The following is a 125,739-nucleotide window of genomic DNA, read 5'->3' as shown; positions in this document are numbered from 1 at the left end:
AGAGGGAGAGAATTTTAATATTTATTTTTTAGTTTTCGGCAGACACAACATCTTTTTTGTATGTGGTGCTGAGGATCAAACCTGGGCCACATGCATGCCAGGTAAGCAAGCTACCACTTGAGTCACATCCCCAGCCCCTCATGTTTGCTTTAAAATGGAAAAAAAATATAAAAAATCTAATATGTCTTCAGACATAATTCTGAACACTATATTAAAATGTTTGCCAATCAAATCACCTTATTAGTCATTGGTTATAGTAAATTCCCCACAGATTTTTAATCATGATTATTCTAAATCTTTATCATCAAGAGTTATCTTTTGGATATAATCCCTGAACATAACAAAAATCAGATTAATTGATTAAGAGAAGGATCTCAAATTCAAGGCCTGTCTTAGGAATTTAGTGAGAACTTGTCTCAAAATAATTTTTTTTAAATGCTAGGAATGTAGCTCAGTGGTGTTGTACCCTGGGATCAAACCTTGGTACCCAAACTGAATACATGAATAATTTAATTAACTAAATAATTAATTAATAAAATGAAAAAAGCTGAGGATATAGCTCAGTGATAAAGCTCTTCTGGGTTCAATCCCCAATGCCAAAAAATAAAAAAATAAAAATAAATAAATTCAGGGCCTAAATGTTTTTTAAAAATGAACACCTATACTCATAAAATTTCTGCAAAAGTCTCACTCTTCCTAGAATAGTAAAGGCCAGAGCTTGGAGATGAAAGGCCTATGAACAGGCAAAATTAAATTAAACAGTGACTTCCTGGTGGAGGGACACTGATAGCCACTCCCTCCAAACCAACCTTGTTGTTCAAATGTGGCTCAATGAGTTTCAACATTGATTCCTAGTCATCTATTGATTCCCTCCAATGGGAGACTGGACCAACCAGGAAAAGTCCATCCTGGCACTGAGAGAGAATCAAACCCTAACCATTATGTGATGCATCCAGAGAAAAAAAATCTTCATCCCAAGGGGGAAACATAATGGTGCTCAAATCAACAGGCAGGAACTGTGTCAAATCCTGATGAAAGGGAAGCAGAGTGCTGTGAAGGGAGGGTTCTTGGGCAGCCCTGCCTGATGGCAGGAACTATCACAAACCAGTCAGCCCCAACCTCAGCTGTGCATAAAATCTACCCCAACAGCACCCCCAAAACTCGAGGAGGACACCTGGCAAGTAGCCACGTGTTGTCCTTGAACAGAGATCACCGATGTTATTGTGGAGCAGGTGATGATTGATTCAAAGCTGTCCATTTGCCTCCTGGATGGGGCTCTGACTCATCTTTCTTTAGGTGTCCTGCATTCCTGCCCTATTATGTCTGACTACACTTGTTCTTTGGAGAGCCACTGTCTGTTGTGACTTAGGTTGACTGTAATTTTGACCTGCCTTGTGCACCAAGTCAGGGGTAATAAGAGAAGCCAGGGCTGTGGCATGAAGTCACCCATTCAGCTGGTGAAACACAGACAAATTCCAGAGAAACTTAAAATTAAATCAGAGAGTTGACTTTAAATATTTTAGAGCATAAAAACCAGAGAAGGTGTTGGATAGCCTTAATCCTATATAGCTGCACACACGTGAAATTAAATGTGTTTCACTTGTGGTAAGTTATTATGTGAAACAGAAACCAAATATAACCTTAGACAATTATAAGTATCCAACTAACATATGATTATGTGATGTAAGCAGGGATATTTTCCAACAACATACCGCAAAAGACCATCACAGTTTAGATGCTGTGTCTCCCAACAGCTCACATGTGACAATATTTTTGGAGGAGAAATGATTGGTTTATAGCCTTAACCTAGCCAGTGGATTAACCCCTGATAGGATTAACTGGGGGATAACAGGGGCAGGTGGGGTGTGGCTGGAGGAAGCTGATCTTTGGGGTGTGAATATGGGTGTAGAGTTTGTATTTGCAAGTGGCCATGTCTCTCTGCTTCCTGGTAATGTGAGCCTCTTATGTCTATCACATGCTTCTGCCATGATGTTCAGTCTCACCTTGGAGGTACTGTCTCTGGATTGAGGTCGCTGAAACCAAGCCACCCAAATAAACTTTTCGTCCTCTGTAGTTGTTGTCATTGGGTCTTTTAGTCACAGCACCATAAAGCTGACTAAAACAAAGACAGACTGAAAAAACAGAAATGGATTCTCTAACTGCCACCCATCAAACCATTCCTTCTACATGTTCCCTGGAAGTGCTCCCCTCACATGGCACATCCAAGCATTCCATCTCTTTCTGTCTCTCCTTCCTCAATTTTAGAATTTTGTTTTACTCAGATTCTTGCAATTTTCCTTTGCTTATGTTCTTCTCCCAGGCTAAAGGCCTTGGAAAGTGACTGGGGCCAAGGTTTTCTGGGAGATGTGCCCTGGGTTGATCCCAGATTCTGAAGGAAGGTTCTCCACTTGGTGGCTGCCCTGAAGTCAAGGACACTTGCTGTCCAACCCTGTGTCTTTCTCTCTAAAATCCCAAGTTGCCTACCGCTTTCACCCTCAGTGGTTTTCAGACTTTTCCAAGTCCAATGGGGCATGGTGCCAATGCCTGTAATCACAACAACTCAGGAGACTTGAGGAAGGGGGATGGGAAGTTTGAGGCCACCCTGAGCAACTAAGGGAGAACCTAAGCAATTTAGTGAGACCCTGTCTCCAAATAAAAACAAAAAATAAAAAGGGCAGGGGATGTGGCTCAGTGTTAGAGGGCCAATGAGTTTCATCCCCAGTACAAAGAGACAGAAGAAATCTTGCCCAAAGTCTAGAAGACTGCTTCCACCCTCCTTGTGTACTCTTCCACCCTGAGTGTGCCCAGGTTTGCTGCAAGTTAACTTGACAATTGTGTGACTGTTGGACACCTGGTTTTCATTGTGTAATCTTGTTTGATGACACTACTGTCTTCAAAAAGCTTTCTTCTCTCTGGAATTTTCAAAATATTTTTGAAAATTATTTTTTTTCAAATAATTTTAATATGGCCAAAGTTCCCTGTAGAAAGGTATTTTCCAGGAATGTTTTTTTTCTTACATTAGGGATTAAGTACTTTTCTGTCTGACAGTAGAAACAGGAGGGTCACATATGGACAAAATTGAGTCCATGGTGGGGAATGCATCGACAGAGGCATCCCTGATTCTCACATCTCCCTGATTCTGTGCTCATGCATGAGCATTGGATTCAATGAACTAATCTCCAGGAAGAAAATCCCAACAGAATTAAGTGGGTGGAGATTGGGGAAGGTGATCACATACTGCTTTCTGATTGGTTGCTCATCAATCAGATGGAGATGGGGGTGTGACCAGAGAGGTCCATAAAATCTTCTGCAGAGCCAGAAGAGAAGCACAAGAGTCTGGCAGCTTAAGGAGACACATTCTGGCCTGCAGAAGCTCAGAGCACCTGCACACCTGGCTAGATCCCTTAAGTTTCTCACTGGCCTAAGCACCAGTGCATTTCCTCCTCACCTGTGTGGATTCAGGTACAATTTTGTTCCTATATTTTCTCATGAGCCAACTTAGGACTTTGATTTTGCCTCACAGTGTGGTTTTGCCCTTATGCTGAATATTAGGATTTTCATTTTGTTTTATGTCACTTTCAATTTTCTCTCTCTCTCTTTTTTTTTTTTTTTTGGTACTTAATATTGAACTCAGGAGCACTCAACCACTGAGCTATATCCCCAGCCATGTTTAGTATTTTATTTTTTTATTATTTTTTTACAGTAATATAGCCTCATCAATGTTTATAGTAGCTCAATTCACAATAGCTACAATATGGAACCAACCTGGTGTCTCTTGATAGATGAATGGATAAAGAAAATGTGTTATATATATTAAATGGAATGTTACTCAGCTTTAAAGAAAAAAAAATATGGCATTTGCTGGTAAATGGATGGAGTTAGAAAATACCATGCTAAGCGAAATAAGCAAACCCCCCCTCCCCAAAAAGACCAAATGGTTTCTCTAACATGCAGATGCTAATTCACAATAAGGGGGGACACTAATGAAGAATAGAGTTATCTTAGATTAGGTAGAGGGAATGAAGGGAGGGAAGGGGAGGGAATATGAGGATAGGAAGGATAGTACAATGAGACAGACATTGTTACTTTACATATATATATGACTGCATGACTAATGTGATTCTACAATATGTTCAATCAGAAAAATGAGAAATTATACTCCATTTATGTATTATATATCAAAGTACATAAATGCATTTTAGCATCCTGCATAACTAATTAAAACAAATAAAAAAAATTTTTAAAAAGGCATTTCAGAGGGCTGGGGATGTGGCTCAAGCGGTAGCACACTCGCCTGGCATGCGGGCGGCCCGGGTTCGATCCTCAGCACCACATACAAACAAAGATGTTGTGTCCGCCGAAAACTAAAAAATAAATATTAAAAATTTAAAAAAAAGGCATTTCAGAAACAACAACAACAACAAAGATTTCTATACCAACAAAGCTGTTCTTCAAAGAAGGAAAAAATCCTTCTTATCACCCACGTCCCTCAAAGGCGAAGGATTGGGTTTCCCTTCCATGGGATGGGCTGGCTGAGAAATAAAAGCTAAGAAAAGTAGAATGATGAAATGACCACAGAATACAGAAAGTAATTTCAAAGAGGGGGCAGAGACCAGAAGCTGACCAGAATGGTCCAGATTCTAACAAAGAAAGGAGTCCATGTTTGCTGTATTTATATCGGAAGACATCAAAGATATTCTATGGAAGGTTCTTTACCAAAAGAGGATAGAGGTGGGGGCATATAGGCTGCTCAGTTCCTAGCAGGTCACATCCATCTCCGGTGCCATGCAGGACCTTTCTGGGCAGATTTGCAGGGGAGTTCACTTGCATCAGGCGATCTCTCCCGGTGGAATTGTCACTGGAAGTTCCCAATGCCAGAGTCTACCCCCTCACTGGCTGAGATGCTAAAAAGGTGCTCACGCATTTCACGGATGGCTTCTTGTAACTTCTAGTGTGTGTGAGGCACTGGGTTCTATCCTCAGCACTGGGATGCACTAGGCATCACTCCAGGAGCTGACTGGGGGCACTCTCTCAGAGTTTCTCAGGCCTGATGAGCAACTACCTCATCAGTCAAAGCCACGGACTCAGAGGGTTAGCCAGGAGGCGCGCGACCCTAAACTATCCTGTTTTGTTTAGAGACAGGATCTCACTGAGTTGCTTAGCACCTGCTCTTGCTGAGAATGGCTTTGATCACTTGATCCTCCTCTGTCAATCTCCCGAGCCCCTGGGATTACAGGAGTACGCTTGCACGCCCAACTTTTATTCATTTGTTTAATTTTTGTTTTTTAAGTTTTATATGGACAATATAATTAATTAATTTATTTATTTGGTGGTATGGTGATTGAACGGAGGGCCTTGTACATGCGAGGTAAGCACTCTAATAACAGAGGCATATCCCCAGGTCACCATTTATTAATTTTTATGTGCTGCCGAGGATCAAGCCCAGTTCCAGCCCCAGCCACTTTCTTCACCAAGGAGATTGGATTCCTATCTCATTCTAATTGATTGGAATTCTATTTTCTAATCATGGAAATATTTATATTGTGTGCCTATAAATTATACTCTTTTGCGGGGTGTGGTGGCACACACCTATAATCCCGCCAACTCAAGAGGATGAGGAGGCAGGAGGACTAGAGTTCAAAGCCAGCCTCAGCAACACAAAGTACTACACAAATCAGTAAGACCCTGTCTCCAACTAAAATACAAAATAGGGTTAGGGACATGGCTCAGTGGTGGAGTGTCCTAAACTCAGTTGCAATATCTACTCCCTAAAAGAGTATACTGTATGGCCCATGTGATTTTGTACTTTTATACTTTGTTTAAACAAATTAAACCAAAAGCTTCAAACTATCTGATGGAACAGTTCACAGGCTCTGTTCCAATCTGTTTGTTCTCTTCAACTCTGCCTAAGGTGGCAGAATCGCACATGTGTAATAGATATCCAAGAGATTCTGTTGTAATTTCCAAGAGTTTTATAATATGGGCACATGCTTTACAATTGCTCATGATTTTTTTTTTTAAATTAAAACTAACATCACCCATGTGAGGGCAAGTCCATTACCACCATGTAGTTGTTGAATCTAGGAGCCTACTGTTTAGGTCACATGACAGTCCAATTCCACTTTGAGAAGGATGAAATAATAATCAAAGGCTTTCCCCCATTAGGGTGAGGTGTGCTTATAGACTCCCCAGTACCCCCTTACCAGTGGCTGACAATGGATGGTATAGTGGCCTTTTCCCTGGATCATTTTCCAGGATCCTTCTTCTTTCAGACTCCCCAGGATGAACATCCAGTCCCCATCCATGCTGCTGGAGCTGGCAGGGCACAGCCTGCTGAGTGACAAGTCCAGGGCCATCCTGGATCTGGAGGACCTTCCAATAGAGATCTTCCCACCACTCTTTGTGGAGACCTTCAGAAGGGGTCACATTGAGGTCCTGAAGAAAATGGTGCAGGCCTGGCCCTTCACCTGCCTGCCCCTGGTGAGGCAGCCACAACTGGAGATGATCTGAATGACACTGGATGGGCTGAACATGCTGCTTGCCCAGCAAGATCACCCCAGGTGAGGGGGACCCAGGTGGCCTGAAAGGGAGCACCCTTGGGATCCAAGGAAGTGACTGATGGATCCAGGGAGAGTGGGTGCTGAAGGGTGGACCAAGGGCTTCCTACTCTGCCAGCAAAGAGGGGTGGAGAGGCCTTGGCCATGCTGAGCCCCATCTGGGAGGGGCTTCTGGATGTGGAGGTGCTTGTGGCAGCTGTGGTGACCCATGAAGGAGGGTGCACCTGCATCTAACTCAGCTTGTACAGGTGGGGGCCAGGCTGGATTGGAGGGAAGTGGGTGGAGAAAACTGAGACAGAAGGAAGAGGTGGAACAGGGAGCAGCAGCTTAGAGGGGAAGGAAGGGGCCTCAGGGCTGAGACTCTGCTGTGGTCCCCACAGGAGATGGAAACTGCAGGTGCTGGATTTGCAGAATGTTCCCCAAAACCAGACAGCTCAGATACCTGTAACTGAGGGGCATCAGACTGACCAAATTCAGTCCAGAGCCCCTCAAAATTCTGCTGTAAAGCACTGCAAGCCTCCCTGAAGAGCCTGGACTTGGAAGCTTGTGGAATCACTGACTCCCAGTTCCAGGCCCTCCTGCCTGCCCTGAGCCGCTGCTCCCAGCTCAGGGTTTTGAGCTTCCATGGGAACCGCAACTCCATGTCAGCGCTGAGGGACCTGCTGCTTCACACTGCCAGGCTGAGCCAGTTGAGCGTAGAGCTGTACCTGCCCCTGTAGAGAGCTATGATGCCCAGGGTACCATCCACCCAGGGAGATATTCTCAACTCTGTGCTGAGCTCACAGCAATAGTGAGGGACTTTAGGCAGCCAAATGTCCTTGTGTTCTGTAATGTTCCCTGGTTGTCATTGTGGCTACAAGTTCATGTATAAAGAGGGCCTCATTCACTGTTCCTGTCCAACAGCTGCCTAGCTGGGTGTGTTTCAAAAGCATACTTCTAGGCACTTGGATGTATAACCAGGATATAGGGTCACCTTAGAGGGAACACAGAACCCACCATTTCAGACACTGCCTGAAGTATGGATGGGAAAGGAAAGTGCAGCAGGGGGATCCATTGGAGGGAGCCCCCTGCTGCACTTTCCTTTCTCATGGGTCTCCATGTAGACCCAGAAACCTCAGGTCCTGGTCTTTGGATGTGCTGGGCAAGAGCATCTTTGCATACAACAGGCCCCATTGTCCCACTCCCAGTGCCTGCAGGAGGTGTCCATGCTGCACATTAATCAGAGCTCTGAGTCTCTTGCCTGTCATCCACCTAGGTAGTCTGTCCTCAGTTAAACTAGTGGTGCCCATTGAAGGTATCCAAATTCCCTTTCAGCAAAAGAGTAGAATCATATAGGTAGATAACACTTGCGAATATTTCAAAATGAAACTGAATAAATTACAATCTCTGGTGGGGCGGGGGTGCACATAACTGACAGATCTTCCCCTGACACTTCCCTCCCCTGAGGACTGGGCTGGTGGGCTTGTACAGCGACCTTAGCCTTAGCTTCCCATCCAAGGATGAGAACAAGGTCCCCCCAGTCTTCATTTGAGGTGTTCTAAAGCTGCCTGTGGATGTGTTTTAATTATGGCTTGAATAATTCTCCACACACAGTGAACTGGAACCCACTTGGATGTGTAAGCAGATTGCAGCTCGCTCTTGGAACTGGTAGCAGAGTCTGGGCCAAGCACAGCTGGCCTCTCTGTCACCCACAGAGTGATCTTTGTGCCTGGCTCCCTCTTTATGGCACTTCCTTTTCTCAGACTCTAAGACTAGGTTGCAAGTGTGGGGCAGGTGAAAGGTTCTGAACGGCATTCATTCTGCTGGATTCTAGGTTCAAATAAAGCCAAAGATCTGCATAGTGAGATGTGTCATCATTTGTTCTTTTAAGAGTTATCATGACTAAAAAGGGACTTGAAGATATTCTGGTGCCTTCAGACCACTTGAACACTGGAAGGATTGTGAGGGCTCTTTGTTTTCCCAGAGCCCTGGGGTTAAAGCACCCATACTGCTCTTTGAGCTCCTCATCTTTTGACTCTAGGTTCATTTGTGCTGTGAGAGAGCACACAACTGTAGGATGTCATGGTAAACAGGACCAGGTTTGTAAGGGGGCCGTGTCAGGCAGTGGGGACTGGGTTTCACTCCTTGGCTACTGAAAGATGCCGAGTCCTTTGCATCCAAAGACTCTACAGCCCCTTCTGAACACTGGCCAATTTCTTCTCCACAATCTAGGAAACCAGAACCCATGCTTTTCTGGAGAAATGAGTGAACTTCATCAAAGCTAACTCAGGGATCTAGGGTCATCGGTCAGTGGTGGAGCACTTGTTAGCATGTGGAAGGGCCTGGGTTCCATCCAAGGCATCACAGAAATAAGTAAACAAATAAATAAATCCAAAAATAATATGACCACATTGGGAAGGTTTGATTGGAATAGAGCTGTCTGTTAGAAATATTTGAAAAGAAAAAAGCAGAACCCACATGAAAACAATGGAATACATTCTTTAATTGGTCTGGACAGGTGGGTCAAATAGATGTACTGAAAGGTTCTCTTCCAAAAACAACTGCAAAAGCAGGCTTGGTGGCACACAGCTGTAGATCCAGCAGCCCAGGAGGCTGAGGCAGGAGGATGGTGAGTTCAAAGCCAGCCTCAGCAATTTAGTGAGGTTCTAAGCAAGTTTGTGAGACCCTGTTTCAAATCCAACCTGGAGATGGGGCTCACTGGTGTGGCACCCTTGGGTTCACTGCCTGGTCCCCAAAACAATAACAAACAAGTGTGAAAAGCCAGTTGCAGTGGCACATACCTGGGATCCCAGCTACTCGAGAAGATTTATAATTTTATTCCTTCTTGTTAGAGTCTGTAAACAAGTCAGGATGGTGCCTGGCATTTTGCCAGAGAAATGTTAGAGTTTGTAAACAAGTCTGGATGGTGCCTGGCAAAATGCCAGAGGGAGTGGTTTGTGAAGTAATGCCATCGAGCCATTAAGTGTGGAGATTCCTTATTGGTTGACTGCTGTATCTAGTTCATGTCAATGCCATTAAGTGTGGAGATTCCGTATTGTTTGACTGCTGTATCTAGTTTATGTTAATTAGATAAGCTGTGTGGAATGTATAAATACCCCTCCTGTCCTACAATAAATGGCTCCTACTCCTGCTTTATCAATCTACACAAGTTGTTCATCACCCCCCGGTTATTTTGCTGCAGCCGGACTGTGGCACCTTCTCCCAATTTTACTAACTGGGGCATGACCCATCCTTATTTTTTCCAGTCCCTTAGATGCCATATTGGGCCATTTAATTGAGATCTATTTTCCTAATGTAGGTATTTCTTCTTGGGAATTTTCCACTTAGAATTTCTTTTGCTGTATCCACAGGTTTGAATATCTTGTGTGGCCCTGTTTATTGGTCTGCAGGCATTTTACACTTTCTTTTTTTATTTTTATGTATTTTTTAAATTTTGTACATACATGACAATATTTTGATTTCTTCAATGACCCATTTGTTGTTGGGGAACATGCTGAAGAATTCCCATGCTTTATAACTGTCCAGGAGTTTCCCCTGCTATGGATTCCATTCTTATTAAATTTATGGAGATTTATTTTGAGAATAAATGGAGAATGTGTCGTGTGCTGTTGAGAAGGATGTTTGCTCTGCAGTGTTGGGTGGGGTGGTCTGTAAATATCTACTGTGTGCAGAGATTGATCTGTCCAGTGCTGAAAAGGGGTGTTGAATCCCCACTTTTATTACTGTGTTGTAGTCAACTTCCTCTTTTACATTCCAGTAATATCTGTTTTGCACATGAGGGTGCTCAGGTGTCGGGTACATGTATGTGTACAATTGCTGTCTCATGTTGCTGAATTGACCCTTGATCATCGTGTGATCACCTTGTCTCTTTTTATTGTGTTTTAATCTCTAGTCTATTTTATCTGACAGAAATCTAGCCATTCCTGCTCTAGGTTGGTTTCCTTTGTGTGGAATATCTTTTCCATCACTTCACTGTCACTCTGTGTGTCTGAGGTGAAGTGACTTTCTTATAGACAGCAGGTAGCTGAGTCCATTGAAAAAGAAAATCTATTCAGTCAATTTACATCTTATAATTGGGGAGTTATTCCCTTTAAATTCAAGATTTTTTAATCGAAAGATGCAGAATTATTTCTGACTGGTATGGTTTATTTTTAGTTTGTTCTTTCTGATTTCTCTTTAGTTCTTTTTCTCTCTTTTCCTCCCTACACTCTAATCTGTTTCTATGGGTTGGTGTTTTCTTCTGGGATAAGTTTGCATTTCCTTCTTTGTCCTTTGTGAACATGCTGTCATTTTTGGTTTTACTTTTGGGCTTCCTCTGGGATGTAGAAGATTTTTATAGTTACCAAAGAGCATTTTAGCTGAACAGAACCTTCCTCTGCTCTGATACCAGTACTCTGGATTCCATCTTTTTTCTTGTAACTTGTGCTTTGGTTGCTGTGGTTTCCTTCTCCTGGTTTCCTGCTTCTCTTAACCTCTTTCTGTGGCCATGCTTAACACTCACCATTTTGTTTTTAACTTTCCTATTAGTTATTTGATAGTTTAAATATTCCTGTTATGTAAACCAGGCACACTTCTGTATGCATGTAATCCCTCAGGAAACTGAGGAAGGAGGATTGCAAATTGAAAGCTATCCTCAGCAACTTAGCAAGGCCCTAGACAACTTCATGAGATCTTGTCTCAAAATAAAATATAAAAAGGGCTGACTTCCCATTAGATCCAACACCTTCAAGAGCCTGTACTCTCACTTGTGGCCTTCACTGGAATATATGCTGTGTTCCCTCCCTGCAGAAAGCTGGCTGTGAGATACAGCAAGAAATCACACAGCATAGATATAATTTTGAAATGCAAAGGTGGGCCAGCTCTGAGATCTTAAGGATGCTGCTTCCACACTGGAAAAAGAGAGAGAGAGAGAGAATATGTGTTTTTTTTTTATTTTTCTATGGGGGATACACAAAGGCTTTTCCATAGAACATGCTTCACCAAATTAAGCAATGGGTGGGCTGTCCCAGCTTGACAGGTAACACCCAACCCCAGAGCCACAGAGCAGTCTCTATAACTGAGGGAAGACTGAGGTCATGTGCTTTCTGTAATAAGCCATGTAATGACTTGCAATGCCACACCGAAATCTCCTTGACTTCAAGGCTGAGTAGAGACTATGCAAATTGCTCAGAGGTGGCCCCCCAACATTGGCCCTTAGTGCTACAGTACTGGCTGGAGTGGGAGGACAGACTTGGAGAGTTAAAAATGGGTATGCACACATAAATATGTGCAGAGGTCTGTTCCTGTAAATCTCCATCATGTTCCCCTTCTCTGAACTCTCAAGAACTCTGGCGAGGGTGGCCAGCAGGACCTTTCAGGGGTAATAGAATAGGTTAGAGATGGTGCATACATGCATATATAGATAGGTAATATGTGTTAGTTTTTGTTTGTAGCTGAGGTGTAGTTTAGTTGGCCTCTGAATGAAAGCCCTTCCTGTGTCAAGGAATTCCTCACCCAACATGGGAGTCTTCAAGTAAGACAGGGTCCACTGTCAGTTGATAGGAATGAAAAAGTCAAATGTATTTTTCTTCCTCCTAATGTGGTTTGGGGTTAATGCCTAAGGTGTGGCCTATGCCACAAATCTGCTATGTCACCTGGCAGCAGGTCCTAATCAGGGTGTCTGTGGGAGGTCCAAGCTGTGGTCCAGGCTGGCTGTAAGGATGGCCTTAACCTAAGAATGGCCTCAGCCTAAGTAATTCCAGTTGAAAATGAACCTGCTGGTCCACCAGGCACAACCTACAGAGCCCTCTAGTATGAATCAGGCACTGCTGATAAAGACAAGTCTCTTTCGACAACCCCATTAAAACTCAAGAGTGAAGTCACGGTCATTTGCCTTCACCCTGATGGGAGTCAGAGGAGAGAAGTCAGGGCGACCTCAGAATGTAAGACGTCACTAAGAAACATGGTAATAGCTGATAGGGACTGAAAGGGTGAGCAGAACACCAAATTTAGTAGAAATGATGGAGCAAGTGAACAGACATTCAGCCAGCTGTACTCATGGCCGCATGCTGGAGAGCCTGATGAGGTCCTGAACTGATGTCCCACCTCTTCTTATCATCTGCCTGATCCTCTGCATCATCCTCACCGCTCTCAGACTCTACAGCCACATCTCAACCCTGGTGAGAATGGCAACTTCCTCTTAAGACTGTCTCCTCAGCCAGCTGTCACATCGAGCCCAGGAGAAGCCTCCATCAGTTCCTGACCTGATCACTGCAGTCTGAGTGACTGAGCATCCGCTGGACATAAACCCTTGGACTTGAGACTCTAAATCTGGCACTTGAGCTGAGCAAGCAGAGGGAATGTCTGTAATGAGTCTGGCATGATTAAGTGTTTGCTGTGCTCAGAGTTAACTTAGAATTTTTAGTTTTGAATTGATTATGTGTATTGCAGTGCCCAGCACTAAGGATTATCGTTTGCTTGATTAAGAACCTATACAGTGAAATTGTATTGAGTGGTTTGAGTGAATAAAGCATTGAAAAAAGCAATAGTGTGTGAATATGATTTATTTCTCCCCTTCACTGCAGATGTCACACCTTTGCCCCTTCCAACACTAGCCAGCTTCCCTTGGTCCCTGCCCATTTTCACAGCACTGTCCCAACTTTTCCAGTAATCTTGTGGGCTTTAAAACATGCTTACAGTTGTTCTCTCTGCTTAAATGTATCTGGGTTAGTTTTTTGATAAGAAACATGGTTGCCAGTCACAGAACCACATGCCTGTATTTCCAGTGTATCAGGAGGCTGAGATAGGAGGATCATGGGTTCACACCCAGCCTCAGCAATGGCAAGGCACTAAGCTTGTCAGGGAGACCCTGTCTCTAAAATGTATACACAATAGTGCTGGGGATGTGCCTCCGTGGTCCAGTGCCCTTCAGTTCAATCCCTGGTACCCACCACAAAGCCAATGATTGCTGATGTGTGAAAATATGTAGGGTTCAAGTGACCTAGAGAGTAAACATATATGTGAAAATTATACTCCCTAGCCCAAGGTCAAGACAGCCTTCACTCAGTATCCACAGTGAATTGATTCCAGGACACCCCCCGCCCCCTTTGTATACCAAACTCTGCACATGTTCAAGGTCAGGTGTAAATGATGCAGTGTTTTCATAAAACCTATGCACATCCTCCTATGTGCTTTAAACCATCTCGAGGTTTCTTATAACATTTAATACAATGGGGACATTACATAGCGGTTTACACTGTGCTGTTTAGAGAATAATGACAAGAAAAAAGTCTCTACACATTCAGCCCAGATGCACTTATTTTCAACCATGTTCAATCCAAGGTTGATTGAGTCCAAGGATGCAGACCCTACAGCCTCAGAGCCCACACGAGAGATGCAGTAGCACAGAAGTATGAGCAGAGACAGAAGTGAACAGAGACATCAGTTACAGAATATGACCAAAGAACCAGGAAGAGCAGCACTGAGAATTAGAAGCACCACAGCCCTGACATCTGCTTAGTGTTGGCACGAAGAGACCTACACCCCTGGGGCCAGTAAGGGCATTTCTGAGAGACAAATAAGACTAGCAAAATGCAACTGGTAAATTTTATTCAGTGCCTAGGTTTCAGTAATGCAGGGAATTGTGTCTCTATTAAGTTTTCAATGGAACATTCCAATGTTTCATCTTACCTCAAAACAATAAGCTTCAGAAATCAGGGAACTGAACTAATAGGAAAGGCCTAATTGCCCAACATTTTGTATAATTAAACTCTTCATTTCCTATAACTTGTATTTAGTGAATTTAGAAAAAATGCTAAAACTGCGGCTCAGTGGTTTACTGTCTTCGTTTCTCCTCCTGGCACAAAAGGGGGTGGGGGTAAGAAGAGAGGTACAAAACAAAAGTACCTTGTTCTTTGCTGAATTAAATTTTGGAATGGGAGTTTTAAAAAATGTGGATTGTAGAGGACACAGTGGCACAACCTCTAATCCCATCAACTCAGGAGCTGAGGCAAGAGGATTGCAAGTTCACAGACATCCTGGTCAAGTTATCCATAACCTCTCTCAAAATAAAAAAATAAAATGTCCTAGGGAGGTGGCTCAGTGTTAAAGTACCCCTGAGTTCAATGCCCATTTCCTGCAAAAAAGGGGGAGTTGGGAATGTGGTTCAGTGTGTAACAGTGGTTTGCTTGATGCTTTCACTAAATCCCTTGTGGCTTTGAATCTTACTTTTTTTTTTCTTTCCCCCAAAACTTCTCCCTAACTTCCTCCTCCCTGATCTTCTTTTCCCTGATGTTCTCCTTCCTGGTTTCTTCTCTCTAATCTAATTTTCTCAGAATCACCTCTTTAAAAACAACCTGTTCAGCAGTAATCTCTAGGGTATATAAAGAACTCAAAAAGCTAAGCACCAAAAAAAACATGTAATCCAATCAACAAATGGGCCTAGGACCTGAACAGACACTTCTCAGAAGAGGATATATAATCAATCAACAAATATATGAAAATATGTTCATCATCTCTAGCAATCAGAGAAATGCAAATCAAAACTACTCTAAGATATCATCTCACTCCAGTCAGAATGTCAGGTATTATGAAGACAAATAACAATAAGTGTTGGTGAGGATGTGGGGAAAAAGACACACTCATATTGCTGGTGGGACTTCAAATTGGTGTAGCCAATATGGAAAGCAGTATGGAGATTCCTTGGAAATCTGGGAATGGAATTACCATTTGCAAAGCTATTACTCTCCTCAGACTATACCCAAAGGACTTAAAAACAGCATACAACAGGGACACAGCCACATCAATGTTATAGGAGCACAATTCACAATCACTAAACTGTGGAGCCAACCTAGATGCCCTTCAGTAGATGAATGGATAAAAAATGTGGCATATATACACAATGGAATTTTATTCAGCAGTAAAAGAGAATAAAATCATGGCATTTGCAGGTAAATAGATGGCGTTGGAGTAGATAATGCAAAGTGAAGTTAGAAAATACCCCCCAAAACAAATGCCATATGTTTTCTCAGATAGAAGGAGGCTGACTCATAGTGGGGTAAGGAGAGGGACCATGGGAGGAGTAGATAAATTCTAGATAGGGCAGAGGAGTGGTAGGGAAAGGGAGGGGGCAGGGGATTAGCAAGGATGGTGGAATGTCATGGACATCATTATACAAAGTACATGTATGAAGACACAAATTGGTGTCAACATACTTTATATACAAGCAGAGATATGAAAAATTGTGCTGTATGCATGTAGTAAGAATTTTAATGCATTCTGCTGTCATTTATTTAAAAAAAAATCAAGTTAAAAAAAAAGAAAAAACCTGTTCCTCTGATAGGCAGTATGACAGCCTTTGGGACAGAAGACCTTCCGTTTTTTTTCTTTTTTTGCTACCAAAATAGTAAACATTCCCTTTCCTTTTTCTCAAAACTGTGTCCTCATTATTACATTAGCATCAGGGATGAGAACAGAGCATTTGGTAGCAAGTGCTTTAGTGTTGTAGGGCAACTGAGCCTAAAAGAGAACTTTTAGAGGGTCTACTCCCAGACAGTCTTCCCTAGTGACCTACAGCCAAGGAGTAGTAGCACATGCCTGCAAACTCAGCAATGCTGAGGCAGGAGAAGCACAAGTGGGAGGCCAGCCTCAGCAAGTTAGCAAGATCCTGTCTCAAAATAAAAATAGAAGGAGGTGGAGATGTAGCCCCATAGAAGAGCACCACTGGGTACATTCCCCAGTACCAAAAAAGAAACACAAAATGGTGGCACATAGTTTGTGATGCAAAGAGAATATCACATTTCTTTCTCTTCAAAAGAGCAGAAGTTCAGACTTAGTGTCTCTACATGCAGTTTCCCATCACCCCAATAGTTTTGATTTCTGCTTTGGTTTAGATCATATGAAACTTCTTTCCTTCTGTATTTCTTTTTCCATTTTTCTGTTGTATTTTTTGTTTTGTTTTTGTTTTGGTTCTGGGGATATAATCCAGGTGCACTACAGCACAGAGCTTCATCTCCTTTTCATTTACATATTTTCAGTTTGAGGCAGGGTCTGACTAAGTGGATTAGGGTCTCACTAAATTGCTGAAGCTGCCCTGGAACTTGTGATCCTCCTGCCTCAGCCTCCTGCATAGCTGGGATTACAGGTGCAGGTCAAAACCTGGAACCACACAATATTTTTCATAGGCTGGACTCTATTCTGATCTATTTCTTTCCCGGGACTCCACTCCAAAGTGGCACACTGTCATGTGTACAAGATACACATGACAATCAAGCCTCATCTCAGAGTTAGCATTTTCCATCTCTTACTTGCCAATGTTCTCAAATAGTATCTGTGGCTTTTAGCATTGCTTACATTTAAACTGAGCATGGTGGTACATGTCTTTAATCCAGCTATTTAAGAGGCTGCAACAGGATGATCCGAAGTTTTAGACAAGTTTGGAGAACAAAGTGAGATCCTGTCTCAGCATAAGATAGGGCGAGGAGCCAGGTATGGTGGCCTATGATTGTAATTTCAGCAGCTTAGGAGGCTGAGGCAAAGGTTCACAAGTTCAAAGCCAGCCTCAGCAACCTAACAAGGCCATAAGCAGCTTAGTGGGATCCTGCCTCAATAAAAATAGAAAAGAGCTGGGGATGTGGCTTAGTGTTTAATTACCCTGAGTTCAAACACCTGTACCAAAAAAGAAGATGAAGAATTCAGAGGAGAAAGAGGGGTAAAAGGAGAATAAGGAGGAGGAGGAGGAGGAGGAGGAGGAGGAGGAGGAGGAGGAGGAGGAGGAGGAGGAGGAGAGAAAGAAAAGAAAAACAGCTAAGGAAAAATGGGCCACCCTGACCTAAGGCAGAGTCCACCCACAAGCTGCCCATTCCCTCTACTGCGCACAATGACATCTGGCTCTAGAACTCAGCAGTAGAAAGTTACTTGATAGGAAAAGGGCACACTGGGACAACCTGCCCCCTAGTGGCTCATTTGACACTGATTTCTAGGTGGCTCTTGCTTCAGATTACATTTTTCTGTGATTGGTTCTGACTGTGGAGAGCAGCCATGAAAATTACTTTAAAACCAATCTCCCCCACCCCCAAAGTGATTTCCTGTTTGTTTGTTTTTGTTACTGGATGGTGTGTAGGGGCTGCTGGTTCAGTAGAGGCATCTGGGCGGGCCCTGGGGAGATGAAACTAGAAAACCAGACCCCGGCTGTTGGTGAATCTAGCTTTCCTGCTGGGTGTTGTATCTTCCTGGACTAGAGCTCCTGTGACCCCTGGTGCAGGCAGTGCCTGGCTGCCTCTGGCTCCTGGGAACACAGGGCCTCAACTCCCCAAATCCCCCAAGGCCAGTCTTACTACCCTTGCCACTGCAGGTTTCTTCCCCATGAAGAGAAGCTTTACTCCTCTGTGTGGTGCAAGAGAGCAACCTCAGTTCAAGTTGCCCACGGCCACCTCCAGGATTTGCCAAGCTGCCCATGGTCACTCAAGTGCAAGCCAGTCTTTCTAACCTTGGTGGCAATGATTCCTCTGATGGTGTCTCTGTTTCTTGTTAATTTCCTCTAGGGAGCATAGTCCTCTCAACAGCCTTCTGGAAATTGAAACAGAGCTCAGGCCATGTTATAAGCCTGCCTAAGCCTGCCAATTGCCACTAAGCAAGCTCTGCCTGAGGCCACCTCTCCAGCCCCAGCTACCTGCTCTCCCCTAGTTCCAGGTGATGAGTGGTCTCCTATGTGCCTTCTGTGGGAACCTCCCAGCCAGACATTCTGGTCATCCCCCCACACCTTTTCTCACTCCAGTGGCTTGGGTCATAAGATTATCTCTAGAGTCCTGACAAGCTATCACACTGAAAGACTGTAGGACAGAAAGGACAGGACTCTTTGAATTTGGAAAAGGCCTTGGACAAACAAAAGCTCTGGAAAAGATCAAGGAAGACCCCTGAGGAGGAAAGTTGAACTGTGTCCTGGTTGGGATGGCACCCCTGGGTTATGGAAACCCAGCTAAAACCAGTCATTTTCAGAGGACCTTAGCAGCCAGAGAGGGCTTTTGAAACTGCATTTTCTCAATGGTTATCTATGATTGAAAACATGCTAATTATCAGAATACACACACACACAAACACACACACACACACACACACACACACACAGAGAGAGAGAGAGAGAGAGAGAGAGAGAGAGAGAGAGAAATATATTCATTTGAAGGATTAATCCACTGATTGGATTTCAGCTCTCATGATCTGATCGTTTCACCTCCTGCATTAACACAGAGGCTTTTGGAGGACAACTCATATCCAAACCATATCAGAGACACTTGCTTTCGACAAGTATCTTCTGCTCCCCAGCTTCCCAAAGAGCTCACAGTTCCCACCCTCAGTGGATAATGAAGACTGGACTCTCATATGTAACCATACAATGGGACCCCAACCTGGGTGACTCTCCTGAGGAGAGCAATGGAGTTGTCTCTTTGGGAAGTTCCTTCAGGGAGGAATAAGGCCCTGTCATTTGTCTATGTTCCCTGAATTCTTTTCACCTTTATTCAGCAGGACCACCTCAGGAAAAAAGTCAGGAAGGTTTTTGAAAGTCTATATTCGTTAAAATCATAATTTTGATCTGATACGCCTAGGTTAATATGTTTTTCTGATTACATTCTGCTTTGTTCTAAGGCCAATTCACAAGGGTTAATTCTCAGTCTAATAGGTTTTTAACATATAACCTACAAGGCTTTTGTCTGTCTATTTTGTGTAGGTGCACTGGTGTACTGTCCATCTACATGTATTGCTATGTCTACATATATTTGATACTAAAACTTGACATATGAGCTCGTAAATTAAAATTTAAAAAATGGATCCTTTGGTTCATATTATTTAAAAGGTTCAATTGAAATTGGGTAAATAAGTAAAAGTAAAAATGTCTTTAAAGTTACTAATGCAACTTAAACAAGTTACAGATTTGTTTCTAGGTGGTCAAACAATTGTTAATAAAATGTTAATGTCTATAAAGTGTCTAATATCCATTGTCTCTAGGATTTTTCTTCAATTGGAAAAAATTACAAATACTATTCAATGCACTTGTCTTATACCTTTTTTTAAAAAACAATGTAAATTAGATCTGACCTATATGAAATTAATCATGAATGTGTGGTTAGAGACATCTCATTGGTTTACAAAGTTTAAATGGTAACTGTTAAATATAATATCAAGTAATCTTGACTCCATAAATTCAATAAGTAAAAATATTTATGCACTGTTGGTGTTTTCATATATTGGTAAATTTAAAAAATTTAAAATTACTTTACGTTATCACAAAAACAAGGTTATTAAAAGTTAAAAGTCCCAGCAGGGGGAATGGAACCACCATTTGACCCAGCTATCGCCCTCCTCGGACTATTCCTTGAGGACCTTAAAAGAGCATACTATAGGGATACTGCCACATCAATGATCATAGCAGCACAATTCACAATAGCTAGACTGTGGAACCAACCTAGATGCCCTTCAATAGATGAATGGATAAAAAAAATGTGGCATCTATACACAATGGAGTATTATGCAGCACTAAAAAATGACAAAATCATGGAATTTGCAGGGAAATGGATGGCATTAAAGCAGATTATGCTAAGTGAAGCTAGCCAATCCTTAAAAAACAAATGCCAAATGTCTTCTTTGATTTAAGGAGAGCAACTAAGAACTGAACAGGGGGAAAGAGCATGAGGAAAAGATTAACATTAAACTGAGATGAGTGATGGGAGGGAAAGGGAGAGAGAAGGGAAATTGCATGGAAACAAAAGGAAACCCTCATTGTTACACGAAATCACATATATGAGGTTGTGAGGGGAAAGGGGGGGGAAGGGAGAGAACAGAACAACAACAGAGGAGGTAGAGAGGGAAGATGGGAAGGGAGGGGAGGGGGGATAGTAGGGGATAGGAAAGACAGCGGGATAGGAAAGACAGCAGAATACAACAGTCACTAATATGGCATTATGTAAACATTGTGAATGTGTAACTGATGTGATTCTGCAATTTGTATTTGGGGTAAAAATGGAAATGCATAACTCACTTGAATCAAATGTATGAAAGATGAAAAAAATAAAAATTAAAAAAAAAAGTCCCAGCAGGTATAATTCTATATATAAAAAGTCAAGAGGTTTCAACTGCATTTCAATTAGAGTACTGTAAATATATTTCCTGTTATTAAAATGGATTAATTTATCTAAAGTCAGAAATTGATAAGGGTAATTTTAAGGTATAAACAAAAAGAGGGATCCATGGATTAAAAATTATTAAAATGTTCTAAATATAAAAAATATATTTAGTAAAAAAAATCATGTTTCTAGGTAAGAAAGTCTTTATGTGGTAAAATATAATTATAATACACCTAAGTAAACAATAGGATCTAAGTAAGTAATATAAACATCTATAAATAAAGGTTAAATATTAAAATGTTTCTTTATAATAAGTTGTTTATATATGTAACACAAATAGTTAAAAGTATTCAAGGTTATTCCCTAAGAGCAAATATTAATGTGCTGATATAAACCAAAGTTTATTTACATATTAAAATGACAAACACTTCTTAAAATATTAATTATATTGTGTCTGTTAAGTTTTATTCTCTAGAGAAACTAATGGGATAAATGAAGGTTTGTACATCTCTGGTGAAACAGCAACTGTTATTTTAGAGTATTGTTCCACATTACAGAGTCTAAAACTTGGTTAATATAAAAACATCAATAAAATTTTAGTACACTGCTCTTCTTATGTTCAATGTGCTTCCTTACATTGGCTAGACCCCCAAATCTCTCATTTGTGGTTTTTTGGCTTAAATATGAGGCATCACTGAAGGTGGTGTGCTACTCTGATCATCTCGCTTTTAGAGAGTAGAGTGTCTGCTGCTGGCCAGCAATAAAGGCTTAATTGGAATGACAATGTGTGGTCTAAGAGTTATTTAAGGGTCTCGGTATTGGTATAACATTAAATCAGAGCAATTTTGCAGTCTGAGGCTATTATTCTCCTTTTAGTTATGGCACTTAATCCCCAGTGCAATGTAATCTCTTGAGGGTTTTCAATGCTCTATGGTCAGGTACTGAGGTGCACACTTACAATCCGTGTAACTTGGGAGACTGAGGCAGGAGGATTGAAGATTCCAAGCCAGCCTGGGCAACATAGTCAGACACTGTCTCAAATAAAAATATAAAAAATTTTGGGGGTGTAGCTTAGTAGTAAAGTGCCCCAGGTACACAATCCCTGGTACTACACACACACACACACACACACACACACACACACACAGTCCAGCGGCCTCATGCATGCCAAGTGATTGCCATCAGATTTAGACAACTCAAGGGAGCCAATACTGACCATGTAATCGCTTAGAATATTCCGTGGCCACAGTGTCCCAGCTGATGATGCTACTGTGAAAGACTGCAGAATCAAAATGGAATTATTTGTTCCAAAGCCTCACAAAAGTGGAGGGCATGGGACCATGCAGGAGAAGGTCCTTGAGCTTGGTCCTTTGATAATAGACTTTCAGGAGGACTCTGCCAAAACCACAACATTACACACACAAAAAAAATTGCTTCTAAACTCCTTACTCTCCAAACAAGATCATAGGATTTTTATCATTGGCTCTCAAGAGATTAATAAAACACAGAATGGGACCTGCAAATTCCAAGAAACTCCAGGAGAGCCTTTCTTCTGCACTGCAGAGGAGTCTATTATGGTTCCTTCTCAAGCACATTTTGAAATTGGTGGCCAAATGATTCCAAAGACAATTAAAAACAGCAATGGCTTCCACGAGGAATGTTCCAGTTGAACAACTCTCAAACAGCTTCTCTTTAAGAAGTACATTTTAAGTCAGGTGAGGTGGGCCATGCCTGTAATTCCAGATATTTAGGAGCCTGAGGCAAGAGGATGGCAAGAGTCAGACCAGACTTGGCCATTTGGTTAGTCTGTTTGAAAATAAAAAAAAAAGAGAATTGGGCAGGTAGCTTAGTGGTAGAGTGCCCCTGATTCAATGCTCAGTACTGGAGAAGGAGAGAGTAAGTTTTTAGGCTTCAAGTTGGTTTTATCAAGTTCTCTGATTACATGGGAAAAGGAAAACTGAGTCATCTATGTTAAAAATTGAAGTATTATTTCATAGGATAAAAATTTTCTTATTCACTTTAAATATCTTTCATGACTCTGGTTAAATGATTTATCTTTTATACTGATCTAGGACCCCAAGTTTCATGAAGTGCTTTAAATCTTTTGAGATTATTTACTAACTACTCTATGATCAAAGTCTACATTGTCACTTGACCTTGAGCTAACATGGGGATGTTCTAGAGAATTCCATAGTTGCTCAAGGGATTTCTAGAAGAGAGACATTAAGTCAATTAGCCTAATTTGATATGATGGGAAATCCTGTCAAATATGACATAACTTTTTCAAGTTGTATTTATTTGGATATTTTATTAATATTTGCTTTAAAATGGCAAAAATTTATTTAAAAAATCTCATGTTTTCAGACATAATTCTGGACTCTATATTAAAATGTATGCCAATCAAATCGCCTTGTTAATACCTGTTTATACTAAATTCCCAACAGATTTTTAACCATGTTAAAAAATCTAAATTTTTATCATGAAGAGCTATCATTTGGATTTTTTTTCCCTGAACATAACTAAAATCAGATTATTTGATTAAGAAGAAAAAACCTCTAACAAGTTTACTTGAACACAGGTCTCTCATCTATCAATCTATGTATTTATGTATTCATTTCTTTATTAATAGTTGCTAGGTATCAAACTCAGAGCCTCATGCATGCTAGGCAAATACTCTACCTTTTCAAAATTGTAATTCAAAACAGAGTGTGGTGGTGAAAACTTGTAATCCCATCTGCTGTCCTGTGAAATGACAAATACAATCAATAAGTGTGTCAGTTATTGGTTATGGATATAATATAGATGATGGATATAAAATTTTGAAAAGTGAGATAAGACAATTATAAAGCAAGAACTGTCATAGGCAGCACCTGAGACTCCATTTTGGTGCGTCCTATAAAAAACTGTTACAAGAGCTGTTTCTGAGAAACTGAAATGAAAGCTGTTTTCTTATTTTAAAAAAATGTCATTCTGTACTTTGTACCCCACGAATTGTACCCTACTCAGGATGCAGTGGTGGTCATGGAGAGCTACATCCTGGGTTTGAATGCTATTGTGGGTCTACATGACTTTGAAGTACATTCTTGCCCCACTGACCCCCACCCAAATTCAGGATGTGACTGTCTAGCACCTGCTTGAACCCAGGACCATGGTCAACTAAACTGCAAAGTTAATGTGCTGGCTTGCTGACTGGAAAATTCTGGTCCTGCCTAGAGCCCAGAGGCCCCACTTATTAATGTTTTAATTTCTATGATTGGCTAGCTTACATGACAATAAGCAAGTCACTGAGTTGTGGATTTTGTGCTTATATAGTTTTTGGATGGACCAGGAAGCTGCTGTCCTGACACAAAGCTTGAGTCTCTTTGGTGGGTGACAGTCCCTAGTCAGGTAAGTAAGCTCTTTTTTGATTTGAAATTCAGACTTAGAGTGCTTTCTGGAGGGACTCCCCATAACACCATCTACTTAGCAGGCTAAGGCAGAAGGATCTCAAATTCAAGGCCTGTCTCAGTAATTTAGTGAGAACCAGTCTCAAAACCAAAATTTGTTTTTAAAAAATGGGCTGTGAATGTAGCTCAGTGGTATAGTTCCCCTGGGTTCAAGCCTTGTACCCAAACTGAATAAATGAATAAATTAATTAACTTAGTAATTAGTGAAAAAATGAAAAAAGCTGAGAATGTCGCTCAGGAGTAAAGCTCTCCTGGGTTCAATCCCCAATGCCAAAAAATAAAAAATAAAAATAAATAAATTCAGGGCCTAAATATTTTTTTAAAAAATGAACACCTTTACTCATAAAATTTCTGCAAAAGTCTAACTCTTCATAGAATAATAAAGACTAAATCTTGGAGATGAGGTACCCAAGGCCTAATGAACAAGCAAAATAGAATTTAACAGTGACTTCCTGGTGGAAGAACACTGAGAGCCACTCCCTCCAAACCCACCTTGTTCAAATGTGGCTCAATGAGTTTCAACATTGATTCCTAGTCATCTATTAATTCCCTCCAATGGGAGACTGGACCAACCAAAAGTCCATCCTGGCACTGAGAGAGAATCAAACCCTAACCATTATGTGATGCATCCAGAGAAAAAATCTTCATCCCAAGGGGGAAACATAATGGTGCTCAAATCAACAGGCAAGGACTGTGTCAAATCCTGATAAAGGGAAAGCAGGGTGTTCTGAAGGGAGGGTCCCTGGGCAGCCCTGCCTGATGGCAGTAACTATCACAAACCAGACAGCCCCAACCTCAGCTGTGCATAAAATCCACCCCAACCTGCACCCCCCAAACTCTAGGAGGATACCTGGCCAGTAGCCGCCTGTTGTCCTTGAACTGAGGCCACCCTTGGTACTGAATCTGTGGAGTCAGTGATAATTGATTCAAAGCTGCCTTTGAAACCCTGTCTCCCTTTGCCTCCTGGATGGGGCTCTGACTCATCTTTCTTTAGGTGTCCTGCATTCCTGCCCTATTATGTCTGACTACACTTGTTCTTTGGAGAGCCACTGTCTGTTGTGACTCAGGTTGATAGAAACATCTACCTGCCTCCTGCACCAAGTCAAGGGTGGTAAGAGAAGGCAGGGCTGTGGCATGAAGTCACCCTTTCCAGCTGGCTCCACACAGACAAATGGCAAAGAAATTTAGAATTCAATTGAGAGACTAGATATCCATTGTTGTGGAGCCTAAAAAGCAATGAGGTCTCTGAAATTGCCTTAGCCCTACTTCACTGCACACATAGGAGATTAAATGTGGGTCATTTGTGGTAAGACATTATGTGAAACAGAAACCAAAGATCATCTCAGCCAACTATAAGTATCCAACTGTGATGTGAGCAGGGATATTTTCCAACAAGATAACCAAGAAGACCATCATGGTTTAGATGCTGTGTCTCCCAACAGCTCACCTGTGAGACAATGGTTTTGGAGAAGACATGATTGGTTTATAGCCTTAACCTTGTCTATAAGTTAATTCCTAATGGGAATAACTGAGTGATAACAGGGAGCAGCTGGGGTGTGGCTGGAGGAAGTTGATCATTTGGGGTGTGAATATGGTGTGTATGTTTTGATTCTGGCAAGGGGCCATCTCTCTCCCTCTCTGTTCTCTAATAATGTGAGCACCTTCCCTCTGCCACAATCTCCCACCATAATGGTCAGCCTCACCTTGAAGGTGAGGGCCCAAGAAATGGAATCTGTTGTGTATGCATTGAGACCTCTGAAACCATGAGTCCCCAAATAAACTTTCCCTCCTCTGTAGTTGTTGGGCTTGGGTGTTGTAGTGACAGCATGAAAAAGCTGACTAACACAAAGACAGAACAAAGCAGAAATGTAACTGAGGCCAATCAATCCATTCCTTCTACCTCTTCCCTGTAATTCCTCCCCTCACATGGCTCATCATCCAAGCATGCCCTCTCTTTCTGTCTCTCCCTTCTCAATTCTTGAATTACTTTTTACTCAGGCTCTTCAAATTTTCCTTTGCCTATGAACTTCTCACACCCTAAAGAGCCCTGGAAACTGCCATGAGCAAAGGCTACCTGAGAGATGTGCCCTCGGGTCCCTGATTCTGCAGGAAGACTCTCCAGTTGGTGGCCTCCCTGATGTCAGAAACACCTGCTGTCCAACCCTGTGTCTTTCTCTCCCATTCCAAAGTTGCCCACAGTTTCCACCCTTGGTGGATTTCAGACTTTTCCAAGTCTAATGGGGAATGTTGGCCCATGCCTATAATCACAGCAACCCAGGGGCCTGAGGCAGGAGGATGGCAAATTTGAGGCCAGCCTCAGCAACTTAGTGAGGACCTAAGCAATTTAGTGAGACACTATCTCCAAATAAAAGCAAAAAATTAAAAGGGCAGGGGATGTGGTTCAGTGGTTGAGAACCAATGGGTTCAATCCCCAGTACAGACAGACAAACATGAGAAGTCTTGCCATAAGTCTAGAAGACTGATTCCACCCTCCTTGTCTGCTCTTTCTCTCTGAGTGTGCCAAGATTTGCTGCGAGGTAACTCAGACACTTGTGTGACTGTTGTCAACATGGTTTCCATTCTGTGGTCTTCGTGGATGACACTACTGTCTTCAAAAAGCTGTTTATACTATGGAATTTTTGGAAAAAAAATTCAAATAATTTTGATATGGCCAAAGACCCCTTCGAAAGATATTTTCAGGTGTTCTTTTTTCTTAGGGATTCAGTGCTTTTCTGTCTCACGGGAGGAACAGGAGAATCACATATTGACAAAATTGAGTCCATGGTGTGGAATGCATGGAAGGACACACCCCTGACTCTCACACTCTCCTGGATTCTGCACAAACCAGTCAGCCCCATGACCATCAGATTCAATCAATCAATCTGGAGGAAGAAAATCCAATCAGGATTAAGTGGGTGGAGATTGGAGAACCTCATCAAATACTGCTTTCTGATTGGATGCCAGTCAATCAGATGGAGGTGGGGGCGTGGTCAGAGAGGTCCATAAAAGCTCCTGTGGAGCCAGAAGAGAAACACAAGAGTCCTGGAGCCCAAGGAGACCCAGCCTGGCTTCCTGAGGCTCCAAGAACCCTGTACACCTGGACAGATCCAGTAAGTCCCTCACTGCCCTTAGCAACACCCTGTTCCCGCCTCACCTATGCAGATTCAGAAACATTTTTTTCCCTGTCTTTTCTCATGAACCAATTTAGAATATCTATTTTGCCTTTCAGTGTAGTTTTATCTTGATCCGGAACCCTAGGATTTCCACTTTGGTTTATGTCACTTTCAATTTTCTTTCTTTGTTTCTTCGGTATGGGCTATTGAACCCAGGGTCACTCAAACACTGAGCCATATCCCCAGCCCTGTTTTGTGCTGTATTTAGAGACAGGGTCTCACTTAGTTGCTTAGCGCCTGCTCTTGCTGAGGCTGACTTTGATCGCATGATCCCCCTGTCTCAATCTGTAGAGACCCTAGGATTACAGGCTTGTGCATGCATGCCCCCCACTTTTTCTTTTTCTAAATTGTTGTTTTCTAAAGTTTATATGGACAATATAACTTATTTATCCATTTATTTATTTGGTGGTATGGTGATTGAACCAGGGCCTTGTGCATGTGAGGCAAGCACTCTATCAACAGAGGTATGTCCCCAGCCAACATTTAATAATTTTTACCTGCTGCTGAGGATCAAGCCCAGTGCCTCACATGTCCTAGGAAAGTGCTCTTCCACTGAGCTGCAGGCAAAGCCAATTTAAAATTACTTAACCAAGGAAGTGGATTGCAATCCTATTTCATTCTAATTGATTGGAATTCTATTTTCTGATAATAGAAATACTTATTTTGTGTGCCCTTAAAATTATACTGTTTTGCTGGGCGTGGTGGCACACACCTGTAATCCCTACACCTCCAGAGTTTGAGGAGGCCAGAGAATTAGAGTTCAAAGCCAGCCACAGCAGCAAGGGGTGCTAAACAAATCAGTGATATCCTGTCTCCAACTAAAATACAAAATATGGCTGGGGTAGTGACTTACTGGTTGAGTGTCCTGAATTCAATCGCCAATATTGCCTCATCCCCCAAATTATACTTCAAGGCTTATGTAGTTTTGTAATTTTATAATTTGTTGAAACAAATAAACAAAAAGCTTCACACTATCTCATGCAACAGTTCACAGACTCTGTTCTTCTGATCTGTTTGTTCTCTTGAACTGCCCCCTAAGGTGGCAGATTCTGACATGTGTAACAAATATCCATGAGACTCTGTTGTAATATCCAAGTGTTTTATAATATGGGTACATGCTTTATAAGTGCCCATTTAATTTTTTGAAATTAAAAATAACATCACCCATGTGAAGGTAACTCCTTTCTGAGCCACTGTATATTATTGAAACTGAGGAGCCTACTGCATTAAGTCAGATGACACTCCAATTCCCATTTTATAAGGACAAAATAATAATCAAAGGCTTTCCCCCATTAAGGTTGGGGTGAGTTTTTGGACTCCCCAGTGCACCCTTCCCAGTGGCTGGCAATGGATGGGACAGTGGCCTTTTCTATGGACCATTTTCCAGGACAAGTCCAGGGCCATCCTGGACCTGGAGAACCTGCCCATAGAGCTCTTCCCACCACTCTTTGTGGAGGCCTTCAGTAGGGGACACACTGAGGTCCTGAAGAAAATGGTGCAGGCCTGGCCCTTCACCTGCCTGCCCCTGGGGACCCTGATAAGGAAGCCACAGCTGGAGATGCTCCGAGTGGCACTGGATGGGCTGGACATGCTGCTTGCCCAGAAGGATCGCCCCAGGTGAGGGGGACCCAGGTAGCCTGGAAGGGAGCACCCTCTGTTCCAGGGAAGGGATGGGTATAGGCAGGGAGAGTGGTTGCTGAAGTGTGCTCCACAGGCTTCCCGTGTGGCCAGCAAGGAGGGGTGGAGAGGTCTTGGCCATGCCGAGCCCCATCTGGGAAAGGCTTCCAGATGTGGAGGTGCTTGTGGCAGCTGTGCTGACCCCTGAATGAGGCTGTACCTGCCCCTGCCTCAGTCTGTACAACTGGGTGCACCAGGATGGATTGGAGAAAAGTGTGACAGAAGGAAGAAGTGGAGCAGGGAGCAGCAGCTGAGAGTGGAAGGAAAGGGCCTCAGGGCTGAGACTCTGCTGTGATCCCCACAGGAGGTGAAAACTGCAGGTGCTGGATTTGTGGATGGTTCCAAGGGACTTCTGGAGGATATGGTCTGGAGACATGGTCGATGCCTGCTCACCAGAGGACATTAAGAAGAATCTAACATTGAAACTTGGTCCAGCAATGGCAGCTAAGCTGCCCTTGAAGATTTTCATAGACTTGTGCCTCACAGAAGGGCCCCTGGATGAATTCCTGACTCTCTTGTTCCTATGGGTCACACAGAGAAGGGACAGGCTGCACCTGTGTTGCAATAGGCTGAAGATCCTTGCGAAACCCACCCGCCACACCAGGAAGGTCCTGAGACTGCTGCAGCTGGACTCTGTTAAGAAGGTGGAAGTGGACTGCACCTGGGTGTCCTCCACCTTGGCTGCTTATGCTCCTTTCTTGGGCCAGATGAGGAACCTGAGGAAGCTGCTTGTCTCCCAGGTCCGCATGCCTGCCCACACCTCCCCAGAGGAGCAGGAGTGGCTGCTCTCCCAGCTCACCTCGCAGTTCCTCAGGATGGACTGCCTGAGGAAGTTCTGTGTGGATGCTGTCCTCCTCCTCGAGGGCCACCTGGAACAGGTGCTGAGGTGAGTAAGGGGGATGAGCTTCCTCTGCAGACCAGTATCAGTAAATATGAAAGGGCACCTACTGTGTGCCAGCCACTGAAACTCTCATGGTGAACAAGGCACTGGAAGGTAAATGCCCCATTATCTGTTCCTGTTGTATCCTGAAGCTCGATCTCCTAACCTGTGTTAGAGCAAAGGGTTAAACCAGGGCTCATGGTCTGGGAAGTGATATCATGCTGGGAAGCCAGCTGATGCAGACAGGAGCTAGTGAGAATGGGTGAGGTTTCTTTTCTGGGAGGCCTTTCCAGTGACAAGTGTACAAAGCTGGGTAGAGGTGAAGACTTTGAAGGAGGGAAGCCCCCACACCTGTACCTGTTCAACAAGGAAGCTCTGTTTTCCTCCTTCTGGGAGCAGAGGAGCCCACTTCTAATTTCCTCCTGGGAAGGCAGCTGGAGTTCCAGGTGATGACTCAGGGGTTGTGAGTGAAGAGCAGGAAGTAAGCCATTGCTGAGGGGACAGGGAGTGAGCCCTGCAGGAGTTAACCCCAGTGTGTTTTGACACATCTTTCCTGGATTTGTCTTTGATGCATGCCTCTTCCTGACTTCCTGTGGCTAGATATGTGGCTTTCTGCTTGTCATTGAGGGTGACACTCATAGAAATGGAGGACCCACCTGGCCATACAAGTAGTGGTGAACGATTCAGGTTGTAATGGAGTAACCTGAATGAGCAGATTCTACAAAATGTCACCCATATTCAGATGGCCATGGAGACATTGGGTTTAGGCCAATTCATTTTCTCCATCAGAACTAACTGCCTTGTTTCCCCTTAGGAACCTGAAGACCCCCCTGGAGATCCTCTTAATAACTAACTGCCCACTCTCAGATACCGACTGGAATTATTTCTCCCGATGCCCAAACGCCAGCCAGCTAAGGCACCTGGACCTGAGATACATCAAACTGACCAATTTCAGTCCAGAGCCCCTCAAAATTCTGTTGGAGACTGTTGCCTCCACCCTGAACAGGTTGGACATGGAAGCCTGTGAGATTGCGGACTCCCAGCTCCGAGCCATCCTGCCTGCCCTGAGCCGCTGCTCTCAGCTCAGGACTTTATGCTTTTTCCGGAATCGCATCTCCATGTCGATCCTCAGGGACCTGCTCTGTCACACTGCCAGGCTGAGCCAATTGTGCATAGAGCTATACCCTGCCCCTCTGGAGAGCTATGATGCCCAGGGTGCCATCCACCAAGAGAGATGTTCCCAAATCTGTGCTGAGCTCACAGCACTATTGAAGAACTTTAGGCAGCCAAAGGTCCTTATTTTCGATACTGTGCCCTGTCCTCAATGTGACCACATGTTCATCTACAATCAGGGCCTCATTTACTGTTTCTGTCCAACAGCTGCCTAGTTGGGTGTGTATAAAAATATGCCCTCTATGCAACTGGATGTATAACTAGGATGTAGAGGGATCATGAAGAAAACTCAGAGCCCAGCATTTCAGACACTGCCTGAAAAATTAGTGTTAAATAAAAGAACCTAAATTGTGAAGTTGTATTTAGTAATTTGAGTGAATAAAGCACCAAAAGGGGCAGAAGCACGTGAACATGCTTTATTTCTTACCTGGCCTGCATACATTGCAATTTTGTCTCCTTGTGACAGATGCTTTGAGAGGGGGCTACTAAATCCCAAAGCTGAAGTGCTGGAAGTGACCTTTAAGGTGTATAATGAGAGAGGTGAGAAGGCCTGAAAGCAGAGATAGCAGATACTCGCTCAAACCATCTGTCCCTGGTGTCACTGGCCCATGGGAGGGTCCCTTAGGACCACTCAGACCCTGTTTTAAATGTTGCCAGGTGGGTCACTGGGCTCGTAAATGTCCCAAGCCTCATACTTTCTGGATTTTTGTCCTAAATGTCATCAAGAGGAACACTGGGCTGTTCACATTCCCTGAGCACATGGGGGCCCCCCAGCCACCTGGCCCTTTGGGTTCCCTTTTCCAACTCTTAGGGCTGGCTGCAGAGGACTGAAAAGATCCAGGTCCCCATCACCCAACCACTACCATCACTCCATGGAAACTCAGGGTAACACTGCATATGTCAGGTAGGCCTGTCTCCTTTCTCCTAGACACCAGGGCTACATATTCAGTCCTCAAGGTGTTCTGGGGGCCGACTACCAACCCTTACAGACACCTAGCCTTGTTTGTGCTTGTGGCTCTCTAATTTTTACTCATTCCTTTTTGGTCATTCCACAGTGTCCTATTCCCCTTATGGGAAGGGACATCGTCACAAAGTTGGGTACTATGCTCTGCTTCTCCCCTCATAGATGCTTCCATGAAGACTCACCTGCTCCCCTGACCCTCACCCTTACCTTAGGACCATCCCCTATTCTGTTGGCCAGTACCTTCCCATGACCCACTTCTGAAGTGGACATTTCCAGTCTTTCTATCACCTCACACCATGAGCCCATTCACATCTGTCAAAACCTCCTCCATTTCTGCCCAACCACAACACTTGTTCTCCCTCCTTGCTGATGCTGTCCCTCTCTTTGCAGAGCAGACTTGATGCTAACAGACTTTCTCTCCCCTCTGAGGATTTGAGCTGGTTTGGACCCTGGTCTGAGGGCCCAGGACAATGACCACATACCTTCTTCTATTCACCAAGGTTTCTTCTTCTTTATCCACACACAGGTCCCATGGGGAAGTGACTCTACCCTTCTCCTCCCCTCCTCCTCATAAGTCTACACCCTAGAGATGGCAGTGACAAGTCTCCTCTTGAGACACAAAAGCTAACTTAGATCTTGGCCCAGCACCAAGATTCTCGACCTTCCCATCTCTTTTCCTTCGCAAGTTCACTCTGAGTCTTGGTTCATAGATGGCTCCTTCTTCCTTCAGGAGGGAATTCACGGGCAGGGTAGGCAATAGTCTCTCTAGACTCAGTTGTGTAAGAGCCTCCACTCCCAATATCTGCAGGCTGAACTTGTTGTCCTCATCAGAGCCTTCACTTTGGCAAAGGGAGCCCCTCTCAATGTCTACTGCCCCTTGAATTACATTTAGACTGAACTAAACTTCTTTTTTGGCTCTTCCTCTGTCACAGGCCCTCCCAAAGAAGCCACTCAACATCTCCCCTTTGAGCTTCTATATGGACAGCCCACCTCCCTGCTCAGCTCACCACCCTCTGATTCTCTACTACCCCTTGCTCCTCATCTTTTCTGGACCCTTCTTGGATACACTAGGATTCTTCTTTGGCAACACAGGGATGTTGTTTTGTCAAAGCCAATTCTGCCTCTTCTCTTTCTCCTACTCTATCTTCTGGTGACCTGGTACTTTTACCACCCCCAACATCTTGCCTCCTCCTATGAATTCTCTGCAAAATGGACTGGTCCCTATCAGGTCATTCTTACCACTTGTTTGGTGGCCCACCTTGAGGGCATCCCATATCGAGTTCCTAACCCCCATTTAAAACAGTCCTCTCTGCCCCCTTATACAGTGAGACCCACAGGCCCTCTCAAGCTGCGTCTCTCCAAGGTTGAAACCCCAATCTTCCTTTGGTCTCTGAGGACCATGAGGACACTGCAGAATCATGAGTGCCAACCTTCACTTTTTCATGTTTTTTAAGAGAGAGAGAGAGAGAGAGAGAATCTTTTAATATTTTTTAAAGAGACAGAGAGAGAATTTTTAAAATATTTATTTTTTTTTTTTAGTTTTCGGTGGACACAACATCTTTATTTTATTTTTATGTGGTGCTGAGGATGAAACCCAGAATCCCACGCATGCCAGGTGAGCACGCTACCACTTGAGCCCCATCCCCAGCCCCCCTTTTTAATTTTTGCCCTCCTCCCTCACTCTGCACTCACCTTCCAGTGGTGCCACCACCAGGGATTACCATTCCAGTGTTCAGGAGACTTATAGCAATTTGCTCAAACCATACTAGCTATACAGTGCCAGCTTGATTCTTTAGTTGCTGTGGCTCTGTAGAATCCAAGGGGCCTTGACCTTTTTATGACCAAGAAAGGTGAATTTGTCTGAATCTACAGGAGAAATGCTACTAACATGACAATCAATCTGGTAAGTAAAGAACAAGATAAAACAACTCCAACAAGACCTTGAACATAGGAAAACACAGCTCTCCTCTGCTGAAGGAATACCAATCCCTCACCAAAACTGGGCCACCTGGGACAACATTCCCCCATCACTGAACCTTCATCATTGTCCCAATGATTGAAACATTGCCCCTTCCCAGCAGGAATCAGTTTGAGAAGATTGACCTACATTCCTGTTCCCTATGGAGCCCAACAAAAAACAAAAAAGAGGGAATATAAGGTCCTTGTTTAGCACCTCCATGGCCATCTTAACTGCCAGATGCCATTTCAGGAAAAAACTTCACTTTCCCACCCAAGAGTGTTTCTGAGAAAGGTTCAACACCCCTCATACCAACCCGATCCTTAACCACCAGCATTGGGACCCGCTCAGCTCTGATTTCCTGAGCTTCCCCCATAAAGGACCCAGAACTCAAGGCTGTTTTGCCCTCTCTCCATAGAGAGATGGCCTTTCCTTGTCAAGGTCTGAAAAGTAAACTCCCTTATTTATCTCTGCCTGGTCTCTGTGTTTCACTTCTTACACTTCAATCTCTTCCATTAGGTTGTATTTCTTGAATTGAAAAAGACTAGAAATATGGTTCAGTGATTAACTGTCCCTGGGTTCACCCCTGGTACAAAAGAAAAAAAAAAAGAAAAAAGTGACTTGTGGCTGGGGATATGGCTTAAGCGGTAGTGCGCTCACCTGGCACGCGCCGGGCACTGGGTTGGATGTTCAGCACCACATAAAAATAAAATAAATATGTTATGGTAACAAAAAACTAAAAAACAAATATTAAATATTCTCTCTCTCTCTCTCTCTCTCTCTCTCTCTCTCTCTCTGTTTCTCTCTCTCTCTCTCTCTCTCTTTAAAAAAAGTGACTTGTGTTATCTTCTTTTTCTGAATAAAATTTGGGGGTGGGTGTTTATTTTTTTATTTATTTTATTTTTTTAAAGAGAGAGAGAGAGAGAGAGAGAGAGAGAGAGTTTTTTAATACTTATTTTTTAGTTTCCAGCGGACACAACATCTTTGTTTGTATGTAGTGTTGAGGATCAAACCCGGGCTGCACGCATGCCAGGTGAGCGCGCTACCACTTGAGCCACATCCCCAGCCCAGGGGGTGGGTGTTTAACAGAAAAAGTGATTGTAGTGGACACAGTGGCACACACCTGTAATTCCACCAACTCAGGAGTTGAGGCAGGAGGATTGCAATTTAAGGACAGTTTGGACAAGTTATTGAGACTTTGTCTCATAACAAAAAACATAAAGGACTGGGGATATGCTCAGTGATCAAACAACCCTGCATTCAATTCCCAGTTCCTCAAAAAAAGAGGGGATTGGGAATGTGGTTCGCTGGATGCTCTTTTACTATTGTTATGCTTCAGTTTTGGACACCCAAAAGAACAACAGAGACTGAGATCGATGTAAGCAGCGAATAGGCATTTATTGCAAGCTAGCTGGGTCCTCTGTGCACACAGCAATTGGTAACACTGAGAGGCCCTGAGCCCAGGGTTTGAGCAGTTTTATACACTCTTTGGGGAAGGCAGAGACTTCCCATACATCATAGCATCTCTTAGCAAATCATCCCACACCACGAGAAAATCATAAAACAACTCTAAAACATGATTAGCACATTCAGTGGTGGGAACAAGTTGGGTAGGGGTGATTAGTTACTACAAGAAGGGGATTCCTTTGAACTGATTGCTTTAAGCCATGAGGGGAGTACTGCTGAACTACATGGTTTCCCAACACGTTATCAACCACCATAAACTACTGGGAGGGTCATCTGGCATCCCAGGTATTTTTTCTGTTTCATGCTGATTGGTGGTTGCTAGGGGGTTGCTATGGGTCCTCACCTAGCCTAACTGAGTCAGGGACACCTGGTGCCTCAGATCTCTCCTGTTATTTGTAGATAAACAACTCAGCAGGGTGGGTATGTGCCTAGGAGTGCTCTGTGGGTTTTTCCAAGGACAAGGGTCATGCCCCCTTTATTGGACAGGCTTTGCTCTGAGGTAGAGTCTGGTTTCTCAAAAATGGAGTCACATCAGTTTCTCACTATATCCCCTGTGGCTATGAAATTTACATATTTTCCCCAAAACCTTCTCCCTAACCTTCTCCTCCCTAAACTTCCTTTCCCTGATCTACTCCTTCCTGGTTTCTCCTCCCTAATCTCATTTTCTCTGGAATACCTCTTTATAAACAACCTGTTCCTGCTGATGGGCAGAATCACAGCCTTTGGGACAGGAGTCTCCTGTGTTCCTCCTTTGCTAGCAAAGTAATAAACATTCTTTTTCCTTTTTCTAAAAACTGTGTCCTGTTATTGGATTGACACTGGGGAGACCGACCTTTTACTAACCCTTGTATAGTGCCCCTGGGTTCAATCTTCAATACTAAAAATAAATAAATAATCAGGCAAGCAAGCAGGATGAGCATACCTATCTCTTATCTCTCCGTCATTGGCGATTATTCCTTTTATAGTCCCCATGCTTGCCTTCCTGGCTTTAAAGGGTTTTAAACACTTTCCTACAACCACAAGCATTCCAAACTGTTGCCATGAGTTCCAGACAACTCAAGGAAACCAACTCTGGTTGTGTCCTTGCTGAGGATGTCTAAACTTTTCCATCAAAATGACACCACTCCATGTCAAACTCTGACAAAACAGGGCTGAGGGAGGTGCTAGGAAGAGGGCATCTTGAACTACCCAAGTAGCTAGGATTACAGGGGCAGGTCACCAAACCTGGTACTACACAATATTTTTAATAGGCTGGACTCTTCTGATCTATTTCTTTCCCTGGATTTCACTCCACAGTGGCACACTGTCATGTGTACAAGGTACACATGACAATCGAGCCTCATCTCAGAATTAGAATTTTCCATCTCTTATTTCCAAATGCTCTCAAATACTATATGTGGCTTTTAGCATTGCTTACATTTAAACTGAGCATGGTGGTACCTGTCTATAATCCAGCTATTCAAGAGGCTGAGCAGGAGGATCATCAGGTTGAGGGTAGTCTGGAAAGCTTAGTGAGATCCTGTCTCAAAATAAAATATGGCTGGAAGCCAAATGTGGTGGCAAGTATCTGTAATCCCAGTGGCTTGAGAGGCTGTGGCAGAAGGACAGTAAGTTCAAAGCCCGCCTCAGCGACTTACCATGGCCCTAAGCAGCTTAGTGAGAACCTGCCTCAATAAAAAATAAAAAGAGCTGGGGATGTGGCTCAGTGTTTAAGCACCCCTGAGTTCAATGACCAGTATGAAGAAAGAAGGAGATAAAGAAGGGGGAGGAGAAAGGGTGGCAAAAAGACAATAAGAAGGAGGAGGAAGAGAAGAAGGGAAAGAAAAATAAACTAGCTAAGGGCAAGTGGACAACCCAGACCTGAGGCAGAGTCCACCCACGAGCTGACCATTCCTTCTACTGGGCACAATGAAATCTGGCTCTAGAACCCAGCAGTGAAAAATTGCTTGGGGGAGATGGGACACACTGGAACAAGCCTGTCCCCTAGTGGCTCATAAACAGGTGGCTCTGGCTTCAGATTTCATTTTTCTGTGTTTGGTGCTCACTCTGGAGAGCAGACTTGAAAATTAATTCAAAACTAGATCTCCCCCACCCCAGAAAGTGATTTTCTGTTTGTTTATTTTTGTTATTAGACACAGTGGTGGGGGAGGAAGCACTGTTGGTGCACCTAGGTAGTGTCCTGATGCTTGGAGAGCTTGAACTTGAATGCAATCTGATGTTGGCCTTCAGAGTCTTTTAGGACTCACTTAGGTGCTGGCCCCAAGGCCTTGGTTTTTGTACCTGAGATATGGGGCATCTTGGAGGTCGCTGGGTAGATGAAACTGGAAACTGTATCCTAGTTGCTGTTGAATCTAGCTTTCCTGCTGGGCTTTGCTTTTCCTGGACTAGAGATCCCCTGACTCCTGCTGCAGGCAGAGCCTGGCCTCATGTCCTCTCTAAGAACCAAGGGCCTCAACTCCCCATCTGCCTGCATGGCCAGTCTTGCTACCCTTGTCACTACAGAAATATCCCTGACCCAAGAGAAGCTTTACTCCTCTGTGTAGTGCAAATCATCAGCCTCCAGCCAAGTTGCCCAGGGTGCCAAGCTTCCCTAGGTCACTCAAGTGCAATCCAGTCTTTCCCACCTGGTGCTACTGAGTCCTCTGATAGTGTCCCTATTTCTTGTTAATTCATTCTGTTGGTCCTCTCAAGGGCCTTCTGGAAATGAAAATGACCTCAGGCAATGTTGCAACATTATGCAAGCATGCCAACTGCCTCTTGGCAAGCTTTGCCCTGGGGGCACCTCTCCAGGCCCACCTCCCTCCTCTCCCTAGTTCAAGGTGATGAGTTGCCATTACTCCAGCTAAAACCAGTCTTGTTAGAGGAGCTTAGCAGGCAAGAATCCAGTCTCTATAATCCACTGAGGGTGGAAGCTATAAGCTCTTTGAGAAGTTGGGAAGAAGTGTACATGGGTCAAAGGCATTTGTCCCAATCATGGTTTAGATATGAGGGAGGTGTCCTTTAAAAGCTGCTGTATTAAGAAAGGTTACTCACCCTTTAGGTGGGAAGGATGGAGTCACTGAGAAAGCTCAGATCAGATCACCAAGAAAGCCCAGAGGCCCAGTTAAGTCACCAACCCCCCTCCCCCCCCCCGCCCCCACCCCCCCCATGCCCATGGCGGCAACTTTAGTGTTTAGTAGGGAAAGATTCACAGCCTCTACCTGCCTGGGCAGAGGATTTAGTAGCTTATAGGTGCTTTCTATGGCCCAGCCCCTTGGCGAGATGCCTTGGTCCCCTAAACTTTAGCATGCCTGAAAATCCATCAAGGAAATTGTTCAACAAAGATTCCTGGGTCCCACTCTCACAGGCTCCGTGTAGGAGACCAAGAATTCGCGTCTCCAGCAGCTCCTAGGCGCTGGGATCTGTCAGCATTGATCGCTCCCCAGATGGCACTGCCCTGTCTGCTCCTGGGACCCCACTTCCTTCCAGGTTAGGGGCCATTAGCAAAACGCAACGCAGGAGCCGCCTCATCACAAGCTCTTTTTGTGCGTTGTGATTTCTGGAACAAGTCCTTAGAAGGGCCCTGGATCCCTTGGACTAGGACAGCATGGAAAAAGCTGGAGAAGATGGCACGGTGGGGGAGGGGTTGGAGCAAACCGGGTGGAAAGCCAGGAAGTGCCCTTCTGTCCAGATGGGGAAGCTGTATGTCCTTGCAGGAGGCACAGACTTCCTCAGCTGCCCCAGAAAGCCACCTCTGACTTCAGAATGCCCAGGTCTGCAGGAAGAGCTGGTGGGGAACCCAAGGGCACACCACAGAGAGCACCCCTGGGAGGAAAGCTACCTGCAAGGACTGGCATCTGCTCCCACTGTGCTTTGGGTGTTCCCCTCAAGTCCTTGCTCACTGTGCTCCATTAGAAAAAATTTACATAAAATTTACTTACAATTTTAGGGGCCATTAGCAAAAAGCAAACGTTTAGGAGTCAGAAGTCCTGGTTGCCCTCCCCTTGCCTCCACGAGGTTGGGAGTAACCCATAGGAAATGGTGGAAAGGCTGGGGGCCTTCTCCGAGTCTGTTTCTTCATGGTTGATGGGTCAGTGCTGCACAGGGCTGTTGACGCGGATCAGTGATAGAATATGTGCGCACGGTAGCCCCAGCACACCAGCCGCTGTTAAGTAGCCTCCAGCGGAAAGAAAATGCTTCAAATAATTTAGGCTCCCCCCACCCCCACCATGGAATTCTCTTCCTTCCTGCTTGTTTTTATGGAGCCAAACCTGGCCTTCCTAGACCATCTTCCTGCACAATGTCTTTGGTACAATATTGGCACATCAACGTGATTCTTTAAGTAAATGGATAGAAACTTGAGAATTAAAGGGTTGAAGTCTTTGGTTTCCTATTGTCAACAATTTCCGAGGTGGCATATCCCAGTAAAGCAGCCCCTCTTCTGTATCCTCAGGGGACACTTTAAGACCCCAGTGGATGCTTGAAACCACAGATAGTAGCAACCCCGAGTTCTTTCCTGCACATACATACCCATGAGGAAGTGTGATTCATACATTAGTCACCGAAAGAAAACAACAATAACCAAAAATATAACAAATTATTACAGTATATAAGTATGTAAAAATACACTGTAATAAAAGTTTTTTTAAACTTAAAAAAACAGCTGCTGTATGAATACAAGAGGAGAAATGATCAAATCATGAGAGCTGTAATTTAATCAGTGGATTAAACCATCCAATGGATTAATTAATCATTTTCCAAGCACACTCAAGTATTTTCCAAGTATATTCTGATAATTAGCATTTCTCCCTCATATTTAACAATACAAATAAAATCAGAACAGAACCATGATATTGTCAACCACACATAAAAAACTAACAACTAGACATTGGTTCAAAGGAAATTCTAGAGGCAATAGAATTTATCTCTATTAGATAAATTATACTTTTCTGTATGGGATAGATAGTGATGAACCCAGCCTGATTCCATCTTAAAATTGACAACCATCTCGTCACAAAGCCATGAAAAGTTTATTTCTTTTTTACTATAAATTATTGTAATTTCTAAACTTGTTTGCAATTCCTGCCTGTGCATTGAACCCACCCATGCCTGACCTTCCCTGACCAGATAACCACCATCTCTGAAACCTCAGTGGCACCTCATAAATTCTAATATTGGGATTTAAATTTACTCCCTACTTTGAAATATCATGCCCTGTAGATCATTAACCTAATATCTGCCTTTGTATTATACTTGTCAAAATACTGTTAGCTGTAAGTTCTCAAGACATCCCCTTTGCAACTTTTTGAGCTATAAAACCTTGTTCCTGGAGTGCTGGGGGACTGGTCTTTAGCCTGTGTTGGGAGAGACATCCGCTGATCAGTCTCATCATGTACACAAACACAAGCTTGTTTTAATTTAATTTAATTTAAAATTGGAGTTGGTGGTGTTTTCTTTGCATCAGGGTTCAAAATAGATGCTTAGGGTATATTTTTAGAGGAACTCAATTATTCTTAATTGGAGATGATATATAGGGTTTACTTTATTAAATTCATAGAATTTTTTTTGTTTGTATCTAACTTAAACTACACATTCCTCTTTTCAATGTGCAGAGGCAGATGTGGTAAAGGACTGTGACATCATACCACAAGGGTTGGATAATGGGATTTACTTTGACCCTTTCTCTCCTGAATAGTAGATAATTATCCTTGTGTGATGATTATCCTTGTGTGACAACAACAACAACAACAAATTAAAATAAAATTTTCCACCTAAGTGGGTCGAGCCCAGTAGCTCATCCTGTCTCCTACCTGGAAAGGCCAGAGATGCCTCTTAAAAAGCTGGTGACATCCCTAACTGAAGGTCCTACATAAATTGACCTCTGATTAGTCTGTCATGTGTTCCCAAGCCCAACTACTTTGTGCTTCAGAGAAATGTGGCCCTGTACTACACTCCAGGATGCTTGTGGCCCTTGACAGTTGTCTCAAAGCAACTTATGTAACCTACGAAGGAAGGTGGGTCCATGAGACCAATACTAGGGACAGATAGACCCAGGATTGCATCCAGTGCTGTTTGTTGGAGACTAAAGGACAGAAGCATGTCTCAGGAAACAGTAAGATGCTGGACTTCCACTGGAATGATACCTAGATATTCTCAAAAACAATAATGTGTCTGACACATCAGTGGATATTAAGAAACAGGTCAGGCCAGGCCTGGTGGAGGCACGCCTGTAATCCCAGCATCTGAGGAAGCTGAGGCAGAAGGATGGCAAGTTCAAGGTCAGCCTGGGGACTCAGAAGGATCCTCAGCAACTTAGAAAGATCCTGTCTTAAAATGAAAAAATAAAAAGTAAATGTGGGTAAAACATCCTTGGATTACATCCCCAGTACAAAAGAAATGGCAAAAGAAAAGTAAAGGTCTGGGTATCAGAGACTGGGACAACATGTTTCTGTGATTGTTAACAACTTTGTTGCCTCCAGGACTTGGGATGTGTGTCAGGATCAACTGGTGGGTAAAATGGTGGTTATGACTGAGATGGCTCTGGTCACATCAAGCTGTATCCCTATGCTATGGTTTGGCGCAGTTTCATGTATTAGAAAGCTTCATGTATTAGAAAGATAAACCTAATTGTGGTGATTTTAGGAGGCAGAATCTCCTGGGAGGTCGTTGGGTGTGTGTTAATAGAAAGGAATGGCTCTCCTGGGATGCTTCGTCAGTCCTCCTGAGAGCTGTTTAGAAGCCTGAGCCTGAGCCTGAGCCCCGGGTTGTGCTCTGGCTTCCTCCCACAGGTCAAACCAACAGGGCTGCCTGATTTTGGCCTTGCTCTTTCAGAACTGTGGGATAAATAAATCTGTTTAAAAAAATAAACTGAGCCTGCCTCAGGTATTTTATAACAGTAACAGAAAATGGATTAATGCACATATGACCAGAAAAGGCTCAGGATTTCATTCTTTTGTAAGTAAAATTGTACCTCACGTAGGAATCTCTAAATTGGAAAGAAAATCACTTATTAATATTTTAGCAGCTGTTATAAAAAGTTTGAACACTTTGAATTTTCTACTAGCAGTGCAATCTGAGAGGGATTGGGCCTCAGGAGGACTCCAGAGAAGTGACCTCTTTGACCTGCTGTTCATCAGGAAGTCACTTGTGTCCTAACTAGTAAAAAATGATATTTCTGGTAAAAATCTAAATGTTTTTAAAGAAGAATTTATAGCCTTTTATCAAAGAGCACACCCTACATCACTGACATATTCAGCTGGATAAATCTGGGGTCCCTAGAAGCTTCATCCAGAGGAATTTCACAGTCCAAGGCTACCATTCATCTTATAGGTATGGCCCTTGCCCCCTGGTGCAATGTAGTCTCTCAAGGGTTTTAAATGCTCTATGGCCAGGTACCAAGATGCACACCTATAATCCCAGAAACTTGGGAGGCTGAGGCAGGAGGATCAAAATTTCCAAGACAGCCTGGGTAACATACTGAGATCCTCTCTCATTAAAAAAGAAAAATTGTTGGACACAAAGCCTTTATTTTACTTATTTTTTTATACAAAATTACATATAAGAAGTTGTGAGGGGAAGGGGAAAATAAACAAGGAGGAAAATGAATTACAGTAGATGGGGTAGAGAGAGAAGATGGGAGGGGAGGGGAGGGGAGGGAGGATAGTAGAGGATAGGAAAGGTAGCAGAATACAACAGTTACTAATAGGGCATTAGGTAAAAATGTGGATGTGTAACCGATGTGATTCTGCAATCTGTATTTGGAGTAAAAATGGGAGTTCATAATCCACTTGAATCTATTATATGTAATATGAGATGTCAAGAGCTTTGTAATATTTCGAACAACCAATAAAAAAAAAACAGAAAAAAAAAGAAAAGTTGTTCAGAATGCAGCTCAGTAGTAAAATGCCTCAGGTTCAATCCCCAGTACTAACACACACACACACACACACACACACACACACACACAGAGTCCAGCAGCCATGTGAGTGCCAATGATTGCCATCAAATTTACACAATTCAAGGAAGCCAACACTAACCATGGCTTAGAATATTCCATGACCACAGTGTCCCTGCTGATGCTGCTACTGTGAAAGTCTGCAAATCAAAATGAATTCGTTTGTACCAAAACCTGACAGAAGTGGAGGCCAGGGGATCATGCAGGAGAAGGTCCTTAAGCTTGATAGTTTGATCAAAGGAACTTTCAGGGGGACTTTGCCAAAACTACCATCTTTTACAAAAGAAATGCTTCCAAACCCCTGACTTTCCAAACAAGATCATAAGATTTTATCTCTGGTTCTCAAGAGATTAATAAAACACAGAATGGGACCCACAAATTCCAAGGAACTCCAGAAGAGACTTTTCTTCTGCACTCCAGCTGAGACTATTATGGTTCATTCTCAAGCATATTTTGAAATTGGTGGGCAAATGATACCAAAGATAATTAAAAATTGTGATGGCTTTCATGTGAATGTTCCAGATGAACAGCTGTCAAAGAGCTTTGCACTCTAAGAAGTGCATTTCAAGACAGGTGAAGTGGGCCATGCCTGTAATTCCAGCTTCCCAGGAGGCTGAGGCAGGAGGATGGCAAGATTAAGATGAGACTTGGCAATTTGTCAAGCCTGTTTCAAAATAAAATCAAAATGACTCGGCACATGGCTTAGTGGTAGTGTGCCCCTGGTTCAATGCTCAGTACTGGGGGCAGGTAACATTTTATGCTTCAGATTAGGTTTTATTTGGGGGTGGGGTGGGGCACAAACTGGGGATTAAACTCAGGGGCGTACTTGACCACTGAGCCCTATCCCCAGTCCTATTTTGTATTTTCTTTAGAGACAAGGTCTCACTGAGTTGCTTAGGGTCTTGCTTTTGCTGAGGCTGGCTTTGAATCTTCAGCCTCTGGAGTTTTACCTTGGCTTTAACAAGGTCTCTGTTTACTTGAAAAAAAGGAAAGCTTAGTCATCTTGGATAAAAGTTGAAGTACTATTTCCTATGATATAACTTTCTGTATTAGCTTTCAAAATCTTTCATCACTCTGGCTAAATGATTTATCTTTATAATGATCTAAGACCCTACTTTCACTAAGTGCTTTAAACCTTTTGAGATTGTTGATTAACTTCTCTAGGATCAAATTCTACATTGTCACTTGACCTTGAGCTAACATTGAGATATTATGGAGGGCTCCAGAAATTCTCAAGGAATTTCTAGAAGAGAGACATTAACCCAACTAGCCTAATTTGATATGATGGGAAACCCTCTCAAATAAGACATAATTTTTTCAAGTTATATTTATTTGGCTGTTTATTAATATTTGCTTCAAAATTGCACTAAATTCATTAAAAAAACTAACATGTTGTCAGACATAATTCTGGACACCATATTAAAACAACCAAATCACCTTGTTAATAGCTGATTATAGCAAATTACCAACAGATTTTTAACCATGGCTCTTCTAAGTGTTTATCATATAAGTTACCATTTGGATTTTTTCCTAAAAGTAACTACAATCAGATTCATGAAAAAAAACAAACAAACAACCTTAACAACTATACTTGAACACAGGTTTTGGATTTAGAGGTTTATTTATTTATTTTTGGTGCTATGGATCAAACCCAGGTCCTTGTACATGCTAGGCAAATGCTGAACCTTTTAAAACTTTTAATTTGAAATGGGGTTTGATGGTCTACACTTGTTATCCCATCAACTTAGGAGGCTAAGGCCAGAAGATCTCAAATTCGAGGCCAGTCTCAGCAATTTAGCAAGAACCTGTCCTAAAATAAAAATAATAATAATAATAAAAATTAAATATGCTGGCAGTGTAGCTCAGTGGTACAGTGCCCGTGGGTTCAATCCTCGGTACCAAAACTACATAAATGAATAATTTAATTAATTTAAATGAAATGAGAAGGGCTTGGGATGTAGCCCAGTGGTACAGCTCCCCTAGGTTCCATTTCTAGTGCCAAAGAAAAATAAAAATAAAGTCAGTACCTACATTGTTTTAAAACATTAAAAGGAGACTGAGGCAGGAGGATGGCAAGTTTGAGGCCACCTTCAGCAACTTAGTGAGGAACTAAGCAATTCCCTGAGGACCTGTCTTTAAATTAAAAAAAAAAAATAGAAAGGGCTGGGGATGTGACTCACTGGAAGAGCACCAATAGGTTTAATCCCCAGTACAAAGAGACAAAATGAAGAAGCCTTTCCCTAAGCTTTGAAGACTGACTCCACCCTCCTTGTCCATGCCTCCTCTCTGTGTGGGCCTAGATGTGCTGTACAGTAACTGGATACCTACGTGACTCTTGGCAGTTGGATATCTGGTGGCCATTCTGTTTCCTTCACTGGTAATGCTACTGTCTTCAAAAACCCGTTTTCTCTCTGGAATTTTTTTAAAATTATTTTTTAAATAATTTTGATGGGGCTAAGATTTCCTTTACAATATATTTTGGAGTTTTAGTTTTTCTTAGTTTAGGGATTAAAGGCTTTTCTGACTCACAGGCAGGAACAGGAGGGTCACATATGTGCAAAATTCAGTCCATGGCATGGACGGAGGCATCCCTGACCTTCACTCTCCCTTATTCTGTGCTCATGCATGAAAATCCCACTCAATCAGTTAATCTGGAGAAAGAAAATCCAATCAGGGTTACATGGGTGGAGATTGGGAATGTGATCAGATACTGCTATCTAATTGCATGCTAGTCAAAATGTGGAGTTGTGGGCGTGGTCAGGGAGGTCAATAAAAGCTTCTTCAGAGCCAGAGGAGAAACACAAGAGTCCTGGAGCCCAGGACTCCAACCCTGGCATGCTGAGGATCCCAGTCTGGCCCATCTGCCCAGATCCTGTAAGTCAATCACCGCTTTGAGCACTACCTGGTTCCCGCCTCATCTGTGCGGAGGCAGGAACAATTTTGTATTTGATTTTTACTTATGCATGAATTTAAGACTTAGATTTTTTCTCAGTGTGATTTTAACTTTATGCTGAACATTAGGATTTCCACTTTAATTTATGTTGCTTTCAATTTTCTTTCTTTCTCTCCTTTTGTTCCAGAGATTGAACTCAGAGCACTCAACCACTCAGCCAAATTGCCAGGCCTATTTTTTATTTCATTTAGAGATAGGGTCACATTGAGTTGCTTAGCACCTACTCTTCTGAGGCTGGCCTTGAATCCACTGTGACCCTCCTATCTCAGCTTTCCCAGGTGCTAGAATCACAGGCATTTGCAAAAGGCCCACATCTTCTTCTGTATTTTTTTTTTGTTTTTAGTTGAGAGGGACACAACACATTTATGAATCTATCTATGTATTTGGTGGTGCTGGGGAATAAAGCCAGGGCCTTGTGCATGTGAGGCAAGCACTCTACACACTGAGTTATATACCCAGTGCATTATTTATTTATTTTTATATGCTGCTGAGAATCAAACTCAGGGCCTCACACATGCTAGGTGACCGCTTCACTACTGAGTTCCAGCCAAAGCCGCTTTAATATTATTTAACCAAAGAGAATGATTGGAATTCTATATCATTCTAATTATTGGAATTCTGTTATTTGACATTTAAGATATTTACTTTGTGTGCCCTTAAAATGAAACTTTATTGCCAGGTGAGATGGCATGTGCCTGTAATCCAATCTTCTCAGGAGGCTGAGAAGGCAGGAGGATTGGTGTTCAAAGCCAGCCTCAGCAACAGTGAGGCCCTAAGCAACTCAGTGAGGCCCTGTATCTAACTAAAATACAAAATATGGCTGGAGATGTGGCTCAGTGGTTGAGTGCTCTGAGTTTAATACCCAGTCCCAGTCCCCAAAATTATACCTTATGGCCTATGTGGTTTTGTAATTTTATTGTTTAAACAAATTACACAAAAGCTTAAAACTATTTCATGCAACACTTCACAAACTCTGTTCTGATCTATTTGTTCTCTTCAACTCCCCCCTAAGGTGGCAGAATCTCTCATAGGTAACAGATATCCATGAGACTCTGTTGTAATTTCCAAATATTTTATAATATGAACATGTGCTATTATAATTGCTCATTTAATGATTTTAAAATTAAAACTAATGTCACCCGGGCTGGGATTGTGGCTCAGCAGTACAGTGCTTGCCTAGCACATGCGGGACCTGGGTTCAATTCTCAGCACCACATTAAAAAAAAAAAAAAAAGGCATTGTGTTGTGTCCATCTATGGAAAAAAAAAAAAAAAAACAACTAATGTCATCCATGTGAGGACATGTCCTTCGTGAGCCATAGCAGTTGCTGAAACTGAGGAGCCTACCACTGCATTAGGTTACATGACACTCCAACTCCCTATGTATTAGGACAAAATAATAAATAATCAAAGACTTTTCCCCCATGAGGGTGATGAGAGCTTTTAGACTCCCTATACCCCCTTCCCAGTGGCTGGCCTTTTCCCTGGACAATTTTCCAGGATCCTTCTTCTTTCAGACTCCCCAGGATGAGCATCCAGTCCCCACCCATGCTGCTGGAGCTGGCAGGGCGCAGCCTGCTGAGTGACAAGTCCAGGGCCATCTTGGATCTGGAGGACATGCCCATAGAGCTCTTCCCACCACTCTTTGTGGAGGCCTTCAGCAGGGGACACACTGAGGTCCTAAAGAAAATGGTGCAGGCCTGGCCCTTCACCTGCCTGCCCCTGGGGGCCCTGATGAAGAAGCCACAGCTGGAGATGATCCGAATGGCACTGGATGGGCTAGACATGCTGCTTGCCCAGCAGGATCGCCCGAGGTGAGGGGGACCCAGGTGGCCTGGAAGGGAACACCCTGGGGGTCCAAGGAAGTGACTGATGGATCCAGGGAGAGTGGATGTTGAAGGGTGGACCAAGGGCTTCCTCCTCTGCCAGCAAGGAGGGGTGGAGAGGACTTGGCCATGCTAAGCCCCATCTGGGAGGGGCTTCTGGATGTGGAGGTGCTTGTGGCAACTGTGGTGACCCATGAATTAGACTGAACCTGCTTCTAACTCAGCTGGTACACGTGGGGGCCAGGCACAATTGGAGGGAAGTGGGTGGAGAAAAGTGAGACAGAAGGAAGAGGTGGAGCAGGGAGCAGCAGCTGAGAGGTGAAGGAAGGGGCTTCAGGTCTGAGACTCTGCTTTCATCCCCGCAGGAGGTGGAAACTGCAGGTGCTGGATTTGCGAAATGTTTGCCACAACTTCTGGAGGACGTGGTCTGGAGCCATGGTGGATGCCCACTCATCAGAGGCCATGAAGAAGAATCGAAAATTGAAACATGTTCCAGCAATGGCAGCTAAGCCACCCTTGAAGGTAGTCATAGACTTGTGCCTCACAGAAAGGCCCCTGGACAAATTCCAGACCCACCTGTTCCTGTGGTTCACACAGAGAAGGGACATGGTACACCTGTGTTGCAAGAGGCTGAAGATCTTTGGGAAACCCACTCGCCACACCAGGAAGGTCCTGAGACTGCTGCAGCTGGACTCTGTCCAGAAGGTGGAAGTGCACTGCACCTGGGCAACCTCAACCTTGGCTGCTTATGCTCCTTTCTTGGGCCAGATGAGGAACCTGAGGAAGCTGCTTGTCTCCCAGGTCTGCATGCCTGCCCACACCTCCCCAGAGGAGCAGGAGCAGCTGCTCGCCCAGCTCACCTCGCAGTTCCTCAGGTTGGACTGCCTGCGGAAGTTCTGTGTGGATGCTGTCCTCCTCCTAAAGGGCCACCTGGAGCAGGTGCTGGGGTGAGTAAGGGGGGTGAGCCTCCTCTGCAGACCAATATCAGTAAATATAAAAGGACACCTACTGTGTGCCAGCCACTGACACTCTAATGGTGAACAAGGCACTGGAAGGTAAATACCCCATCATCTGTTCCTGTTGTATCCTGAAGCTCTATCTCCTAACCTGTGTTAGAGCAAAGGGCTAAACCAGGGCCCATGGTCTGGGAAGCATAACTCTGCTTGGGAGCCAGTTGGGGGGGGGGGGCAGAAACTAGTGAGCGTGGGTGAGGGTCCTTTTCTGGGCGGCCTATCCAGCGAAGGTGGTGGGAGACGGTGTAGAGGAGAAGGCGCTGGAGGAGGGAAGCCCCCACACCTGCACCTTGCAACAGGGAAGCTCTGTGCTCTCCGGTGGGGAGCAGAGGAGCTGCTTCTAATGGTCCCCCGGGGAAGACTGCTCTGAGCCTCAGATGGTGATTCTGGGGTTGAGGTTGAGGAGCAGGGATGGAGGGTACAGAGTGTGAGCCTTGCAGGTGGACAACCCCTGTGGGTTTTCTTCGTCTTGCCTGGGTTTATCCTTTGTAGATGACTCCCCCTGATCTCCTGTGGACAGAGCTGTGCCCTTCTGCTTGGCAGTGAGGAGGGGAGCCATAGAGATGTGCACCCATCTTGTCACAGGAATGATGGTGAAACTCGCCCTGACATGGAGGTGATATGAATGACCAGATTCTGCAAAAGGCAGCATCCTAAGTGTGGACTATTGTCAGATGACCAGGGTGACTTTGTGTTTGGGCCAATTTATTTTCTCCCACCTTGACATTGCTCCTCAGAACTAACTGCCTGGTTTCTCCTTAGGCACCTGAAGACCCCCCTGAAGACTCTCTCAATAACCAACTGCCGGCTGTCAGATTCTGACTGGAATTATCTTTCCCGATTTCCAAACACCAGAAAGCTCAGACACCTGGAACTGAGGGGCATCAAACTGACCAATTTCAGTCCAGAGCCCCTCAAAATTCTGCTGGAGACTGTTGCAGCCACCCTGAAGAGCCTGGACTTGGAAGCTTGCAGGATCACTGACTCCCAGCTCCAGGCCCTGCTGCCTATCCTGAGCTGCTGCTCCCAGCTCAGGGTTTTAAACTTCTATGGGAACCGCATCTCCATGTCAGCCTTAAGGGACCTGCTGCTTCACACTGCCAGGCTGAGCCAGTTGAGCAGAGAGCTTTACCCTGCCCCTCTGGAGAGCTATGATGCCCAGGGTTCCATCCACCCTGGGAGATGTTCCCAACTCTGTGCCGAGCTCACAGCAATAGTGAGGGAATTTAGGCAGCCAAAGGTCCTTGTGTTCTGTACTGTCCCATGTCCTCAATGTGGCAGCATGTTCCTCTACAACCAGGGCCTCCTTCACTGTTCCTGTCCAACAGCTGCCTAGTTGCATGTGTTTTAAAAGCGTACTTCTAGACAATTAGAGGTATAACCAGGATGTAAGTTCACCTTAGAGGGAACTCAGAGCCCACCATTTTAGACACTACTTGAAGTGTGGATGGGAAAGGAAAGTGCAGCAAGGGGCTCCATTGGAGGAAAGCCCCCGGAGGATAGGACCTTCAGGACATGTGTCTTCATAGAGACATACATAGGGACCTGGATTTTTAGAATGGGATTCAGGCTTGATGGGCACAGGAAGAAGCTATTGTGTTTCATGGCTGGTCCATAAATAGTCAGAAATGAAGGGAATTTTAAGGTTAGTCTTCTGACGTCCTCTGTGATGGATTTACCTGGCTTTCTGATGAAACCTTGGGATTCCCCAGGTTCTGATGGAGAAAGATGGCCCTGGGTACTTGGTGAACAATGAGGTTCAGCCCCAGGAAGTCAAGGGATCAAACTGAAATCTGGTCATGATGTGTGCCTACTCTGTGGCTTAACACATGCAGGGGCACACAGGTGGCCTGGAACATTCTACATAGGCACTTAACATGAGCCAAGGCAAGAAAACCTCTTCTCACGGTACCTCAGTGCCACCCAGACATTCAACGCTGCCCCTTCCTTGTGGATCTTCATATAGACCCAGAAACCTCAGGTCCCTGTCTCTGGATGCGCTGGACAAGGGTATCTGTGCATACAACAGGCCCCAGTGGCCAGCTCCCAGTGCCTCCAGGAGGTGTCCATGCTGTACTTTGATCAGAGTCTCTGGGTCTCACCAAATGTTGCCTGTCATCCACCAAGGTAGTCTTTCCTCAAACTATTGGTGTCCATTGAAGGTATACAAATTCTCTTTCAGCAAAATAGTAGAATCATATAGGTAGATAACACTTGCAAATATTTCAAAATGAAACTGAATAAATTACAAGTTTTGGTGCGGCGAGGGTGCACATAACTGACAGACCTTCCCCTAACACTTCCCTCCACTGAGGACTGGGCTGATGGACTTGTGCAGCGACTTTAGCCTTAGCTTCCATCCAAGGATGAGAATGAGGTCCACTCAGTCTTCATTTGAGGTGTTCTAAAGCTGCCTGTGAACGCATTTTATTTATGGCTTGAATAACTCTCCACACATAGTGAACTGGAACCCACTTGGATGTGTAAGCAGACTGCAGCTCACTCTTGGAACTGGTAGCAGAGTCTGGGCCATGCACACCAGCTCATCTGTCCCCCAAACAGTGAACTATGTGTCTCACACCCCTCTTCATGGAAGTTCATTTTCTGTGGCTCTAAGTCTAACTTGCACACGTGGCGGGAGGAAGGTTCTGAGCGGCATTTGTTCTGCACTGCTGCTGGACTCTAGGTTCAAATAAAGCCAAAGATATGCAAAATAAGACCTGTCATCATTTGTTCTTTTAAGAATTATCATGACTAAAAAGGGACTTGAAGATATTCTGGTGTCTCCAGACCCCTTGAACACTGGAAGGGTTGTGAGAGCTCTTAGTCTTCCCAGAGCCTGAGGGATAAAGCACTCACCTCTCTTTTAACTGCTCATTTTTGACTCTAGGTTCATTTTTGTGCTGTGAGACAGCACACAAATGTAGGATGTCATGACAAACAGGACCGGGTGTGTAAGGGTGGCTGGGTCAGGCAGATGGGACTGGGTTCCACTCCTTGTGTGATAGTCCAGCCAAAGTGACTCCATATTGTTTTGTGACTCCATCTTGTAAAACAACCATGCCAAGTAGAAAGGTTATGACCAGGGCAAGATGTTCTTTTCCTTTGGCTATAGAAACCTTTAAGAACATGGAATTACCTAATGGGGCATTGTTTCTGTAACTAGGGAACGGGACTCTGTTTCTGTAACTGGGGTGACTGGGCTAATTGTGATTGGCTGAGCATCCCTCCACCTGACTGCACTTTCCTGCTTCTGTAACTTGGCTTGCTTGCATTGACTGGACCCCCAAACACCCCTTTTGTGGTTTTCAGGCTTATAAGCAACCTTGCAATTGTTTGGGGCTGATCAGGGGAACAGCTTTATGTTGTGGTCAGTAGCCATCTGTGTGCTTCAATAAAAGCTTGATTCAATTATATGTGAGTGGTCTAGAAATCAATCTGTGAAACCCCAGGAGGATGCTTTAACTATAACTCTTGGAGCGGCTACTAAAAGATGCAGAGTCCTTTGTGCATCTGCATCAAAACAGTGTAGAACCCCTTCTGGAACACTGGCCAATTTCATCTGTACAGTCTAGGAACCCAGAACCCATGCTTTTCTAGAGAAATGAGTGAACTTCATCAAAGCTAATTCAGGGAGTTGGGGAATCACTCAGTGGTAGAGCACTTGCTAGCATGTAGAAAGGCCTGGGTTCCATCTAAGGCATCACAGAAATAAGTAAACAAATAAGTCCAAAAATGATGTGACCATATTGGGAAGGTTTAATTGGAATAGAGCTGTCTACCTGGTAGAAATATTCGAAAAGAAAGAACCAGAACCCACATGAAAACAATGGAATGCATTTTTAATTGGTATGCACAGGTATGTAAAATTGATGTCCTCAGAGATTCTTTTCCAAAAACAACTGCAAAAGCTGGCTTGGTGGTGCTCAGCTGTAGTCCCAGCAGCCAAGGAGGCTGAGGCAGGAGGGTGGTGAGTTCAAATTCAGCCTCATCAATTTAGTGAGGTTGTAAGCAAGTTTGTGAGACCCTGTCTCAAAATCCCCCCAGAGGGTGTGGCTCAGTGGCAAAGCACCCTTGGGTGCAATGCCTGGTCCCCAAGATAATAACAAGTAGGAAAAGCTGGTTCGAGTGGCACATGTCTGGAACCCAGCTACTTGTAAAGTTTAATTAACTCATATCTTCTCCCAATTTTACTAATTGGGGGCATAGTCCATGCTTATATTTTCCAGTCCCTTGACATGCAGTACGGGCCATTTATTTGAGATTTTTTCCTAATGTAGGTATTTCTTGCTGGAAACTTCCCACTTAGAATTACTTTTGTTGTGTCCACAGGTTTGAGTATTTTGTGTGGCCCTGTTCATTGGTTTGCAGGCATTTTACACTTTCATTTTGATTTCTTCAATGACCCATTGGTTGTTGGGGAGCACATTGAAGAATCCCCATGCTTTCTAACTGCCCGGGGGTTCCTCCTACTATGGACCTAAACTATGCACATTCTCTTGTGTGCTTTAAATCACCTCAACCTTCCTTATGTCACTGCATATAATGGGAACATTACATAGCGGTTTACAATGTGCTGCTTAGAGAATAATGACAAGAAAAAGTCTCTACACATTCAGCCCAGATGCACTTATTTTCAACCATGTTCAATGCAAGGCTGATTGAGTCCAAGGATGCAGACCCTACAGCCTCAGAGCCCAGACAAGAAACGCAGTAGCACAGAAGTGTGAGCAGAGGCACAAGCAAATAGAGACATCAGTTACAGAAGATGACAAAGAACCAGGAAGAGCAGCCTCTAGAATTAGAAGCACTGCAACTCTGCCATCTGCTTGGTGTCTGCATAGAGAGACCTATATCCCTGGGGCCACTAAGGGTATTTCTGTGAAATAAGTTAGCAAGAATGAGGCTGGTAAAGTTCATTCAGTGCCTAGGTTTCAATAATGCAGGGAATTTGTCTCTATTAATTTTTCAATGGATCAGTCCAATGTTTCATATTACCTCAAAGCAATAAGCTTCAGAAATCAGGGGACTGAATAATAGGAGAAGCCTAATTGCCTATCACACTTTATAATTAAACTATTCTTTTCCTTTAGGTTGTATTTATTGAATGAAAAGAAAGAAAGAGAAAAAAAGGGCTGGAAATGTAGCTCAGCAGTTCACTGTCCCTGGGTTCATCACCTGGTACCAAGAAAAAGAAAAAGTGATTAGTGGTACTTTGTTCTTTTACTGAACACAATTTGTGGGGGGGGGTTAAAAATGTGGATTGTAGTGGACACGGTGGCACACACCCTAAGTCCACCAACTCAGGAGCTGAGCAGGAGGATTGCAAGTTCAAGGAGAGCCTGGGGAAGTTAATGAGACACTGTCTGAAAATAAAACATGAAAAGGGCTGGGGATGTGGCTCAGTGGTCCAACAACCCTGCATCCACCCCCAGTTCCTCCAAAATTTGGGGTTTGGGGATGTGGTTCAGTGCAGAACAGGGGTTCCCTTGATGCTTTGACTATATCCCTTGTGGCTTTGAAACTTACACTTTTTTTTTTTCCCAAATCTCCTCCCTAACCTCCTCCCTGATCTTCTTTTCCCTGATCTCCTTCCTGGTTTCTCTCTAATCTCATTTTCTCTGAAACAACTCTTTAAAAACAACCTGTTCCTGCTGATGGACAGAATCATAGCCTCTAGGACAGGTTCCTGAGGTTTCTCCTTTGTGAGCAAAGTAATGAACATTCTTTTTCCTTTTTCTCAAACTGTGTCCTTGTTACTGGATTGTTATCAGGGACAAGGACAGAGCTTTGGGCATCCAATGGTATAGTGCCCCTGGGTTCAATCTTTGGTATGAAAAATAAATAAATAAGCAAGAAAGCAGGATGAGCATACCTATCCCTAGGCCACTGGCCAGTGGTCCTTTTATAGTCCCCAATTTTGTTTCCTGGTTTTAAAGAGTTTTAAACACTTTTCTACAACCATACACACTCCAAACTACTGCCATCAGTTTCTGACAACTCAAGGAAACCAACACTGATTGTGTCCTTGCTGAGGATGTCTATCAGCCGTGAACTCCTGTGTACTTACAGGTGAAGCTAAAGTTGAAAGTTTTCCATCAAAATGACACCATTCCAACACAACAGGGCTGGCAGGGTGCTAGGAAGCAGGCATCCTGAACCACAACTGCCTGCTAACAGGAGCCATCACAAAAGACTCACAGAACCACAGCTTTATGCAAAATCTTAGGGTCTCACTAAGTTGCTCAGACTGGCTTTGAACTTGCAATCCTCCTGCCTCTGCCTCCCAAGCATTTGAGATTTTAGACATGCACCACTGTGTCCTGCTCATAATTATTTTTTTCTGAGGAGAAATCCACACAGCAGGTCCCTGTCATTCTGGACCAAGGCCACCCTTATTACTGAATCCTTGTAGCCAATGATAATGGTTTCAAAGCACCTTATGTGGCCTTTGAAACCCTGTCTTCCTTTGCCTCCTGGATGGGCCTGACTTTACTTGGGGTCCTGCATTTTCTGTCTCTTCTAAAGTCAGTCTTTGGAGAGCCACTCTATTGTTACCTGGGTGGCAGAAACATCTACCTGTCTCTAGTCCCAAGCACTAAGTCAAGGGTGGCAGCCGAGAGTGACACCTTGCCATTTCAACCCTCTTGCTCAGGTGCCTCAAGAGATGTCCCAAAGCAAGAAAGAGGTAAAGACACGTCAAATTTGAAGGCTTGGCTTCAAATATTTCTCATCAAAAACCCCATTATGTCTTAAAAATAATCCTAAGCAGGCTTCAACTGCAAACATAAGTGAAGTGAACATGGGTGATTTCTGCTAAACACTTAAGAAAAAGGCACAGTCCAAACTAACAAAAACAAAAAGAGCAACTATCTGGGCGTGGTGGTGCACACTTGTAATCCCAGCAACTCAGGAGGCTGAAGCAGGAGGATGACAAGGTCCAGGCCAGCCTTGGCAACTTATCAAGGGCTATTTCAAATTTTAAAAAGGGCTGGGACACATATGACTCCTACATACATTGTGTACAACCAGCAAAATAAAAAATTGTGCTGCAATTGTGTACAATGAATCAAAATGAATTCTGCTGCCATATAGGCCTGATGACAATAAGTAAATAGATAGGTAGATACTTAAAGAAAGAAAGTTCTAGTTAGTTGAGGTTCATTATTGTGATGTCATTTAACTGAGACAACAGAGAGTGGAGATATGGGGAACAGGAAAGAATGTTTTGGTGATTTGAGTTTTACAATATGAGATGGTTTGTCAATTTTCAAAGAATTAGAATAAAATTTCACTGAAGGTAAAATAAATAAATAGATAGATAGATAGATAGATAGATAGATAGATAGATAGATAAAAAGGGCTGGGGTGGAGCTCAGTGGACAGCACCCTGGATTCAATCCCTGGAGCTGCAACACCAATACACACCAACAAAGATCCCTTTTGCATTTTCCCATAGGCACTTACATCTGACAGGTAGCATGAATTGTGCTCAATTTTTTAACTCTGATGCTCCCCAAATGCTGATTGGCTGTTACTCAAACTCTCTCCTTTCATTATGCTACAGAGAATTCCCTTATGGGCTCAAGAGACATAGAAACTGATTAGGGTTGATGCAGCCTGGGAAATACCACACTTTGGTAGGAACCAAAAGGCTCCAGGTGACAGCCACCATGGAGACAGGGACAGATGCCTTTGGCCCTGTTTCTATCTCTCATGTCCCTAAGAGCCCACCATTCACTCCTGGTGTTCACTCAGGTCTATCTTTCTTTCCTTCCTTCCTTCCTGTCTCAGTACAGGGGATATAACCCAGGATCTCTAGGTGAGTGTTCTACCACTGAGCTCCATGTCCAGTCCTTTTCATTTTTTATCTTGAGGCATGGCCTTGCTAAGATGCCCAGGCTGGCCTCAAACACAATTCTCCTGTCTCGGCCTCCTGAATTGCTGGAATTACAGGTGTGGGTCACTATGCCTGGCTCTCAGTGTTGTTTTTTTTTTTTTTTTTTTTTTTTTTTTTTAAGAGAGAGAGAGATTAGAGAGAGAAAGAATTTTTTAAATATTTATTTATTTAGTTAAGTTAGTTAGTTTTCGGTGAACACAACATTTTTGTTTGTATGTGGTGCTGAGGATTGAACCTGGGCCGCACGCATGCCAGGCGAGCACTACCACTTGAGCCACATCCCCAGCCCCTCTCAGTGGTTTTTTTAATCTAGACTCTCTTCCCCTGGTTCTGACCTTGAACCTGCTCTCTGGCTTTCTGTGTCAATTCACTTTTTTGGAGGTAATCTTGTCCAGCAGGTTGACTGTGCTGATCCCAGAAGGAGACTCCCCTTTTATTTTTTGGGGAATCATAGAAGGCATCTCCCTCCCTGACCTCAAGGACAGCACTGAGATTGAAGGGTCTCTGTTGTCCCTCTTGTAGCTACTTCCCTTCTGACCTCTAAACTCCTTCAAAAACAGATATTTTAATCTTTCCATGCCCACCACCCAAGAGAACTGCACCACACCAAAACAAAGCCCCAGGCAGGCACCAAAAATAGCTGCATGTACTTCCCACTGCCTTGGTGATCCAGAGTTCCAGTGTCCACATGCAGTAGCCTCAGCGCCCCAGGCCCCAGCTCTCCTCCCACTATAGCTGCGGCCTAATTCTCTGGACCCAAGTTTTGGAAAATCAGTCATGTCCTCAGGGGTTCCTCTCTCCTTGCCTGAGTGGGAACATGAACTGGTATGTTAGGAAATATAAAACCCAAGTGACAGTTAATACACTGAGTAACTCTGACATATGTGTGTAAATTCAATGTGGCCAGTTGGACATGGTGGGGCATGCCTATAATCCTGGTAACTCAGGAGACTGAGGCAAGAGGATGGCAGGTTCAAGGCCAGCCTTGGCAACTGAGTGAGAGCCTGTCTCCAGGAAAAAAAATACGAGGAGCTAGAGATTAAGATCAGTGGTAAAGTGTCCCAAGGTACCAAAAAATCCCCAGTACCGAAAAAAAATAATTTCTGTGTATATATAGAGAGACAGATAGGAGGGCATGGCCAAAGAAATCCCAAGAATTATTCATTCAGTTGATTTTCCCTAAGACCAAAAAACAGATTTAACCCTTTCCTGTCTCACACTCAGGACTATAAAAGTCAAATACTAATAAAAATCAATCAATAATATAGAGTGAACAATTAATGTGTCCTTCATTGAGACGCTACTCTTCAGTTATTCCTTTTCAGGTATGGACTTTTGATTAAATTAGTTAATTGGGGGGGGGGGGAGAAGAAGTTCAGTGGGATTAAGTGGGTGGAGATTCAACTATTTAACCAGATAACTCTGATTGGAGCTAGGAGTTGAAAAGAGGAGGGGGGATTAGAAAGACCCCATAAAAGCTTCAAGGAGCCATAGAAGCACAGAAGCCTGGAACCTGTGTCATTGTCTGTCACTGCTAGGATTCAGAACTCCCTGCCAATTGTCCCGCTCTGGTAAGTCACCAAACCCCACGGAGACCCCATTAAGGCTGCCTGGTGGCATACACTGTTAGTCCCAGCTACTCGGGAGGCTGAGGCAGGAGGATTGCTTGAGCCCATGAGTTCAAGACCAGCTTGGGCAACTGAACTCAAAACAGAACCTCTATGGGGTCTACTCTCAGCCACACTTACCCAGTGACATAGAGCCTAGAAGAGGTAGCACATGTCTGTAAACCCAGCAACTCCAGAGGCTGAGGCAAAAGAAGCACAAGTTGGAGGCCAGCCTCAGCAATTAAGCAAGATCCTGTCTCCAAATAAAAAATAAAAGGAGCTGGAGATGTAGCTTGGTGTTAGAGCACCACTGGGTTCAGTCCCTGGTACCAAAAAAGAAACAAATAATGGTGACACGTAGTTTGTGATGGCAAAGAGAATATCATATTCTATCTCTCCAAAGGACCAGATGTCTGCATTTCTTGTCTCTAAATGCAGTTTTTGCCTTCATCTCAATAATTTTGATTTCTGCTTTGGTTTAGGTCATATTAAATTTCTTTCTTTCTGTTTTTCTTTTTTTTAGATGAATTTCCACATATTTATCAACTTTAATTTCAAAATACTTCTTCCTTTGCATCTACATGGTAACTTTGATTCCAGTTAGAGAAACAGACTCAAAAAAAGTAGATGGGACTCAAAGGAATGGCTACTGCAATTTTCCAAACATAATTGTCCTTCCTTCTCTCTGGGTCTGATACTCTTAAGACAAGTCTCTTCTTAAATAATTTGACACAACATCTTCAATGGTGGCTCAACTAGAGCAGGCATTTCAGTAAATATCTGTTGAATGAATGAAAAGTAAGGAAACGCTTATTCAGAGCAAAGCACTGATGTTCTTATTTAACATTCAGCCACTCAGTACCTCAAAGTTTCTTAACACTCTCATGCTTGGGCTTAGTTGCCTTCACTTAGAATGTTTTTTTTTTTTTCTGGAACCACACAATATTTTCATAGGCTGCACTCTATTATGATCTATTTCTTTCCCGGGACTCCACTCCAAAGTGGCACACTGTCACGTGTACAAGATATATGTGACAATCAAGCCTCATCTCAGAGTTATCATTTTCCATCTCTTATTTACAAATGCTCTAAAATACTATATGTGGCTTTTAGCATTGCTTACATTTAAACTGTTCATGGTGGTACCTGTCTGTAATCCAGCTATTCAAGAGGCTGAGGCAGAAAGATCATGAGTTTGAGACTTATATGGACAACTTTGTGAGATCCTGTCTCAAAATAAAACAGGGTTGGGAGCCGGGTGTGGTGACGGGTGTCTGTCATCCCAGTGGCCTGGGAGGCTGAGGCAGAAGGATCCCAAGTTCAAAGCCAGCCACAGCAAGTTAGCAAGGCCCTAAGCAGCCTCAATTTAAAAAAAAAAAAAAAAAAAAAAAAAAGAGCTGAGGATGTGGTTCAGTGGTTAAGTACCCTGAGTTCAATCTTTGGTATCAAAAACAAACAGGGCTGGGGATGTAGCTCAGAGGCAAAGCACCCTGAGTTTAACCCTGTGCCATAAAGTTAATAAATACAAACCAAAAGGGGTAAGGGTATAGCTCAGTGGTAAGCTACCCCTTGCTTCAATCCCTAGTATCACCAAAAAAAAGAGAAAAGTATAAGTAAGTAAGTAAATTAATTTAAAAGTTGCTCATTTTAAAAATGAAAACCAATGACACCCACTTTAGTTATTTATTTACTGAAGCTAGGGATTGAACTCAGGGGCATTCTAGTACTGAGCTACATCCCCAACCCTATTTTATTTTTCATTTTGATACATGGTCTCACTAAGTTCTAGTCTGGCCTGGAATTTGTGATCCTCCTACCTCAGTCTCCCAAGCCATGGGGTTATAGGCCTGAACCACCAGGCCCGGTTTGCCACCCAAAGAGTGAAATTGGATCAATTGATTGCCAAAGCAGCCACTTGGCTGAGTTGTTTCCTCAGGGTGGGTATAAGATAGAGCTATGGAGCTTGGCTGTGAATGATGTGTTTGAGCAGGGCATTCCCCAAGGGTCATTCCATGCAGACTTCAGAGGATGAGCAGCAGGCCCCACTCACACTCCAGGAGCTGGCAGGGCACAGCCTCCTGAAGGACAAGTCCAGGGCCATCCTAGTTCTAGAGGACCTGCCCATATAGCCCTTCCCACCACTCTTCATGGAGGCCTTCAACTGGGGACACACTGAGGTCCTGAAGAAAATGGTGCAGGCCTGGCCCTTCACCCGCCTGCCCCTGGGGGCCCTGATGAAGATGCCATAGCTGGGGATCTGGGGATGATCTGAGTGGCACTGGATGGGCTGGACATGCTGGCTGCCCAGCAGGATCACCCCAGGTGAGGGGGACCCTGGAAGGTAGCATCTGGGCATCCAGGGAAGTGATAGCTATGGACAGGAAGAGTAGGTACTGAAGTGTGCCCAACAGGCTTCCTGTGTTGTCAGCAAGGAGGGTTGGAGAGGCCTTGGCCATGCTGAGCCCCATCTGGGAGGGACTTCCAGATGTGGAGGTGCTTGTGGCAGCTGCCATGACCCCTGAAGGAGGTTGTGCCTGCCCCTCCCTCAGCTGGTACAGGTGGGGGCACCAGGCTGGATTGGAGGGGAAAGGGATAGAGAAAAGTGAGACAGAAGGAAGAGGTAGAGCAGGGGACAGCAGCTGAGAGGTGAAGGAAGGGGCCTCAGGGCTGAGACTCTGCTGTGGTCCCTGCAGGAGGTGGAAACTGCAGGTGCTGGATTTGCGGAAGGTTGATGGGAAATTTTGGAGGACATGGTCTGGAGCCGTGGTCGATGCCCGCTCACCAGAAGTCATGAAGGAGAGGCAAACAGTGATGGACTCTCCACACACAGGGCCCACTCTGCCCTTGAAGGTGTTAGTAAACCTGTGCTTCCAGCAAAGACCCCTGAATGCATTCCTCTCCTTCCTTTTTCGCTGGGTGGATGAGAGGAAGGGTCTGCTTCAGCTGTGCTGCAAGAAGCTGAAGATGTGCTCTTTGCCCATCCATAGCATCGAGAGGATCTTGCAGAGGTTGGATCTGGACTTTCTCTAGTGGTTGGACATGCAGTGTTTCTGGAGACTGTCCACCTTGGCTACTTTTGCTACCTATTGGGGCCAGAGGAGCAACCTGAGGAAGCTCTTTTTCTCCGATGTCTATGTGTCTGCCTATGCTTCCCAGGAGGAGAGAGATCAGTTGATGGATGACATTACCTCACAGTTTGCCAAGATAGACAGCTCTGGAGACTGTACCTGGATGGTGTCTTCCTCCTAGAAAGCCGTCTGTGCCAGGTGCTCAGGTGAGGAAGCAGAGGAAACTTTCCTAGGACATCAGAGCAAACTCTTTGTCACATGAAACTTGAGTGGGCACCTGCTGTGTGCCAACCATGGTGACTTAACATTGATGGAGATGTTAGAAAGTCAATGAAGTGTTTGTTTCACTCTGTCCTGAAGCCAGGTCTCACATAAACCCCCACACAGAAGCAGAGTCCTAAACAGGGGTCCATGGTCTGGGAAGCAGAACTCAGCTGGGGAGCCCGGTGCGGGGGAGAGAAGCTAGTGAGTGGGTGTGAGGTTCCTCCCCTAGGAGGCCTGTCCAGTGAAGGTGGGGAGAAGCAGGGTAGAGGAGAGGATGCTGGAGGAGGGAAGCCCCCACACCTGACCTTTCAACAGAGAAGCTCTGTGCTCTCCAGCAGGAAGCAGAGGAGCTGCTGCCCCACTGGGGAAGGCTGCTCTGAGCTCTGGGTGGTGATTCTGGACTTGAGGGTGAGGAGCAGGGGTGGAGGGTACAGGGTGTGAGCCCCACTGGAGGGCAACCCCAGTTTGTGCTTCTCCATCTTGCCTGGGTTTGTTATTTGTGCAGGTCTCACCCTGACCCCCTCTGCTACAGCTGTGGTTTTCTGCTTGGCAGTGAGGAGGGGTGCCTTAGAGATGATGGACTCACCTGGTCACTCAAGTGGGGGTGAAAGGCTCAGCATGAAACAGGGTGATGTGAACGAGCAGATTCTGCAACAGGCAGAGTCCTGGGTGGAGACCATCATCAGAAGGTCAGGGTGACCTTGGGCTTGGGCCAATTTGTCTTCTCCCACCTTGACATCACTCCTCAGAACTAACTGCTTGATCTTTGCTTAGGCTCCTGAAGACCCCCCTGGAGACCCTCTCAATAACCAATTGCCAGCTCGCAGATCCAGACTTGGAATGATCTGTCAGGGTCTCCAAACCTTGACCAGCTAATACACCTGATGCTGTGGGGCAGCAAATTGACGAGTTTCAGTCCTGAGCCCCTTATAATTCTGCTAGAGAATGCTGCAGCCACCCTTGAGACCCTAAACTTGCAGGACTATGGGATCACCAACTCCCAGCTCCAGGCCATCCTACCTGTCCTGAGCTGCTGCTCTGAGCTCAGGGTCTTGAGCTTCAATGGGAATGACATCTCCATGTCGGTCCTGAGCAACCTGCTGCTTCACACTTCCGGGCTGACCCAGTTGAGCCTAGAGCTGTACCCTGCCCCTCTGGAGAGCTATGATGCCCAGGGTGACATCCACCCAGGGAGACTTTTCCAACTCATTGATTAGCTGATGGAGATACTGAGGGATGTGAGAGAGCCAAAGAATGTCCTTTTCTATACTAAACCCTGCCAAAGATGTGGCAACTGGTTTATCTACAACCTGCCCTCCAGTTCGTGTTGCTGTTGGCTGCCTGCCTAGTGGGATGCATATATGAGAAATGTTCTCCTGTGCACTTGAAAATAAAGGTAAGACACGAGTGTCTCTCCAATGGGAACTAGAAACAGGATGCCAGAGCACTACTTAACATGAGTGGGAACAGAAAAGCTGATGCAGGAGGCCTGGGTCACAGAGGTTTGGTTCCTGTCGGGAGACTTGGAACCGATGGGGACATGTGTCTTAGGAGTCAGAAACAGGAATCTGAATTTCTGGAAGTAGATTTGTCCTGAGAGGTACACAGGGCATGACCCCTGCATGAATGGTTGCAAATGAGTGACTTTGGGAACTTGCGGCAGAGCCTCTGCTGTCCTCCATGGTTTTCAGCTTAAAGGTCAGGAAGCTAACCCAGTGGCTGATCAGTGCTGATCAGTGACACTGGAGCCGAGGACCTCATGGCATCACAATAGTGTAGGGCCATTCTGAGTATACCCTCCATTCTTTATTTCTCTCTGGGTGCCATTCCTTTGGATGAATGTGGCTTTTCAGTGGGGTAATGTGCCTGTGGTTGCCCACGGAACTGAGAACACTAACCCCCTCACCAAAGGAGTTTATCTGGGGATAGTAGGAGACTTCCATCTGAGTTATTCAGGTCATAGTGGACCATAGACCACAGCTTTATCCACAAGGGCTGAGGTTCAGAGAAAAATAGTCTTGAGTCTTTGTGTGTGTGTGTGTGTGTGTGTGTGTGTGTGTGTGTGTGTTGGGGATTGAACCCAAGGGTGCCCTACTACTGTAGAGAACTTCATAGAATACAACTTATAAATCCTTGTACAATTTAACAACCCATCAGTCAAGAAACCTAAAGGGAGTTTGGACATGTACCCAAGAGTTAGGTGCAATAGATAAAATTATAAATGAAAGATTTCCTGCAATTCCAAACCCCAGCACCTGCCATCTAATGGGCCTGCAGACTCCAAATGGTTCACAGCAGACACCTTCACTCTGCTGTCTCTGGTATCCAGGTGATAAGCAGAGCCAACACTGTTGCCTTCTGAAAAATCAGCAATAAACCCAGACTGGGAATCTACAAGTGTGCCCTGGAACCACACATCACCCTTCTCAGGCATCATGCCAAGACCTCTCAACCATACAATGTCCTAGAAATGCCTCTCACTCGATTTGAAAATAATTTGTTTTATGATCTCCTACTGCACAGGATTCTAAAATAGTTTTTCTTCACCTTTAACAGTAGCTGGCAAATGAGAGCCAAAAGACCTCCTTGGATAAACTTGAATTCTCTGCAGAAGAAATCCATTATGCCTGGAGCAGTGGCACATGCCTGTAATCCCAGCAACTTGGGAGGCTGAGGCAGAAGAATTGCAGGTTCAAAGCCCGTCTCAGAAAAAAGTGAGGCACTAAGCAACTCAGTGAAACCCTGTCTCTAAATAAAATACAAAATAAGGTGGGGAATGTGGCTCAGTGGTCGAGTACCCCTGAGTGAAATCCCAGTACATCCCCCCCCAAAAAAAAAATAAAGAAAAAGTCTATTACTTAGGTTATGCTCTGATTATGCAGAAAATTTCCCTCTTACCTGAAGAAGAAAAGACATACCAGGTCTCCCTAAACCCAGAACTGAGATAATTAAGAGGTTTCCCTTCCATCTCTAAGATTCAAATCCTCTATGATATTGTAACCCAGCTTTTATAATTTCTCTCTAAAAGTTTTTTTTTTCTGTACTTGGAATGGAACCCTGAGGCTCTCTAGTACTAAAATACAACCTCAGTCCTTAATAATTTTATTTTGAGCTAGGGTCAGTTGCCTGAGCTGCTAGATACAATGGCACAGAACCCAGCAACTCAGAAGGCTGATGCAAGAGGATCCTAAGTTCAAGGCCAGCTGCAACAATTTAGGGAGACCCTGCCTCAAAAAATAAAAAAGGGCTGGGAATGTGACTCAGTGGTAGTGCACCCTGGGGTTCCATCCCCAGCACCATAAATGAACAAGTAAATTGCACTCGCTATACCCCGGCCACTGGTGATGTCAGAGAAGGAGATGCTGGAGAGTGACGGAGGGACCTCAGGGTCTGGTCCCCTGTTTAGTCCTGAAGGATGGACTCATCACCACCCACACAGAAGCAGAGGGCTAAACATAGGTCTGTTTTCTGGGAAGCAGAACTCTGTTGGGAATCCAGGTGTTGGGGAGAGGAGCTAGTGAGGTTGGTGTGAGGTTCCTTCCCTGGGAGGCCTGTCCAGCGAAGGTGGTGAGATGCAGGGTATAGGGGAGGGCGCTGAAGGAGGGAAACCCCCACACCTGCACCTTGTAACAGGGAACCTCTGTGCTCTCCAGCAGGGAACAGAGGAGCCACCTCCAATGCCCCCCTGGGGAAGGCTGCTCTGAGCCTCAGGTGATGATTCAAAGTTGAGGGTGAGGAGCAGGGATGGAGGCCTTGCAGATGGTGGACCTACCTGGTGTAAGGCTTACCCTGAAATGGGTGATGTGAACGAGCAGATTCTGTAACAGGCAGAATCCTGGGTGTTGACCATCATCAGGGGTCAGGGTGACCTTGGGTTGGGCCAATTTGTCTTCTCCCACCTTGACATTGCTCCTCCAAACTAACTGCCTGGTGTCTCCTTAGGCAACCCTTCCCACCAGACCCTCTCAATTACTAACACACTGTACTTAGAATCAGAGTTGAAGCATCAGTCCCTGTGCCTGAATATCAGTCAGCTGAATCACATGGATCTTGATGGCATCAAAATTTAAAGCCAGGTGTGGTGGCGAACACCTTTACTCCTAGTGGCTCAGGAGGCTGAGGTAGGAGGATCAGAAGTTCCAAACCAGCCCCAGTGACTTAGATCCCCAGCAACTTGGCAAGACCCTGTCTCGAAATAAAAAAGGAAGTGGACTGGGGATGTAGGTCTGTGTTAGAGCACCCCTGGGTTCAATTCTCAGTCCCTCTTCCTCCAAAAGATGTCCAGTTGAAGTCCCATGCCCCTCCAAGTTCTGCTACAGAAAGTCGTAGCTACTCTGTAGACCCTGGAATTGCAGGACTGTGAGGTCATGGACTCGCAGCTCCATGCCACCCGCCTTCCCTGAGCTGCTGCTCCCAGCTCACCACGTTCAGCTTCTATGGTGCCTCCCCACGTCAGTCCTGGAGAACCACCTGCTGCACTCTGCCAGGCTGAGCCAGTTAAGCCTAGAGCGTGTGCCCCGCCCCTCTGGAGAGCAATCAGTGTCGTACTCTCCATGTTGGTGATTTGTCCAGCTTCGTGTTAAGCTGATGGGGATACTGAGGGACATTAGGACTCCCCTGAACATCTGGATCTGTGCCCTCTCCTGTGCTTACTTGGCAGATAGGCACCCTTTAACCTGGTGCAACTGGATGTTTCATGGCCCAGGTCCCTGTCAGGAAGCAGCTGTGCTGCTACTGTGTGCCTTCCCAGTCGGGTGCATAGGAAAATCTTTCCCCTGGGCACTTAGAGATGAAACTTAGCATGTAGCTGCAAATTCAGAGGACACAGAACCCTGGCTTAAGGGTAGCTGGGAAAAGACTGAGGTGAAGAAATCCCCCCTTCCTGGGCTGGGAATAGAACTCGGCCTTCCTGCCCACTAGGTAAACACACTACCCCTGAGCTGCATTTGCAGCCTCAGCAAGTTAGCCAGGCCTTCAGCAACTTAGTGAGAACCTGTCTGAAAATGAAAAAAATTGAGGGCTAGGGATGTGGCTCAGTGGTAGAGCACCCCTGGTTTTCATTCCTAGTATCAAAAATTTGTTTAAAAGTAAAAATTAAAGGGCTGGGGATATAGATCAGTAGTAGAGAGCCTGTGGGTTCATTCCCCTGGACCACAAAAATAAATGAAAGATGAATAAATGGACTGGGCATGGTGACACATGGCTGTAATCTTGGAAGCTCAGAAATCTGAGGCAGGAGGATTCAAAGTTCAGGTCCAGCCTCAGCAACTCAGTGAGACCCTAAGCAATTTAGCAAGATTTTGTCTCAAAATACAAAATACAGAGGGCTAGGGATGTGGCTCAGTGATTAACCATACTTGGGTTCAGTCCCCACTACCAAAAAAGAATAAAAAAATAAAGTTTTAAGGAAAATTAGCATTCAGCAGCCAGAAGCGGGTAGATTTGGGGAGTATAAGACTGTTTACCTGCAGTGATCTCAAGATAAACTTTTTCAAGTAGTAGATTTCACACACCACCTGCTGGTAGCTCAGAACTCGTGGCATGAGTTTTTATAAGCATAACTACCACTGACTATTTTTCAGTGGTATTTTTCAAAACCCAGTAGTGTAAAATGATGTTTGAGTATAAATATTTGTGCTGTGATTTTTAAAATAATGTGCATATTAATTGATTTCAAAACTGTAAAAGAAATTTAGTACTGGGTTAGATTTTTGTTATTGTAACCAAAATGCCTGACAAAATGAACTTAAAATAGAGAGCTGGGCAGGGTGGCACACGCCTGTAATCCCAATGGTTCAGGAGGCTAAAACAGGAGGATCACTACTTCAAAGCCAGCCGCAGTAAAAGTGAGGTACTAAGCAACTCAGTGAGACCCTGTCTCTAAAATACAAAATAGGGCTGTGGATGTGACTCAGTGGCTGAGTGTCCCTGAGTTGAATCCCTGGAACCACACCACCAAAAACAAAACAAAAAAATCAAATGGGCATGAAAGTGCCCACCTGAAAACCCAGGAGGTTGAGGCAGGAGGATCACAAGTTCCAGTCCAACTTGGAACCTTAGTAAAATCCTTCCTCAAATTTTAAAAAATAAAATAAAAATGGACTGTGGAGTAGCTCAATGGTAGAGGAACCCCTGGGTTCAATCTTCAGAACCAGGAAAAAAAAAATGGCAGAAGATTTCTTTTGGCTCAGCACTGGAGAGCTCCAGTCAGGGTTAGCCAGCTCCACTGTTCTGGCTCCTGAGGGAGGCAGAACAACATGGCCTGCAGCAGCTCGGCTGGCTGGGCAAAATATCCGGGGGGTGACGAATGACTTGTGTACGTTGATGCAGCAGGAATGGAAGCCGTTTATTGTAGGATAACAGAGGTATTTATACATTTTGCACAGCTTATCTTAATTAGCATAAACTAGATACAGCAGTCAACCAATCAGGAATCTCCACACTTAATGGCTTGCTTTTGTTACTTCACAAACCACTCCCTCTGGCATTTTGTCAGGCGCCATCCAGACTTGTTTACAGACTCTAACAATGGCCCAAGGACCTGGTGGAGCAGAGCTGCTCAGCTCCTGGAAACCAGAAAGCACAGGAAGCAAGAAAGAGGTCAGCAACAAGACACAACCCCCAGGGCCAGCATGCCCAGTGACCTACCTGCTCCAGGCACACCCCCCCCTTACAGTTACAGCTCAGTAACCCACTCAAATTGTTAGCCCATCCAGTAGATTAAACACTGAGGGGTTACAGCCCTTACTGCCTAAGCCCCATCTCTGACCTTGCTGCACTGGGGATCACATTTTTGTTTGTTTGTTTGTTTGTTTTCAAAACCTGAGCTTTCAGGGGAACATTTCTAGATCCAAACCATAAGAAGTACTTTCAAATACTACAGTAGGATATTTAAAATAAATGTCTAACTTGATTTGTTCTCTCAAGGCAAACAAGATTTTAAAAATAATTTTAGACATAAATGAGTGAGATTTATTTCTTTAAATAAGCATTCAGAATAGTAAATGTTAGCTGGGCAAGGTGGCTCATGCCTGTCATCCCAGCAACTCTGGAGGCTGAGGCAGGGGGATCCCAAGTTCAAAGTCAACCTCCCCAATATGGCAAGGCCCTGAACAACTTAGTGAGAACCTGTGTTAAAATTAAAACAAACAACAACAAAAACAGGGCAGAGAGTGTGGACCAGGGATGTTGTTCAAAGGTAAAATGGCCCCAATTCAATTCTCAAAAGGCAGGGACTAGGGATGTGGCTCAATGTAAAGTGCCCAGAGTTCAATTCCCATTACCAGAAGAAAAGAAAGAAGAGAAGGAGGATGGAGGAAGTGGAAGTAGAGGAAGGAGGAGGAGGAGAAATGAAGCCAGATTTTAAGGACAGGTAATTAGTGTAGTTTGGTAAATTGGGTCAAATATCAAGTTCCATAAAGAAAATGGAGACCATAGTGGGAATGGAAGAAGAGTATGTCTGATCTGAGCCTGGGAAACCTGAACAATACCTGGGTTATTAAATGTTAAAGTCCCCAAGGCCTGGGGCGCATCCCAGAGAACTGTTCAGGAAGTAGCTCCCAGGAAACAGGGTGGTGCTAATCAAACCACCCCAGGCCCTTCCTGACCAGATCACTCCTCCCCTTGCTCCTCCCTGGCCCATCCCTCCACCTATTTCCCACCTTTTGGCCTTCCCTCCTGCATCCCCCACCACTGCAGGATGGAGGGAAACAAAGGACAGGGGTGTGGGAGGACTAAAAGAAGACCTTAGCTATAAAAAAGAGGAGACCCCCTTCCACAAATTTCACCTTTTGGGTCCCCTTTTTTCTCTGGGGGGAAGTCATTTATGCTGTCCTTTAATAAAACCTTCTGTTAAACCACAATGCAAAGTAGACCCCCGACTCCAATTTTAAATCATCTTAATGTAAGCTTGTATTCTGGCTGGCCTGGACTCTCTCTGGAAACCCGTAGATTAGAGGATATTGCCTCATCTCTCTAGAACAAGGTTTTATAGCACAAAAAGTTGCAAAAAGGGGGGGGGGTCTTGAAACTTACAGATTGCAGGATTTTGACAAGCATAATACAAAGGCAGGTAGTAGGTTAATGATCTACATGGCTCAACATTTCAAGTTAGGGAGTAAATTTAGATCCCAACGCCAGAATTTATGAGGCCCGCTAAGGGTTCAGAGAGGATTATTATCTGGCCAGGGAAAGCCAGGCATGGGTGAGTTCCAGGCACAGGCAGGCATTCCAAGCAAGTTTAGAAATCACAGTAATTTATAGTAAAACAGAAATTACCTTTTCACGTCTTTGTGATGAGGTGGCTCCCAATCTTAAAATGGAATTAGGCTGGGCTCATCACCTTCCTCTGTCCCCTTTCCCCTTGGCTCAATGGGCCTCTCTGGAGTCATACTTTGGCATTCAGGGAAGCAAGGACTCCTCAGTAAACAGAAGAAACCAACATTAGATCTGGAAGCCTACCCTTATGTTTTTTTAACATAGACTGGATTTCGTTTGTTTGCTTTGTTTTAGAGTAGTTTTAAAACCACAGCAAAATTGAGCAGAAGCTTCATGCTTCCCAAGTCCCTTTGCCTACCCAGCCTCCCCCAGGACCAGCATCTCACACCAGAGTGGTACATATGCTACAATTCATGCCTCTGAAAAACTGATGTGACTCCATTTTTGAAAACAGCTTCTACCTCAAGGCCTGTCCAGAGGGAGGGAGTGTGTCCCTTGTCCTTGGAAAAACCCACAGAGCACTCCTAGGCACATACCCACACTGCTGAGTTCTTTGTTTGCTAATAACAGGAGAGATCTGAGGCACCAGGTGTCCCTGACTCAGTTAGGTTAGGTGAGAACCCATAGCAACCTCCTAGCAACCACCAATCAACATGAGACAGGGAAAATACCTGGAATGCCAGATGACCCCCCAGTAGTCTTGGTGGTTGATAACATGTTGGGAATGTTGGGTGCAGAGCAGGCTGACCTGTGTTGTCTGCAGGGCAGGCTGAACAGATGTTGGCTGCAAGATAGCCCATGCACTCAAACTCCCCTCTACCTGGTCCTTTATCACCAGTTTGTGTCAAGTCCCGCTCAAGGCTGAGCACTCAACCCCCCTTGGGCCAACAAGGCAGCTTGCAGACCCAGAGGCCCCATTAGATTTGGGCTATAAAAACTCCTTCCTGCCAGGCCTCCCTCTCTCTTGCTCTCTCTCTTGCTCTCTCTCTCTTGCTCCCTCTCTCTTGCTCTCTCTCTCTCTCTTGCTCCCTCTCTCTTGCTATCTCTCTTGCTTTCTCTGTCTCTCCTGCATGTGCTTCCTCTCTCTTTCTCACTCTCTCTCTCTCTTTCCTTCTTTCTTTTCTCTCTATTGCACTGCTGCAATAAAGATCTTTTGGTTGCTCCGAGTGTTGTGGTCACTTTCCTTTCATTGGTGCCGAAACCCGGGAGAGGTTTAAAACCCACTTTTGGGTCCCTCTTCCTTCGGAAGTGCCACTCACAGGATTGCCTGAACCCAGGCCTGAACCCATTTTCTCGACTGCCAGAACTCCATCCACCACCGGCCTTCGATTGGTGAGTTTCTCGTTCCTGGAGTCCTAAACCCAAAGGTGGTGTCAGGAGGATTTGACCATTGATTGTCTTGCAAACCTCTTTGCCCACCTGCGGGGAGAAAAACACCCCACCACAGCCTTTAAGGCTATGGTGGCCCTCAGGGACTCCTTCCTAGGGCAGAATAGACTCCTGGGTTCAAAATTATTCCCTTCCCTTCCCAGCTGTTAGCTACCAGCATTGGCTTTGTAGGTCTCCCTCAAAGAACTGTGTAACCTCCAGGGACATAACAGAGAACTGAACATCACAGTCCACCTAGACCTTCACCATCTCTGTGGCTGTCCTAAAATCCTCGTCCTCACACCTTCAAGACTCGGCTGCTAGAGAGAACCTTACCCTCCCCTTCCTCCCCTCTTCCTCTGTCTCTCTCTTTCCCCTCTTTCTGGCCCTGCAAGTCTCCGGCCTCTCCAGGAGGGGTCCCAAAAAGAAAAGCCTTGGCCAAGGTCTCCCACGGCTCCAGCTCCGTCCAGGATGAGAGCTTCGACTGTCAGGATTCGGTGATGACCAATCTCTGCAGCTCGAACCTGCCACTAAGGCACTCCTGATTTTTGGCTCTAGTGGGGACGCCCCTTTTGCCAATAAATCAGTTTCCTCCTCCTCCCTTATAGTACGGTTGCATCTCCTTCCTTCTCTTCTAAATTGTTTGTGTCCCCTTCCCTCCTCCTTATACTACTTTGTGACGTGGGTAATGTGTCCTCTCTGCAGGTCGACTCTCCCCTACAATGCCTCTTGGATAACCTCAAAACCCTCTCCTTGACACCAGACATCAAACCCCCAAAATTGATCAAATATAGCACCCAGGCCTGGCCCACTTATCCCTTAGACAACCAAAGCAGATGGCCCCCATTTTGGGTCCCTGGATCCCTCCATTCTAAGGGATCTCTACAATTACTGTAAGCATTTGAAAAAATGGGTAAAAAGCTGCTATATCAAAGCTTTCTTCTTGCTTGTGCTCTCTGCACCTCTTGCAGACCTCTGCAAATTTTTCTAGCTTTCAAACCAACACCCACAACCACTGATCCCCAATCTTCTCCTCCTCTGGACTCATCCACTACTTTTGACCCTACTGATGAATTTCCACCCTATCGCCAGGCTCAAATAGGTCCTCACCCTCAACCTTCTGCCCCAGCCCTCCACTGTCTCCCCCACCTGAACAACCTGACTTCTCCTCTCCACTCACTAGATCAAAAACTAAACAATCACCTTTCCTCAAACCATTGCCTCTTTCCTGAGGTAGCAGGTACTGAAGGAATCCCTTCACCCACTCACTCCTCTCTTCTCCTGTCAGCACCCACACCAGGTCTCACCAGGTCCTCTTACCAGCTAACCCAAAGCTCAAACAAGCTGAGGAGAGCCCTTGGACCCCTATCAGAGATCTGGTGAAAATGGCCTTTAAAGTTGCTTTGTCATCACTGAAAACAGGTCACTAAGAATTGTCCCTTACAGGGTTTTTGGGATATTCACTCCCATCCTCCCCTCTGCTCTACTTGTTCCACTGCTCAAGTTTTCCTTGCTAGGGAAAATCCTATTCTTTTACATCTCTCCTTCCTCATTCTCAGATCCACAGCTGCTCTCAGCCCCGCCTTCCCGTCTTCCCCTCCTTACCCAGGCCCACAGAAAAGGCTTAACTGACCTTCTCAAGAAATCTTCACCATGGCTGATTTTAGGACTTTCAGCAAAAAATCTCTACAAAAAAGTTTAATGTAGATAAACTTCCTATTTTCCTGTTGCCCTGTTTTACTTGCCCACTGGCTGGAAAAATCAGCATTCAAGAAGCTAGACACCCCCTTACTAGTTTTTCACAAAATATGTGAACAAGGCCTCTGGCTTTGAGCTGGGGCTTCACAGAGAAGGCTACATGTCTAAGATAAGGAAGTTACCAAGTGGGCTCCATGATAACAGCTGGTGGGGGTGGAGGGTGGAGGAAGAGGAGAGAAAGGGAAGAAAAAGCTCTCCCCCTCCCAAGTGTCCTTGAAGGGTTAACTTGCCCAGAACAGAGAAAAAAAAAAAAACTGCTTTTTGTGAACTTCTGCAGACTGTGAACTTCTAAGCCCCTTCCCTTACATGTTGGGTACAAAATTCAGAAACAACCTAAACTTGGGTTTCAGGGGATTAATTGATTACAACAGAAGCAGTGCCTTCTGAATCCGGTTGCAACCAAATAAAACTGTTTCCCTATCTTTAGTACTATCTTAGGTGCCTTGCCTTGTCTGTCCCTACAACAGTATAATTCTATATACTTAAACATTGTTCATGTTTTCATGAAATGGTCAACAGATGTGATTAATTGTGTGCTGCAAATAACAAAATATCTCTTATTAAAATGAAATAATTTGCCTAAATTCAGAAATTTACAAGGATTGTTTCAAAGTGTGAAAAAAGAAAGAGTTAACAGATAGGAAAGAAAAATTAGAAGGTTCTAGGTATGGATTTAATAGAAGGAAAATGTGTTTCTGGATAAGAGAGTCTATTAAGTAAATAAAAGGGTTTAAGTAAGTGCTAAAGAAGGTCTGTATATACAACGATGGTTAAACAACAACTGTTATTTTGCAATATTATAATATGTTATTTCTTTAAAAGCTAAACTTGATTAATATAAAAACATCAATAATAATTGTGGTACTATTACTCTCTTTGTATATTAAATGCGTTCATATTTTCCAGGTATATGTCATTAAGATAGAAGCTTTAAAAAGGTATATTAAGTTGGTGTTCTCCAAAAGGTTGCATGGTTATTTTAGGCTTTTAAAAATAACATATTGGAGATTTATTTATAACATTTAATGTTCTATAACTGGACCTGTTATCAATAAGATTAATATAAAGTTCTATACACTGGGTACAATTTAAATGTAATATACTGTATTACCTAGTATTCATGTTACATCAAGAAACAACATATATAAACTTTATAAAATGATATTTAAAAACAAAGATCAGTTCGATAGTAGAACACTTCATAAATTTATAAGTTTTATAAATCTTAGCCTTACCTGAGATAAGGCTATGCCTCCCATCTTACTACATGTAAGAATGACTCCAAAGTAGGCCAAACTTCAGCTAAAGCCCAATACTCTTAATTTAGGGTGAAGCTGACTTTGCTGGATGTTTATGATCAAGACTTAAAGTTAAATTAAAATGGCCAAGAAAACTAATATTTGGCTCTGGCCCTCTGAGTCAGTCTGAATCCAGGGAACAGGGAACTTCTCTAAAGAGCTTTGCAACTCTGGGCCACATAACCTCCTGATCAGGGAGATTATTGAGACCACTGGAGAACAAAAGCCAATCAGTGCATTTGCTGTGAATAGGAGGGTCATTGGAGACAGGAGACATCCCTGATGCTTCCAAGGGAAACCACATGGTCAAGCAAGACCTGGACCCATCCTAGTGCAAATGGCACTTGCAGAACTAAGACGCTGCTCTCAAGTTCCCCCACGAGCGACCCCAATGGGAACTCAGCTGACTCTTAACAATAGATAGAAACAAAGTCAATTTTGACCAACTTGATCTTAAACACCTACCAAAAACAGTTAAGCCAAAACACAGTCATTCCTGGGAGTAATAAAGGATAAGAACAGCTAGAAAAGAGGAGACAGCAACTAAGCCAACAGGCTCCATGGGGAATGTTCAGTCAAGTATGGCCTTGGCTCCTCCCCCTCACAGGACCCCCATTAGTCCTCTCTATGTTTCTCCTAATAGGACCCTGTCTATTAAATTGCCTACAGAAGTTCATGCAAGATCAGATACACAAATTTACCAAAAAGCTGTTCAATCAACTACTTCTTTAAGACTACCAGCCCTGATGCCCAAGATGGACACCTACGACTCATGACCAACTCTTCTGGCTCCAGAGACTCTGTGCCCATCTAAAACCCTCTCTAACCCCTTTTTTCAGTTTTAACAACCCCTCTTTCACTTCCTAGGAATGAGAACTACTCTCCAGCATGTCCACTCTGCTTATTCTGACTGCTCTACAGTATCCCCACAAGGAAGCATCAAACCTAAACTCCCCTGGTACCATGTCTCCCACTTTAAAAAGGCACTTGTTCCAAATGTCCAGTCCTGGACTTCCACCATGCCCACCAAACTCAAAATTTCTCGCCAACCCTCTTCTTCTTTTACTAATCATTATTCTCTCTCAAGTTTTTATCTCAAACCACAGATACCGCTTCTACAACCAAGCGACATGACACCAGGATAACACCACCCACTCTCAGTTTATGGGTCAAGGCGATTGCCCTTCCACTGGCTGCAACCAGGCTGTCACCCTTAACATTACTGGATTCAACCAAGCCACCTCCAAAACTTCCTAGAGTCCCTGCTACAGGACCAGTGGCTGATACCAAGAATCTCCTACATCCAGGACTGGTTTGATGCCATCGAGGACTTGTGGCTTCAAGGAACTTTTATGGACTTTACCCCTACCACAGTAGTTGTCTGTAGCCACTGAGTGTTATTTCTGGCTGCCCTGGTGTTCTCAGACCTGTCCCCTGAACATTCCTCCACTTCCCCTTCTAGGTCTAACGCTGCCCACCATTAAGCACGAAGTAGCCAGAGGACTTTATGCCGTCCCCCATGTCACTTAGAAAAACAAAAAGGGAGGAATGTTGGGTGCAGAGCAGGCTGACCTGTGTTGTCTGCAGGGCAGGCTGAACAGATGTTGGCTGCAAGATAGCCCATGCACTCAAACACCCCTCTATCTGGTCCTTTATCACCTGTTTGTGTCAAGTCCCGCTCAAGGCTGAGCACTCAACCCCCCTTGGGCCAACAAGGCAGCTTGCAGACCCAGAGGCCCCATTAGATTTGGGCTATAAAAACTCCCTCCTGCCAGGCCTCCCTCTCTCTTGCTCTCTCTCTTGCTCTCTCTCTCTCTCTCTCTTGCTCTCACTCTCTCTTGCTCCCTCTCTCTTGCTCTCTCTCTCTCTTGCTCCCTCTCTCTTGCTATCTCTCTTGCTTTCTCTGTCTCTCCTGCATGCGCTTCCTCTCTCTTTCTCACTCTCTCTCTCTCTTTCCTTCTTTCTTTTCTCTCTGTTGCACTGCTGCAATAAAGATCTTTTGGTTGCTCCGAGTGTTGTGGTCACTTTCCTTTCAGGGAAACCATGTAGTTTAGCACATACACCCCTCACCGTTTAAACCAATCAGTTCAAAAGAATCCCCCTCTTGAACTAACAATCACCCCTACCCAAATTGTTCCCGCTAGTGATTGTGCTAATCAATGTTAAGAGTTGTTTGATTTTCCTGTGGTGTGTGATGACTTGCTGTGTGACATTGTGACACATAGAGTATCCCCCCAAACCTATAAAATCTCACTGAACAAAGGACCAGGACTCTCTCCCTGGGACCACTGCATCGGAAATGGTTATGAGTCCAGGCTTGAGTTTGCAATAAAGACTCTTGTGTGATTGTATCGGATTTAGCTCCTGGAAGTCTATTGGGGTCCCACAAATCTGGCATTATACCTCTACTGTGACACATCAGTGTTATGCAAAGTCCATAGTTGACTCCGGTTCTAGAGTCTACACTTCTGGGGTTAGACATGCCCAACGACATGGTATCCACCATTATAGTGTCACACATAATAATTCACAGCTTACAGCCCCTGGGTGCTCCAGCTGTTCAGCCCTCTCTCCCACCCAAACCTGGCAACCACTGGGCTTTATCCTGTGGCCCTGGTTTTGTGTCTTCAGGAATGTCTACAGTACACTGCCCTCGGTTGGCTTCCCTCCCTGGTGACTGCACTTCAGGTCCTCTGCACCTTTTCACAGCTGTGTGGACCACTGTGTGTGTCTCCATTCCCCAACTGCAGCACATCTTGTGCCACTGAACAGAGCAGCTGGGGTCCCCACCCAACCCCTGGGGCAGCTTCACTCATGTGGTGAATACCTGGAGCTCTGGGGCTGGATCATGGGCTAAGGATGTTTTCCAGCTGTTTACTGGACAATCTCACCTGATACATGGAGCTGCCCCTTGAAGGGCTGGGGCTGTGTCTTCATCTCCCTTGGAGCTGAGCATGGAACCTGAGGCTATGGTCACTATGTGTGTACATGTGTGAGTGTGTGTGTATGTGTGTGTGTGCACGTGTGTGTGTGTGTGTGTGTGTGTGTGTATGAAAGTCCAGCAATCCTAAGGGCCCACGTGGGCAACCTTCACTCAGTTTTCATACATTCTTTCCCCACATAATGCACAAACACATTCTCCCTGTAAAAGGTCCAGTAATGCAGACACCTTCCCTGGCCTTCCCTTCATCCTATACCAAGCATGGGTACCTCTTGGCTTCTCAATGTCTTCTCCCTGTTTTTAGCTCCATCTCTCTTGAATCTTGTTTCATCTTCTCTTATAGATCATTTTTGCCAATTTAGAAACAATTTTCCATTGAAAACAAGGAAGAAAATGAAAAGAAAGAAAAACCTTTCTCGCTCTCCACCCCCCACCCCAGCCACCGATTCATTCCTGCCTAGGGGACCTTCTTAGCCTTCCCTTCTCTCTCTCTGAACCTCCCATATATTTTTTGTGGGGTGGGTGGGTACTTGCGATTTAATCCAGGGGCGTTTAACCACTGAGCCATGTCCCCAGCCCTTTTTATGTTTTATTTTGAGACAGGGTCTTACTAAGTGGCTGAGGCTGATTTTGAACCTGTGGTCCTCCTGGCTCAGTCTCCTGTAGCTGGGGTTAACAGGCATGCACCATCATACCTGGCAGACAAATATTTCTCCCTGTGTCAATTGAGAGGATTCTTATTTCTTTTTCTTTCTTTCTTTCTTTCTTTCTTTCTTTCTTTCTTTCTTTCTTTCTTTTTTTGTTTTTGTTTTTTGCTTTATTCCATAGATATGGTTAATCAATGAAATTGTTATTCAAATATGAAAGGAGATTTGCATTCCAGGTTTATTCCAAGTGTTAAGCCAATCTTGCAGGGGCTGGGGATGTGGCTCAAGTGGTAGCGTGCTTGCCTGGCATGCATGTGGCCTGGGTTCAATCCTCAGCACCACATACAAAACAAAGATGTTGTGTCCGCTGAAAACTAAAATAAATAAATATTAAAATGCTCTCTCTCTCAAAAAAAATATTTACTTATTAAAAAAAAAAAAGAAAACAGTCTTGCATTCCTGATGGATTTTGAACCCCTAACCAATCTTGCCTGTTCTTGATCTGTATACTGCCAGAGGCAATTTCGTTCTTCCTCTTCCTTCCTTCCTTTCTCCTCCCCTACCTTCCATTTCTTTCTTTTTTTCTCCTTTTTTCTCCTTTCTTTTCCTCCCCCCTCCCTTTCTTCCTTCCTTCCCTCCCTCTCTTCCTCTCTCTCTCCCTCCTTTCCTCCCTTCTTTTCTTTTCCCCTGTATGAAGGATTGAACTCAGGAGTCCTCTGTCACCAAGCTACATCTCTGCCCTTTTTATCTTTTCTTGTTTTATTCTGAGACAGGGTCTCACTAAGCTGCTGAGGCTATCCTGGATCTTGTCATCGCCTGCCAGCTTCTCTGAGTTGCTGGGGTTACAGGGGTGAGCCACCTTGCCTGACTGTCAAAGACAAATTTACCCAGACCTCAAAGTCAGAAAAAAAAAACAAACTTGAACTTGACTTAAGAAGTTCTGCTAATACCAGAAACCTGCAGTTGGACCCTCAGGCTTGTCTCAGGGCTGGCAGGCTACCAACAAGAAATTCAAATGTGAATCTGAAGATTCTTTTGGAATCTGTAAAGCCCCTAACTCACCACTTTCCCCAGAACTAATACAAGTAAAATATTTAATGCTTGAACCTCAGCTTTCTTCTTCAGTGATAAATAAAAGTAGTGCCAGAGATTTTCTCTCCCTCTGGAGACAGTCTGCACTCTGCCTTTGTTATGCTCGAATTCGGGACCCTCAGAAAACCACCAGAAACCAAGATCCATGTAAACAGCAAAGAGGTGTTTATTGCGAGATAGCTTGGTCCTCCACGTGCACACAGCAACTGCTGTGGCTGAGAGGCCTCGAGCCCAGGGTTTTCAGCAGTTTTATACATTCTTTGGAGAAGGCAGGGACCCCCACATACATCATAGCATCTCTTAGCAAATTATAACACACCCTGGGAAAATCAAACAACAACTCTAAAACATGATTAGCACATTCACTGGCAGGAACAAGTTGGGTAGGGGTGATTGATCACTACCAGAGGGAGTCTCATTTAAATTGATTGGTTTAAGCCAAGGGGGATGTTCATGCTGAATTACATGGTTTCCCAACACCATAAACTACTGGGAGGGTCATGTGGCATCCCAGGTATTTCCCTGTCTCATGCTGATTGGTGGCTGCTAAGGGGTTGCTATGAGTCCCCACCTAGCCTGACTGAGTCAGGGACACCTGGAAGAGCAGATCTCTCCTGTTATTTGTAGATAAACAACTTAGCAGGGTGGGAATGTGCCTAGGAGTGCTCTGTGGATCTTTCCAAGGACAAAGGTCAAGTCCTTTCCTTGGACAGGCTTTGCTCTGAGGTAGAGGCTGGTTTTTCACCTTGAGTGAGTATTCTTTGCTTTACCCCAAAGGCATCTTCCTTGAGATTGCACCATTCTCCCTAGAATTTGTATCTACTTTACCAAATAAACCTCTCTGTGGCTTAGGGAAAAAACCAGTGTCAGAGCCAAGTGTGGTGGCAGATACCTATAACACTGGCCACATCCGAGGCTGAAAAAGGAGGACTGCAAATTCAAGGATGACCTCACCAATTTATCATGGCCCTTAGCAATTTGGCCAGAACTTGTCTCAAAATAAATGAAAGGACTGGGGAGGTAGTTAAGTGGTAAAGCATCACAGGGTTCCTTCACCAGCATTTAAAAAGGGTGGGGAGGGGCTGGGAATGTGGCTCAAGCGGTGGCACACTCGCCTGGCATACATGCGGCCCAGGTTTGATCCTCAGCACCGCATACAAACAAAGATGTTGTGTCTGCCAAAAACTAAAAAAATAAATATTAAAAAAAATTCTCTCTCTGTCTCTGTCTCTCTCTCTCTCTCTCTCTCTCTCTCTCTCTCTTTAAAAATAAATAAATAAATAAAAAGGGTGGGGAGAACGAAGATGGCGGGCCAGAGGGAGGCAGCGTTCTGTGTTGGTCCGTGATTCAAATCTCACCCAGTTGGAATACTGCATCACAGAGTGTTCGAGGATTCCTAACCAGCTGCTTTCCACAGAATTCACCAGCGCTTTGACCCCGCACCGGGCTCCTGGCCTCAGCATTGGAGCAGGAATGAATTAAAAAAAAAAAAAAAAAGTGGCCTATAGAATAAAATCATGGCATTTGCAGGTAAATGGACGGCATTGGAGAAGATAATGCTAAGCGAAGTTAGCCAATCCCCAAAAAACAAATGCCATTCTAATGTTTTCTGTGATATAAGGTGAGGGACTCATAGTGGGGTAGGAAGGGGGAGTTTGGGAGGAATAGATAAACTCTAGATAGGGCAGAGGGGTGGGAGGGGAAGGAAGGGGAAGAGATGGGGCAGGGGATTAGCAAGGATGGTGAAATGTGATGAACATCATTATCCAAAGTACATGTATGAAGACACAAATTGCCATGAACATAATTTATATACAACCAGAGATATAAAAAATTGTGCTCTATATGTGTAATAAGAATTGTAATGCATTCTGCTGTCATTTATTTTTAATAAGTCAATGAAAATAAAATAAATAAAATAAAAGTGTGGAGTCTGGAGAGGCAGAGCCAAACTAAAACACCCTGATTTCAAATGCCAGTATCACAAGTAAGTAAATAAATGAATCTAGTTATCATAGAATTTTAAAAAGTAGTTACTATCATATAATATATGTTAAAAACAGCTTTTGCCAGGTGCTGTGTCTTATGCCTATAATCCCAGCAATTTGGGAGGCTGAGGCAGGAGGATCACAAGTTCAATGCCAGTCTCAGTAATTTATCAAGGCTCTCAGCAACTTAGTGAGATCCTGTCTCAAAATAAAAAATAAAAAGGGCTAGGGATGTAGCTCAGTGGTAAAGCGGCCCTGGGTTCAAACTCCAGTACCAAAAATAAATAAATAAATAAACAATGGTTTGTGTGGGTCTTGGTGGCAAATGCCTATAATTCCAACTATAGAGGCTAGGGCAGGAGTATCTCGAATTCAAAGCCAGCCTCAACAAAAGTGAGACACTAAGCAACTCAGTGAAACCCTGTCTCTAAATAAAATATAAAATAGGGCAGGGGATGAGGCTCAGTGGCTGAGTGTCCCTGAGTTTAATCCTCAGTAGCCCCACCCCTGCAAAAAAAAAAAAAAAAAAAAAAAAAAAGGCCAGTTTGGTCAACTCAGTGAGATCTTATCTCAAAATAAAAACTGAGATGTGGCTCAAGCGGTAGCACACTTGCCTGGCATGCATGCGGCCCAGGTTCGATCCTCAGCACCACGTACAAAACAAAGATGTTGTGTCCGCTGATAACTTAAAAAAAAAATAAAAATAAAAACTGAGAAGAGCTGGGGATGTGACTCGGTGTTAGAACACCCTGAGGTTCAGTCCCCGGTAGTGCAAACAACCAATCAGAACCAAACAAAGATGAAACCAATTTGTTCTTATATTGTATTTTATAAAGATGTTTTTAAAAGCTGAAACAGAAGTGAATATGTTAAAAAAAAAAGAATTGAATATGTGAGAGAAGGCTTGAGACTCTCAGGAGCAATTATCATAGACCTTTCTCACTGTTTTAGTACTTAGAGCCAGTATCGCTGGTTGGGGAGGGTTTTTTCCTTTCTTTCTTTCTTTTTGCTAAAATGTTTCATATCCAATGTACCTGAGCACACCTCCTGTTTGCCCTGCTTCCAGAATGTTCTCACCTGAAGTCTTCAATCTCCCCTAACGAGGGCAAAACCTGCGAGGGAGATCTAGATGAGCTGCACAGGGGGGGAAGCCACCCATGATCTCAGCATCTGGGAACATGGCACCCTGTGTGTGAAGACGAGTCCATTGTGGAAAGACATTGGTCTTCAAAAGCAGAGGGGGCCAGGGGGTAGGAATAATGGCAAAATGAGTCAGACACCATTACCCCAAGTACATGTATAAGACACGAATGGTGTGAAAATACTCTGTGTACAATCAGTATCTTGAAAAATTGTGCTTTATATGTGTAATATGGAATGACTGCATTCTTCCATTGTGTATAACAAAATAGAATAAAAAATAATAAAATAAATGAACTAGATATCCCCTCAATATTTTCAAAAATTGTTCATAACATTAGCTTATTTAGAGAGTCTGCTGGAATTACGAGAGTCTGTACCTCAAGGTACAATTGACTGATATTTCTTTATGACTAGACTCAGGTTAAGTATGTACAACTGACTGAAATGCTATAAAATCATTTTAAAAAAATGCAGATTCAGGGAAAATAGCAGGAGCAGCAGAGGCTGCAGCTCTGTGGAGGAAAATAAATGCTTCCAAGGAACCTGCAGCAGGAGCTCTGTGCCGCCTGGCAGGACACCGCTGTGGCTAAGCCTCTGGTGGACAATGTGGGCTGGCACTGGGAAGGTTCACACGGGTTGCCTGGGGACTGGGGTGCACTAGAGATTCTCAGAACTGGCAGTAAAGTGGATGCCAGCCCCAGAGGCTGACCGGAGCACCCAGATATTTTCTGTAGTTCACTCAGGACATAAATTATGACAAGGACCCATAGTTCCTGAGCTCCGCCCAGGTCCCCTGAGCATTTTAACAATATTTTGGACTCTCTTCCAGCATTGTGATCTGAGGTGAATAACTTGGGCTCAGTAGTAGTTCTTGCTTTATTTTATTTTATTCTATTCACAGAAAGAAACTTGTACCCTAATTGATGAAAAGTGATGTTTTCCTGTTAACAAAGCACTACCACCCTCAATTTTCTTTTCTTTTTTTTAAAAAATGAACTCAGGGACATTCAACAACTGAGCCACATCCCGAGCCCTATTTTGTATTTTATTTAGAGACAGGGTCTCACTGAGTTGCTTAGCGCAACAGCATCCTTGCTGTTGCTAAGGATGGCTTTGAACCCACCATCCTCCTGCCTCAGCCTCCTGAGCCGCTGGGATTACAGGTGTGTGCCACCATGCTCAGCTTTTATTTTTTATTTTAAGACAGGGTCTTGCTAAGTTGCTGAGGGCCTCATTAAGTTGCTGAGGCTGCCCATGAACTTGTGATCCTCTTGCCTCAGCCTCTCCTGTCTCTGTGAAAACAGGCATGTGCCACCATGCCTGGCATCACCCCAAATTTAAACACCTTGAAGAACAAACAAAGGAATATGTGTGCATGTATGTGATGTATATATTTTAAATCAATGTTTTATTACTGGATTTTGGTGTCACGGTTTGGATTGGATGTATTCTCCCAAAGGTTCAAGTGTTAATGCAAGGGGTGAGAAAATTGGGTTATAAGATCCATAATCAGTACATTCATCTATTTAATGGATTTGATAGGACTACATACTGGGTGATAAACTCTTGGCAGGTGAGGTGTGGCTGGAGGAAATAGATCCCTGTGGGTGTGTCTTTGGGTTTAATTTTTGCAACCAAAGGCTTGGTCCCCATCCTCCATGCTGATCCAATAGCAATGACAAGATATTGAGAAAAAGAAAAAAGGTTTATTGTTTTGCTAGCAAAGAAGAAACACAGGGACTAGTGTCCCAAAGCCTGTGCTTCAGCCTATTCTCAAGAACAGGGGGCTTTTATAGAGGTGATGGGATTAGGAAGGAGAGATCAGGACGGAAATCAGGGAGATCATGAAAGAGAAGATTAGAGAAAATAAGAGGCAGGGGTGGGGTGGGGGGAGAAACATGTAAGTTTCAAAGCCACAAGGGATATAGTGAAAGCATCCCGTGAACCCCTGTGAAAGTTTCTTGGCACCTTGCCCACCACCTCCAGGCTGCCCTCTTCTGATCAGCTTTTCTGAGGCTGTCTTTGGTCATGTTCTTCTCTGCCTCTTGAGCAATGGAGCTGGCTGTCCGTGGAATGAACCTCTGAAACCAGAAACCCCAAATAAACTTCCTCTAAGTTCAGCAACCAAAAGTTCTGATTTTCATTTTTGGGGTCCAATGGGGATCTAACCCAAGGCAATATGTGGGCTCAGTAACCTCATATATCACTGAGCTACCACCCTCAGCACAGCTCCTAAGCTATAGCTATATCTAGATTTACATCTAAGCATGTCCACAAATGTATATAGTTTTGTGTGTGCATGTGTGGTACAGGGAATTGAACCCAGGGACTCACATGCTTGGCAAGCTCGCTACCACTGAACCACATCTTGAGCCTCGGAGAAGATCTTGCTCAGTTTCCCAGTCTGCCCTCAAACTTGAGGTTCTCATTTTCTAAAATATTATTTTTTTGGTAATGAGGATTGAACTCAGAGTGCTTTAACACTTAGCATTTGAACTCAGGGTACTTCACCTCTTGAGCAATTTCAGCCCTTTTAATTTTATATTCTGATTGGATCTCTCACGAGGGCCTTGGGTCTTGTTAAGTTGCTGAGGCTAGACTTGAATTTGTAGTCCTACCACCTCAGTGTCCCAAGTTGTTAGAATTACAAGCTTGTGCCACCAGGCTGGGCATTGGCCCTGCGACATTTCTATTCTCTTTAAGGGGGTCCTAAGTGAGGTTTAGGTTTGGGATGTGGATCAGTGGTAAGGCACTTGCCTGGCATGCATTCAGCCCTTGGTTCACTCCCCAGGATCTCAAAAGTGAGGATGAGTCACCTGTCCATAGGGGGACTGTTGAGCCTTCAGACTCCTTGATAACCAGTGGGATTAGAGTTGGGAGGACCAGAGGTGGAAACTGGATACTGGGGATTTGATCCCCACCACCACAGAGCTATGGCTTACCAGGATTTGGACCTTGGCTGGTTGAGAAGGGTTTTTTCAGGCTTGGCCTGAAAGGGTGCCTCTGTTCCCTGCAGATTCAACAGGTTGAGCTTCCAGACCATACTCACACTCCAGGACCTGGTGATACAGAACGTACTATGCAGAAAGGACTTGCCCATCCCCAATCTGGAGTACCTGCCCAGGGTGCTCATCCTGCAGTTGTACAAGGAGGCTATAATGGGGGGTCGCAGGGAGATGCTAAAGAAGATGGTGCTGCCCTGCCCCTTTGGCTTGTCTGCATGTGGACTACCTGGTGAAGACAGGAGATCTGATGGCCTTAAGAACTCTACTGTATGGGCTAGGCTCACTGATTTTCAGTAATGTTCACCCCAGGTGAGGGGGGCCCAGGAAGAGACATCTGGGGGAGGCAGGGCAGGGTGAAGGGTGGACCAGGTGGTGCCAGGGAGGAGGCTGCCCTGCCCCTTCCACAGGAAGAGTCCCTGGCTGGATTCAAGGAGAAAGGACATGGAGAAAAATAGGAGAGCAGAGGAGCAGCCGCCCAGAACAAGGAGTTCACTGGGGTATAATGCACAGGTTGGAAGTCGGCGGGTCTTTGTCTATTTTTCCAGCCTCCTTCCCATTTTCTCCATAGGAAATGGAAACTGAAAGCAATAGATTTTCGACTGAATCAGGACTGCCCCAATGAGTGGTCCAGAGCCCCACTGGGCTCCTGCTCACAAGAGGCCATGTCTCCAAAGGAAAGAGAGAAATGCAGCCAAAGAGGAGCAAAGCCACACTTGAAGATCTTCATAGAATCTGTCCAGTCTTCCGAAGATTCCTTGGCATCCTCACTGAGTGTGTGGGGGAAGCAAGGAGGTGGTCCGTATATACTGCAAGAAGCTCCAGGTCGATTTTTTCTACTCAGACTATCAAATCCAGAGGATTGTGTCCTTTTACTATGTGTGGGAACTGGAGGTGAATGCTGACCACTGGAGTTGGAAAATAATGGAACAATTTGGTTTTATCCTGATCAAGATGAGGAACCTTCACGTCCTCCATCTCTCCAACATGAGCCCGCAGGTCTTCACCAGGCGCTCCATAAACAGGTGGTATTCCCATAGATACAGCCTTCAACTGCGGAAGGTGAACAAACTCCGCAAGCTCTACGTGAACAATGTCTTCTTCCTCTACTGAGTGCTGCACAAAATCCTCCTGTAAGCACGGAGGGGTGCGCCTTGCCGCAAAAGCCATTTTTGCTTACTGAGCAGTTAAAGGGCTTGTGTCCCGGCCACTGGCCATGTCAGGGAAGGAGATGCTGGAGAATGACTGAGTCACCTCAGGTTCTGGTCCCCTGCTCAGTCCTGAAGGACGGTCTCATCACTACCCACACAGATGCAGAGGGCTAAACCGGGGTGCATGGTCTGGGAAGTGCCACCATGCTGGGAAGCCAGCTGGGGGGGATAAGAGCTAGTGAGGGAGGATGAGGTTTCTTCCCTGGGAGGCCTGTCCAGCGAAGGAGGTGGGAGACGGTGTAGAGGAGAGGGCACTGGAAGAGGGAAGCCCCCACACCCGCACCTTGCAACAGGGAAGCTCTGTGCTCTCCAGTGGGGAGCAGAGGAGCTGCCCCCAATGTCCCCCTGGGGAAGGCTGCTCTGAGCCTCAGGTGGTGATTCTGGAGTTGAGGGTGAGGAGCAGGGATGGAGGTACAGGGTGTGAGCCTGAAAGGGTCAGGTGGACAACTCAGGTGGTTTTCCTTCATCTTGCCTGGGTTTGTCCTTTGTACATGACTCCCCCTGGCCTCCTGTGGCCAGAGCTGTGGCCTTCTGCTTGGCAGTCAGGGGAGGAGCCTTAGAGATGATGGACCTATCTAGTCACTCACGTGGTGGTGAAAGGCTCACCCTGAAATGGGTGATGTGTACGAGCAGATTTTTGCAACCTGCAGTGTCCTGCAGGTCCACCATCATCAGAAGGTCAGGGAAACCTTGGGTTTGGGATTAGACAGTTCTTGCCTACCATTTCCCACTATATCCACTTGGTGCCTTCATTCTCCAGAAGTAACTCTTTGTTTTCTCTCCAGGAGTCAGACCCCCTTGAAAACACTTTCGCTGACAGGTTGTCTGCTCAAGGAGAAGGATTTAAAGCATCTGTCCATGTGTCCGAGCACTGATCAACTGAAGTGTCTAGATCTCAGCTCTTTTTCCATGAAAGATATGAGTCCTGAGCTCCTCCAGGTCCGGCTGGAGAAGGTGGCACACACCCTTGAGACCCTGGTCTTAGAGTTTTGTGAGATAACAGAGTCCCAGCTAAATGCCATCTCACCAGCCCTGGGTCACTGTTCCCAGCTCAAAACCTTCCGTTTCTCTGGGAACCAAATCCCCCTGATTGCTCTTAAGAACCTGCTGAGCCACACCGCTAGCCTGCTGCTGGAACAAGCAAAGTACCCTGCCCCTCTGGAGAGCTTTGACGAAATCCTCGGGGATTTTTGGACTGAGATCAACCCCATGAAATTTGACCAGGTTTGGAAGGAGTTGATGCAGCTGGTGAAGGACATGAGGCCTGTCCATGACATCCAGATTTATTCTTACAATTGTGTTCTTTACCTCAAACATACAGATTTTATTGCCTGAAACCCAGTGGCAATTCTGTAGGCAGGGGATTATTGACATGCACAACACATTAGCTTTCTTGGGCTGGGGGTGAGGCTCAGGTAGAGTGCACCCAGGCATGAGGCTGAGAGTTTGATCTCCAGAACCTCAAGAAATGCTTCTTATAAATTTCTGATGGGGTTCATGTATGCATATGGCCTCAAGTTTGAGTCCAGTCTTGACAACTCAGGATGACCGTCTCAAAATAAGGGCTGAGGATGTAGCTCTGGTCAAATGCCTGGCTTCAATTCCCAGTACCCCTGAAAAATGGGTTAGGGTTGGCCTTTATGAAGATAGGTATAAGGGCCTTCATTTTATTATGTTACTTGGTTTTTGGCTCTATTATTCCATAATAAAAATGTACTAAATTTTCACTGCTATGATGATTTTTTTTTGTGTGTGTGTGTGTGTGTGTGTGGGGTATTGAACCAAAGGGTGCTCAACAATTAGGCCACATCCCCAACCCTTTTTAAGACAGGTTCCAAGTTGCATAGGACATAGTTAATTTGCTGACGCTGGCCTTGAACTTGATCCTCCTCCCTCAGTCTCCGAAGCCGCTGGGACCACAGGTGTGTGCTACCACACCTGGCTGATAATTTGAAATCATTTGGAAGCATGGGACATAACTGTCATACCTGCCTTGCTGGATTTGAAGCCCTGCTTTTTTTCTGTGCCTCTGCTCAGGGCAAAGAAGCAAGTCTGAGCTACCAAGACAGACCAGCAGTTCTGTAAGCCTGGTGCCACCTGCAGATTTGTTCAGAGAAGTGAAGTGGGAGGTTAACTCGGAAAGATCAGACAACTGTAGCCAAGGTCAGAGGATAGAAAGCGCAGGTACTTTAGAATTTTAGTCTGCACTGTGTGACCAGGCTATTTAAAAGGACTTCCAGTTGCCTAATTCAGATACCACTGGAGGTTCAAGGCTACTTTCTGGCATAACTGAGGAACAGGATTCAAGACTAGGATTATTTTCTGTTTGGTGGGAGCTCAAAATAGAATTTTTATTTGGTCATTTGCTGACAACCTGCCCAGTGTGATCAATAAAGCAGGACACTCCTGGACCCCCTTCCTGTGGATTTAACCAAACCATTTCTCGACTGTTCTTTTTGCGATCAAATAACTCTCTCCTTGCTCCAAGCATCTGCAGCTTCCAGAACAAGTGGACGAGTGTTCTGAAGGGGCTCAGATCTGTAGAATTGTGGCCAGACTGCCATTTGGGAGGAGCGTGGAGAAAGATCAAAGTGCTGTCACCTTCTGCAGCCGCAGCATGTTGCCGAGGTCACTCTCCTTCAAGCAGACTGGCTCTCTCTCCCTCTTGGGGTGAAAATCTGCTACTTGCCAGGCAGGAGCAGCTACTGAAGCAGGGGTTCAACCGCTGTGGTGACTGTGGCTCTGACTGTGGAAGGGGCAGGCAGGGGGCTCTCTTCTGTCCCCATATGCCCCCTACTCCCCAATACTAGACTGGCTCCTCCTCCAGGTCTCAGTTGGCATCACCTCAGAGGCCCTCCTTGAACACCCCGTCGTCCACACCATGGTTGTTCCATAGAAGGAATGGATCACAGTTGACCACATTGCACATTCTTGCTTCTTATAGGTGGACAGCCCCAGAGACAGTGAGCCCCAGGGACTCACCTGCCATCTTCATCCTTGTGGACCCTACCTGACCCCCTGCCTAGCCATATAGGTGCTTAATAAATAGTGTTATGACTGAGTTACATCCCAGTCCTTATTTTTTATTTTGACACCGGGTCTCAAGTTGCTAAGGCTTCCTGCAACCTGTGATCCTCCTGCCTCAGCCTCCTGAGTTGCTGGGATTACAGCTATGTACCACAGTGCCCTCTGGTCTTCTCTGTATGTGGCCTGTTGCCCACCAGGGCCTTCCCCTGATGGGTGCACTTGTCAGCCTGGTGGTCTCAGGAGGGCTGAGCTTCCTACATGACAGTGGCTCCCAAGGGGCAGAAAGCACAGCCTGCCAGGTGTGTTAGACTCCTCTCCAGGGCCCAATTCAGCAGCACTCCAGCATGTTTATATTCTATTCCTCAGAACAGGGCTGGGGATGTAGCTCATTGGCAAATGCCCCAGTCTCACTCCCTTATACCAGGCTCAATTCCTTATAAATAAATAATAATAATAAGGAGTGCTGGGTGTGGTTGCACATGCCTGTAGTCCCAGTGACTGTTGAGGCCGAGACAGGAGGATCTCAAGTTCAAGGCCAGCCCCAGCTATTAGCAAGGCCTTAAGCAATAGGGAGACCCTATCTCATTAAAAAATTAAAAGGCCAGGCCATGTGGCTTAGTGGTAGAGAACCCCTGGATTCAATCCCCATTACAAAAAAAAAAGAAAAAAAGAAAAGTCAATGTCCTGTGGATGCCAGAGAACCACTGTGAAGCTTCCTGCCCGTTCCATCCAGAGCCCTTGGACTGGCTGTGTCTCACTGGGCACATGACTTCCCTTGTGAGCACCAGTGTCCATGAGGGAAAAGCAGCTAGTAGGACCACTTTGGTGTGGAGATTTGAAAACTATGGAAAGTACTTGTCCTGTGCTAGGAGCTCACCGGGTCACCGGGTCATCATCAGCCTGACTCTCTTCATCCTCCATCCTCTCAAGGTTGGAAAGACCTCAGGGCACATGTGTAGTCACTTTCCTTGAAGGAGCCCAGGGTTCAAAGCCATCCTGACCTACATGAAGAGCAGACTGCAAAGGGAATTGGGGCCTCCTCTACCCCACCTTGAAATCCACTTATCTATCTCAGGAAAGAAGACTGGAGGTCGCTGCCCCTGGACAGATGTCCCTTATAAGATAGTGTCTGTCCCCGGGGCTCATTCAGATTCTAAAGAGGTAGCCAAGTGGTCAGACCTGCTGGGTTCCATCCCCAGTGCATGTGCACACACACACACAAACACACACACACACACAAACGTGTGCGCGCGCATGCACTTCTGGAACTATTCGCTACCCAAATAATCATGTATTAGCCCTTGAAATTGCCTACACTCTACATTGTCTTCCTGTTGTATAGACAAAAAAAATGACATATAAGTTTGGCTAGGCATGATGGCACACGCCTGTAATTCCAGTTGCCCAGGAGGCAGAGACAGGAGGATTGCGAGTTCAAAGCCAGCCTAAGCAACAGCAAGGTGTTACGTGTCATCTGTGACCCTCAACAGCTAAGCACCTCATTGAGACCCTGTCTCCAAATAAAATACAAAAGAGGGCTGGGGATGTGGCTCAGTGGTGGAATGGTCCTGAGTTCAATTCCTGATACTCCCCCAAAAAAATAAATAAATAAAATAAATAAAAGATAAGTTTGTGGATAAGTTTAAGCATGTGGGAACACCTGTAATCCTAGAGACTTGGGAAGCTGAGGTAGGAGGATTTGAAGTACCAGGTCAGCCTCAGCATTTTAGTGATACCCTGTCTCAAAATTTAAAAAAAGAGTGAGGTATGATTTAGGAGTGAAGCAACCTGGGTTCAATTCCCAGTGCAAAAAAAAAAAAAATCAAGAAACTCAGAGACAGCTAGGTTCCAGGCAGAAGTACCCAGAGGAGGCCCAGCTGGGGAGCCAGGAGAAATGGACTCCAAAAGCACAGCACAGCCAACACCCCTTCTCCCAGTGGCAGCAGGGCTTCCCTGGCAGGTACAGGGATGTGGCCCATTAAGCTGTAGCTCTCTAGATCAAGGGAAGGACTTCATTGCCACGTGGGTCTGGGCTCAGTGTTGCCTCCACTGATCCCATCTTCTCTACTTTGAAAGTTCTAAGGTTCTAAAGTAACTTATTTACTTAATCCACCCTCCCTGATCCCAGGGCTGAGATGGAACCCAGGGCCCTGTACATGCTGGGCTGCCCCACCACTGAGCACCCTCACCAGCCATGTCTATCCAGTACTTGCTCTGGGCAAGGAGGTTCACCACCTGTGTCCTCCCCTGCCCAAACAGAAGTCCTGTGGAACCACTGGGAATGAAACTCGGGGCCAGGGCTGCCCATGAGATGTGGAAATGCTTCTTGTTTCTGTTTCTTCATTTCTTTTCTGGGCTAGGGGTTGCTCCCTGGTCGCCTCCCACCCTCGGCTGTAACCCCACACACTATCTATAGTCCTCACTCAAGATCCCAGCAGAGGGCTGGGAATATGGCTCAAGCAGTAGCGTGCTTGCCTGGCATGCGTGTGGCCCGGGTTCGATCCTCAGCACCACATACAAACAAAGATGTTGTGTCTGCCGAAAAACTAAAAAAATAAATAAATATTAAAAAAAATATCCCAGCAGAAGGGAGGGCAGAATTGACAGTGAGCTGACTCTGGGCTTTCAACGGATCCTCTCTGTGTCCACAACACTGTCCTCCCAGCCCCTGTGGCTGCTCAGGCGACAAGACAGTTGCCCATTGACAGAGGGCTGGTGTCGGAGGCCACTGCCTGACGTGGAGGGCTGCAGAATCCTGGAGTCTCCGACATTCACTTTCCACAAATCAGGAAGTAACAGATTTTTTCTTTTCTTTCTGATTCTGAGGCAGAAACCACACAGGCTCTAGCATACAAGTAAAAAGTTGCTGCACCTGGTGCCATGAGTTCTGAACTCAGGAAGAAAGACACAGAGGTATCCAGGTAGCATTTCCTCAAGAGCCCATTGTCCATTTGCCCCTTTGGAGAAACAGGCCTGGAGAGATCAAAGGACCTGATCACTGTCAGAGCCCTCAAGTCTACATAGCAGTAATGACGGGAGTGGGGCTCAGGGGTGGCGGGGGGCTTGCCTAGCAGGATGGAGGCCCTGGGTTCCATCCCCAGCACTGAAAAATAGACAAATAAAAGCTCCTTAGCAATAAAAAGAATGAACTTTTAATATGTGTAATAAGAATGAACCTTGAAACAGTCATACTGAGTGAAAGAAGACCAAACAGAATAGGAAAGTTCTAGAAAATGAAAGTTATTTTAAAGTGACAGAAAACATACATCTTTGATAACAGCAGTCCATTAGGCATTGGCAAAAAATTACCACTGAGTGTATCTGCAATATCTATTGAACGTGTGTGATGTTAGTAAGGTCATTAACTGTTTCAAGTTCATTATTTCTGTGCCCTGTCTGTGCTTGCTCTGAAGGATCAAGACACATTACCCCAAAATATGCTGCACTGGCCTAAGGACTAAGTGGAGGAGGACCAAGGGCAACTGAGGCTCCCAGATGCAGGTTGAGTTCTCTGCCTTTGCTCTCTCTGCAAGACAGGGATGTCCTGGGAGGAAGGCCCCAGGCCTGAGGCCAGCAAGGCAGAACTGTTGTTCTCATGGAAGATAGGGCCAATGCCACTGCCGAGAGGAGTCTGCATCCACAGCCCTCCTGGCAAAATCCCTCTCTTCCCTTACTTCTGTCCTGTATTTCCATCCTTCCTACTCACCACTCTGAGCTCACATGATTCTTGGCAGAATTCATTTCCCAGGGCTGGGGATGTAACTCAGTGGTAGAGCACTTGCCTAATAGTGTGAAGCCCTGGGTTCCATCCTCAACAATGCAAAAAAAAAAAAAAAATTAAAAGTGAAGAATTTATTCCCCTGTACCTGGAGACTGTAAGGCAACAGCCGGCTTCTTCAAGTCCAGAGGGAGACACAGTCTGCCTCCACTATTTCCCATCAAAGGGCTCTCCCAGCCACGTGCAGTGGTGCATACCTGTAATCCCAGAAGCTCAGAGTTTGAGGCAGGAGGATTGCAAGTTCAAGGCCAGCCTTAGCCACTTATCGAGGCCCTAATCAATTTAGTGGGATCCTTTCTCTAAATAAAAAGTTGGGGATCAAATAAATTTAAATAAAGGGTTCACCCAATATGTCCTGCTCTCTTTGATAAACCCAAAGTCAACCCTTCACCTGGGCTTTTTTTTGTGTGTGTGTGCATGCTGAGGTTGAACCCAGGCATACTCTTCCAAGGAACTACATCCCCTGCCCTTTTTATTTTATCTTGAGACAAGTTCTAAATTGCTGATGCTGGCCTTGAACTTGCAATCCTTCTTCCTCAGTTTCCCAAGTAGCTGGGATTATGGCTTTGACATTTCAAGGTTGAAGAATTCAAGTCTTAGGGTGGAGCATGGGGGAAGGCCAATCCTCCCCCTGGGGAACATTTGGCAGATTTTGGAGACATTGTTGGTTGTCTCAATTGGGGAAGGATGCTACTGACATCTGGTGGGCATAGGCCAGGAATGCTGGGTGCACAGGACAGCCTCACCACAAAGAATGATGCAGCCCTGGGGAGAAACCAGAAATGGAGTGAGGGAAGCAGGAGAGGAAAAAATGAATATCAGCGGGGTTCCAGGAGTGTCCAGGCTCAGCCCTATCCCTGGGGGACCCTGGAGCACGCATTGTCTCCCAGGACTTGTCCCACCTTAAGTCCATCTGGTGGGCTTTTGTACCCCAGTCGCCCCTGCCCTTAGTCTCTGCCATGGGTTTGGGAGAGTGTGGGGAGAGGGCACAGGCTTCTGAACATGGCTCCCCCTGTGGCTGAGTTCAGTTATGCTCATGTCTTCCTGAGTCTGCTGTAACTTCACTTTGGTAGCCTGACATTGGCCAAGACACAGAAATGGTCAAATACTACAAACCAGGGGCCTTTTTTTTTTTCTCTTCATGCCCTTGTGAGAAGGGGTGTCAGCCTGGTGTAGGCTATGTTGGCTTGAGGGCAAGTGCCATAGAAGGCTGCTGATGTGCACTCTGAAGCTGGGCAGTGGTGGTGGGGTGGGCAGAGCCTGACCCGGGGAAGTCTCCTCTTGCCAGGCAACATGGCTGCCTTGGGAGGCCAGTGCCCATCTCAATAGTGGGGACTGCAGTAGAGGATGGGGGCCGGCAGTGGAGGCAATGCCCCTATAAAGAGCAAGGAGGGAGGAAATAGCTCCTTCCTGCAGCCTCCTACTGCCCCTAGCCTGCTCCTTGCCCCACTGTCCCTCTTGACCCCTGTGGGGTGTGGTTGAGGACAGGGCCACATTAAGGAGAGGCTGGATGGTGGAGGCTGGAAGCACCACAGCGGGAAGACTCATGGAGCCTCTTACCAAGTAGATTTTAAATGGAAAGAGCCCAGCTGGCAGCCTCAGGCCTGGGAGCCGGGCAGCTCTGGTTACCTGCCCTCCCTGGAGCTTTAGAAAGGAGTGGCAGTTCCTTGAGAGTCCTTGTTAGGAGTGTGCTCAAGGGCTCATGAGGCTTTCTCCCCCGCTCCCAAGGGGAGCTTCACGGCAGCTCACACCACCTCAGGCCACACCAGACCACATGCCATGTCACACCCATGGAGATGGCAGAGTCACAGCAACAAGGGCCAGTGAACACACAGAGAAATCGGAACCCTGGTCTGTGGCTAGTGGAAAAGGGCACAGATTTTGTTCCCAGAGGCAGCTCCTGGAGTCACCAGGGGACCCAGAGATTCCACCCCCACAGATTCACCTGGGGGGACTGACAGCGTGCTCAGGAGACACTCAAGTCCACAGGCGTCCTCAGCAGACCACTCACAGCTGCCCAGGGGCAGAGGCGTCCAATGTCCAGGTCCCACTGAAGGGATAAACAAGGTGTGGGCTTCGAATAGCGGATGCTGAGGAAAGAGCTCGTAGGAACTGTCCAGAATAGGAAGTGGACACAGAAGTAGATCGGTGGCTGCCAGGGGTTGGGGAAGGGGCATGGGGTTCACTGCTGATGGGCATGGAGATGAAGTGTTCTGGAGCTTGACAGTGGGGACGGTTGTGTGATGCTAAAGGCACCTGGCTGCACAGTTGCAAAGGCTGAGCTTCCAGGCTGGTGAGTGGCTCTCAGGGAGACCACAGCAAGCTCCAGGTCCTGGGCTCCACCCCAGCACCACAGTGAACAGAAGAATGAGTGTTAGGTATATGATCCACATCCCAGTTTTTAAGAGAGGGAAGAAGCCCTGTGGTGTGCATCCTCTTGGTCTCCAGAGAGGGCTGGACAGCCCCAAAGCAGCCCAGCAGAGAGGGGGCAGGACCCTGGTAGAGCAGACCCAGGAGGGAAGAGAAACTCCAGGGAAGCAGGAGTCACCCCCCTGAGATGCAGTCATAGGGATGCGTGGACAGGCTGCCCACAGGGCAGAGGAACACCCGTGCCAGGGGGGACCAAGGGCCCCAGCGACCCCTTCCCCTCTCCACTCCAGCTCTTCTTAGCCTCCCTTAGTTTCCCTTATTCTCTGCCTAGAACATCCTCTACCTGCCCCCTCACTCCAAACCCTCCCACTTAGCCTGCTCTGCTTCACAACATCAAAGAGAAACAAAAACAGGCTTAGTTAGACAAAGCAGATTTTTATTGCGGGGCAAAAGCAGACCTCCATTCTGGCTTGTGCAGAGGTCACTGGGCATTTTATTTTATTTGCAGTCCTGAGGATTTGAACCCAGGGATGCTCAGGTTTTTGTTTTTTTAAGGCAGGGTCTCACTAAGTTGTCCAGGCTGGCCTTGAACTTGCGATCCTCCTGCCTCAGCCTCCTGAGTAGCTCATACCACTGGGCATTTTATTTATTTATTTATTTTTTAAAGTAGATAGAATTTTTTTTTTTTTTAAAGAGAGAGGTGAGAGAGAGAGAGAGAGACAGACAGACAGAGAGAATTTTTAATATTTTTTTTTTAGTTTTTGGCGGACACAACATCTTGTTTGTATGTGGTGCTGAGGATCGAACCCGGGCCGCACGCATGCCAGGCGAGCGCGCTACCACTTGAGCCACATCCCCAGCCCACCACTGGGCATTTTAGAGGCTGCATGAAGGAGGGGGCGGTTGAGGACTCAGGGGAGTCAAAGAAGTAAAGAATCACACAACATTGGCCAAGGAGAGTGTGATTAGCCCAGGGTCTGCAGCTGGCAATGACAGAAGTTAGGGTCCCACCCTCCTGTGAGGCTTGGAGGCAGAGGCCCCACCTTTCCTGAACACATGTCAAAGAGCTGGTCCCCAAGTCCTTGACAGAGACACACTTGAGTTGCAGGCATGAATTTCTCACACATCTCAAAAGGACAGAGGACACTATGCTAAGCCCTTTATGTAGATGCGCTGAGGGGGGTTGGCTTTAGGGGCAGGTGCTGTCCGAGTGCTCAGTGTTTCCACCACCCCTGGACCTGGCCTCCCGCTGCTGCAAGCCCTGCTGGAGTCTGGCCATCTCCAGACATTTGAACGGACCCCTTATTGCTGAGTATTCCACAGATCTCACCAGTGACTCTTTTTCTGACCCCTGAGCCATGACCCTGGGATGGCTCTTGCTCTGGGACCCCCTGATGTCATCATACCTGTGACAAGTGGTTGCTCCTTAAGGCAGGGTCTCACTAAGTTGGAAACCACCACAGTGGAGGCTTCATGGCTTGCTGCCTGACCAGAGCCTGGCCTGGGGTGGCTACTTAACAAATCCTGAATGAAGGAGCAAACCAGTCTTGCGTACAAAGCCTCTAGGACAGGGAGGGCTTAGGCAGGAAAAGTGGAGGGAATGAGAGGAAAGAACAGACCAAAGACCTGATACCCTTATGTAGTGGCACCCGCCCTCCACAGAAAACCTTAACGAAGCTTCTCCAGAAATCTTCACCATAATTGATTTTAGAACTATGAGCAAAAGAGTAGAGACTATGAGCAAAAGAGTTCAATGGAGGTAAACTTCCTATTTTCCTGCTGCTCTATTACTTGGCCACTGGCCTGGAAGAGATAAGCACCCAGGTGCTCGAGGCCCCTTTACTTATTTTCCACAAACATGCATCCAGTATAGTAGTATAGTATAGAAGTGTGTTCGCAAATGCAAAATGTGATAATAAAAAGATAAATCCTTTAACAATGCCTATGGCCTTGAGCTGGGCTTCACAGAGATGTCTACATTTCTAAGATCAGAGAAGTTACCACCTGGGCTCCATGGTAACAGCTGGCAGGGGAGGAGAGAAAAGGGAGAAGAAGCTCTCCCCTTCTCAGGTGTTGTCCTTGAAGGGTTAACTTGCCCAGTACAGTGAAAGAAAAAGCTGCTTTTATGTGAACTTCTGCAGACTGTGAACTTCTGAGCTCCTCCCCTTAAATGCTGGGTATAAAGTTCTGAAACTGCCTGAACTCGGGGTTCAGGAAATTAATTGATTACAGTGAAAGCTGTGCCCTCTGAACCTGACTGCAGCCAGATAAAACTGTTTCCTGCTATCTTTGGTGCCCTGCCTTTCTGCACTAGAGGAGGGGCCAAGATAGTAGCCCTGTGCATCAGGAGATGTTTGAGGGGTGGTAGGAGCTGTAGGTTTTTGTTCTTGTGAGTGTGTGTGTGTGTTGTGGGGAGATTGCTGGGGATTGAACTCACGCATTCTGGTGAGTGCTCTACCACTGAGCGAACCCGTAGGCCCAGCTGTGTGCCCCATTGACTTCTGTACAGGGTCAGGGCTGCTATAGGTGGGCCTTTCCTTGGTGGAAATCAGAGAGGGGGACCACAAATAACAAGAGCAGTTAATTTCACAGTGCACAGTGGACCGAGGTCTCTGCCCTCCCTCTCCCTCCTTCCCACTATCACACTCATTCCCCCCCCCCCCCCCCCGACAAGCAAATCAGTCACTTTAGAAGACACTGGGTTAGCAGAGCATCAGGTCTTTGAGGGAGTCCATCAGATGAGAGGCTGACCTCAGCCAGGCTCAGAATCTGCAAAAATCAATTTCTGGGGTATAAAATAACCTAAGCTGTGTCCAGTCTCCTCCCTGGAGGGGCAGGTGGTGGACAAGGACAGATGAAGAACACCCCCTCCCACTTCCCTAGGTTTTAAGCTGTTTTTATATGGAAATTCTGTCCAAGTAATTAACAGAAGTAATTAGGGGTCAGATGGTCACAAATGAAAATCACTCAGTATCCAGCGCTGGTGCCAGGGCCGGCAGTGCCATGGGTGAGGGGCTGGCTTGATGATGTGGCAGTCTGACCACAGCTCTGGGGGAAGGCCAGGTGTCCTAGCAGCCTGAGCTATGACAGAGACAGACAACTACCAAAGAATTAAACAAAAGCGGCTTCCAGAGCCCCAGGCTCAGGGCCGTGCCCTTTGTAAGGCAGAGAGGGAAGTTTTCCTTTAATGTAGGAAGCGGAGTGTGAATCTCCCTGTCCCTGGGCCTCACACAGGATGTGCAGCTTTCAAATCCTTGAAAAGGGCAGGAATTTATCACCCATCCATTCATCCCACCCACCCGCCATACACAACCCACCCATCTGTTCATAACCCACCCACTTATCCAAACCTAAAAGAGAGAGAGAGAGAGAGAAGGAGGGAGGGACCAAGAGGTGTCAGAGGGATTCCTTAGGGGAGCTGGCTCAGGTGATCATGGAGGAGGATGGGATGTCCCATGATGTGCAAAAAGTTGGAGGCACTGGGAAGCCTGTGGTTCATGAGACACTGGGAAGCCTGTGGCTCAGTCCAAGTCCAAAGGCCTGGGGGTCAAGGGAGCCGGCAGAACAAGTCTGGGGGTCAGAATGCTAGAGAACCTGGGGTCTGACATCCAAGGTCAGGAGAAGAGTGTTGGCTCCAGAAGAATGTGCCAGTAAGTTCACCTTTTCTCTGCCTTTTTGTTCTGTCCAGGCCCTCGGCTGATGGGACAAGGCCTGTCCACACTGGGTAGGAGCCACCATCCACCAACTGAAAGGCCAGGCCCCACCAGACACCCCCAGAAAGGGCACTGTTGCAGCCTGCTGAGTACCCCTTAGCCCCAGGCAAGCTGATGCCTTAAACTAACCATCACAGAGGGTGACAGGGGAGGGTTTCTTTGCCTGGGATTGGCAGGGAGGGCCTCTCTGAGAGGGTGACCTTGAGAGGAGATCTGGATGCCAATTCAGGAAAGACTTGAGGGAAAGCATCCCAGATAGAGGACAGCAGGAGCAAGGTTCCTGTGGCTGGGACTAGCTGGAATTATGCAAGGATTCCAGGGTGGGTGGGGGGCTTCAGGGTGCTAATAATGGGGACCCTCAGGACAGCATCATGGGCTAAGGGACACTGGGGTGAGCAGCAGGCCCCACTCAAGTGCCCCAGGTGCTCAGGTAGAGTGGAGATACTCTGCTCTGCTTGAATATTTTGTGACTCTGGCATCCTAACCCTTGGGTACAATATTCCTCCCACCAGTCCTTCACCTTCTATGGTTTCAATTAGCTGTAGTCACCCATAGTCTGGCAATATTACATGGAAAATTCCTGAGATAAACACTTCACGAGTTTTAATAACATTTATTTATTTGTTTGTTTATTTTGTACTGGGGATTGCTAGTACAAAATCTGGCTTTACCACTGAGCCTAATCCCCAGCCCTTTTTATTTTTTATTTTGAGACAGGATTTTGCTAAGTTGCTTAGGGGGCTTCACTAAGTTGCTGAGGCTGGCCTCAAACTTGTGATCCTCATGCCTCAGCCTCCTGACTCTCTGGATTATAGGTGTGCACCAGCACACCTGGCTAAATAACTTCTATTGTAGTATAATGCTGGACTTATTATATTTTATTAGGAGTGTTGCTGACCTCTTACTGTGTCTAATTTATTTATTTATTTACAGTCCTGGAAATTGAATCAAGGGCCTCACCCATGCTAGGAAAGCACTCCACTGAACCACATCCCCAGCACTTTTTATTTGATTTTGAGACAGGTCTCACCAAGTTGCCCAGGCTGGCCTTGAAGGGGTGATCCTCCTGCCTCAACCCCCTGAGTAGTTTGGATTACAGATGTGTGGCCACTGTGCTGGGCACTGTGACTAATTTATAAATTAAGGTTTACATAGGTGCGTATGTGCAGGGGAACACATGGAATAAGTGGGGTTGGGCACCCTCTGTGGTTGTAGGCATCCCCTGGGGTCGCTGTGAACAAGGGTTACTGTGAAGCTTCCCCAGATGCCCAGCTAGATGACTGCGGTGGGCTTCTGAAAGGCCAGCACAGTGGGCTCTGATGTGGACCAGCTGCACTGTGCCCCACATCCCCAGTCCCAGGGACTCACCCTCCAGCCAGGTCACTTGCTGTAGCTCTTGACCTGGGAACCGTGAGTCTGTGTGTCCATCTCTTTGGGCCACAGTTGAGGGCCCCCCCTTCCAGGCCTGGGCCAAGGTTGTTATTTAATGATGAGTGACAACCTCAGCTCTGGCCTCATCTGTGGGGACAGAGGATTCCACAGGGAGGAAGGACCTATCCCATGGGGCCACCATAGAACCCTTGAAGAGGTCCCTGCGTTTCTCACCTCCAAGGCAATGGCTCGGGTGTGTTCCGAGTCCACAGCCTCCCCAGGAGCCCCAGAACTTTCTGGCTTCCTCGACGTCCATCCTGCACCTGCTCCGGGGCCGAGCTACACTGGCTGGGCAGCGGCAGCCCTGCCCCAGGGAAGCTGCTCAAGTTTCTAAACACAAGTGGAGGGAGTCTCAGGAAGGGGAGGTCTTAGAGTCCAGGGAAGAGACTGGAGGCAGATATTAGAGGGCTGGTCCTCATCCTGTCCATGGGACTAGGCCTGGTCCCCGGCAGCAGGCATGGTTCCCATTTCTGACAGGCAGGGTGGCCCTGTCGTATGCTGGGGGCTGAAAGGAAGCTCAGTGTGTGAGCATCTCCAGAAACAGGCACTTCCCAATCAAGCTCCTGGGCAGGCAGGAATGGCCTGAGGAGGGCCCCCAAGGGGCCAGAGCAGCACCGGTGGTGGCCATACTGTCCTGGGCAAAGGTGAGCAGACATGGTGGCCTCTCAATGGATGCCATCAGACTGTTTTTTTCAAGAGGAAGTCTCCCTGTCCCCACCTATCACCTGAGGGTTGCAGCCTGGGTCAGGGGGACTCTTGCATTCAGGCAGACTCTTGCATTCATTCAGGTGACGGTGGCCAGGACATTATTTAGGTGTTCAGGTGTCCTCATTTGCCTTCCTAGGTGAGTGGGCTCTGGGGGCGGGTGGGTCGCATGTGTGGAAGCAGCTCCAACACTCATCCAAATTCTGAGCGCAGAAGGGCAGCTGGGTCCTTAGGCCACCACAGCAGGGCTGGGGACAGCTACAAAACGGAGAAGCCAGAGGCTGGTCTGCGGACTGACTCTGGGTCTCTGCTCTGGTTCCCCAGAAGGCACTCTGGGACTCTCAGGGACAAGGGCAGGGAAGACAGTCGGTGGGCAAGGTGCACCCCTTGCTGCACGGGGCTCTTCCCATTCTGCCAAGAAGTCAGGGTCACTGACTCCCCAAGAAGGCTCCTGGCTCCAAGAGGATCTGCAGCCCGCCAAGGCCACTTGTCTGTGAGGACAAGCTGGTCACTCCCTGGGAGCTGCTGTGGAGACAGCTGACATTCATTCGCTCCGTGGTGGGATTCCATTAAGAGGCTGAGGGGGCCTGAGCATGGTGGTCTGTGCCGGATGCTGAAGGGATGGTTTCTTGGAAAACCAGCTCCTGGCTCAGCTTCCAATGGGACTTGGAGCAAAGCGTGCGCAGCAAATGGTCCCAACTGTGGGTGTGAAGATTTCCCAAAAAAGGACAGTATTTTTCCAGGGCCAAAATATAAGTCATACCCTGGGAAGGTATGTTCATTAAAAAAAAAAAAAAAAAAAAAAAGATCCCAGCTGCAAACAGCAGAGAACAGTGGTCTTTCTCATTTTTAAACTCTCTTTTTTCCACGGAAGAACATATAAAGTTTGGATGTGTGTTTGGATGTGTGTTCTTAAGCCTGGGGACTTAAGAACAAAGCTACCTTGTTGGTTGCAGGCAGGTGACACCCACAGGGGCCTGCAGATGTGGCTCAGGGGTAGAGCGCTGGCCTCACATGCAGAGCCCTGGGTTCTACCCCAGCACCACAAAGAAAAAAGAAAAAGAAAAGAAAACCCAAAGGGGTTTCCTTCTCAGATCACCCCACAGAGTTTGAACAGATCACTTATGCAAATAATGAGTCACTTAAACCTTGAGGCTGCTAAAAAGGAGTTTATAGCCAAGGTACAGAGATGGTGGCTATCTTAGTAAAAAATATTTTTTGACTGTGAGAGATTTTTATTCAATTTGTCGGTGTTTGGGGCTGGGGCTGGGACCCAGGGGTGCTCTTCCACTAAGCTACAGCCCCAGCCCATATATATATATATACATATACACATATAAATGTATACACACACACACACACACACACACAGTTGTAGATGGACACAATACCTTTATTTTATGTATGTATTTTTTAATGCGGTGCCGAGGATCGAATCTAATGCCTCATCCATGCTAGGCAAGCATTCTACCACTGAACCACAATCCAGTCTCACCAGCCCTTATTTTTTGTTTTGAGACAGGGTCTCGCTAAGTTGCTGAGGCTGACCTTGAACTTGGAATCCTCCTGCCTCAGCCTTCTGAGTAGCTGGAATCACAGGCAAGTGCCACTCCACCCAGCTGTAATAAAAATAGTTTTAAGACAAAATATTAATGCACTCTTAGACCATTGTTTTTTTTTCACTTGACATTTTATCTGTCTGTGCCTGTTGTTATTACAAAAATCATAAATGTCAAAATTCAGTACAATATCTCCACCAGTAGTTGCCTAAACAAAAGTTAATTTCTATAAAATCATTAACTTTATGCAGTTCTATTAGAAGAGATTCAAAATTCCCTCAATTAACAAGATATAAATAGTGGTATATATGTTTTAAAGCAGAAAAGTTCCCCAAAAAACAAGGAGAAAATGTTAAATATTTTGATCTGACGGTTCCTACAAGTGGTAACTTCCAATACGTATAAAGGAAATGTTCATGGTTAAAACTCTGGAGTGCAAGTAGAAAAACAATCAATCAGAATTTACCCCAGGCTACATCGTTAAGTGGCATTAAGTGGGGGCACCATGTATGGCCCCATGTCACCGTGTTCTACATCTAAAGCCTTCCCTGCAAGGCAAGTTGCAAAGTTTAAATGAGAAGTCAGGAAAAAAGACACTTTTTTTTTTTTTTTAAGCTGGGCATTGAACCCAGGGGTGCTTTACCACTGAGCCATGTCCCCAGTCCTTTTTATTTTTTTTATTCTGAGACAGGGTTTCCCTAAATTGCTGAGACTGGCCTTGAACTTTTGATCCTTCCTGATAGGAACAGGTGTGCTTTGTTTGGCTCTTTTCTTTGCACAAATCACTACTAGGCATCTCTGTGAGGCTACTCCTTGTGCTGGGAAGCAGCCACGTCATCAGGAACTCTACAGAGAAGAGCAAACCAGCTTTTCAAAACTACACCCATGTGCGAAAGGTAAATAACCACGCACCCCATTTATTGCCCCAGTTTATTGTGATTAGATATAACTCACAAAAAGAAAAATGGCAATTTCTAGTGACAATATTAAAACATATATAGACACCGGCATAAGGAAAAAAAATATGCCTTTTTTTTTGTGGTAGTGGAGATGGAACCCAAGGGAATACCACTGAGCCTCATGCCCAGTTCTTTTTTTTTTTTTTTTTTTTTTTTGAGACAGGGTCTTGCTAAACTGCTGAGGCTGGCCTTGAACTTGCCATCCTCCTGCCTCAGCCTCCTGAGCTGCTGGGATGACAGGCATGCGCCACCGCACATGGCTTGTTCCCAGTTTTTCAAAGGAATTTTATATTCAGGAAGTAATGGTTTCACTGAGCATTATGTGAAAACCTCTCTTTTTTCCCCCCAGAATAATGTTCATGCTAAAACTGTGGGATGTGGAAAGTACTGTCCCTGCCTCACTCAATAACCCCTTCAGGGACTGCTGCACAGGGCTGGTACTATGACCCTCGGGAGGCAGGTTGAAAGACTACAGGAGACAGGGTGGGAAATTCATCCCCCAGAACCCACTAGAACAGGGCCTAGCGCCATGTCCGTTGCCTGGGCACCACCTCTTGAGGATTTTGGGAGAAACACACTCTTCAATGGGGCCGAGAAGGGTTCAAGCCTGCAGCAGTGGTGCTCCTGGGGATGGGGAACAGGTGATGGCAGTTGCTCCACACAAGCCTGGCTGAGTGTGTGGCCAGGCTGTGAGCAGCAGGTGACCGAGAGGTGATGACATTAAGTAGTGTCTGACTCCCAGCTTCTGTGCTCCTCCCACTGAGCTCTTCTGGAGTCTTCTCCCCTCCCTGCATGGCCCAATGTGAGTGGAGCCTCCCTCTGTTCTGAGTGAAAACCTTCCCCAGGAGCCTCCATTCCCATCATGGTGTAAGTGTCGGCTGGAGCTTTCAGACAGAAACTCTAGCAGTGTCTCATGGCTCGGGATGACCAGTTTCCGGGTGCCTACATGGTTTTCTCAACAGAAGTGCCACCTTCCCCGACATCAGAGCCCACATGGCAGCTCCCTAAGGTGCTGAGGTAACCATGGAGACCAGGAGGAGGCTGCTCACTTCTCTACATGCCCAGGGACTATGAGAAGACAGCCCCTCTGAGCCAAGGATCTCTACTGGTGACTATAATGCTGGACTGGGAGTCTCCTCAAGGTTGGCGAGGGTAAAGAAGGGTAGGGAAGAAGAGTGGAAGAAGAGGAAAGAAGGGATGGAGGGAGGGAGGGAGGGAGGGGAGAGAAGAGGGAGTCAGAACCCGGTTTGAAGGCTACTGATCACAGGAATACTGGTTTTATATGTCAGCTTGACTGGGCTACAGGGTGCCCAGATATTTGATTAGTTCTGTGTGTCCACTGAGGGTGTTTCTGGATGAGATTAACATTGGAATAGGTAGAGTGACTTAGATGACCTTCCCGTATGTATTGGACACCATCCATTCCACTGAGGACCTGAAGTGAACAAGAAGGTTGAGAAAGGGGACATTTGCTCTCTGTCCCCCTGACTGCTGAGCTGGGGCTTCTCCTACCCTTGGATCAAATGTCACCATTGGCTTCCAGCTCACCAGCCATGGCTCCTGCTCCTCAGCTTCCACAGCTATGTTAACCAATCTCTTATAGTAAATCTCTTTTTACACCTCCTATTGACTCTGTTTCTCTACTCCTCACAGACCCCTGAAGAATATGCCCTCTACCTGCTCTGCAGCAGCTCCCAAGTTACTTTCTATCACAGGAGTTCACTGATTTTCTATGTGGAGAGTTTCTCTACATGCAATGATACTTTTGGCTCCTTGTTGGTCCTATGTCCTACCCATAAAAATATAAGGCCTTCCAAAGAGAGCAGGACTGTCTTTCTTAATTAAAGCAGTATCTGGCATTTAGCAATCACTCAATAATTACTAATGGAAGCAAAAATAGAGAGATGAAGGAAATATAGCAGATATATTATGAAGCTGGGCACATTGGTGCAGACTTGTAAACCCAGCTCCTCAGGAGGCTGAGGCAGCAGGATCACAATTTAGAGTCCAAACTCAGCAACTTAGAACCTTAAAAAGGGGTGGGGATGTAGGTCGGTGGTAGAACATTCCTGTATTCAATCCTCAGTGCTGCAAAGGGAAAACAAAAAGATATCTATTATGAGTAACAAAGGAGAAATGTTTTCCCCAAATATCCCAGGAGCTTCTTTGGAGCCTTCCATCCAAGATTTTGTCACAGCCCATCCAATGCTGCTCACGGGACGTCTTGCATCAACCCGGGGACACACAACCTCTTACATGGTCTCCAACCGAAGTGCTGTATTCCACATCCTGAAAAACACTGCCTGTCACAGCCCACTACAAGAAAAGTTTTCCAAAATTTCCAGAGAGGACGGATCGGGGCCTGTAGAATGGCCCAGTGGGAGAGGCTGAGGAGGACTCAGGAGGGGCTGGGGGAAGGGGAACACCTTGACTCCAAAGAGACAAAGTGACTGTCCCTCCTCTGCAAGTTGCTGCCTCTCAGGAAGAGGGTTGGGGTTTGCGTTATACCAATGAAGGTTTTTCCAATGACTTACCAAAACAACAGCAGTGAACACCCTGTGACCAGTTCTCATTTCTTTCCTTGATAACCATTTTTAAAAATTTATTTTTCAAGGTCCTAGGGATTGAACTCAGGGCACTTTAACATGCCCAACTGAGCTACATGCCCAACTCCACCTCCCCTTTTAAAGACAGGGTTGCTGAGGCTGGCCTCACTTGTGGTCCTTCTTCCTCAGCCTCCTGAGGAACTTGGATTACAGGCATACACTTTGTTCCACCTTAGCTGAACACGGTCTCCTAGTCTGCTTGGGCCACTATAACAGAACACCACAGCCGGGGTGATTTATAAACAACACATTTATTTCCCACAGTTCTGGGAGCTGGAATTGGGAGATGGGGGTGTCAGGATTGAGCTCCAATTCCTGGTTCATGGATGGCTGATTTCTGGCTGTGTCCTACCTGCTGAGGGAGTGAGGGGTACTCTGGCATCTCTACTCTGAGGGCGATCAGGAGAGTCCCAGCCTCAAGACATCCCAAGGACTTCAGCCACCCTGGGGATAAGGAATCCACACAGGGAAGTGGGGGGAGAAACACAAAGGGTCTATTGCACATAGATTGATTTGTTCTCCATACAATATCCCAAGGCTGCTGAGGCCTATTATATGGAGATAATCCTGCTTCCGGTGGAGGAGGCTGTGAACTGGAGGCCCTGCCTGGGCAGCTTCCCGGCCTTGTGGGGGAGAGGTTGATCCTGGTCTCCCAAGCACAGCTCTGGCCCAGAAAGAAGGGCTGGAGATGCGTCTTGGCATCTCCTACAGAGACCCCAGCTGGATCCTCCCGGGCCTGCAGCCTGCATGGAGAGTCAGCCCTGCTCAGGAGCGACCCACCCAAGCTCCCCGGGCTTCTGGGCGCTGCGATGGGCAGGGCCAGCGGGCGCCCCAGTCCCCTTCGCGGAGGAGGCTCTGTTCCGTTCACGGAGGGTGGCCTGTGCCTCCCTGTCTTCGGCGCTTTCCCCTCCCTCTCGGAGAGGCTCCCCCAGCTGGGTGTTGCCAAGGGACGCACCTGAGCAGGGGGCTCAGTCTTCCTCGTCCTCCTCCTCTGCGTCCTTATTGGGGGCGCATCTCTGGAAGCACTGCACGGAGGTGGCCAGGAAGAAGCTGGAGATGATGGCCGCGATGGAGACTGACCGCCACGCCCGAGAAGTTGATGATGAACTGGTCGGTGAGCCACAGGCTGAACTTGCACTCGCTGAAGCTGGCCTCCGACAGCTGCAGCAGCGCCACCCTGCGGTTCTCCGGGGACAGCGAGCACTGGATTTGGTTCAGGACAGTGAGCACTGGATTTGGTCCAGATCTTTGGAGAGGCGGGTGGCCAGAGGGTCAGCCTCAGCCCGGCCCAGCGGGAGTCCCGCCCCACCCCAGACAGGAGGAGAAAGGAGCTGGCCCGAGCGGAACTGAGACTTCTCTAGACCTTGGATTCACCATCGTGGGGAGAATCAGGACACGGGCTCTTCCCTGGGCTCCTAGAGGCTTAGGCGCCCTTTGGGTTTGGAGTTAGGGTGGCATGGGGGGCGCTACACTCCACTTAGGGCTGGGAACCTCTCTAGACCCGGTCACAGCCAGTCATGGCGAGGAGCAGGAGGTGGCAGCAGGTTCAGGGACTAGGAGCAGGGCCCACCCGGTGGCAGGACCCTCCAGGCTGCAGGGCCATGGCCCCACTGGATGTCATGCTCCTCTCCACCATCCTCAGGGCAGACAGGAAGAGAGGCTTGCCACTGTGTAAAGCCCCACCACCACAACACAGGAGAGGGAAGGAAGAGGAGGCAGCTGAAGGGGGTCTTCCGGTGGCATCTGGTACTTTTATTTATTTATTTATTTTGTACTGGGGACGGAACCCAAGATTGTCATCCACCACTGAGTTACAGGTTTCATAAGCTGCCCAGGCTGGCCTTGAACTTGGGATTCTCCTGCTTCAGCCTCCTCAGCGAATCACTGGGACAACAGGCATGTGCCACCACCCCCAGATGGAGTATTTGGTACTTGGAACTTGAGTGAAGCTTCCATGTGCTGAAGAGTCACCAGAAGACTGTGCTTGGATGCAGGCTCCCCAGGGATCCATTCAGAGGTCCAGGGGGGAGGGGGCTACTCTGCATTTTTTTTTTTTTTTTTTTTTTTTAGTACTGAGCATTGAAACTAGAGGTGTTTAGTCACTGAGGCACATCCCCAGGCCTTTTGTTTACATTTTACTGAGAGACAGGGCCTTGCTAAATTACTGAGGCTGACTTTGAACTCCCGGTCCTCCTGCCTCAGCCTTCTGAGCCGCTGGGATTTCAGGGAAGCACCACTGCGCCAGCCCACTCTGCATTTTTTAATAACTGGGGGATTCTGTTATGTCGGGAGGCAACTTTGAGAAGCTTCACTATCCAAACATCCAAGGAAGGGGCCTGAGCCCACCCCTGATAAGACCAGAGGAGGCCTCTTGCACTCTGCTTTCTGTATTGGGTTGACTGTAAGATTTCACTTGAGTGTTTGACTAATTTAAGAAGAAGCCTCAAACCCTCCAGTCTAGAAAAATGTTAATGATGGAGCCCATGGTGAGTAAGGGCTTGCTAATAATAACCACCACACAACCATCTCCACAAGGATCTTTCCATAGGACTCACACAAGCTCTGTTCTGAGCACCTGACTTAGATGAACTCATTTAATCCTTACAACAACTCCATAGAAAGGCCTCGATATTAGCCCCACTTTTCAGATGGGGAATGGGCTCAGACAGGTGAATTCACTACTCAAAGTTGGACAGCTAGTAAATGGCTGAGCCTAGATTCAAACCCAAGCATCCTGGCTCTGGAACCAATATGCCTCCAAAAGGAAGAGAAAGGGAGAGAAGCCAGGAAGAGAGGGCAGGGTGGGAACAAAAGACACCGACACTTCCTCCCCATGGCTGCCATCAGGTAGCTACCTGGTCGTAGGAGACACAGTTTCCAGGGTAAACAGTTCATAACATTTTTAGAGACATCTCTGATGACTCCCCCATTTTGGTGAGCTGTTTCTCTTGGGGTCCCCCCATCTGCCATCAGTGAAGTAGGAGGTGGTCAGAGTGGTAGGCAGGTGAAGTCTGTCCCTACCCTCGACTTAGATGAGGAGGGCAAAAATGAAAAAGGGAAGGATGGCACTCATGGTCCTGCAGTGTCCCCTGGTCCTCAGAGACCAAAGGAAGTTTGGGGTTTCAACCTTGGAGAGACACACCTTGAGAGGGTCTGTGGGTCTCACTGTATAAGGGGGCAGAGAGGACTGTTTTAAATGGGGGTTAGGAACTCGATATGGGATGCCCTCAAGGTGGGCCACCAAACAAGTGGTAAGAATAACTCAATAGAGTCCAGTCCATTTTGCAGAGAATTGAGAGGAGGCGGTGGACTTTTGGGAGTGGTAAAAGAACCAGGTCACCAGGAGATAGAGTTGGAGAAAGAGAAGAGGCAGAATTGGCTTTGCCAGAACAACATACCTGTGTAGCCAAAGAAGGTTCCTAGTGTATGCAAGAAGGAGCCAGAAGAGGTGAGGAGCAAGGGGGAGTGGAGAATCAGAGGGTGGTGAGCTGAGCAGGGAGGTGGGCTGTCCATATAGAAGCTCAAAGGGGAGATGTTGAGTGGCTTCTTTGGGAGGGCCTGTGACAGAGGAAGAGCCAAAAAAGAAGTTTAGTTCAGTCTAAACGTAATTCAAGGGGCAGTAGACATTGAGAGGGGCTCCGTTTGCCAAAGTGAAGGCTCTGATAAGGGCAACAAGTTCAGCCTGCTGATATTGGGAGTGGAGGCTCTTACACAACTGAGGCTAGAGAGACTATTGCCTACCCTGCCTGATGAATTCCCTCCTGAAGGAAGAAGGAGCCATCTGTGAACCAAGACTCAGAGTGAACTTGAAAAGGAGAAGAGATGGGAAGGTGGAGAATCTTGGTGCTGGGCCAAGACTTAAGTTAACTTTTGTGTCTCAAGAGGAGACTTGTCACTGCCATCTCTAGGGGGTAGACTTGTGAGGAGGAGAAGGATAGAGTCACTTCCCATGGGAGCCGGTGTGTGGATAAAGAAGAAGAGCCCTAGGTGAATGGAAAAAGGTATGTGGTCATTGTCCTGGGCCCTCAATCCAGGGTCCAAAGTGATGAGAAAAGCTGTTGGGGTCAAGTCTGCTCTGCAAAGAGAGGGACAACATCAGCAAAGAGGGAGAGGAGGTGTTGTGATTGGGCAGAAAATGGAGGAGGTTTTGAGACAGATGTGAATGGGCCTGTGGTGGGAGGTGATAGAAAGACTGGAAACGTCCACCTCAGAAGTGGGTCATGGGAAGGCACTGGCCAACAGAATAGGGGATGGTCCTAAGGTAAGGGTGAGGGTCAGGGGAGCAGCAGGTGAGTCTGCATGGAAGCATCTATAAGGACAGAAGCACAGCATAGTCCCCAAATTTGTGAGGATGTCCCTTCCCATAAGGGGAACAGGACACTGTGCAATGACCAAAAAGGAATGAGTAAAAATTAGAGAGCCACAAGCACAAACAAGGCTAGGTGTCTGTAAGGGTTGGTAGTTGGCCCCCAGAACACCCTGAGGACTGAATATGTAGCCCTGGTGTCTAGGAGGAAGGAGACGGGCCTACCTGACATATGCAGTGTTACCCTGAGTTTCCATGGAGTGATGGTAGTGGTTGGGTGATGGGGACCTAGGTCTTTTCAGTCCTCTGCAGTCAGTTCTAAGAGTTGGAAAGAGGAACCCAAAGGGCCAGGTGGCTGGGGGGCCCCCATGTGCTCAGGGAATATGAACAGCCCAGTGTCCCTCTTGATGACATTTAGGACAAAAATCCAGAAATTATGAGGCTTGGGACATGTATGAGCCCAGTGATCCATCTGACCACATTTAAAACAGGGTCTAAGTGGTTCTGAGGGACCATCCCATGGGCCAGTGACACCAGGGACAGATGGTTTGAGCGAGCATCTGCTATCTCTGCTTTCAGGCCTTTTCACCTTTCTCATTATACACCTTAAAGGTCACTTCCAGAACCTCAGCTTTGGAATTTAGAAGCCCCCTCTCAAAGCATCTGTCAAAAGGAGACAAAATTGCAATGTATGCAGTCCAAGGGAGAAATAAAGCATGTCCACGTGCTTCTGCCCCTTTCATGCTTTATTCACTCAAATTACTCAATGCAATTTCACACTATAGGTTCTTTTATTTAACATTTATTTTTTTAGATGTAGATGGACACAACACCATGCCTTTATTTTTATGTGGTGTTGAGGATCGAACCCGTGTCCCGCCCATGCTTGGTGAGTGTTCTACCACTGAGCCATAATCCCAGCCCTCTATATGTTCTTAATCAAGAAAATGACAATCCTTAATGCTAGGCACTGCGATAGACATAATCAATTCACAGCAAACAATTCTAGATTAACTAATTCACAGCAAACAATTCTAGATTAATTTTAAGCACTGCAAACACAATCATGACAGTATAATAGCAGACCTTCCCTCTGCATGCTTATTTTTCTTAGGCCTGCTTGTGAGCCAATCCTCCCAAACACCCTTTAGCTTGCAGGGGAACCAAAGAATGCTTCCCCATCCCTGTTCTCACAGGTAGGTTTTGGGAGTCTCTGCTGTGTCTCTAACAACTCTCTTCCAATTTATTCTTTTCTTTTTAGTACTTATAAGGTTCTTGCTTAGCACCTGGATGATCATCTTAAATGATAGCTGCCATTTTAAGGAAAACATTTCACTTTCCTGCCCAAGGGAGTTACTGAGAAAGGCTCATCACTCCCTCATACCAATCAAACCCTTAACCACCTGCATTAGGGCCCACTGAGCTCTGATTCCTGAGCTTCCCCTATAAAAGTCCCAGAACTCAAGCCTGTTCTGCCTCTCTCTCCTATAGAGAGATGGCCTTCACTTGTCAAGTCTGAAAAATAAACTCATGTGGATTTCTGTCTTTCATTTGTTGCCCATCTATCTTTCATTCCTTGCTTTACCTACACCCTCATCCCAGGTTTTCAGTTTTTTTTTTTGAAAGGAATCTTTAAGGACATCAATTTTACATGCCAGTGCATACCAATTAAATGTAGAAAGTATAAATCCAAATTAAAGAATGCATATCATTGTGTTCATATGAGCTCTGGTTCTCCTCTCAGATAGACAATTTTCTTCAAATTAAAACTCCGGCCCCGAGAGTCACATCCATATTGGATTTACTTTTTCACTTATTTGTTCACATACTTTTGTGGTTCTGGGGATGGAACCCAGGTCTTTCCCCATGCTAGGCAAGTGCTCTACCACTGAGCTATGTCCCCAGGCCCTCAGTTATCTTTTATGAAGTTCACTCATTTCTGTAGAAAAGCATGGGTTCTGGGTACCTAGACTGTACAGGTGAAATTGGCCAGTGTTCCAGAAGGGGATCTAGACCCCTTTGATGCAGATGCACAAAGGAATGTGAACCTTTCAGTAGCACTCCAGGGAGTGGAACCCAGTCCCCTTCTGACATGGCCAATTCTGACCTTACAGATATGGTCCTGTTTGCCAAGACATCCTACAGTTGTGGGCTATCTCAAAGCACAGATGAACCTAGAGTCAAAAGATGAGAAGCTCAAAGAGCAGTCTGGGTGCTTTAGTCCCAGGGCTGTGTGGGGACACATGCAGCTCACAATACTTATAAAATTCAAGGAGTCTGGACACACCAGAATATCTTCAAGTCCCTTTTTGGTCATAAGAACCCTTAAAACAACCAGTGATGACACATCTCATATTGCAGATTTCCTTGCCTTTATTTGATCCTAGAATTCAACAGCAGAGCAGAATGAATGCTGTTCAGAACTTCCCCCTAGCCACACACGCAAGTTAGACATAGAGCCAGAGGAAAGGAAGTATCATAAAGAGGGGTGAGGCACACAGATTGCTGTGTGGGGAACAGATGGGCTGGCTTTGTAGGACCTGAACTCTGCTACCTGTTCCAAGAGTGAGCTGCAGTCTGCTTACAGATCCAGGTGGGTTCCACTTCACTATGTATGGAGAAGCCTTCAGGCCCAAATTAGAACACATACACAGGCACCTTTAGGATAACTGAAAAGAATATTGGGTGGACCTCCTTCTCCTCCTTGGATGTGAAGCAAAGGCTAAGGTCACTGCATAACCCCACCAGCCTGAGTCCTCATCAGGAGTCATCATTTAGGGGATCTTGGCCTAGGACCAGGCAGCACAGGCAGGGCCACCCATTTGCCCTCAGCCACCTCATCCTTCCTCATCCTATGATCATCTGCTGATTGAAAACCTTGTGTCCCTGGGTAGGGAGAGATGGGAAGTATTAGGGGAACATCTGTCAGTTATGAGCAGCCTTCTCCCCCACCAGAAGGTGGTAATTTATTAAGTTTAGTTTAGAAACATTTGCAACTGTTATCTACCTATATAATTCTACTATTTTGATGAAAGCTAATTTGGATGGTTTCATTGGCCATGACTACATTATTTCAGGAAAGACTTGGTAGCAGGATGACAGGCAAGGTTTTGTGAGGCCCAGAGAGCCTATTTTATTCTCATTGCATCCAAAGAACAAGACGCCAAGTTTCTAGGTCTATGTGGAGACCCACAAGGATGGGTGTACCTTGAGTGTCTAGGTGGCAGTGAGGTAGCCTAAGAAGGGCTTTTTGAAATGTTACTGTCCACTTAGGATGCTCCAGGCCTCCTGTGTTCCCCTACATGGATTATGCCACAGTGTAGCCACAGATAATGACCTGATTTCAGTTTGATGCTTTGAGTTTCTGGGAATGAACCTCATTGATCACCAAGTACTTGGTGGTATTTCTCCGTCAGCCCCTGGAGAATTCCAGTGTCAAATTCAGAAAACTGGGTAAAACCATCATGGAAGATGTCAGAGGACTAATCTTGAGATTCCGTTCATTTCAGACTATTTATTTATGGACTATCCATGAAACAAAATAGTTTCTTCATATGTGCATGAAGCCTAAACCGCATTCGAAAAATCCACGCCCCTTGTTATGACTCTATACAGACACATGTGGCTCTATGCAGAAGGTCCAATCTTCAGGGACTTCCTTCTAATGTAGTCCCAGCATCTGATTCCTTTCCCCATCCACACTTCAGGCAGTGTCTGAAATGCTGGGCTCTGGGTTTCCTTCATGATCCCTCGACATCCTGGTTATACATCCAATTGCATAGAGGGCATATTTTCATACACACCCAACTAGGCAGCTGTTGGACAGAAACAGTGAATGAGGCCCTGATTGTAGATGAACATGTGGCCACATTGAGGACAGGGCACAGTATCGAAAATAAGGACCTTTGGCTGCCTAAAGTCCTTCAATAGTGCTGTGAGCTCAGCAGAGTTGGGAACATCTCTCTCGGTGGATGGCACCCTGGGCATCATAGCTCTCCAGAGGGGCAGGGTATAGCTCTCTGCTCAATTGGCTCAGCCTGGCAGTGTGACAGAGCAGATCCCTGAGGATTGACATGGAGATGCGATTCCGGAAAAAGCACAAGGTCCTGAGCTGAGAGCAGTGGCTCAGGACAGGCAGGATGGCTTGGAGCTGGAAGTCCGCAATCTCACAGGCTTCCATGTCCAACCTGTTCAGGGTGGAGGCAACAGTCTCCAGCAGAATTTTGAGGGGCTCTGGACTGAAATTGGTCAGTTTGATGTATCTCAGATCCAGGTGCCTTAGCTGGCTGGTGTTTGGGCATGGGGAGAAATAATTCCAGTCGGAATCTGAGAGTGGGCAGTTGGTTATTGAGAGGGTCTCCAGGGGGGTCTTCAGGTTCCTAAGGAGAAACAAGGCAGTTAGTTCTGATGGAGAAAATGAATTGGCCTAAACCCAATGTCTCCATGGCCATCTGAATATGGTTGACATTTTGTAGAATCTGCTCATTCAGGTCACTCCATTTCAACCTGAATCTTTCACCACTACTTGTGTGGCCAGGTGGGTCCTCCATCGCTATGAGTGTCACCCTCAATGACAAGCAGAAAGCCACATATCTAGCCACAGGAAGTCAGGAAGAGCCATGCACCAAAGACAAATCCAGGAAAGATGTGTCAAAACACACTGGGGTTAACTCCTGCAGGGCTCACTCCCTGTCCCCTCAGCAAGGGCTTACTTCCTGCTTTTCACTCACAACCCCTGAGTCATCACCTGGAACTCCAGCTGCCTTCCCAGGAGGAAATTAGAAGTGGGCTCCTCTGCTCCCAGAAGGAGGAAAACAGAGCTTCCTTGTTAAACAGGTAGAGGTGTGGGGGCTTCCCTCCTTCAAAGTCTTCACCTCTACCCAGCTTTGTACACTTGTCACTGGAAAGGCCTCCAAGAAAAGGAACCTCATCTACCCTCACTAGCTCCTGTTTACATCAGCTGGCTTCCCAGCATGATGTCACTTCCCAGACCATGAGACTTGGTTTAACCCTTTCCTCTAACACAGGTTAGGAGATCAAGCTTCAGGATACAACAGGAACAGATAATGGGGTATTTACCTTCCAGTGCCTTGTTCACCATGAGAGTGTCAGTGGCTGGCACACAGTAGGTGCCCTTTCATATTTACTCATACTGGTCTGCAGAGGAAGCTCATCCCCCTTACTCACCTCAGCACCTGTTCCAGGTGGCCCTCGAGGAGGAGGACAGCATCCACACAGAACTTCCTCAGGCAGTCCATCCTGAGGAACTGCGAGGTGAGCTGGGAGAGCAGCCACTCCTGCTCCTCTGGGGAGGTGTGGGCAGGCATGCGGACCTGGGAGACAAGCAGCTTCCTCAGGTTCCTCATCTGGCCCAAGAAAGGAGCATAATCAGCCAAGGTGGAGGGCACCCAGGTGCAGTGCACTTCCACCATCTTAATAGAGTCCAGCTGCAACAGTCTCAGGACCTTCCTGGTGTGGCGGATGGGTTTCGCAAGGATCTTCAGCCTATTGCAACACAGGTGCAGCCTGTCCCTTCTCTGTGTGACCCATAGGAACAAGAGAGTCAGGAATTCAGCCAGGGGCCCTTCTGTGAGGCACAAGTCTATGAAAATCTTCAAGGGCAGCTTAGCTGCCATTGCTGGACCAAGTTTTAATGTTCGATTTTTCTTAATGTCCTCTGGTGAGCAGGCATCGACCATGTCTCCAGACCATATCCTCCAGAAGTTCCTTGGAACCATCCGCAAATCCAGCCCCAGCAGTTTCCACCTCCTGCGGTGACCACAGCAGAGTCTCAGCCCTGAGGCCCTTTCCTTCCACTCTCAGCTGCTGCTCCCTGCTCCACTTCTTCCTTCTGTCACACTTTTCTCCAAACTAGCCTGGTGCACCCAGTTGTACAGACTAAGGCAGGGGCAGGTACAGCCTCATTCAGGGGTCAGCACAGCTGCCACAAGCACCTCCACATCTGGGAGCCTTTCCCAGATGTGGCTCAGCATGGCCAAGGCCTCTCCACCCCTCCTTGCTGGCAGCACAGGAAGCCTGTGGAGCACACTTCAGCAACCACTCTCCCTGCCTATACCCATCCCTTCCCTGGCACAGAGGGTGCTCCCTTCCAGGCCACCTGGGTCCCCCTCACCTGGGGCAATCCTTCTGGGCAAGCAGCATGTCCAGCCCATCCAGTGCCACTGGGAGCATCTCCAGCTGTGGCTTCCTCATCAGGGCCCCCAGGGGCAGGCAGGTGAAGAGCCAGGCCTGCACCATTTTCTTCAGGACCTCAGTGTGTCCCCTACTGAAGGCCTCCACAAAGAGTGGCAGGAAGAGCTCTATGGGCAGGTTCTCCAGGTCCAGGATGGCCCTGGACTTGTCACTCAGCAGGCTGCGCCCTGCCAGCTCCAGCAGCGTGGGTGGGGATTGGGTGCTCATCCTGGGGAGTCTGAAAAAATAAGGATCCTGGAAAATGGTCCATAGAAAAGGCCACTATCCCATCCATTGCCAGCCAATTGGAAGGGAATACTGGGGAGTCCAAATACTCACCCCAACCTTAATGGGGGAAAGCCTTTGATTTTTTTTTGTCCTTATAAAATGCGAATTGGAGTGTCATGTGACTTAATGCAATAGGCTCCTCAGTTTCAATAATATACAGTGGCTCAGAAAGGAGTTACCTTCACATGGGTGATGTTATTTTTAATTTAAAAAAATTAAATGGGCACTTATTAAGCATGTACCCATATTATGAAACACTTGGATATTACAACAGAGTCTCATGGATATTTGTTACACATGTCAGAATCTGCCACCTTAGGGGGGAGTTCAAGAGAACAAACAGATCAGAAGAACAGAGTCTGTGAACTGTTGCATGAGATAGTTTGAAGCTTTTTGTTTATTTGTTTCAACAAATTATAAAATTACAAAACTACATAAGCCTTGAAGTATAATTTGGGGGATGAGGCAATATTGGCGATTGAATTCAGGACACTCAACCAGTAAGTCACTACCCCAGCCATATTTTGTATTTTAGTTGGAGACAGGATATCACTGATTTGTTTAGCACCTCTTGCTGCTGTGGCTGGCTTTGAACTCTGGCCTCCTCAAAGTCTGGAGGTGTAGGGATTACAGGTGTGTGCCATCACGCCCAGCAAAACAGTATAATTTTAAGGGCACACAAAATAAGTATTTCTATTATCAGAAAATAGAATTCCAATCAATTAGAATGAAATAGGATTGCAATCCACTTCCTTGGTTAAGTAATTTTAAATTGGCTTTGCCTGGAGCTCAGTGGAAGAGCACTTTCCTAGGACATGTGAGGCACTGGGCTTGATCCTCAGCAGCAGGTAAAAATTATTAAATGTTGGCTGGGGACATACCTCTGTTGATAGAGTGCTTGCCTCACATGCACAAGGCCCTGGTTCAATCACCATACCACCAAATAAATAAATGGATAAATAAGTTATATTGTCCATATAAACTTTAGAAAACAACAATTTAGAAAAAGAAAAAGTGGGGGGCATGCATGCACAAGCCTGTAATCCTAGGGTCTCTACAGATTGAGACAGAGGGATCATGCGATCAAAGTCAGCCTCAGCAAAGCAGGCGCTAAGCAAGTAAGTGAGACCCTGTCTCTAAATACAGCACAAAACAGGGCTGGGGATGTGGCTCAGTGTTTGAGTGCCCCTGGGTTCAATAGCCCATACCAAAGAAAGAAAAAAGAAAATTGAAAGTGACATAAACCAAAGTGGAAATCCTAGGGTTCCAGATCAAGGTAAAACTGCACTGAAAGGCAAAATAGATATTCTAAATTGGTTCATGAGAAAAGACAGGAAAAAAATTGTTTCTGAATCTGCATAGGTGAGGCGGGAACAGGGTGGTGCTAAGGGCAGTGAGGGACTTACTGGATCTGTCCAGGTGTGCAGGGTTCTTGGAGCCTCAGCAAGCCAAGCTGGTTCTCCTTGGGCTCCAGGACTCTTGTGTTTCTCTTCTGGCTCCACAGAAGCATTTATGGTCCTCTCTGACCACGCCCCCACCTCCATCTGATTGACTGGCATCCAATCAGAAATCAGTATTTGATCAGGTTCTCCAATCTCCACCCACTTAATCCTGTTTGGATTTTCTTCCTCCAGATTGATTGATTGAATCCGATGGTCATGGGGCTGACTGGTTTGCGCAGAATCCAGGAGAGTGTGACAGTCAGCTGTGTGTCCTTCTGTGCACTCCACCCGTGGACTCAATTTTGTCAATATGTGATCCTCCTGTTCCTCCCGTGAGACAGAAAAGCACTGAATCCCTAAGAACAAGGAACACCTGAAAATATCTTTCGAAGGGGTCTTTGGCCATATCAAAATTATTTGAATTTTTTCTCCGAAAATTCCAAAGTAAAAACAGTTTTTGAAGACAGTAGTGTCATCCACGAAGACCACAGAATGGAAACCATGCTGACAACAGTCACACAAATGTCGAGTTACCTCGCAGCAAATCTTGGCACACTCAGAGAGAAAGAGCAGACAAGGAGGGTGAAATCAGTCTTCTAGACTTATGGCAAGACTTCTCATGTTTGTCTGTCTGTACTGGGGATTGAACCCATTTTTCTCAACCACTGAACCATATCCCCTGCCCTTTTTATTTTTTGCTTTTATTTGGAGATAGTCTCTCACTGAATTGCTTAGGTCCTCACTAAGTTGCTGAGGCTGGCCTCAAATTTGCCATCCTCCTGCCTCAGGCCCCTGGGTTGCTGTGATTATAGGCATGGGCCAACATTCCCCATTAGACTTGGAAAAGTCTGAAATCCACCAAGGGTGGAAACTGTGGGCAACTTGGGAATGGGAAAGAAAGACACAGGGTTGGACAGCAGGTGTTTCTGACATCAGGGAGGCCACCAACTGGAGAGTCTTCCTGCAGAATCAGGGACCCAAGGGCACATCTCTCAGGCAGCCTTTGCTCCAGGTAGTTTCCAGGGCTCTTTAGGCTGTGAGAAGTTTATAGGCAAAGGAAAATTTGAAGAGCCTGAGTAAAAAGTAATTCAGGAATTGATGAAGGAGAGACAGAAATAGAGGGCATGCTTGGATGATGAGCCATGTGAGGGGAGGAATTACAGGAAAGATATAGAAGGAATGGTTTGATTGGCGTCAGTTACAGAATTGCATTTCTGGTTTGTTCTGTCTTTGTGTTAGCTTTTTCATGCTGTCACTACAACACCCAAGCCTAACAACTACAGAGGAGGAAAAGTTTATTTGGGGACTCATGGTTTCAGAGGTCTCAATGCATACACAACAGATTCCATTTCTTGGGCCCTCACCTTCAAGGTGAGGCTGACCATTATGGTGGGAGATTGTGGCAGAGGGAAGGTGCTCACATTATTAGAGAACAGAGAGGGAGAGAGATGGCCCCTTGCCAGAATCAAAATATACACACCATATTCACACCCCCAATGATCATCTTCCTCCAGCCACACCCCTGCTGCTCCCTGTTATCACTCAGTTCATCCCATTAGGAATTAATTTATAGACAAGGTTAAGGCCATAAACCAATCATGTCTCCTCCAAAATCATTGTCTCACAGGTGAGTTGTTGGGAGACACAGCATCTAAACCATGATGGTCTTCTTGGTTATCTTGTTGGAGAATATCCATGCTCACATCACAGTTGGATACTTACAGTTGGCTGATATGATCTTTGGTTTCTGTTTCACATAATGTCTTACCACAAATGACCCACATTTAATCTCCCCAGTGTGCAGTGAAGTAGGGCTAAGACAATTTCAGAGACCTCATTGCTTTTTAGGCTCCACAACAATGGATATCTCGTCTCTTAATTGAATTCTAAATCTGTCTGCCATTTGTCTGTGTGTAGCCAGCTGGAAAGGGTGACTTCATGCCACAGCCCTGCCTTCTCTTATCACCCTTGGTGCAGGAGGCAGGTAGAAGTTTATGTCAACCTAAGTCACAACAGACAGTGGCTCGCCAAAGAACAAGTGTAGTCAGACATAATAGGGCAGGAATGCAGGGCACCTAAAGAAAGATGAGTCAGAGCCCCATCCAGGAGGCAAAGGGAGACAGGGTTTCAAAGGCAGCTTTGAATCAATTATCACTGACTCCACAGATTCAGTACCAAGGGTGGCCTCAGTTTAAGGACAACAGGCAGCTACTGGATAGGTGTCCTCCTAGAGTTTGGGGGGTGCAGGTTTGGGTGGATTTTATGCACAGCTGAGGTTGGGGCTGACTGGTTTGTGATAGTTCCTGCCATCAGGCAGGGCTGCCCAGGGACCCTCCCTTCACAGCACCCTGCTTCCCCTTCATCAGGATTTGACACAGTTCCTGCCTGTTGATTTGAGCACCATTATGTTTTTCCCATGGGATGAAGATTTTTTCTCTGGATGCATCACATAATGGTTAGGGTTTGATTCTCTCTCAGTGCCAGGATGGACTTTTCCTGGTTGGTTTAGTCTCCCATTGGAGGGAATTAATAGATGACTAGGAATCAATGTTGAAACTCATTGAGCCACATTTGAACAAGGTGGGTTTGGAGGGAGTGGCTCTCAGTGTTCTTCCACCAGGAAGTCACTGTTAAATTCTATTTTGCTTGTTCATTAGGCCTTGGGTACCTCATCTCCAAGCTTTAGTCTTTATTATTCTATGAAGAGTTAGACTTTTGCAGAAATTTTATGAGTAAAGGTGTTAATTTTTAAAAAATATTTAGGCCCTGAATTTATTTATTTTTATTTTTTATTTTTTGGCATTGGGGATTGAACCCAGGAGAGCTTTACTCCTGAGCGACATTCTCAGCTTTTTTCATTTTTTCATTAATTACTTAGTTAATTAATTTATTCATTTATTCAGTTTGGGTACAAGGTTTGAACCCAGGGGAACTATACCACTGAGCTATTTTCGTAGCCCATTTTTCAAAAACAAATTTTTGTTTTGAGACAGGTTCTCACTAAATTACTGAGACAGGCCTTGAATTTGAGATCCTTCTGCCTTAGCCTGCTAAGTAGATGGTGTTATGGGGAGTCCCTCCAGAAAGCACTCTAAGTCTGAATTTCAAATCAAAAAAGAGCTTTACTTACCTGACTAGGGACTGTCACCCACCAAAGAGACTCAAGCTCTGTGTCAGGACAGCAGCTTCCTGGTCCATCCAAAAACTATATAAGCACAAAATCCACAACTCAGTGACTTGCTTATTGTCATGTAAGCTAGCCAATCATAGAAATTAAAACATTAATAAGTGGGGCCTCTGGGCTCTAGGCAGGACCAGAATTTTCCAGTCAGCAAGCCAGCACATTAGCTTTTTTTTGCCTCTGGTTTAATGTTATACCAATACGAGACCCTTAAATAACTCTTAGACCACACATTGTCATTCCAATTAAGCCTTTATTGCTGGCCAGCAGCAGACACTCTACTCTCTAAAAGCGAGATCATCAGAGTAGCACACCACCTTCAGTGATGCCTCATTTTTAAGGCAAAAAACCACAAATGAGAGATTTGGGGGTCTAGCCAATGTAAGGAAGCACATTGAATATGAGAAGAAGAGCAGTGTACTAAAATTTTATTGATGTTTTTATAGTAACCAAGTTTTAGACTCTGTAATGTGGAACAATACTCTAAAATAACAGTTGCTGTTTCACCAGAGATGTACAAACCTTTATTTATCCCGTTAGTTCTTCTAGAGAATAAAACTTAACAGACACAATATAATTAATATTTTAAGAAGTGTTTGTCATTTTAATATGTAAATAAACTTTGGTTTATATCAGCACATTAATATTTGCTCTTAGGGAATAACCTTGAATACTTTTAACTATTTGTGTTACATATATAAACAACTTATTATAAAGAAACATTTTAATATTTAATCTTTATTTATACATGTTTATATTACTTACTTAGATCCTATTGTTTACTTAGTTGTATTATAATTATATTTTACCACATAAAGACTTTCTTACCTAGAAACATGTTTTTTTTTTTTACTAAATATATTTTTTATATTTAGAACCTTTTAATAATTTTTAATCCATTGAACCCTCTTTTTGTTTATACCTTAAAATAACCCTTGTCAATTTGTGACTTTAGATAAATTAATTCATTTTAATAACAGGAAATATATTTACAGTACTCTAATTGAAATGCAGTTGAAACCTCTTGACTTTTTATATATAGAATTATACCCGCTGGGACTTTTAACTTTTAGCTACCTTGTTTTTGTGATAACATAAAGTAATTTTAAATTTTTTAAATTTACCAATATATGAAAACACCAACAGTGCATAAATATTTTTACTTATGGAATTTAAGGAGTTAAGATTACTTTATATTATATTTAACTATTACCATTTAAAATTTGTAAACCAATGAGATGTCTCTAACAACACATTCATGATTAATTTCATATAGGTCAGATCTAATTTACATTGTTTTGTTAAAAGCGGTATAAGACAAGTGCATTGAATAGTATTTGTAATTTTTTTCCAATTGAAGAAAAATCCTAGAGACAATGGATATTAGACACTTTATAGACATTAACATTTTATTAACACTGTTTGACCACCTAGAAACAAATCTGTAACTTGTTTAAGTTGCATTAGTAGCTTTAAAGACATTTTTACTTTTATTTATTTACCCAATTTCATTTGAACCTTTTAAATAATATGAACCAAAGGATCCATTTTTTAAATTTTAATTAATGAGCTCATATGTCAAGTTTTAGTATCAAATATATGTAGACATAGCAATACATGTAGATGGACAGTACACCAGTGCACCTACACAAAATAGACAGACAAAAGCCTTGTAGGTTATATGTTAAAAACCTATTAGACTGAGAATTAACCCTTGTGAATTGGCCTTAGAACAAAGCAGAATGTAATCAGAAAAACATATTAATCTAGGCGTATCAGATCAAAATTATGATTTTTAACAAATTTTAACAAATTTTAAGAGACTTTCAAAAACCTTCCTGACTTTTTTCCTGAGGTGGTCCTGCTGAATAAAGGTGAAAAGAATTCAGGGAACATAGACAAATGATAGGGCCTTATTCCTCCCTCAAGGAACTTCCCAAAGAGGCAACTCCATTGCTCTCCTCAGGAGAGTCACCCAGGTTGGGGTCCCATTGTATGGTTACATATGAGAGTCCAGTCTTCATTATCCATTGAGGGTGGAAACTGTGAGCTCTTTGGGAAGCTGGGGAGCAGAAGATACATGTCAAAGTCAAGTGTCTCTGATATGGTTTGGATATGAGTTGTCCTCCAAAAGCCTCTGTGTTAATGCAGGAGGTGAAACGATCAGATCATGAGAGCTGAAATCCAATCAGTGGATTAATCCATCAAATGGATATAATTCTCTCTCTCTCTCTCTCTCTCTCTCTCTCTCTCTCTCTCTCTGTGTGTGTGTGTGTGTGTGTGTGTGTGTATTCTGATAATTAGCATGTTTTCAATCATAGATAACCATTGAGAAAATGCAGTTTCAAAAGCCCTCTCTGGCTGCTAAGGTCCTCTGACAATGACTGGTTTTAGCTGGGTTTCCATAACCCAGGGGTGCCATCCCAACCAGGACACAGTTCCACTTTCCTCCTCAGGGGTCTTCCTTGGTCTTTTCCCTAGCAAAAGTAAATAAAGAAATGAATAAATAAATACATAGATAGATAGATGAGAGACCTGTGTTCAATAAACTTGTTAGAAGTTTTTTTTTTTCCTTAATCAATTAATATGATTTTAGTTATGTTCAGGGAAAAAATCCAAATGACAGCTCTTGATGATACAAATTTAGATTTTTTAACAGGGTTAAAAATCTGTTGGGAATTTACTATAAATAGCTATTAACAAGGTGATTTGATTGGCATACATTGTAATATAGTGTCCAGATTTATGTCTGAAAACATATGAGCTTTTTTATGAATTTTTGCCATTTTAAAGCAAAATTAATAAAATATCCAAATAAATATAACTTTAAAAAATTATGTCATATTGGACAGGACTTCCCATCACATCAAATAAGGGTAATTGTCTTAATGTCTCTCTTCTAAAAATCCCTTCAGCAACTATGGAATTCTCTAGAACATCCCAATGTTAGCTCAAGGTCAAGTGACAATGTAGTCTTTGATCATGGAGAAGTTAGTAAATAATCTCAAAAGATTTAAAGCACTTCATGAAGCTTGGGGTCCTAGATCATTATAAAAGATAAGTCATTTAACCAGAGTCATGAAAGATATTTAAAGTGAATAAGAAATGTTATGTCCTATGAAATAATACTTCAACTTTTAACAGAGATGATTCAGTTTTCCTTTTTCCATGTAATCAGAGAACTTGATAAAACCAACTTGAAGCCTAAAAACTTGCTCTCCCCTCCTCCAGTACTGAGCATTGAACTAGGGGCACTCTACCACTAAGCTACCTGCCCAGTTCTCTTTGTTTTATTTTTAAACAGGCTTACCAAATGGCCAAGTCTGGCCTGAATCTTGCCATCCTCCTGCCTCAGGCTCCAGAGAATCTGAAATTACAGGCATGGCCCACCTCACCTGGCTTAAAATGTACTTCTTAAAGAGCAGCTGTTTGAGAGATGTTCAACTGGAACATTCCACGTGGAAGCCATTACTGTTTTTAATTGTCTTTGGAATCATTTGGCCACCAATTTCAAAATGTGCTTGAGAAGGAACCATAATAGACTCCTCTGCAGTGCAGAAGAAAGGC

General features: G+C 45.4%; 3 protein-coding genes across 3 annotated transcripts; 2 read left to right on the top strand and 1 right to left on the bottom strand.

The window, feature by feature from the left end:
* Positions 1-6,282: 6,282 nt before the first annotated feature.
* LOC143402181 (PRAME family member 20-like) lies at positions 6,283-31,214 on the top strand. Its single transcript, XM_076859602.2, has 4 exons — positions 6,283-6,480; positions 28,657-28,886; positions 29,257-29,832; positions 30,641-31,214. The coding sequence occupies exons 1-4, from the start codon at positions 6,283-6,285 to the stop codon at positions 31,212-31,214; spliced, it is 1,578 nt and encodes a 525-aa protein (XP_076715717.2).
* A 16,585-nt stretch (positions 31,215-47,799) lies between these two features.
* Positions 47,800-86,517, top strand: LOC143402180 (PRAME family member 5-like). Its single transcript, XM_076859600.2, has 5 exons — positions 47,800-48,086; positions 48,464-49,045; positions 49,874-50,179; positions 85,419-85,616; positions 86,445-86,517. Exons 1-5 carry the CDS (start codon positions 47,800-47,802, stop codon positions 86,515-86,517), a joined length of 1,446 nt encoding a protein of 481 aa, XP_076715715.2.
* Positions 86,518-115,009: 28,492 nt separating this feature from the next.
* LOC143402179 (PRAME family member 5-like) lies at positions 115,010-116,807 on the bottom strand. The gene is made up of 2 exons (XM_076859599.1): positions 116,257-116,807; positions 115,010-115,448 (listed from the first exon to the last, which is right to left on the bottom strand). Exons 1-2 carry the CDS (start codon positions 116,805-116,807, stop codon positions 115,010-115,012), a joined length of 990 nt encoding a protein of 329 aa, XP_076715714.1.
* Between the last annotated feature and the right edge of the window lie 8,932 nt (positions 116,808-125,739).

This window comes from Callospermophilus lateralis, chromosome 6 (genome assembly GCF_048772815.1).
Source record: "Callospermophilus lateralis isolate mCalLat2 chromosome 6, mCalLat2.hap1, whole genome shotgun sequence".
Lineage (NCBI taxonomy): Eukaryota > Metazoa > Chordata > Mammalia > Rodentia > Sciuridae > Callospermophilus > Callospermophilus lateralis.
The sequence above is the reverse complement of the archived record's forward strand: the minus strand, read 5'-3'. Positions and strand labels throughout refer to the sequence as shown.

Coding starts and splice junctions, on each gene's coding strand:
- LOC143402181 (XM_076859602.2), top strand. CDS start 6,283: ATGAACATCCAGTCCCCATCCATGCTGCTGGAGCTGGCAGGGCACAGC. Junction 6,481..28,656: donor CCTTCACCTGCCTGCCCCTG/GTGAGGCAGCCA, acceptor ACCATTTTCCAG/GACAAGTCCAGGGCCATCCT. Junction 28,887..29,256: donor GCCCAGAAGGATCGCCCCAG/GTGAGGGGGACC, acceptor CCACAGGAGGTG/AAAACTGCAGGTGCTGGATT.
- LOC143402180 (XM_076859600.2), top strand. CDS start 47,800: ATGAGCATCCAGTCCCCACCCATGCTGCTGGAGCTGGCAGGGCGCAGC. Junction 50,180..85,418: donor TATGGGAACCGCATCTCCAT/GTCAGCCTTAAG, acceptor TGTTCCCTGCAG/ATTCAACAGGTTGAGCTTCC. Junction 85,617..86,444: donor CTGCCCTGCCCCTTTGGCTT/GTCTGCATGTGG, acceptor GTATTCCCATAG/ATACAGCCTTCAACTGCGGA.
- LOC143402179 (XM_076859599.1), bottom strand. CDS start 116,807: ATGGTTCCAAGGAACTTCTGGAGGATATGGTCTGGAGACATGGTCGAT. Junction 115,449..116,256: donor CACCTGGAACAGGTGCTGAG/GTGAGTAAGGGG, acceptor GTTTCTCCTTAG/GAACCTGAAGACCCCCCTGG.